The 121,896-nt window shown below is 43.6% G+C and overlaps 1 protein-coding gene and 1 long non-coding RNA gene across 5 annotated transcripts; both read right to left on the bottom strand.

Moving 5' to 3' along the window:
* Window positions 1-3,514: 3,514 nt before the first annotated feature.
* Window positions 3,515-57,713, bottom strand: CEP72 (centrosomal protein 72). Of its 4 annotated transcripts, XM_050938197.1 has the most exons (15): window positions 57,591-57,689; window positions 50,896-51,023; window positions 48,944-49,136; window positions 44,390-44,504; window positions 43,278-43,456; window positions 42,407-42,510; window positions 39,315-39,366; window positions 38,443-38,655; window positions 35,737-36,041; window positions 32,974-33,112; window positions 29,870-30,069; window positions 20,107-20,233; window positions 7,791-7,902; window positions 4,425-4,576; window positions 4,195-4,211 (listed from the first exon to the last, which is right to left on the bottom strand). In XM_050938197.1, coding segments are annotated over exons 1-15 (2,082 nt in total). In that variant the 5' UTR covers window positions 57,652-57,689; the 3' UTR covers window positions 4,195-4,209. The 4 variants fall into 4 exon arrangements, with proteins under 4 accessions (XP_050794155.1, XP_050794153.1, XP_050794154.1 ...); XM_050938198.1 differs by lacking the exon at window positions 4,425-4,576 and having other exon boundaries at window positions 3,515-4,211; window positions 57,591-57,690; XM_050938196.1 differs by having other exon boundaries at window positions 3,518-4,576.
* A 22,933-nt stretch (window positions 57,714-80,646) lies between these two features.
* Window positions 80,647-114,317, bottom strand: LOC127043992 (uncharacterized). The gene is made up of 3 exons (XR_007772377.1): window positions 114,149-114,317; window positions 100,055-100,112; window positions 80,647-80,711 (listed from the first exon to the last, which is right to left on the bottom strand). It is a non-coding gene; the product is annotated as an uncharacterized LOC127043992 (long non-coding RNA).
* Between the last annotated feature and the right edge of the window lie 7,579 nt (window positions 114,318-121,896).

The raw sequence follows: 121,896 nt of genomic DNA, 5'->3' as shown, positions 1-121,896 counted from the left end.
GTAAAGGTTTGTTACTGTAGCTGGAACACTTTGGGCAAGTGTACCTTGCTCACCAGCTCCGCTGCAGCTTCTTGTTTGTCCATTTGCATAGCCCTGGTCTAGTTCCCCAACTCAATCCATGGATTTAAGGAAGTTCATAGATGAGATGGACAGGACCAATTCCATTTCCTAAGCCATAAGATGATGGCAGAAAATAGTGCTTGGACTGGCTTAGATGCTGATTCTTATTTTTCTATTTGTTTTCATACCATTAACATGTCTTTACTACACAGGTACCTTAAGTGATCGGCCCATGGGTCTGAGGCCCTGAGTTTATGTAGCTCAGGTGCGAGCAGCCACAATGCAAAGCCATACCCCAGTTACTCTGTCATCAATGGTGCTGCACTTCTCCATTTGTCACTATAGCTTCTAGGGTCATATCTCACAGTTCTTTGTGCTGCTCTAAGTTCTATGATTCTTTTCCAGTGAATTATGGGCAAACTTGTTTGTCCTTCCGGGCAGATGTGGGGGAATTGTGGGAAGGAGGTGGAGGACTATCACTGCTAAAGTGAGTCAGTTTGCATGCTCACAGCAAAGGTACCTGGTTACCACCTGGAATGAAAGCAGCTGGGCCTGAATGCAAGCACCACTAAACTTAGGTGAGGTAGAAGGGTGGGTGTGAGTGGGAGCTGGCTAAAAACCTGAGCTACCTGTAGTGTGAGGACATACCCTCAGCCAACGGGGAATTTCTAGGCATTGAGACTTCTTTTCTTCCCTAGTTTCTCTTTTGCTCCTCTTCACTTTGTTTTTGTGCTTTTCCTTTCCTCCCGCCCCCCCTTACTTATAGTAATTGAAATGACTTCTATTTAGCTCAATTTCTTATATTCACCATCTTTTCACCCGGCTAGAAACCCAAGTCCCTTTTCCCTTCTAACAGCAACTATCACTGGGAGCTTAGAAATAGGGGTTTTGACTAATTTCTTGCAAATGTGTTTCCATCAGCTCTTACTGAGCTCTGTCCATTGTAAAAGTGTGCTCCTTGGCCTTACCTCTGACATTTAAGATGTAAATATGATGCTAATATTAAGGTGGAAATTTGCACCAGGAAAAAGTGATCTGCTGGTTTTACACTATGTGCACAATATCTTAGTATTTACAATGTATTTCTACAGCACTATGCATTATGGAGTATCACTAAAGACTATCATTTATATTTATGCTGTGTTGGTGTAGCTATGTCACTCTCAATAATATTAGAGAGACAAGGTGAGTGAGGCAGCATCTTTTATTGGTCTAACTTCTGTTGGTAAGAGACAAATCATTTACAGGAGTCACTTCAGCCACCACTGAAATGGATCTTTGGGGGTGAAAGACAGCACGTAGCAACCCTACACATCAATTTAAAAGAGGAAGTGAAGAATGCAACGGAGATGCAGGGGAAATTGTCCTGCTAGACAGAATGGACAATGATTCAAATTGGGATTTAGCTAGGATAATGGGACTAACATTTCAACCCTTGCATACAGGCCCATGATATCTATAGTGAGAGTAAGCTGGCAGGATATTGGAAAGAAAGCTTCATTACCGTTCGAGGAGCTCTTACTGCTATGCTAACACAAAGGTTCAATACTAGCCAGGGGGAAAGAGCAACTTTCTGACTGACCAATAGCCTTTCTTGAAGCATGGGCATGTAGGTGACTTTTTTTTTTTTTTTTTAAATTGAGGAGTAGGGGAGAACCTAGTTTTAAAAAAAAAAAAACAACAGCTGTTTAATATCCCTAATGAATAGGGCTGTACTAAGTTTGTCCAATTTTAGTAAAATGAGATGAATGAGCTTGTGTTCAAAGCTCAACGTTTCATTCCTTTATTAACCCAATCCCACATTGTCTATATCCAGGCAGCATCATGGGAATTTGTTCCACAGCTTCTATCTAAATAGGAACCAGACCCAACCCTGCTTATCACATTCAGACTAGCCAGGATTCCTGCCAGTCATGACCCAGTGACAGCCCACATGATGAGTACGATTAATGAGGGCTTAAGTTACCATGAACATGCAGGCGCCTGCTAGGAGTAGACAGGTAGAATATTTTTGAGGTTTGTTTATGTATTAAGTTCATTGGAAAGATTCGAAAAAAGAAAATCACAGTTCTGTATTCTGGGAACTGGCACATTCAAATGTTAAATATTAATAAAAAAGTACTGGGCCTGGTTATTACATAATTTACAATCTCTTACATAATACTTATGGGAAGTCTCAAGTGTAAGAGAACCCTTTTGATTAGTCCAACTACAAAAAAACCTTTGTTTTTTAAAGTTACATATACACTTTTAGTATTGCTTAACTCAGGAACAGCTGTTAGTAAAAGTGACTTGTATTTACTGTATATCAGAACTGAGTAATTGGTATGAAATCAAATAATCTGAATCTTTTATCAGAAAAAAGATAACGAGAAAAATATTCATAAAAAGTTATGAATCAGACAATATAGTAAAAATAGATTATACCTGATCCATTTATATTGAAGAAGAGAGTAAGCTGCATCACATATTAGCTGCTAATTATTTTTTTAAAATCAGACAAGATTATTCATAGAATCTTAGGGTTGGAAGAGACCTCAGGAGGTCATCTAGTCCAACCCTCTGCTCAAAGCAGGACCAACACCAACTAAATCATCCCAGCCAGGACTTCGTCAAGCCTGACCTTAAAAACCTCTAAGAAGGAGATTCCACCACCTCCCTAGGTAACCCATTCCAGAGCTTCACCACCTTTCTACTGAAACAGTGTTTCCTAATATCCAACATAGACCTCTCCCACTGCAACTTGAGACCATTGCTCCTTGTTCTGTCATCTGCCACCACTGAGAACAGCCAAACTCCATCCTCTTTGGATTCCCCCTCCGCCAAAATCAGGTAGTTGAAGGCTGCTATCAAATGCCCCTCTCACCCTGTTCTTCTGCAGAGTACACAATCCCAGTTCCCTCAGCCTCTCTTCATAAGTCATGTGCCCCACCCCCTAATCATTTTCATTGCCCTCTACTGGACTCACTCCAATTTGCCCACATCCTTCTTGTACTGTGGGGCCCAAAACTGGACACAATACTCCAGATGTAGCCTTACCAGTGCCGAATAGAGGGGAATAATCACTTCCTTCGATCTGCTGGCAATGCTCCTACTAATACAGCCCAATATGCCGTTGGCCATCTTGGCAACAAGGGCATACTGCTGACTCATATCCAGCTTCTCATCCACTGTAATCCCCAGGTCCTTTTCTGCAGAATTCAATGCACATTTGACGGGAATTTTCTGCTGCTAGAATCCACCCTCTTTGTGCTGCCTGAGAGACCAAAGAGGGCGGATCTCAGTAGAGAATGTGACTCTTAGTGTACCAGTAGATGAAAAAGTACCAGAGTACAGCTCACACTAAGGCCTTGGCTACACTGGCTCTTTACAGCGCTGCAACTTTCTCACTCAGGGGTGTGAAAAAACACCCCCGAGCGCTGCAAGATACAACGCTGTAAAGCCTCAGTGTAAACAGTGCCGCAGCGCTGGGAGTGCGGCTCCCAGCGCTGCAAGCTACACCCATAGAGGATGCGGAGTATGTGCAGCGCTGGGAGAGCTCTCTCCCAGCGCTGGTGCCGCGACCACACTCACACTTCAAAGTGCTGCTGCGGGAGCGCTGTGCACTTGCAAGTGTAGCCATACCCTCAGTAAAGTTATGGAGAGTAAAATAAAAGCCTTAGACAATGACGGCTGTGTAGGGAAGATGTTTGATAGTGTTATTTGTAATGGGATAACTAAAGTTCCTATCAATCACACATAGGCCAAAGGACTATCACAGATCCATTCTCTGTAAAGTTTCACCTCTTGTTACAGGGTCTCACCCACAGTGGAACTGAAAGAGCAAGCAGTGAATATTTTCTATTTCCCTAAAAAGTTTCCCTTCTAAATCATGTTTAATGTTACATTTGATAATATGGACAGCAGTACCCAGTGCATAAGTACAGATCAGGGCTATAAGTCAACTTACGTTATACTACATTTATATATAAAAATATGAACTATGTCCTTGTGAACTAACTCAGCCATTGGCACTTATGGTCCTGATTTCAAAATAATAGTTCTAAAATTTGAACTCACATTTAGCTTTAGGTAGCCCTGAGTTCTGGACTGAAAGTGCTCAACCAAAATTTCTGACTGGGTTTAAATTGCCATCATGCACATCCATGTTTCTGTAAAAAAGAAAGTGAAGATTTGTTCTGGGGAAATCTCTGCTGAACAATTTATATGTACAAAGACAGAAAAACAATTCTGAATAAATAAAAGGTATCAAAGACATCAACTCATGGTGCAGTTGAAAATGTTTGCTCACACAGTCAGATAAACTCAAGGGTGTCCCCTCTTATAAATCATTTACAACAAAACTTCCTTGGATTGTCACTAACACCTGCTGTTGTCCATGTTGCTAGGAGGATGTTTATCCATTGTTTTTTTTAACTGATTGTAACTCCAGTGTAGCTGCTCAACTTCAGTCCTGTGCCGTGTACGTGTCTCTGCTAATTCTTGCAGGAGATGCTCATTGGTAGAAACCAAAGTTCTGCAATAAACAATCCAAACATCTAAGTGTGCTTATTATTTCAACCATTTTATAAAGTCTTTTTACTTCCTTTCACATTTCTATTGGGTACTACTATTTCTTTGTAATTCTACTATGGAATAAACTATTGTGAGCTATTTTTTTCACTTTGAATGTATAAAAGGAGAGAGAGATTTTTAGGAATAATTTATGACCAAGTAAACATTCCTTAGTGGAAAGATTTGTCTCAATAATACATTTCAAATAGAAGTGCTCTCCATATGAACAAATTTGCCTTCATTGGACCAAATCCTCAGCTGACGTAAAATAGTATTTTACATTACTGAAGTTCTGGCCAACTCTTTTTTAGTCACTGAAACAACTATAAAATAAGCTGTTGTGTTAATTTTGAAATCCTCATAACTGCCAAGATATAGACATAATGTACTACGTTACCTTATTATGATAACCTTCCCTACTCAGAGGACAGCCCAGACTCTCACCCCACGTGTTTAGGACACAGATGGGCAAGACCAAGGATGCTTTTGTTTTTCCAAATCCAAAATTAGGATTTATCAGATCCACATTCCATTTTATCTGAAGCTGAAGATTTCCCCCCTAGTTTTGTCCCATCTCCAGATCATGTTGAAAGGACGTTATACAAAGCAATCTTTCAGATGTATACTGACACTGATTCTAAGAACAAGTGTCAAAAATTCTAAGTCATATGAAAACAAAGTTTATAAGGGGAACTTTTTCCAGCATGTATGCCCCATGGCCATCTCAAAATAAGGCCCAAATCTCATCTCCCCAGAACAGAGAGAGCGCAACTTACTAAAGCACAAAAACACAACAAAAAGGGGTCCCTTCTATCCTCTCACTAGATGAGTAATTCTATAACTGGCCAGAAACATTAATTTCTTATTAGATCATATCTCATATATTACAAGTTTATAATATCAAACCGTTTGCTACGTTACAGATCCTAAAAAGGTGACCATTTAGCGGCCAAGAGAACTTGTTTCAGGTGATTTATACTAGGAACAAAGATCAGTCCCAGAAAATGCCAGTATTGGCTCCTAGCCAGAGTTTCACCATCAGCCCCTGGAATCCATAGTCCATCCACCACAAACAGAGTGGACAGGTATATTTTCTTTAGTATTGATGTGAGTTAATTACAATTCTGGGAGTGGACGTTTTTTAGCCTAGCACACCAGGACATTCTGACTCCAGCAAGTTGTCATTAACAGGGAGGCTCTATGGGCTGCTGAAGAAGATTCAAATCCTTTGTGAGGGATGCTACAGCTGCATCAACCTCGTAGAGAGAATCTGTAGCTTCTGCAGAATAGCAAGGCCTGCTTAAAATGAGCTGTTTCTATGAGACCCTGTGGGATTTTTGCCACAGTATCTGCCACTGGTTTAAATCAGCCCACGTTGATCAATGGCTGAAAGTGATTACCACTGAACAGAAGGCCTTCATTAGACCGAAATAAATTGGTTGTTTCAAGTTCATCTCCTCAAATAGCATGTAACTACATCACAAAAAACCACATCGTACTCAACCCCTCCTTGCAGACTGTCTTGGCAGAGAGGGCAATGTTTAAATGGGCATGGAGACTAAGAGATTTTCTGCTCCTAAGAGATGATCCCACCAGAATATGGCTGAAACTTATTTATTCAATTCATAAAATCAGCCATCTAATCCCCAGGGCACTGTACAAACATAAAACGCTAGTAGGCCAGCGTGTGTTGCACTCCGCACTGCCACTATCTCTTCTGGGGATAAACAGTGTCCTTCAGATTCTAGTTCTCCCAATTTGACAGAGCATCACTAGTCACTTATTTAAAATAAAATAATTCATTACACTTTACAGTCCTTACATTCAAACACTAATAAAATAGACAGCAATATTTATACCTTCATAAAACATGTCTATAGTCTCTCGTGTACACAACCTCTCCAGTGAGTCAGCTAAAGTCAAGGGTCTCCTTTCGGCAGTGAAACTGGAGGCTGCTCAAGCTGTTGCTTAGCAACCCATCTGCTCTGTCCTGTCTTCCTCTGGCTGCCCAGCTATTTTCCTCCAGTGGGAGGGCCAGCCTCAATTTCTCCCTCTCAGCTAGTGTCTTTAAACAAAAATTTGGCATTTTCCCCGAGAGGTATGTATGCAGAGCACTAACGTTCCATCTCAATTTATACAGAACGTAGAAGGAAATCCATCGTTCTTTTTTTTTCCTTCCGTGCAAAATGCATGAGATCTAGCACATTCACACCTCACCGGCAAAATGGATGTAGTGCTGTGTCAGAGAGGCACACAAGGCCTCCAACCAACTAATTCCAGGGGGTATCACAGCACACCATATCAGTTTCAATGTCACCAGATGGCTAAAGGAACAAGTAGAGAATGCACTTGCATTCTCAGAAGAAATCTGAAAAGCAGCAATGTAGTCATCCCTGTGTACTTTTATAAAACATTACAAGATAGACTTCAATCCCCCCCAGAGAGCCCTCCCCTGGTAGAAGCATACTTCAGGCAGTGGTCCTTATATAGGCCCAGGTCCTGCTTTCCATAAGGGGCAGGAATTCTACATTTTTGGGGCTAACTCCATTAACTGACTTTCTCCAGTTTTACACTAGTGTAACAGTGTTAATTCAGACCCCCTTTCCCCCCCGCCATCTCAATTTGTTGCTGCTTGTTACTTCTCAAAATTATGCACTAATGGAGATGCCATGAAGTGGAATGGAAAATTTGTATCTGATCATTTTCCTTCTGTAATTAACATTTTAATTCATCCAACCCACCTTCCTCCAGGATATTCAACTTTCAACCGAGTATAAATCTACACAGTTTAAAATTTGAAAAAACAAATGAAATACTTAAAATGCTGCTGCTGGTTTAGTTTTACAGTTTGTCAATTTAAGAGGTAGAGAGCTGGCTGAGCAGACTGATTGCTAAGCAGCATCTGCTGCTGCCTCCAGGAGAACCTAGAGACAACTCAGTACTCTGGACTAAAAAATCATCAAGTAAACTTTCCATTGTTGTTCATTAAATACGGAGATAAAAAGGGCTACTATGTTTACATTTTAAATGTATTGAGCATCTTCCACTCATAGTAAACATTTAACTGAGAAGCTCTGGTACTTTAATACAGAATGACTTTAAAATTTCAAAGTATTCAATATGCCAAGGGTTTCTTATGTAGTTTCTTTTACTTCTGACCAGGATCTTCAATATACCTGTGACTTTCCTGCAACATCTCTGTGAGCTCCTGAATCTGATCATAGTGCTGAAGACGCTGTTTCAAGTTGATGTTTTCACTTCTTAACTGTTGAGTCTCATTTTGCAGCTCTAAAATTCAAAGGGACAAAATATCTTAAAGAGGCTATATCTCTTGCTGAAAATTCAGCCTAACCTCAGAGGGGTAAATATTGTACAGTAGCATAAAATAAGACTGAATATCCATCCCTTGGACGAGACCTACAGTTGAGAGCCTGACCTTTTGTGCCAGCTAAAGATCCCAAAATATTCTTCATGAGCCTGAAGTGAAGTCAATGACAGGTTTTCCATCAATTTCAGTGCACTGGGGTTGATCTCCAAAATTAAGGGCATTAAATCCAGTGCCCTGGCCAAATTTCAACTTACATTTTAGCTATAAACCTCCCTTTGCAGTTCCCATCTGGCTGGCCCCTGTGAATGAAGCAGGTACAGCTCCCTTGTGCCAGAGCAAGTGTCCCTATTTTGCCAATTAGGAGGGTGAGACAGCACCTGTGGGCTATAAAGGATCAGAGAGAGAGAGAGCTGGTGAATCAGAATCTGTCAAGATGAGGGCAGGTGAGGGTTCCCTGACAGTGAAGAAGGCAGGTAAGCTGCTACAGACTGTACATTGGGGGGTGGGAGAAGGCTGAAGGCCAGAACAGCAAGAGGGATTTGCTGGGTGGTGGTGAGAGGATGAGGAGAAGGAGAAGAATAAGCAGAATCAGCCTGCTGGCTCCAAGCCAGAGAGCTGGAGCCAAGGGCTAGAGAAGGTTGAAGGCAGGGAATATTATCTGCTGACATCTCCAGACCTGCAGAGATGGACCCTGAAGAAAATGAGTAATTTAACCAGAGGTTAGGGATCTACTACAGGAGTGGGTGGGTGAGGTTCTGTGGCCTGCAATGTACAGAAGGTCAGACTAGATCATTGGGATTGTGTGAGGGATGCTTCCTGGCAAGGAAGCTCCCAGCAAAGAGGCTGTGGTCGTTCCCCCAGCTCTCCCTAGCAGGCACTGCAGTTGAAAGTGTTAGGGGGCTGTCCTGGTGTAAGGTCAGGAGAGGATGGCACTGGAGAGCTGGGACATAGTGAGGGATGCTGGACCAGTATGTTGCATGTACTGTTTTGACTATGGTGGGGAAATATGGACTATGGCTGTGGGACATTTGTTACAATTTATGTTTGTGGGACTTTGGGAATCAGTGACCCCACAAGGGCTAATTATTACACTTGGGATGATGTACTGAACTATTTCTGGGGAATCTGAAGAAAGGAAACGTAGGCAGTTGCACCTGTCATATTGTGTCCTGCAGCAGGACAGCACTCAGGTGGGACTGCCCTATGACACCATTGTAAGTTGTATTTTCACCTGCTGTTTAAAACTGTTTATAGTAGTATAGTAGCTTGTTAAGTTTGTAAAGTGCTTTGGGATCTTCCAGGCTGAAAGGTGCTAAATGAATATAAAAGAGTATTCTGAACTTCAGACACATTTTTATTTCCCTAAGCCTAAAGTAATGCCTTCTGGTTAGTACCTCAAAATCTTCAGGCTCCAAAATGCCAATACAATGCATTATATTGGAGGGAGGACGGGAAGAGAATGAGGAAACCTTATTGTTATAGTTTTAGAGCTAGCGATGATAAGCCTAATTTACTACAGATCCCCCTTCTTTACAGATAAGGTGAATGCTGGCAGTGGCCACTCCATAGTTAACTTGGAAGCTAGCCTAACTTACTCCTGCCTCCCAAAATAAACTAATCTTTCTGTGATTCTGAAGAGTTATATGGCACAGGGGAACCGTTTGGATCTCCCAAATGTTGACTTTCAGACTTCTGTGGATGTGTGTGTGAGTGAAAGTACAATTTTGCTAAAGAAGGTATAATTTTGGTGAGTGCTTTTTAGCTGGACTCCACTGTTTAGCTCTCAAGGTCCCTTCCAGCCCCACACATCTACGATTCTCTGAAACATGCTTTCAGATTTCAGGGTTTTTTTTCCCCAAACTGAGTGGGGCTGTTTTTTGGAGGTGCGTAGGTGGGTGTTCAAGTAAATTATGTTTCCTACTCTTCAGTATTGAAGTAATTAACAAGTAAAAGTATCTAGATGAGAAAAGCATGAGAAATGTATTGAAGACTGAGGCTCAATAAGGCACCAAATCATTTTAAAAAGGGACTCTGTCAATCCTTTTTAGACCCAAAATGCAGATACCATAAAAATTTAAAGGGACAATTTATAACATTTGTTATTTAATAAATTACCATTGGAGTGTGCAATACAATCACCTGTAATAAATGCCCTCAGTATTAAATCGAGCAAAGGAAAATTTCCTAACACTGAGTTCTAAATGGTGGAAACTGCATCATGTACAAAGTACGGTGAAAAGCACTGGTGAATGTATTGTAGTGAACAATGCCGCATTGACCAGGAAGGATGGACTGGATGATCTAACAGGCCTTTTTCACCAGTTATTTCTATGAGTTTATATATGCCTCTTCCTGATGGTATGTAGCAATCATTGTCCTATATATGAGAATGTTTGTTTGCCTGAAGAGATGCTGATATTTGCTAATTGGCTGGTTCCTGAAAAAGTAAACAAAGGAATTCATTCAAATAAAAACTGTAAGCTCACTTACCTGGCATCTGCATCCTCTTCCATCATTTTTTATGAACATTTGTCCAAAGAAATTATGATTTTAATGTTCACAGAAAGGAAAAAGGTCACAAATTCTTCTGCAAATGTGAATTTGCGCTGAAAGCGCAAGAAGGAAGTATGAAATTGAGTGACAGGTATTATACTGGCTCTAGTGCTTTCAAGAAGGACAGAATTCATCAATGTGACAGTGGAGCAGACTTAGGCCAGGTCTACACAATAAACTTACATCGGTATAACAGTCACTCAGGAGTGTGAAAAATCTGTGCCCGAGTGACGCAGTTATAGAATCATAGAATATCAGGGTTGGAAGGGACCTCAGGAGGTCATCTAGTCCAACCCCCTGCTCAAAGCAGGACCAATCCCCAACTAAATCATCCCAGCCAGGGCTTTGTCAAGCCTGACCTTAAAAACCTCTAAGGAAGGAGATTCCACCACCTCCCTAGGTAACCCATTCCAGTGCTTCACCACTCTCTGAGTGAAAACATGTTTCCTAATATCCAACCTAGACCTCTCCCACTGCAACTTGAGACCATTACTCCTTGTTCTGTCATCTGGTATCACTGAGAACAGCCTAGATCCATCCTCTTTGGAACCCCCTTTCAGGTAGTTGAAAACAGCTATCAAATCAATCCCCCTCATTCTTCTCTTCTGCAGACTAAATAATCTCAATTCCCTCAGCCTCTCCTCATAAATCATGTGCTCCAACCCCCTAATCATTTTTGTTGCCCTCCGCTGGACTCTTTCCAATTTTTCCACATCCTTCTTGTAGTGTGGGGCCCAAAACTGGACACAGTACTCCAGATGAGGCCTCACCAATGTCGAATAGAGGGGAATGATCATGTCCCTCAATCTGCTGGCAATGCCCCCACTTATACAGCATGAAATGCCATTAGCCTTCTTGGCAACAAGGGCACACTGTTGACTCACATCCAGATTATCATCCCCTGTAACCCCTAGGTCCTTTTCTGCAGAACTGCTGCCTAGCCACCCAGACTCTAGTCTGTAGCAGTGCATGGGATTCTTCTGTCCTCAGTGCAGGATTCTGCACTTGTCCTTGTTGAACCTAATCAGATTTCTTTTGGCTCAATCCTCTAATTTGTCTAGGTCCCTCTGTATCCTATCTCTACCCTCCAGCATATCTACCACTCCTCCCAGTTAAGTGTCATCTGCAAACTTGCTGAGGGTGCAGTCCACACCATCCTCCAGATCATTAACCTCTGACCTAACACCAGCGTAGAGAGCACTATGTTGATGGGAGGGCCTCTCTCATGGATATAGCTACCACCTCTCGTGGAGGTGGATTAATTCCACCAACAGGAGAAACTCCCCCATCGGCGTATTAGCATCTTCACTGAAGGACTGCTGCAGTATTTTAAGTGTAGACCTCCAGTTATTAGTGCATTCATACCTGATTGGATGGGTTCCTTGGCTTTCCAGGGACTAGTGGGGAGAAATGGTCATAGTAAGCATAAATGGTAATCTCTTGTATAACGGTGTTCTTTATCCCTTATCCCAAATTCTGGGCTGTAATAACCTTAGTCCCAGATTTGGACCTTAGCGTCCAAAATATGGGGGTTAGCATGAAAACCTCCAAGCTTAGTTACCAGCTTGGACCTGGTACCTGCTGCCACCACCCAAAAAATTAGAGTGTTTTGGGGCACTCTGGTCCCCCTGAAAAACCTTCCCTGGGGACCCCAAGACCCAAATCCCTTGAGTCTCACAACAAAGGGAAATAATCCTTTTTCCCTTCCCCCCTCCAGGTGCTCCTGGAGAGATACACAGACACAAGCTCTGTGAACCCAAACAGAGTGAATCTCCCTCTCTGTTCCCAATCCTGGAAACAAAAAGTACTTTCCTATTCCCCCAGAGGGAATGCAAGGTCAGGCTAGCAATCCAACACACAAATCTCCCCTTGATTTCTTCCTCCCACCAATTCCCTGGTGAGTACAGACTCAATTTCCCTGAAGTAAAGAAAAACTCCAACAGGTCTTAAAAGAAAGCTTTATATAAAAAGAAAGAAAAATAAGTACAAATGTTCTCTCTGTATTGAGATAATACAACACAGGGTCAATTGCTTAAAAGAATATTGAATAAACAGCCTTATTTCAAAAGAATACAAATCAAAGCACTCCAGCACTTATATTCATGCAAATACCAAAGAAAAGAAACCATATAACTTACTATCTGATCTTTTTGTCCTTACACTTGGAAACAGAAGACTAGAAAGTAGAACTACTTCTCCAAAGCTCAGAGAAAGCAGGCAGGCAGAAAACAAAAGACCTTAGACACTCAAATCCCTCCACCCAAAGTTGAAAATATCCGGTTTCCTGATTGGTCCTCTGGTCAGGTGCTTCAGGTGAAAGAGACATTAACCCTTAGCTATCTGTTTATGACACGCCCCCCAAATTGCAGACAGTGGGGAAGCTCACTGGCGGCGATTTCCTTCTAGAACTTGAAAATAAACAGATTAATACAACACATACACCTTTACATATACTCCTAAGTATATAACTAACAGACTTCTACATTTTAAGAACACTTTTTAACTACTGAATTCTGGGAAACTCTCACGGGAGAGTGCATCAGCTACTTTGTTAGAAGCTCCTGTGATGTGTTGAATTTCAAAATCAAAATCTTGGAGAGCTAAACTCCAACGAAGAAGTTTCTTGTTGTTCCCCTTGGCAGTATGAAGCCACTTTAGTGCAGCATGGTCAGTTTGTAGTTGGAACCGCCGTCCCCAAACATATGGGCGTAGCTTTTCCAGGGCGTACACAATGGCATAGCATTCCTTTTCACTGACTGACCAGTGACTTTCCCTCTCAGACAGTTTCTTGCTGAGAAACACGACAGGATGGAAGTTGTGATCTGTTGCTTCCTGCATGAGCACCACTCCTATACCACGCTCAGATGCATCTGTGGTTACTAGGAATGGCTTGTCAAAGTCCGGGGCCCTGAGCACAGGGTCAGACATGAGCGTTGCCTTAAGTTGGGTAAAGGCCTTTTGACACTCATCAGTCCACTTAACTGCATTTGGCTGGGTCTTTTTGGTCAGGTCGGTCAGTGGGGCAGCGATTTGGCTGTAGTGTGGTACAAATCGCCTGTAGTATCCGGCCAAGCCTAAGAAGGATTGGACCTGTTTCTTTGACCTTGGGACAGGCCACTTTTGGATAGCATCCACCTTGGCCTGTAGGGGGTTTATGGTTCCTCGACCCACCTGGTGCCCCAGGTAAGTCACTCTGTTTTGGCCTATTTGACACTTTTTGGCCTTAACAGTTAGTCCTGCCTGCCTGATGCGCTCAAAGACCTTTTCCAGGTGTAGTAGGTGTTCGGGCCAGGAGTCTGAAAAAATGGCCACATCATCGAGGTAGGCAACTGCAAATTCTCCCAGTCCAGCTAGTAGACCATCTACCAGCCTCTGGAAGGTGCCGGGTGCATTTCGAAGGCCGAAAGGAAGGACATTGAATTCATACACCCCCGCATGGGTGACGAATGCTGACCTCTCCTTGGCAGGTTCATCTAGCGGTACTTGCCAGTACCCCTTGGTTAAGTCTATTGTAGAGATGAACTGGGCACGTCCCAACTTTTCCAATAGCTCATCGGTACGTGGCATTGGATAGTTGTCCGGACGAGTTACAGCATTTAGCTTACGGTAGTCCACGCAAAAGCGTATTTCCCCATCTGGTTTGGGTACCAGAACCACTGGAGATGCCCATGCACTGGTAGATGGGAGGATTATACCCATCTGTAGCATGTTCTGGATCTCCCGTTCTATAGCAGCTTGGGCATGAGGAGACACTCGGTAAGGTGGGGTTCTGATTGGGTGAGCATTACCTGTATCAATGGAGTGGTATGCCCGTTCAGTCCGTCCTGGGGTGGCTGAGAACAATGGGGCGAAGCTAGTGCACAGCTCCTTGATTTGTTGCCGCTGCAGACGTTCCAGGGTGGTTGAGAGGTTCACCTCTTCCACGCCACCGTCTTTTTTCCCCGTCGTAGTAGACACCGTCAGGCCACTCAGCATCCTCTCCCTGGACTGTAAACTGACAAACCTGTAAGTCTCTGGAATAGAAAGGCTTGAGAGAATTAACATGGTACACTTTAGGCTTTAGTGAGGAATTGGGAAATGCTATGAGGTAGTTTACAGCTCCCAGGCGCTCTTGGACCGTGAATGGCCCTTCCCATGATGCTTCCATCTTATGGGCCTGTTGCGCCTTCAAGACCATAACCTGGTCTCCTACCTTGAAGGACCGATCTCTGGCATGTCTGTCATACCAGGCCTTTTGCTCTTCTTGAGCATCCTTTAGGTTCTCTCTAGCAAGGGCTAAAGAGTGTCGGAGGGTGCTTTGTAGGTTGCTTACAAAGTCCAGCATGTTAGTTCCTGGAGAAGGCGTAAACCCCTCCCATTGCTGCTTCACCAACTGTAATGGCCCCTTAACCTCGTGACCATACACAAGTTCAAATGGTGAAAACCCTAAACTGGGATGTGGTACAGCCCTGTAGGCAAACAGCAACTGCTGCAACACTAGGTCCCAATTATTGGAGAATTCGTTGATGAATTTTCGTATCATGGCCCCCAAAGTTCCATTGAACCTTTCCACCAGGCCATTGGTTTGATGGTGGTATGGGGTGGCAACCAAGTGATTCACCCCATGAGTTTCCCACAGTTTTTCCATGGTCCCTGCCAGGAAAGTAGACCCTGAATCTGTAAGGATGTCGGAGGGCCAACCTACCCTGGCAAAGATGTCTGTTAGGGCCAGGCACACAGTGTTAGCCCTGGTGTTGCCTAGAGCTACTGCTTCCGGCCATCGGGTAGCAAAGTCCACTAAAGTCAGTACGTACTGCTTTCCTCTGGGCATCTTTTTTGGGAAAGGGCCCAGAATATCCACAGCTACTCGCTGAAATGGGACCTCAATTATGGGGAGTGGCTGGAGAGGGGCCTTGACCTGGTCTTGAGGCTTTCCCACTCTTTGGCATACCTCACAAGACCGGACATACTTGGCAACGTCCTTGCCCATCCCCTCCCAGTGGAAGGACTTCCCCAACCGGTCCTTGGTTCTGTTCACCCCAGCATGGCCACTGGGATGATCATGGGCTAAGCTTAAGAGCTTCCCCCGGTACTTAGTTGGAACCACCAACTGTTTTTGCGGCTGCCATTCTTCCCGGTGTCCACCAGAAAGAATTTCCTTGTATAAAAGTCCTTGGTCTATAACAAACCGGGATCGATTAGAAGAGCTGAGAGGCGGTGGGGTGCTCCGTGCCGCCGCCCAAGCTTTCTGAAGGCTGTCATCTGCTTCCTGCTCAGTCTGGAACTGTTCCCTTGAGGCTGGGGTCACCAGTTCTTCCTCAGACTGTGGACTTGGGCTTGGTCCCTCCGGAAGCGATGTAGGTGATGGGGTTGTTTCCGTTGCTGGTGAACCGCTTTCCGCTGGTGCACCTGAGGGTATTTTAGGCTCTGGCTGAGCCTTTTGGGTATGGTTGTCTTTTGCTTCTGCCAGTTCTGGCTCGCTGGCGCCCTCTGGCGTTGAGTTTGAAGATGGGGTTGCACTTGCTGGTGCTGGTTGCTGTTCCAGTTCCGGGCCTGGGACTGGAGATGCTGTGGCTGTTTCAGTGGTAGGCATGGAATCTGGGTCCACTACCTCTGTCTGGGTCTCTGGTAACACAGACGGGGCCTCTGTGGACGGTTCAGGAACAGGAATGGGTCTGGAAGCTTGCCTGGTTTGGCTACGTGTAACCATTCCCACTCTCTTGGCCCGCCTCACCTGGTTGGCCAAGTCTTCCCCCAGTAGCATGGGGATAGGATAATTGTCATAGACTGCAAAAGTCCACATTCCTGACCAGCCTTTGTACTGGACAGGCAGTTGAGCTGTAGGCAAGTCTACAGCTTGTGACATGAAGGGGTAAATTGTAACTTTGGCCTTTGGGTTGATGAATTTGGGGTCAACGAAGGATTGGTGGATAGCTGACACTTGTGCCCCCGTGTCTCTCCACGCAGTAACCTTCTTTCCGCCCACTCTCAAATTTTCCCTTCGCTCCAAGGGTATTTGAGAGGCATCCGGGCCTGGGGATCTTTGGTGTGATGGTGGTGGAATGAATTGCACTCGCATGGTGTTCTTGGGACACTTGGCCTTGATATGTCCCAGATCATTACACTTAAAGCATCTTCCATCTGATGGGTCACTGGGCCGAGGTGAGTTACTGGAGACTGGTGAGGTTGAAGGGTAGGGTATCTGTGGCTTTACTTGGGTGGTATGTGGGGTCTTTGGCTGTCCTCGGTTGTAGGGTTTATGGTCTGTGTGCCCCCTGGGGTAATCGTTCCCCTTGACAGTAGCTTTCTTGCTTTCTGCCAGTTCCATCCATTTGGCTCCAATTTCCCCCGCCTCAGCGATATTCTTGGGGTTTCCATCTTGTATGTACCGTGTGATGTCTTCAGGAACACCATCCAAGAACTGCTCCATTTGTATGAGGAGGTTCAGTTCTTCCAAGGTTTGAATGTTGTTTCCTGTTAGCCAGGCCTCATAGTTTTTTGCAATGTAGTAGGCGTGTTTGGGAAATGACACCTCTGGTTTCCACTTTTGGGTTCTGAAGCGCCGACGGGCATGATCTGGGGTTATCCCCATCCTGTATCTGGCCTTGGTTAGGAAAAGTTTATAGTCATTCATTTGGTGCTTAGGCATTTCAGCTGCCACCTCTGCTAAAGGTCCACTGAGCTGTGACCTCAATTCTACCATGTACTGGTCTTCGGGAATGCTGTACCCAAGACAGGCTCTTTCAAAATTTTCCAAGAAGGCCTCGGTGTCATCACCTGCCTTGTAGGTGGGAAATTTCCTGTGCTGTGGAGCAATAATTGGCGCCGGGTTGTTAGGGTTGGCTGGCACATGCAGCCCAGCTTTTGCCATCTCCAGTTCATGTTTTCTCTGTTTTTCCTTTTCTTCATTCTCTTTTTGTTGTTTTTCCATTTCTTTTTGTTGTTTTTCCATTTCTTTTTGGTGTTTTTCCATTTCTCGGTGGTGGGCCAACTCTTCTTCTGCTTGTTTCCTTCGGTAGGCTCTCTCTTCTTCTTCTAGTTTTCTTTTGTGTGCTGCCTCTTGGGCTGCCTGTTCTCTTTGGAAGGCTGCCAGTTTCATGCTTTCTTCCTTTTCTTTCATCTCCATCTGTCGCCTGTGTTCAGCTTCTTTGATTTGTTCTTCGGCGCCAATTTTTGCCTTAGAAGTCATGGTTCCTGTTTTCTTGTGTTGGGGTGCCCTCCGGTGTTTATCTTCTGAACTGCAGGTTCTGTTGCCTCCTGAAGTCTGCCTAGCAACAGTGCTTTTTTCCTTTTCTCTCTCTAGCTAATGTTCAATGAAGGGAAACCAGAAAAACCACTTTATTTGCATGCCTATAAGTGCTGGTACTTGGCTCCTAATGGGAGGGCTATTGCATGACAAAAGACCCTCAACAGTTTCTTAATGGCTTCTCGCTTAACATGCAAGCCACAAACTGCCAGAGAGCAGAAAAAAAAAATTCTCTCTGGTTCCCTTTTAAAACCAACTGCTTCTCTCTGCTAAAAAGCCCTTAGCAGAGAAAAGAAAAATATAATATTTCTACTGGCTTCTGGGTTCTGTCTATCTCCCACCAGCTGCCACTCATGTAATAACCTTAGTCCCAGATTTGGACCTTAGCGTCCAAAATATGGGGGTTAGCATGAAAACCTCCAAGCTTAGTTACCAGCTTGGACCTGGTACCTGCTGCCACCACCCAAAAAATTAGAGTGTTTTGGGGCACTCTGGTCCCCCTGAAAAACCTTCCCTGGGGACCCCAAGACCCAAATCCCTTGAGTCTCACAACAAAGGGAAATAATCCTTTTTCCCTTCCCCCCTCCAGGTGCTCCTGGAGAGATACACAGACACAAGCTCTGTGAACCCAAACAGAGTGAATCTCCCTCTCTGTTCCCAATCCTGGAAACAAAAAGTACTTTCCTATTCCCCCAGAGGGAATGCAAGGTCAGGCTAGCAATCCAACACACAAATCTCCCCTTGATTTCTTCCTCCCACCAATTCCCTGGTGAGTACAGACTCAATTTCCCTGAAGTAAAGAAAAACTCCAACAGGTCTTAAAAGAAAGCTTTATATAAAAAGAAAGAAAAATAAGTACAAATGTTCTCTCTGTATTGAGATAATACAACACAGGGTCAATTGCTTAAAAGAATATTGAATAAACAGCCTTATTTCAAAAGAATACAAATCAAAGCACTCCAGCACTTATATTCATGCAAATACCAAAGAAAAGAAACCATATAACTTACTATCTGATCTTTTTGTCCTTACACTTGGAAACAGAAGACTAGAAAGTAGAACTACTTCTCCAAAGCTCAGAGAAAGCAGGCAGGCAGAAAACAAAAGACCTTAGACACTCAAATCCCTCCACCCAAAGTTGAAAATATCCGGTTTCCTGATTGGTCCTCTGGTCAGGTGCTTCAGGTGAAAGAGACATTAACCCTTAGCTATCTGTTTATGACATGGGCACTTCAATGTGTTGACATTAGACTGATGTCACTAGCATGTCAGGACTAGTTACATGGCACGCCTCATTGTTGCCCTGAAACTTACTCATGAGGAAGGGCGGGAGTGGAGTTTGAGTGGATCAAGTGCATCTTTTGTTTGGGCATATTGGAACTTTATTGATAGGGCCACCAGACGGAATCATGTCACCAGGTTAATAGTATGATTCACATCTTAATGCTAATAGACTTATTAATAAGGTTGCAGTCAGTAGACTTTAATCCATACTTATGTGCCATGTGTCCTTATTCTATTCTGGCTCGTACTAAGCAAATTTAGAATCTATGCTGGATGTGCAAACACACACTAAACAAGTAAGCATTAAGAGAAAATGTGTCCACTTTAAATGTGGTTTGGCTGAGAAATTGTTGATTATATCTTCAAAACAGTGAGCTACATCCTCCGCTTTGCTGTGGCCCCTCTCTTTGAATCTCTCCACTGGCTTCCCCTTCTCTGTCCCATCAAACATAAGCTGCTTGTGTTCACTTTCAAGGCCTTTCACAAATCAACTACCACATTACCTATTGTTCGTCGTCAATCTGTTCATGCTTGCCTCCTGTCAGCCCATGATGCCAGTCTCCACTGCCCACTTGTTAAATTTTCAAACAAGCACCTTTGTGCCTTTTACCACGCTGCCCCACATGCTTGGGGACACTCACTGTAAACATGCACAAAGCTACCTCATTAGCTACCTTCAAATCCTGCCTTTGCTGTGATGCCTACAAAAAACTTGATAACAGGTAGGCTGCTGGTGTGCACAGACTAATGCCTATTATGCTGATCTGTGTTGTCTCATTGTTTCCTTGTACTCCTGCCTATATTCATCTATTGTCTTTGACTTAGTTTGTAAGACCTTTGGGGCAGGGACTGTCTTTTTGTTTGCTGTTTGTACCACCCCTATCATAATGGGGTCTTGGCCTATATGTAGGGCCCCTAGGCATTAAGGTAATACAAATAATAATTGCCATGGAAGTATTTGTGGAATGAGGTACTACTTGGTGTGAGTAAAGGCATCATGATCTGGTCATAATATACAAATTAAACTTAAAGACAGAACACAGATATGGGTTTGCCTCTGACACAACAGTTATTAAAACATGTGTTTTTAAAAAAAACTCACCAGTAAGTTGCAAATGTAATGAACTAGAACTGTCTGCATTTTTGACATTCTGTTCCACATTTAACAGATGAGCTTTTAAGTTAGTGTTCTCTTCCAACAACTGGTCTAAACGTTGCTTCAAGATATCCTAGTGACATTAAAAAAATTAAGAAAAACAGAACAAACCTTAAAAAGGAAATTGATAACAAATGAACATTTTCCCAGTAAATTATTCTTTGAAAGTCTAAACATGGTTTTGTAACACAGTAAATCATAAAGCAATCATCACTGAAAATGAAAAAGCCAAGACCTGGTATTCCTGATTTATTTTGTTTTCTGTGACTTGGTTCCACGGAAAACAAACATTATAGCAGTCATTGAATCACACTAGTCCAGAACTTGGGAAAGCCTGATATTCCCCTGGATGGATTCCCAGGGGAATGATATCGACAGGAACCCAGATTCATAGCCTTTATGGTAACTGTGAGCTGCTGACTGTCCATAGCAAGAGGGATTTTCCAGAGGGTGTGAGTGCATATAGTCACAATGGTAACTACTTTCTTCATGGGTCCATGGCTCACAGTGCTGTGATGTGAACTTATTTCACAGAGTAATTGTAACTGGCCATTACTGCCTCAAAATGGCAGTCTCGCAGCCAAGCAGAAGAGATAACTTTTTGCCAAACTTATCCATCTTCCTAGATTCCTTGTCAGATGGAGTTGTTTTGGATTGCTCGGCAACAGCTGAAGCTGCTGAAGATCAAGGACTGGATTAAGTCCAAAAAAACCCCATAGTGCTATTCACTCACATGGTATAATTAATCTGGCTTCTTGGCCATAACAAACTCCACAGCAGAGAATTGCTTGTGTTCTTTCATTTTGCTCTCAGGCACTGAGGCCGAAGGTACAGATTGGCACAGGGTTCCCATATCCCAGGAAAGGAACGACTCACAAGTAGGAAGGAAGGCAGTATCTTGGACTAAGCTACAGTGCCACGTAAAGTCATGAGAGAATTATGCTGGTTGGATACAGATCACATAGGAGGCCGTGCCTGGACACACTGGCAAGTAGATTAACGAGGGCCTGTGGACCCATTTAGCCCCATCCAGCTACACCTGCAGTAGATGTCAGGTGTGGAGTGGAGTTAAAACAAATTCTAGCTCTGTTCCTGCTTCAACAGGAAGGGGAACAGAGCTCTGCTTCTCTCTCTAAGAAGTAAGCCGCGTTACAACCAAGAGTCTGAGAGACAGAACCATAAAAATCTAGGGCTGGAAGGGACCTTGACAGGTCATCTAGTCCAGCCCCCCGCAACCTCATGCTGAGGCAGGACCAAGTATACCTATACCATCCCTGATATGTTTGAATAATCTGGTCTTAAAAATCTCCAGTGACAGGAATTCCAAAACTTTCCTTGGAAGCCTATTCCTAAACTATAAGGACAGTTAAGTACTGGAAGGTTTTTTTCCCCCCATGATATTTAAACTAAATCTCTCTTGCTGCAGATTAAGCCCATTAATACTTGCCCTACCTTCAGTGGGCACTGAAAGCAATTGATTACTGTCCTCTCTTGTAACACCTCAACTTGTCTCAAGACTTACGAGGTTTCCCCTCAGTTTTCTTTTCTCAAGACTAAAGATAACATTTAACCTTTCCTCAGAGGTCAGCTCTTCTAAACATTTCGTTTTAGTTGCTCTCCTCTGGACTTGCTCCAATTTGTCCACATCTTTCTTCAAGTGTGGTGCTCAAAACTGGACACAGCTGGGTCTCACCAGGGCCAAGTAGAACGGGACTATTATCTCCAGTGTCTTACTTATAACACTACTGTTGATACACCTCTGAATGATATTAGCATTTTCTGCAACTGCATCACTGCAACTGCTCATATTTGAGATCCACTATGACCCCCAGGTCCTCTTCTGCAGTACCACTGCCTAACCAGTAATCTGATTTTGTAGTTGTGTATTTGATCTGTCACCCCCAACCCCAGCCTTCTTAAGGGTAGTACTTTGTACTTGTCTCTATTGAATTTCATCTTTGTTTTCAGACAAATTCTCCAAGGTCACTTTGAATTCTAATCCTGTTCTCCAAAGCACATGCAACCCCTTCCACCATAAAGGCAAATTTTATAAGCACACTCTCCACTCCATTTTCCAAGCTGGGAGGGGATGCAAGCACCTTGGAGGACAGGACCTCATGATGGCTGGACAAGTCTCCCACCAGACGGGATGACTGGGCCCAGGGAAACTGATCAAAAGGAGTGATTCGTTGAAGAAAATCCCAGAATAGAAGGGCGGAGTCCTGCTGAAGACTCTCAGATGACCCTGTTTTGAGTTCTTAACTCTTAGGACTTGAGTGCCTTAGCCAGAGGGCTAAAGCACCACTGCATCAGATCCTGTGAGAGGTGGCAACTGACTGTCAGAGACCCCCATGACAGGATGAGTAGTGTCACAAGGGGGTACCTGAGGTGGGAACTGTCTGAGGGTACGTCTACACTGCAATTAAAAACCTGCAGCTGGCCCCTGGCAGCTGACATGGACTCATGGGACTTGGGCTAAAGGGCTGTTTTAATTGCAGCAGACTTCTGGGTTCAGACTGGAGCCTGGGCTCTAGGACGCTGTGATGTGGGAGGGTCCTAGAGCTAGCCTGGAAACCTACACTGCAGTTAAACAGCCTCACAACCCAAGCCCTGCAAGTCCAAGTCAGCTGAGGGTGTCCAACTGTAGTGTAGATATGCCCACAGAGGCCTAGGACAGAATGGCTTAGGTGTACACATCACCTGATAAGACTAGATATCTACACTGGATCTTGTTCAGAACATGCAAAGTGTATTCCATTAAATTGAGACCTCACTTGATACCAAAAGCCTTAACCAGTCAGAAAAATCTCTAGGGTCAAAGGAAAATATTCAGTCACTATGCATGGAGCACATGATGGACTAGCCGTGGAAGGAACCAGAAGATTTGTTACTACATGAATTTCTCATTCCTCTTGAATGTGGAAAGAGTAAGTTATGACTGTGATATCTAATGCAATATTGGCCACAGAGGAGTTGCAAAGCCACTTTGCTGAACGGGTGAGTGTTCCTTCTGTCAAAGCGAGGACCAACATTCAGGCTGCATGCTGGAAAGCAGGATTTGGATCTTAGATCTCAATCTTCCTCCACCTATAACCCTTTAACACCCCTTTTTCCTTCTGAGACCCCAAAATCAAACTAAAGCAAATCGGTGTGCGATAATAAATAAGAACTTAATTTTAAATTCCTTGTGCCATACTGAGCCAAAGAAGATTTTTACCTTCAGAAAACAAAAGTGACAAATAGCACACTTTAAAATATATCAAGGTATAAATTACACACCTTGAGAACTTTGAAAATTGCCTAGTCCCAAAAACTGTACACTCAAATCTTATTACTGCAACCATTTACATTCAGCTAGCTAATTTTACAACCAAGCAATAAACATTTTCACATCAAGTTTAGATTATATAGAAAACAACTCTTGCCATGTGGGATGGGGGAAGGGTTGGCAACCTACTTTTGGACCATGAGCCCAAAATTCAGAACCATTGTTTTACGAGGATAATGGAACACCAGGAATAATCCACATGGATTCACAAAAAGAACAAATTCAGACAAGCTTGAATGCTTTTTTGATGAAATTACAAAATTAAAGGATGAAAAAGACAGATATTTGCATTTTAGTAAAGTATTGGATACTATTATTTATTCAGTTTATTTTAAGTATGGGCACTGTTAAATTGGCTGAAAGAAAATAAGTCTCTTCTAGATTCTATGAAAAAGCTGCCCAGTGCGTATATACACAGTGGTCAAGCTTAAAAATGTGTCAAATGCCATAAATGGCCTTCTTTAATATTTGCAGTACTCCCTATACTGAGCATATGGACATACAAGAAATGCCACAAACATCAGAGTAACATTATCTAGGCAAAACTGGAAAGATTAGGCATGATCACTGTTAAATCCTCAATTTCAGAGGATGAAAGCCTATCGTAGTATTAAAAATTGGAGGGAGAAAAGTGGTTCAATCCCTCTAAAACACACACAATGTATTTCATAAAAATAAAGGTAATTAGACATTTTTAAATTTAGTAACTATTTAGTCTTGGCATCAATGTATTTCACTTGAAGAGGAAAAAAGTTGATACAAGCTGCTTACGCAGTGCATGTTAATGAGCAAAGAGAAGATCATCTGAATCTTTCCTCTGAACTGTCTGATCATTTGATATGATAGGATGCTACTGGAAGTTTGATCAGAAAGCAAGTGTAATTAAACCTAGATTTCCAAAAGAGTTCAGATTACACACCCAAGCAGGGGCTTTGGTATGGAGTCCACCAATACTTAAAATATTTGTAGACTCACTTGCCTCTCCATTGCACCCATATCCTATGGAGTACAATTATACAAGCCTTATTTTTCTGTTTAACCTGCTTCCCTCTTTATCTTGCTGTTTTATTCTTTGTTTATTCTAATAGCAAAAGCTGTCTGTAGCGCCTATGTTTTCATAAAGCACAGCCTAAGGCAATCTCTGCATGCAAATCAGGTTTTTATATGCACAATAGATGTATATAAATATCCAGCCAATAGCATGTGCAAACACCTGATTGCCTGCTCAAATGTGCACAAAACCTTGTAAAATTTTACATGGAGGCAACAAAAACATCTGTGTCAACTGAACAGATGGGTGGTGGAGGAATTGGACAATAAATCAAGATTAATATGGTGCTGGGTACCCACTTTGTAGCTTCAACCCAGGATATCACAGCTATCAGTGAGATGCCCCAGAGGGAGAGGGCCATGGACAGAGCCTTGTGGCTCTCTGTAATGGAAATAGAAGACATTCTGAAGAAAGCTTCACATCTACCAAGAGCAACAGAAGAAACTCCATTCAAACTGGAGGATGAAACTGGACAAACCCACTTTTCCCCAGAGGCAAAGTAATTCTAACAGAATAGCAAAATATCAAGAATGACGTGCTCAGTAGGTCAAGTTTGATGAGACGATAGGGGGATGAGATGAGGCAAGGAGAGTAAATTACCAAAAGGGCAGTCTCACTGTTGTGAGATTTGCAAATGAGTTAACTAGGTGCTGGAATGCAGAAAGAAGAGACAGCCTTTTCTCAGAGCCTTGCTGAGAAAGGAGGTTAGAAACAAGATGGTCATTAGCAAGTGGGGAGGAGCTAGTCAGGATTTTTGAGTGAGACAGGAAGAGGTATCTTGTTGGAAGTGTGACAAGCAAGGTTAGAAAGGCATGGGGGGCTGGAAGGAGAGGCGATCAGTGATTCCAGTGAACTGGATGCCAAGCTGAAATCTCTAATTTAGAGAGAGGATGGAGGTACCTGGGCTTGAACCAGAAACTGCCCTTTTTTTTCATAAAGAAAATGTAGCAAATTTTTTCGAGTGCTCACTAGAGAAAGGGATAAGGAAATATGTTTGTAGGAGGGTATTGATTAAGGAGTTGCTAGTCCAGAGTAAGCTGTGAGCTCCTAGCAGCCTTAGGCCCTGTCTACACTGGCAAGTTTCTGCGTAGTAAAGCAGCTTTCTGCATTGTAACTCCTGAGGTGTACACACTGCCAAGCCACTCAGTGTGCAGAAACTGCGCAGTTGCAGCCAGTGCAGTAAAAAAACCCAAACAAAAAAACACACACACCACCCCAACAAGAGGCATCAGCTTTCTGCGCCAGGGGTTTAGTGCCACGGTGACAGTGCAGACACTGTGGTCGATCACAGTACTGCAATTGGTCTCTGGGAGGTGTCCCACAATGCCAGGTCTCACCTCTCTGGTCATTGGTTTGAATTCTACTGCTCTGACCTCAGGTGACCAACCGTCATTCCCACCCCGTAAATTCTTTTGGAATTTTGAAAGTCCCCTTCCTGTTTGCTTGGTGACGCATGCAGTGGTCTCAGCACATCTTTCCAGGTGACCATGCCTGCTCCACGCACCAGGCAATCCCCCGCTTGGAGCAATGCTGAGCTGCTGGACCTCATCAGCATTTGGGGAGAGGAGGCTGTCTAGTCCCAGCTGCACTCCAGCTGTAGGAATTAGGATACCTATGGACAGATTTCACAATGCATGACAGAAAGAGGCTATGATAAGGACATACTCCAGTTCAGGGTCAAAGTGAAGGAGCCGCGGAACACCTACCACAAGCTGCGGGAGGAAAATCGCTGGTCCGGTGCTGCGTCCACTAGCTGCCGGTTCTACAAAGAGCTGGACGTGATACTCTGTGGCGACCCCACCTCCACTGCGAAGGTCACAGTGGATACTTGTTGGTTCACGTGCCAGTCAAGAGTGGAACGGGCCAGGAGGAGGAAATCTTGGATGAGGATGTGAAGGACGACCCAGAGGCAGAGGAGGATTTGGAGGTCAGAGATGCATGCAGCCAGGAGCTCTTTTCTACCCTGAAGGAGGCTAGCCAGTCACAGCTGTCAGAGCTTGTCGAAGCGCCAACAAGAGAGGAGGCCCCAGTAAGTGGATTTGATTTTGGGAATCGCTGAGGCAAGCTGTTGGGGGCAGAAGGGTTGCAGAAAGCAGACTTGTGTCTGCATGATGCATGTGCCACCACATGCTGGTGGAACAGGGTGTTGACTGACTCTCTCACTTCATGGGAATCTGCCTCAGATCTCCAGGAAACACTCAGAGATGCTGGGCAATCCACTGCTGCAGGTTCTTTGGCAGAGCTGCTTTGTTTCTTGCTCCGTTAACGGTAGCTTTCCCGTGCTACTGTGCCATCACAGGGGGGTGAAGGGGACCCATTGCTGCACACAGGCGAGCCACATAAGGGCCAGGGTGGAAGCTGCAGTCTTGGAGAAGACCCTCCCTTGATTCCCTGCTCACCCTCAGCAGTGAGATATCTTCCATAATGATCACATTCTGTGGAAAATGTGAGGACAGGAATGATTATCAGGCTCCCCCTACAGTTCTGGCTCTCCCCAAGAGCCATGTGCCCAGTGTAAAACAGGGTCTGGGAAGAGTGATTTCCCCTGCCCCTGCGGCTACTCACCATTTTGGGGGTCTTGTGGTTCATGTGTGCTTGCCTGGGGTCAGCCAGTTAGTGACAGGTATGTGAGTACTGGTTGTGTTTCAAATCATTGAATCAGTGGTCTGTGTGCTGCAAACAATACTGCTTCTGTAAAATGTTGCATTTAAACTTCACAGAGATGACCTTGGGAGCCCAGCCTCTCCCTTGTTATCACCAGTTGAACGGCCGTGCAGAATTAGAAAGTGGCCACAAAGAACTAAGGATTTTCTGCGTGAAGTTATGATGCACTCCACAGCCGAAAAACAGGAATTGAAGGAGTGGCGGGACAGCGAGAAGAGAGATCGAAAGAATGCAGGCGCCAGAATGAAGCCGCGGAGCGGCTCTTAAACTTTATGGAGCTCCAAATGGACACACTGTAGGCAATACTAGCACTGCAAACCGAGCAGCTCCGTGCCCGCCTCCCCTGCAGTTGCTGTTGCAAAACTCTTTCCCATGCACCCCACACACACACGGCCAATACACTCTTATCAAGCTCCTGGCTCCAGTCTGTACATGCAGCATTCCACTCCTCCCCAATCACAGTCCAACACTGTTGACTCCCAGTACCCACTGCACTCAACACCCGTCCCTCTGCAATTTAGCTCTGAATTACAGTGCAGTGAGTACTGTACTTCAGCAAAGGAGAAGGTTGGATATGATCCCTGAACATACACAAATCTTTAGCCATCCTGGGACCTCACGTCCTCTTGGGAACATCCCTTCCCCTACCCCCTAAGTGCTGATGGGTTTTTTTTGTTTGTTTGATTCTCCCCTCCAGGTGTTATTTTTAAAAAAAAGAATTGTGTTGGTTTGAAAGCACTCTTTATTCTATTAACTGAAAGCAAACAGCCCTGCAAAGCAACAGACAACTATGTTAAACCTTCATATTGCATCGTCTGCCCAATCACAATCACCTCCTAGCATCACAAGAACTGCACTCCTGAGCATAGCAAGAAATATTATTGGTTTTCAGCTTCAAATTACTGCCTCAAGGCATCCCTGATCCTTTTGGCCCCACAGTGCACCCCTCTAACAGCCCTGATCTCTGGCTGTTCAAACTCACCCTCCAGGTGCTGAGCCTCAGTGGTCCAGCCCTGAGTGAAGCTTTCATCCTTCCCTTCACAAATATTATGGAGCATACAGCACAATTGTCATGGGCCAGTGCCAGTAGGTCTTTAAACGGCTAAAAGCACACTCCACAGTCATTCTGCACTTGCTCAGCCTGTTGTTCAACCGTTCCTTGCTATTGTCAAGGTGCCACATGTATGGCTTCATAAGCCACAGAATTAACGGGTAGGCAGGATCTCCCAGGATCACAATGGGCATTTCGACTTCTCCTATGGTGATAGTCTGGTCTGGGAAGAAAGTCCCTGCTTGCAGCTTCCTGAACAGGCCAGTGTTTCAAAGAGCATGCGTCATGCACCTTTCCAGACCAGGCTGCATTAATGTCAGTGAAACACCCACAGTGATCTACAAGTGGCTAGAAAACAATTGAGAAATACCTCTTCTGATAAATGTACTCAGTGACTAGGTGATCTGGTGCCAGAATCGGAATATGCATGCCATCTATCGCCCCTCCGCAGTTAGGGAAGCCTATTTGTGCAAAGCCATGCACAATGTTATGCATGTTGCCCAGGTTACAGTCTTTTGAAGCAGGATGTGATCAATGACCCTGCACATTTCTGTCAACATGAATCCAATGGTCAACTTTCCCACTCCAAACTGGTTAGCAACCGACTGGTAGCAGTCTGGAGTAGCCAGCTTCCACTGTGCCATCGCCACGTGCTTCTCCAGTGGCAAGGCAGCTCTCATTCTCATTTCCTTGTGCCGGAGGGCTGGGGCAAGCTCATCACAGTCCCATGAATGTGGCTTTTCTCATCTGAAAGTTCTGCAGCCACTGCTTGTCATCCAAGACGTGCGTGACGATGCGATCCCACCACTCAGTGCTTGTTTCCCCAAGCCCAAAAGCGGCGTTCCACTGTGATCAGCATCTCCGTGAATGCCACAAGCAATCTTGTGTTGTAGCTACTGTGTGTGGCGAGCTCAATATCGCACTCCTCTTGCCTTTGTAGTTTAAGGAAAACTCTACTGCCACTCATGATGTGTTGGTCAGAGCAAGCAGCATATACTGGTCAACACTTCGGGATCCGTTCCTGCAGACCAAAGAGGCAGAGCCCGCAGCACACAAACTGTTGAAAGATGGCACCAAATGAGGATGCAAGCACAGAGATTGCTGGGATGCAAAGCAATACATCACGGGGCCAAGGGATAGGACCCAGGATGCCATGCAACCACCTCCGTCTTCTCACAAGTCTTAGCAGTAGAAGAGAAAGAGATGCTCTGTAGGATTGCTGCCCAGAGTGCACCGCTCCAAATACCGCTGCAAGTGTGAACATGCTGTTGCACAGACAGCTGATAGTGTGAACACACAACAGCGGTTTCCCTTCAGTGCTCTCTGAGGGGTGTAACTCCCAGCGCTATAACTCTGCCAGTGTACACATACTGACAAACTAGGTCTCTGTAGTCCAGAAAGATTCAGGCTTTTCACATATTCCAATAATCAAAATCAATCTGAACTCTGATCATCACAAATTGAAAGCTAGTGTATTAACTATACCCACTAACAAGAGCTTTTCCGTTTGAATTAGAAACTCAGATATGATTAAACACTATACTGTTACCACACGTGCATTCAATTTCATCCACACCACAGAATCATTAGAAGAAAATAGAAGTGCCATAATCACCATGTCTTTTTGAGAGTTGCTCAGTTCTGACATCAGACCGTTAATCTTTGTGTTGTATTGTTGATCTTGTTCAGACAAACGACTTTGTAAAATCTTTTTCTCTACCAGATTATTCACCTCCTGACACATTGTTGCAGAATCTTTTTGTTGATCTGCAGGTGCAGATTTCTGCATTGTGACCAAAACAGGTCCTGCCTGAGCTGTGAATTAAAAACAGAATAGAGCAGATTAGGCAAGGGTCTCAAACAATGTCTGTAGTTGGTGATAATGGTGTAAAATCTAATCAATGATTTCTATTGACTTCAATGGAACTGATCTGAAATTATGCTACAGTAATTTATTGCCGAATTTGGCTCAGTAAGTGTAACTGGACTGAAGAAAATTGCTTTCCTGTAAACTTGATAACACATCCTACTGCTACATTTCTGCAATGAAAAGATAATATCAAAACTGTATTATGTAATAAATCATGCAAGTACTCAAAATCCAGCCAATGCAAATTACACGTTTAATGGCGCATTTGTAGGATTTTTAGTTACTCCCATTGCCAACCAGCAGCAGTGGCTCATTCAAGTGTGTGCAAGAGCTGCACTTAGGAGAAAGAGATAGCCACACCAGGACAGGCTTGAAGACAGACATACGGCTTGAGGGCAGGGCACTGCCACAGGAACGTATTGAGGGTTCCACGAAAATTGTACCCACACAGGCAGCAGCTCCATTCCTCATGATATATAATAAAGATAGTTCACAAACAAAATAGCCTGCAGCACCTACTCCCTTCGGTTTACTACACTGTGACATATCAGGCTACAATCCAGACAATGGACAGCTGTGTCATCCCTGACTTCTAACCTAGGGTGCCCTTTGCAATGCTTTGCTGCTGTAGCCTGCAGCATGCACGTCACTCCCAGCTATGTCTGTCTGTGTGCTGCAGCCAACCTACCAGCCTTGGTTATACTGCAGACGACCCCAACGCTCACCCAGTCTTAGATTTTCCCCCAGAAATATATGTCCTGTACTACCCAGCCCTCTCCTGACACTACAAGTTTATATAAAGTCTGTTATTGCTTTAATAGAAATAATATGCACATAACGTGCCACCCCAAATGAAGTTTCCCAGACCCTTCCATTTAAACACACTGGATTAGATCAAACAATAAAACAAGTTTAACGACAAAGAGACTTTAAGTGAGTACAAGTAATGGGGCACAAAAGTCAGAAAAGGTTACAAGAAAATAAAGTTAACACACTGCTGGTGCCTAACTTAATCTATAACAGGTTCAAGCAAAGTTTCTCACCATATGCTTTCAGCAGTCTTACAGACTTAAATTCTTAGGTCAGGATCGCTTCTCCAGTCCAACAAATGCTTCCTTTGTCACTTCTGGTGCCATGAATACAATAGTGGGAGGATGGGGGGTTGAAAGAGATCCTCTTAGGGTGTTTGTCCCTCCTTTTTATAGTCTCCCTCTTGAAAAACATTTCCAGCTGAGATTCAGGAGACAGACTACAGAGAAGGATGTTCCCTGCTGCTTTTCCTAGCCTGTTTAAGCACCCTTCGTTACCCTTCCTGCTTGATGACTCAATTTGCATTTAAGCAGTAAACAAAGTACAGCATACATTCCTTTGTTTGAGAGAGAGCTGTTTGTCAATCTCAGTTTGGAACATGTGTTAATAACATACAGTGAAATCTTGTAACTTCACATGCAATATTGCCGCACACATTTTATCGGGACAATAACGTCCAGGAAATTATGAGTTTTCAAATGATACCCCACAAGGCATACATTGTACATAAAAGATTATTACAATAATGTGTAGGGTGTGGACATGGATACATTCTGTCACATACACAAAATGAATTTTTTTAGAAAAAGCACCATGCTCAGTAGCCCTACCTGTGGCTTAATTATGCATTCTCATAACATTCATCTGCACCCATCAGCATCTAAGTGACTTCTAACCTACATGGAAATTCTGATATTTGACAGAACACAGAAGTTTTGAACTGTAAATATCCGAGTTGCATCACTCTTTTCCTATTTAATATTGTTCATTCTACTTATAGACGAATGGCCATATTGGGTCAGACTAATGGTCCATCTAGCCCAGTATACAGCCTTCCGACAATGGCCAATGCCAAATGACTCAGACCTTCACAACATCCCCTCAACAAGTTCCACAGGTAGACTGTGTTGTGTGACGCAGTACTTCCATTTGTTTATAAACATGCCTCCTATTAATTTTATTGGGTGACATGCCCCCTCCCTCAATTATTGTGTTTATGTGAAGGGGTAAATAACACTTCCTTAGGCACATTCTCCACACTAGTCATGATCTTATAGACCTCTATCTGCAAAGGTGAAGTTATATAACTTAGGCATCTTAGCAGTACAGATACTAGTAGATCCATTACAGCAGTACTGTACCTAAGGTGGGGGTAAAATTAAAAAGATAAGGAGGTAAGGGAAGCCAAGCATTCACTCTGCTCTTCCCCCTCCCATCCATTTGGACAAAGCAGGGCCACAGTGGTTCTGAAGAGCATGCTTCCCTTGCTGTGCTGTTCCCCATTATGTGAGTATCTGATCCAGAAAAACAAAGAGGCACCTTGTGCCCTCTTGCACTAGTGTGCTGCTGGTTTGTAATGTAGCCCTAAATTAAGATCAAAGCTAGTTGGTCTAACTGTGGTGCAACATCTTACTTCTGTTTGGCCTGAGACCACCGTTCTAACGCTGTATTTTTATTCACTTCTGGTTTTCACATCCAATGAATAAGTAAAATAAAAGCCACATTATGCACTGATGTGGAATTGTTTATGTTGGTCTTCTGTCCATAATGTGTTTAATGGATTATTATTATCGGATTAGGTGCTGGAAATCTGATTGATTATCATGCCAAAGACAGAGGCTAATATCTATCATTTAAATTACATTAGTCAGGATGGAATTATATCGCAAACTCACAAAACCTGAAAACACACTAATCTATTAATACACAAAGCTCTTGTTTCCAAGCAAGCCCCAATAAATAATTATTTTTCTATACATCACTTATATAAATCTTAGGTTGTTCACTAATCTCTGTTAAAATATCTTTTTCTTACTTACAAAGAAATTTCTCATTGCAGTGGAGTGATTTATAACCATTCCAATATTTGTCCACTAAGTCCAGGAGATGTTCCATAGGTGTTGCTTCATACAGATGTTTATTAGCTGACTGAGTTGCTACTTGATGTGTTTCAAATACCTGAATTTGAAAAAAAAAAAAAAAATCTCTTTCATGCTCTAGAACTGCAAATGTTTTCAATTTGGTCCATATAACCTTTTAAGTGCAGAAATGTGACATGCAACAAAGAGAGGAATTTAAAGGGACAGAGTTAGGTAGTTTTGGTCCAAATTTTGTGTTGGTTATGAATGAATAAATAAATAAATAAACAAAAACAAACACACACCTAGAAAATAACACTAATATTATAGTGGTGGCCTTATAGTACCCGCTAATTTTAAAGATGCAGTTTCCTTCATAGCTTCCAGTTTTCTCACACTTCTGAAAACTTCTGGTCTGAAAATACCTATGCTTGGTTTCTGCCTGAAGGTGAACTGTCTAGGAAAAATTCTGATCACAATTTTGTCAACATTTTTGATTTATGGGAGGGTAAAATATCACTACATGCAGGGATGGTAGTACTGCCTATTAAGGTTGCCTGACACTTCCCATTATAAGACACTGTTTTTAGTTGCTTATAACTTTGCCAAACTTTAACCATTTCCATTGAAATTTTATATGTTCGATGTTTTTGCCTGGTTTTTTTTTTTGGGGGGGGGGGTGGGGAGGAGGAGGATGAATTGTAGCCAAAATAGTTAGGCAATTTCCAAAAACCCAGCTTGAAAAAAAAAACCAAAACATTTTGTCCATGTCAATAACTTCTGATGTTCTGTTCTCTGAACAGGTCTAGCATCCTCATGCTTTGCAATGGTGACTTGAAATTTGACAGGGACGTGGCCTTTGAGTCAGGAATGCATTGTTTGCCCCCTTGTGTAAATTTGCCCAAATCTAACCAATTTATAAGCCTTTCTGGGGGTGAGGGTGGGAGATAAGTCTGCACATGCTCAGTAGAGGCTTCCTAGACTTTTGTTACCATAATCTCCAAAAATTTCATCTTCACTGAACATGCTTGAGCCTCTCACAGTTCCTAGTGCTGACCAGACTGCCATGCACCATTCCCGTCACTTGCTTAACACTGCACAGGAACTCTGAGGCATAGGCAGGGACAGAATCCAATACTAAGGGCAAAATTCAACTGCCTTAACCACGAGACCATCCTTTGCCTTCCTGCAATCCCCTGCCTCATTCACTACACACCCTCCAACTTCTGCAACAAATGAGGAAGGAGTGCTACAGACAACAGCCTCCTTCACTACACGATCCTGATTCATCCCCAGAGCAAGCTCCCTTGCGGTGAATGAGGCAAGGGATCTGCGGGGGAAAAAACAGCATTTAATCACATAATTAAAGACTGTATTATTTATAACCTATACATGGAAGGGGCCAGGCAACATTTTCTAAGTTTTTGTGTATTTGAATTTGCAAGCTTGATGTTTTTAATGTAGTTTTCTCTTGTGCAATATATACACACAGAGGGAGAAAATGTGTTTTCTCCTGGAGAACTACTGTAATTAAACATTTTTTAATAGGGTTACAGCAAAAACAAATGGAATTTTAAACATCATACACATACAGTACTGCTTTGTTTGGGAATTGCGAAAGCAAAAACTTGTAAGTGTTTTTTTTGAGCTTTCAGATCAGCATCTATTACATTTCAGCAGAGCTTAGTGAAGCTCCATCTCCATCTGACACTAAGTCCCTCTCAGCTTAGACAAGGGTCCAGTGCCCAGTTACCTCAGTCTGCTCTAGGACAATTTTCATGAGGAAGATAGTAGCTTTTACTAAACATACACAGAAAAATCTTCACTCCGACAACCATATCATCAGGGAGTGCTGATACATATAAAAATGAATTCTGCAAGAACAGGGTCTTTTTGCAATGTTTACTGACTATTGCAATATTCAGTACATTGTAATTTTTCATTTTTAAAAAGTATGTCTCTGTTTGTGAAGTTGCAGCCACTACAGAATAAAACTTTCTCCAGCCAAAGAGTAGCAAGAGCAAAGATAGGAATTCATCTCCCTGAGATGTGAACTACAAAGCCAAATTGTGAATAAGCATGGGGTATTTGCTTTCATTTTTATTTTTTTTAAAAAGACTCTTGCCAATTCCCACAACTTTATCACAATTTCTATTTACTGCAATTTCTATTTACTGTAAGGAACAAAACAATCCTGCATTTTTAGGGAGCTGGAGAGGATGATCTAACAATTTTTCTATCTATTAACTAACTTGAAGCTGCTGCAAAAATTCCAGGGCAACACAGAATTCTACACTGCTATGCCACACAAGTCAGGAGGCCTTGTTGCAAAGGTTAGGTCCAGTATACAACAAAGCACACAGGGCCTTGCCATACACCGTCAGTATATCATCTTGAAAATCCTCAGTCTTTTTACTGCATCAATAGACTAACAGTCACTCCTAAACCATGTTCCTCGGTATTACCATTCTACAGTGTCAGATCAGATAATGAGCAAGCTAAACTACTATTTTATAATAATGGCTGTGGATGTTATTTATGGGCACTCATTCATGGCAAGATAAAGACAGTGCAGTAACGAAAACAAATTCGTATTGGTTGAGGAAAAACAAAACGCTATTGTTTTGTCTTTAGTAATTGTCCATTTTAATAGTTCAATCTAATAATAAATCATGAAACTAAACACTTTAAAGAAATCACCAACTCTTCTGTTCTAGCGTTTACCTCTCTGACATCTGAAGTTTTGCTATTTGGCCTTTGCTCTTCAGGTCCAGGTCCCTGAATGGAAGGAGGATGGTTTCTGCCACTCTCTTGCATTGTTTCTTGTTTAGACACATTCAAACTAACATTAGGTTGGCCATTATTTTTCTGTAAAGCTGCAGAGTAAGTCTGGTTCTGAATTGGTTGGCCTCCTCCATTATGAGTTCTATTGCAAAGTAATCTAGATGCTGATAATGTATTAAAAATCTTCTGAGCCTGTGTATGCATCTTTGGAGAGGAGAGGACTGGAGAAGAAATTTCTTGAGAGTCTCCAAAAGAAAAAAAATAGAGAGTCACTTAACCTGGATGACCTTGTTCTTTTAAATTAGCATCAAAAGTCAAAATTAAAATATTAATATTCCATTTTTAAACAAGGGTTAAACTATTTTTTTCCTGAACACCAGTAAAGAGATTATAAAGCTACTTGGTCCAGAGAACAGGTTTATTACTAGGACAGGTCAGGAAATTTTAACTTTTTTCAGCTTTGAAATAAGCATGTTTTCATTGAGTGACATCTCAGTATATACGATATAAATTATTTCAAAATGAATAACAGATTTACCTCCAGTCTACTAGTTATTCGATATTATGTACAGTGCCACTCTGTCTTAGAATTATATGTTACTGAAAACAAAAGGCAAGCATTATGTAGAGATTTTATTGTAACTATTACAATGAAATGTTTGTTTAAAAAACTAGAGGCAGGTTAAGACTGAAGCCCAAATTTAAATTTACTGAATTAAAAAAACAAAAAAAAAAACCCCACCTCTGTCCTAAGCATAAGCATGATAAGCTACATGGAAGACTGAATATCAAAATTAAATTAATAAGGGAAACTGACCAAAAAAATTTTTAACTACAGAGTCACTACTTGGGCTTAGTAGAAATGTCATTTCATGACAGTATCATTTAGAACTTTTAAAGTACTGATGTTCATGCTAACCTAATATGCTATGGAATCAATGAAGACTGAGTAAGTTAAACCAACTAATATTTGGCACCAGTGCTCTTTAAGTGAGAGCTGATTATGATGTGGCCAACAACAGCTCTTTGTGCTTAAAATGAAAGACATAAGTTGAACAAAAGTATTTCATTACTATAGTCTAGAACCTAGGTACATACTTCAGGAAACGAGTGGAGAGTTCATTAATTAAACAATCCTTGTCAAATGGCAAACATTATATAGCAATATTAGAAATGTCCACTAGGTGGGGCCATTGACATGGACCAGATATTAAACCTGAGACCTTCCAAGAAGATTTCAACCAAAATTCCTTCTGGAGACTGTGGTTGCTGCAGTCCTCTTAGAGCCGATTTAAGACTATGTCTTCACTGCACAAGGGAAAAAAAAAAAGTGTGTGTGTGTGTGGGGGGGGGGGGTTATTTACTTTTTCTCTTGAGGTGGCTGTCCATATAGTGGAGACAACACACTGGTACTTTTCTACTAGAGCAGGGTGAAATTTTTCAGTCCAATACCTTATTTGCCAAAAAATGCATTTTTAGGGCAATTCAATCTATTTACAAATTTGGATTGATTTCAGCAAATAGCTTCAGCCAAATAAATGAGAAAAATTCAAAAGAAAATTGTTCATGAAATGTTTCATTTAAGAAACATTGCTAACTTTTCAAAACAAAGTTTCATTTTGATATTTAGCTAGACTAGTTTAAATAAATTTTAAAAGTAACAAAATATTTCACTTTGTTTGACCTCAAACAAACATTGTTTTCATTTCAGTCACTAAACTGAAAAATCAGTTATTCATTCTGCTCTACTTTTTACTTCGCAGCCCCCACAGGCTTGACCTCTACTAGCTATGCTGAGGTAAAAGTTACCGATGCTTTGTCTCTACTATGATTTTTCACTGAGCACTGTTTTCTCTAGAAAAGAGGGGAAGAGGAAGAGTTAGTCAGAGGCTCCCTCAAATAACTGAAATAAGCTATTGGGCTAGATTCTGTGGTGTATGTCTCAGGAAGCTCAGCACAGATGGCACCTCTCCAGGCATCTCTGGGTCTACCAAATTGTACCTCATCTAAGGGCCATTACAGCCCCCAGTGTAAGCCAGAGTGTTTCCAAGGGGTTTGCTAATTTATGGCAACATCTCCAGCTATTTTGGGTTGAAGAGCAACCCCTAGTCATGTTGCTCCAAATGCTACGGCCAATCTCCCTTCTGCCATGCCCCTATGCCGGGCGCTGTAAGGTTGGGAGGGGAAGCATGGAGCCATGTACGTTGGTCCCATGTTGGTCCTACACCAGGGAAAATTCTCTCTGGGGCCCTTGCAGTTCCATTATGACTCCTATATGCCACCGGATGTGAGGTGCAGGAGACATACTCATCTTTCACCAACCTGTGAGTAAATAAAAATGTAGGCAAGTCACATCTTGACTAGAATTTCAAAAAGTTTATAATCTGACTTTACTGACTAACGAATACGGAATACACGGAAATTAATTGGATTTGTAGACAGTTTGGGGTTTGTTTGTCTTTTCATTTGGAGTTAACAGAAGTCTGACTAGAAAGATTAGAAATACACTCAGAAAACCACACTTGAGATAACAGAACTGCTGTAACCAGACACTTCCATATAAACATACAGGGGACAATGAAAGTTTGCATTATAGAGGTTATCTGAACAACTCAAGAAAAAGCACAAAACTTCTGCATTGGTTACCTGGATGGGGTGTGAAATTGGCATGGGTTGTAATTTTTTTATAAGATTCAGCCTCATCTTGAAATTTCAGATTAGGATCTCTCTTAGGAAGATCTTGACTCTTGTTGTCTGAAAATGTAACTTTGGTGCTATTTTTCCTTTTCTCATTCCCTTGCTTAATGGTATTATGTACAACAGGCAGAGTTGGTGAACGATCAGGCAAACTTCTGAACTCTAGAAACAAATTATATTATGTTTTAAAAACTTATTTAATCTCCTTAAATTAGATGGTAGGAAGTAACATAATAAACACACATCTTGGAATTTGTAACAGAATACTCACTGGTGATCCTCTATTAGAATAAACTTTTTTTAAAGATGGTAAAGTAATGGGTTTTTATTTTTGCACTGAAATTAATCCAAGTTTTGAATCTTTATTCAGGAAACTGGGTGTGTATAGCTTTATAAATTTCTAATTTAATATTGCAATGAGTCTCCTGTAGGTCCCCACACAATAGCAATACACAGGATGCAGAGTTATTTGCATAAGGTATGAACCAGAAATATTTTCAAATGCTATTGCAGGGCTAACAATGAGTAATTTTATCTTTGTTAAAAGTAACTGACACAAACATGAAGTCAATGATTAAAAACAAAAATAGCATTGAGAGAATAATTTAATCATGTTGAAGCCATCGGCTTTTCCTTTATTAGTCAGTAAAACTCCCATAGCAGTAAAATTAATGGTAAATAGCCCCATTAAATTGGAATATCCTATAATTGACAAATGAGATTAAAAACTACATAATCTTAACTCATTTGTTGTACTAAAGATTGTTCTTTGTACATAGACACAATATACAGCACAAGATTAACACACAAACAACTGTTACCTTCGTCAGTTTCCTGAACTTTCAACGCATTTCTGTTTTCTGAACTAACATCCTAGATTTAAAAATATCAATACATAATCAGTATGACAACATAGCACTCAGGAAACTATACTGCAAATCTGATAAAGTGCTTATGATCAAGACTTATGCCTTGAAAGCTTTATTCCGCTTCTTAAAAATCAAACAAACAGCTGTTACAGAAAAAGCCACAGAATCGAGGATTCTGTACAGGAAAATAAAGGAGGCATGTATTTTAAAATACACCTCTACTCTGATATAACGCGACCCGATATAACATGAATTCGGATATAATGCGGTAAAGCAGAGCTCGGGGGGGGGGGGGGGGGCTGCACGCTCTGGCGGATCAAAGCAAGTTCAATATAACGCGGTAACATTTTTGGCTCCCGAGGACAGCATTATATTGGGGTAGAGGTGTAATATTCTTTTTAAAGTGCAAAGATAGTTGCACTTTCGAGCACACATTATACCTGGTTTGGAACATTGAGCAGTTTATTAAAAAACATTTCTAAACTTTATTTCATCTTTACGTAAAGTATACTGCCACTTAGACCCCAATCCCGTAAAGTCTTGTATGCAGGTGCTTAACTTTAAGCATCTGTGCAATTCAATTTATTTCAAATGGATTACACACATGCTCAAAATTAAGCACCTGCATCAATCTTTGCAGTATTGAGGCCCTAGAGTTTACAATTCAGCAGAAATTTTGGCAGGTAATGTCTTCTCTGAATTAACTGTATTTCCTATAAGGACATGTAAGTGAATGATAGATTAACAAGAAAACATTTCCAAAGAGCTTGTCTAGTGTTTTCCTTTTCTCACTAGTTTTTCCCCCTTTCAAAAGGGAGATAGAAAACAAATGTTGAAGCTAATAGTAGATTTTATAGATACAGAACAATACTCAGCTTATTATTACTGGACCAGAACAGTGAAATATTTAGCAAGATGTTCATGGCATCTTGGAGTGCAAATTTGCCACACACTAAACCATCCATGTAGAGCCTATTGATGGGTGTTAACAATTTGTTAGTGCACTTTGATCTAGTCCAGAGAACTACATCAAAGCACACTAACAAACTGTTAATACGTATCATCAAGGTCCACATGGACATTTGGTCCATGGCAGGCTAGGGCAGAGAAGATTCACACCCCCATTTACGGCAAACTAAATGTTCATCTAGACAAGCTCTTACTCTGAATTAGTGCAAAATTTTAGGGAATAATTTAAAAGTAATTTCTGAAACTCTATTCTCACTTTAACTCATATCTTACCCTTTGGGGGGAAAAAATTATTCTGGGCCAGACTCAGTCTTTATGTGCAAATACTATTTTTCTCCAGGACTCAGAAAGCACCCCTCCCTCCCATTTAAAGCAGCAAATCCCTCACAAACAAACCTGAGTAAACAGATGGGCTTTGCAATGTGACCCAAAGATTAAGAATCTTAAGCTCTCTCTTTCCCAAAGGGAGCAAGATCTATAACTGAGTCTCCTCTGAAAAACACCCTGCTATGAGACCCCTCATGTAAACTTGGGGCCAGTCAATTTAAGGAAACTTGATGGTCTCAGTCAGACAAAAGCATAAGTAGTTGGGGCCCAAACCAATAATTAATTTCTGAGAAAAAAAAAATCAGTATCTTGAACTGAATCCAGATTAAATTGGCAACCAATGAAGTCTCGGGAGCATAAATTTAAATGGTCCTTTTCTAAAATACCACTGAGTCTGCCCACATTCTGCATTAGCCTCCTTTGCATGCAATAATACTAAGCAGTGGAAGTGCCAAAACCAGAATAGCCTTGGTTTAAAAGGGAAGGGGCTGCTGACAGGGCCTGCTCCATGAAGGAAACCTAGGCTTTGGAGCTCACTCTCCTCCTGACCCAAATCAGTCCAAAGCTGTTTACCTTCAAGACACTGACAACACCTCTATTTGCTCAAGATTCTGGAGAAGGAGCTCTTTAGTTTTCCTTTTTAATTTTGGCTAAATGGGTAATGTTAGATTATTTATCTTGATTAATATTTTTCCATTACCTGTCAAAGGCACCTACACACAAGAGACACTTTTGTGAACGTAAACTGAAATCTATTCAGGCAAAAGTGGTCATTATATATGGCTCTGAGCATTAAAATTTAAATTCCTTGGATTCTGGCACGTACCAGGTCAGTGCCAAATGGGGACTGAAACCAACCTGCACATTAGTAATTGCATGTATTGATGGATACTATGTTGATTCTATGACTGATTTTAATCAGCCTCCACCCATTTCTGGCAAAGAGATTTTGCCTGTCAGGCACCTCACATTCTTTTGGAACTATATTAATAAAAACAAATCAACCACACAATAAAAACAGAGCTCCATTTTGAACTTGTTTTCTGCTAACCAACTCACAGAACACTAAGGGTATGTTTACACTGCAATAAAAGCTGAAGGGCTGACCTGGGTCAGCTGATTTTTTTTTTTTTTTTTTTTGGCTAGCAGGGCTCTAAAACTCCACAAAGGGGGAGGGTCCCAGAATCTGAACTCCCGCTGGAGCCCTAATGTCTGCATTGCAATTTTATAGCCCTGCAGTTCAGAATGGAGTCAGCTGACTGGGCCAGTTGCAGGTGTACTGGGGGTCTTATCACAGTGCAGATGTATGCAAAGGGAGTCCTAAAATTTCCTACTGTTGCTATCACTGTTGCAGTCTACTGATGGTAGCACAGGTATGAGGGTTAGTATAGTCTAACTGCTAGCATTTTAATCATTGTATTACCTAACCCTACTCAGAGCAGGACTCATTGAGATTAAAATAGTGGTAGCCACAAGAGTTTTGATCCAATAGTGGTAGCCATCCCATTTTTAAACCAATACCATCAACTGAACTAAGCTGAATATACCACACAAAGACTAGATTCAAACAGTTAAGATCACTTCATTTACAGCCAGAGAAAGGGCATTCTTATAAGTCTGCACTTGTGTATCTAACGTTTCTCCTAAAATCTCTATAGTAGCTTACAGGTTTAAATAGTTAAAGACAACACAATACAAGTTTGTTTGTCTGGGGTTGTTTTTTTTTTTTTTTGTTTTTTTTTTTTTACCATAGGCATATTTGCTTGTTGCTTCCGCATTTGTAGGCTGATGGGTCTGGTTTCGGATTTCCTATTCATAGTAATGCCAACATTATCTTCAATATTGCGAATACCTTGGGAAATAAGGGACTTAATTAAAGTTTAGTAGTTTTATAAAACAGGCTAAGTTTAATAGGGTTGCAACAGAATAGATGTGTGTGAAGGGAGTGTAATTATATAGTCACAGGGCCTCCCTGGATCCTGGAGGATTGATCCACTAGTCTGAGGAGTCAATCTTCCTGTTACTTTTACAGGGGTCCAATCCAGCCCCACCTCATTCCCAAATGGGAAAGGAAGTCCCTCAACACACTTTTCTTTCCAATATGTGGAAATAGCTCAAGGGGGAGGTGACATGGCCCAGAATTCTTAGGGCTCCAATATAAGTTTCTGGATATAGTACTTGCATGGAGGGAAAGTATGACTATTCCACCTATACCGAGCTCTTTTGGACTTACGTTATGATTTTTATTTTATAGGAGTATTTTATTTCATGGTATTTTTCAAAGTTTCTACTAAGGGATGTGTCACAAGATAATGGAGGTTTTACTCAATTTCTCTTCCATATAGCATGTTTCATATAAAATATGATACATAATGAAGATTTTAAATGGAAAAGTAAGCAAAGAATATCAATGAACAATACAGTTCAATACATAAAAATCTTTAATTTTAGTCTTTTGTTTATTTTATGCAAGCAAAGTAAGTAGACTGCTTTAAAAATGCTAAAGTGATACATTTGAAAAATATTCAAAGACAGAGAAGATATGGCCTCTAAACTCTGAAGATCTCCTTTTTAAACTATTCACTAATCACCTAATTTTTAATAGGTATATCAACATACTTTGTAAGCTGTGAAATTCTACTTCAGGATCCTTTTTAGCAGATCCTGTTATTCCAAGAGGCTTGCTCAAGTCCCATTCACACTTTGTAATTAAGTTTAGCACTGCTTCATCTTCTTCATCCATCACTGAACACTTCCTTGACATGGAGTTAATATATGCTATCCGTGGCTGGCCAGATCTGTGAAGGAAAATATGCTGTCAAACTGTCACCTTATTTTAATGTTGTGGTTCCCTGTATTTAAAGATCCTTTTTGTGTTGATAAAAAACAACTTTAAACATTGATACTCAGTAAAATAACTAGTGAACCAGCCCAGTTTTTTATTCGAGGTAAAACATTAATTGTTGTCTTACAAGATATTGGATAAAGCACTAGATTGACTCAGGAGATCTGGTTTTAATTCCTAGCTCTGCCACAAATTTCCTGTGTGATTTTTTTTAGGCCATTCACTTAATCTCTGAGTCCCAGTTTCCCATCTATGAAATGGGAATAATACAGTCTCTCTTCTACCTTTTGTCTGTGTTTGTCTGCAACTGACTCCAATCTATAGTGTAATTATTGCGGGAAGGGGGAGAATGAATGATAATATGTTTAAAGGAATCTTCCAACACATTTTTAGAAGTAAAATTAAAATGCTATGATTTGTATGCAACTGCCCAGCTAATTTAAGGTTGATGATAAACTTTTAAAACAAAATTTTAAAATTTGCTGTAAGTTTAGAAATATTTAGAAAGAATTCAATTCTTAAGATTTAAAAAAGCAACAACAGCACATGAAATTTACAGCATGACAAGATTAACACCTGCTAGTACAGATAAAGTTTGTAACAGTGGTACCATAAACCAATTTCTTCAACTGAATAATATTTTTGGAGATATGTGCTCAATCACACCAGCTCCTGAAAAGTAAAGTAGTTACAGCTGAACTCATAGGATTTACACTGACGGGACAAGAGAGCCTTGAAGATTTTCCATATGTCTCCACAGCTGCACTTTTTGATTCTTGCACTAAGAATGTTTATAAGCTTGCTTAAGTGCAATCTTGTTTTTTAATTAAGCCCTAATTTCCTTTCCAACACTTCAAAACTACCGCTTCTGTTACTTTGTTCATACCTTTCAATTTCATTCACTTTTGCTGTCGGTGAAGAATCTTTTAATTCAAATGCATGATCTGTGGTGAAATGCAAAAGGGATGCTTTTCGTTCACTATCTCTCACTGGTCGATCATCTAGAAAAAAAATCCACACGAAAAAGGAATCACTGTCATTAATATTTTTCACTATAGCTTTTAACTCAGGAAATCAGAGCGATATCATAGCACCTTCAACCTGACTACATTTACAGAAGATAAACCTCTGATAATCAGTGAGGGCACAGATTTTATCATGTCAGTTTTAAGGAAAACACACAGCATGCTCCTAATGGCAAAGAAAACGCTGAAAGTTAAAAAAAAATCCATTTCTGAAAGTTCCATTCATCGTGAAAACAACTCGTGCATATGCCTAGACTAGTGTTATAGAACATAATTGCTATTCCAGTGCCAAGTTTTGTAAACCCAACCCACTCGCCAGGGGCTTAAAGTTTTATGTTTGGGTTTTGTAAGTTTTTTACCTTTTACACCAATCTTCAAGTTATCTCATAATTCATTTATAGGAAAACAACCCCTTCACATTTAAATAGACTGTACTAGAGAGGAATGATTCTCCTCACCCTGATGGCAGGTGTTGGAAGCCCTGTTGGGAACTGAAGGTCAGACACTGCTGACTTAGTGGGCAAGGTATAGCTTATTAGATTCCACCCAGGACATAAGGGAGAATGGCAGATAGGAAAGGAAGCCTGGAAACAGCATGAGGCAGCAGGTATAATAGGGCAGGGAAGGCTGAGCCTGCCCAGGCACAGCGGCGACCTCTGGACACCAGTTGTGGGTTTGGAGGGGGAAGTTTTTCTTATTATTATGCTCCATACAGGTTCTGGGGAAGCCAAGGAGGTGGTATCTGCTATTCAGCTTCCTGGTTCATCAGTAATCTCCCTGGACTCCAGAGAGATTACTGATGACACTGAGTAACATATACAGCCTCCTCAGCCACTCCCGTACCTTCATGGAGCATATCAAAAGCTAAGGTTCTTCTCACGGAAGAGAAGAAACAAGAGCTTTTCACAGGGCAGCTTGGGGTCTGGGAAGGCACAAAACTATGTGGGGGGCTCCGGCTGGCCTGGGGCTTCTCTGACCATGCGGGGGATCAGGGCTCCAGTTGGCCCAGGGCTGCTCTGGCTGCAGGGGCCTTGGGCAGAAGGGACGGAGCTAGGGGCTAGCCTCCCCAACGGGGGGCTCCACCCACCACCCATGGGTTCATGTAATGTGAATCAGTAGAACACCTTGGAAATAGAGGTTGTTCATAACTCTGAACAAAACATTATAGTTTATTCAAAAGCTTACAACTGAACATTGACATAATACAGCTTTGAAACTTTACTATGTAGAAGATAAACGCTGCTTGCTTTTTTTTTTTTAAATACTTTGCATTTAACACAGTACTATACTGTACTGTATTTGTGAGGTTGTTGTTTTGTTTTTGTCTCTGCTGCTGCCTGATTGCGTACTTCCGGTTCCAAATGAAATGTGTGGTTGACTGCTCAGTTCATAATTCTGAAGTTCTACTGTACCTTTTCGTTAATGAAACCAGAGGCCATGAGCCATGACCTTTTAGTTGAAATCCTGACTCCACTGAAGTCAACAGCAAAATTTCTATTGATTTCGAGCGGTCCAAGATTTCTCCCTTTGACTCCACAATGAAAACAGGGCTTTATATTTGGGGCTGACTGGCAACTCCGCTCACATAGACATAAGTGAATTGTGTTCCAAGGCTAGCAGGAGGAGGAGATGGCCTCAATGACCATTATACGAAGAAAATTAGGACAGTTAACTACTCAAAGTGACAAAAGTTAAAGGGAGGTTTGTATTTGATGTGTATTTTTTTTTTAAGTTAACATCTTGTTCTGGTAATATAGCTGCATGTACCCAACATTCCCTTTTAAAGGATCCTGATACTTAAATCTTTTAACTTACAAAGCCACAAACTACACTATTGACAGCAAAAGATACACAAAGCTACAGACACTACTGAAAATGGGTCACTGTTCTGAACAAGTCGATGGGAAGAGGAAAAGACAAGTTCTCAGAGTGATATTTTAAATAGTTAGGTCTTCTGTTTTGGTATAACTGTTGGATTGGTTCACAGAAGCTAACAGAATCCTACAGGAAGCAGGATATGGTTTTCTTCCCTACGTATCCACTAGTAATAGGTTAGTTGTGGGCATAAGTCTTGATAAGCATTATCAAAAAGTTTGAAATACAAATAAATGCAAGGAGGAAACAGTAAGCTCTCTTATCAAAACATTTACGTATACAGTCAATTTGTGCAGTAGCTGTGTGCATATTTGTGTGTCTAATTAATCAAATCATATGTTCATAGAAAATACTGATACAAAAGCATAACAGAATAGAGCACCCATCCATATTACAAAATGTTTGCTCTGAACCTTTAATCAAAATATCTTTATGCAGAAAAAAGTATTTTGCATTTTCAAAACACAGTCAACCTTGGTAATGTTTTTTTCATATTAAAAATAGGGTGGGATTTTCAAAAGCTCTCAGTGTTGGTCTTATTCTTCTACCACAGAAGACAACAGAAGCAAAGTTAGACCAGTGGTGAGCACATTAGAATAATCACACCTGTAAAGTCTCTATAAAAAACTCTGCACTAAAAGAACATCTGCAATGGGATACTGGAATGATCTAAAAATTGTTTAACAAAGTACTGAATACCCCAAATAACCATGTTATGAAGGTTTTTGCACATCAGCTTTGAACGTCATTATTTATTTAAGTTCTTGCAACAGCCAGCCCTGCTGCTGATAAATGACACTGGCTCTGTCTCAGACCCTAGCATGCACTAGCCATTACACAAAGTAAAACTATTTCCCCATGCTTATTTTTCCCCCCCTACAGTTCCTCACATCTCCTTGCCAATTGCTGAAAATGGGCCATTTTCATTACCACTACAAACAGTTTTTTTTCTCTCCTGCTGATAATAGCTCACCTTAACGATCACTCTCCTTATAACGATCACTCTCCTTATAATGTGTATAGTGAAACCCATTATTTCATGTTCTCTGTGTGTATATCTCTATCTCTATCTTTATCTCTCTCTTCCTACTGTATTTTCCACTACATGCATCTGATGAAGTGGGCTGTAGCCCATGAAAGCTTATGCTCAGATAAATGTGTTAGTCTCTAAGGTGCCACAAGTACTCCTGTTCTTTCTGCAGATACAGACTAACACGGCTGCTAATCTGTAAACTGGTAATGTCACCTGAACCACAGAATGCTGTTGGAGCTATGTGCTAAATCTGTCACTTCATGCTATTGGTACAGCACATGGCTCCTACTGACTCCTGAACCAACACACAATTTAAAATAAATAAATAAATAAAAATCCTGCTCTAAAGAGCTTACAGTTTAATTTAAGACAAGTTGCATTCACAAAGAAGCACAAGCATGCTGGTAATTGAAAACATGCTTTAATGTAGGTTAGCTATGTGCACAGATAGATGGTCTCCAGTCAATCAATCAATCTAGATATCTTAGGTACACATATGGCCCCCATTATCACAGTATTTGAGCATCTTAGTGTCTTTAATGTGTTAATCCTCACAACATCCAGTGAGGCAGAGAAGTACTATTCTCTCTCTATTGCCCAGCTACAGAACTGAGGCATAGAGACTAAGGCTTAGATTCACAAATGTATTTAGATTCCTTACATCCACTGATTTCACAGGTTAGGAGCCTTTGTGGATCTGGACCTAAGTGACTTGCCCAAGGTCAACCAGGAACCCTGTGGCAGAGCAGGAAACTGACCCTGGGTCTCCTGAGTCCCAGGCTAGCTCTTTAGTCACTGGCCTAGCCTTCCTCTCTATCATATTCTTTCATATTTTTTAAAAAGTTATAAATAAAAAAAAGGGTATCAGAAGTCCTATTGACCATTTAGCTAGCCATTATTATGTTAACAAAGGTATCCCTCCACCTGGAAAGCCATTTTGTTCCATACATTTAAGAAATACGACCAAAACCACATTTTTAAAAGTACATATATAGCCTATATAGAATAAATGTGGACATGGTATAAAGCAGGGGTCGGCAACCTCTGGCACGCGGGCCAGGCCAGTTCGTTTACCTGCCGCGTCGGCAGGTTCAGCTGATCGCGGCTCCCACTGGCCACGGTTTGCCGTCCCAGGCCAATGGGGGCGGCGGAAAGCCGCGACCAGCACATCCCTTGGCCCGCAGCGCTTCCCACCACCCCCATTGGCGTGGGACGGCGAACCGCGGAGAGCGGGAGCCGCGATCGGCTGAACTTGCCGACGCGGCAGGTAAACAAACTGGCCCAGCCCGACTGGGTGCTTACCCTGGTGAGCCACATGCCAGGGGTTGCCGACCTCTGGTATAAAGGTTTCATTGGCACTCATATGGAATAAACTGCATAAATCACACACCACAGACACATTCTCAATACATACACATATATATTTCTCTTTCATATAAAATACCTAATACCATATCTAAAATTTCAAGAACTCAAGCTAAGTTTTGAAGTTCTGAATTGTACTTACCTAATCGTCTAAGGTTAGGAAGCATGTGCACAACAAAAAGACGATAATCAGACTCATTTTTAACTACAGGGTTCAGTCGGAGGTCCACATCCTTGAGTGCAGTTAAACTATGAAGTCGAAATATTTCTGATAATGATGAAATGTGATTGTAATAGAGATTGAGCTTTTCTAAAAATATGAGATGCTGAATACCCTGTTAATGTATAGAAAATAGAAACCATATTAGTTTGTACTCACATATGACTTGAATAAACTTTACATTTTCATAGAGTGAAATACACTAAGTCATTGATATAAATCAAAGCCAGGCAACCAGTGATTTAATAGTCTTTACCATTTGCCTGTAGCTGTTTGGTGGCCTATGTGAAACGAGTTGCTGGTCTCAGTCTAGGTTCTAGTGCACACATGAACGTTTTTAAAAATCTCACAGACAAAATAATCACAAGTGACATCATGTGTTGTTTTTTTTTTGGCTGTATCAAAACTATCCTCGAAGAAGATATTCCTTCCAGACAAGAGTTGTAGCTGAGTGCTAGAGCACTTGGGGACAACTTTAATAACTGTTGCCCATGCCATATCTGTTATGTGCATATAAAGCCCTTCTGTCTTCCAGTGGCATCTTTAAATATTTAAAAATTTCTAGTGATTTCTTTAATTTCTTACAACATTTTTGAAGTTAAGATTATTTTGCTGAGTAAGATGAATAATTAGTTAAGAGTGGTGAAATTTAAATGTGAACTGAGCACCTCTGAAGTACACCTCTACCTTGATATAACGCTGTCCTTGGAAGCCAAAAAATCTTACCGCGTCACAGGTGAGACCATGTTATACTGAACTTGCTTTGATCCGCCGGACTGCGCAGCCCCGCCCACCCGGAGCACCGCTTTACTGCGTTATATCCAAATTCGTGTTCTATCAGGTGGTGTTATATCAAGGTAGTGGTGTACTGACATTCAGCAATTTGAGCTCTTCAAGCTATCAAGGAATGTTACAGATATTATGTAAAATGAAGTAATACAGCATATTGATGCTGTTCTTCACAAAAAGAGTTGAGATAAGCAATTACATACTTATACTTTGCAGGAACAAAGGTTTAAGCACATGCTTATTTCTACCCACAAGAAGAGTCCCGATGACAATGGTTGAACTCTTGTGTTTAAATTATGCATGAGTGTAAGTCTTTTTAACCTGAAAAAAGGTGATGGATTGATAGCACTTGAAACTAAAATCCTCATTCAACTACAAAGGTGCTGTAGCACAGGCTTGGCAATGCATGTTTCCCCATACCAAACCACTGAAATCCCACAGTCTTCAAGAAAGACAACCTGTAAGTTTAATATGTGTACGTTTAGACTCCATGCCAGCTTTTGCTGAGACTACGACCAAGGGTGCCAATTATAATCTGGACTCCGGCTCACTTGGAATTAGACTAAAACTACACAATCATTTCACACAGTGCTCTGAACAGCCACCAGAAAATATTTTTTGACCACTAATCCAAACTAGATTCAAAAATGTAATTTGGAGACAACACACTCTGTATTGTTACCAATCCTCCAAAGCCATCCAACTCCATTTACTTGTCAGTAGTTTTTTTTTTTTTTAAACAAGTGTTTGCAGGATCAGGGACTAAATCAGGATCTGCATGTTGTGCTGGTGATGGAATAGGCAGTGAGCCCACTCACAAAATACTTATTTGCTTTACAGATACTGAATTTCAAGGTTATCAGAAGGTACACTGGCTCCCCCTCCACCGGTACCCTCCATTATTGTTCCATAGGGTACCAGGTTTGCAAAGCACAAAAAAACCCCGATATTGTTCCAACCTCCATAAAACCCTCAATACGACTGCCCCAATCCTCTTGTCCCTTCTCCATGACTTCAAGACCTAATCCAGTTCCTGTTATATATATCTTAAATAATCATTTAAAAAAATTAAACAAAACACGTACCTCCAAGCTAGCCAATGCATTGCGAGAGAGGTCTAAGGATTTTAGGCGAGTGAAATTTTTCAGAGAATTTCCTAAATGAATAATCTTTTCATGATAAGTTCCAGGAAGAGACAATGATCGGACATCAGCTACAAGAAGAAAACGTGAAACCTGAATATATTTATCATAAGAAAAAATAAGTTATTGAAATTATTCTAAATACACCTGATATTGAAGTGACAGACAATGCAAGATACATGTTTAATTTTTTTTTGTGATTTTAGGATTGTGTGTGTGTCAACAACTTGGAGAATATTTATCATTGGCAAGTGGAGCTAACAATGACAGGGATTGGCATCCTTGTGCCTATGAGAGCAGATTTTAAAAACTGCCTGCGGATATGCTGCTTGGTAGAACTGCAAAGAGGACCTAGTCAGAGATAACACACTGTCCATCTGTATTGCTTCCCTCCAAGCTGTCTGCATGGAAATTGAGCCACAAAGGCAGAGGACAACCCCACAGAAAGCAACACTTCCGCTTCCATTTTCAAAATTCTAATGACATTCACGTGGCCAAAGAGGAGTGCACCTGTAAATTACGGTATGTTTCTTGCAGTCAGATTACCTCTATATCAACTTTTGACCAGAGTATACCTATTTCAACTAAATAGATCTGTGGCAGTTTCTTATGAAGCCACTAAATTACTACACTAAAATCCAGTTTCTAACCAAACAGTTATGCCATTCTAATGGATTTATTGGCATGTACTCAAGCAGCCTTTTTGTACTTGTCTTCTGGGTCTATGTGATGAAACAAAACCTCTTCCCTAGTTCTTTTAGCAGAAACAGCTTATATTTCATCAGATAAAAAACCAAATGGCCAAAAAAACCAACTGCAGGTCATGTGGGGCTTGACTGTGATGGACTGTAAGCACCTGCTGAGCATACACTGTTCCTATAGAAATCAATGAGACATGAGGGTGCTCTGCACCTTGCTGCAGACATTTAGCACCTTTGGATCACACCCTCACAGTTAAGAGCAACATTGTGCTTCACCTGACATTCCTAGATCAAATAACATAAAAGTATTATTAGTGATGTGCTCAGGGCTGTTCTGTAGTGAGGTCGGATCACGGCAGAAGGGTGGATCAGCACTTTTGCTGCATGGAGGATGCTATTTTGTTCTCAAAATGGCATGCTCCCCATAGCATGATGCATCGCAAGATCATGCCACATGAAAGATGGCATTTGGTAGAGCAAAATGGCATCCTCCGCACAGCAGGAACTCATGTAAATTGTACATGCAAGGTCACACCACATGGAGGATGCCATTTTAGGGCAAAATGGATCCTCTGCACAGCATGATCCTACAAGCACCATGTGTGTGAACTGATGCTGGTGGGGGCATTCTGGTAGACGCCCTTTCAGGACTACACCACTGCCTCAGGGATGTCAGAATTGAATAAGAAGAAATTAAATGGCCATCTATTCTCCTCTGTGTGCAGTTGCAGTTAAAAAGAAAAGGTGGCACAGTCACTATTGTAAAAAGTCTGCTTAGTCATACAAAAGCAACAGTGAGTAGGAAGATTTCTATGATAGACAGGGAGCACAATGCCATTGTGATGAGGGCATTCATCTCACACAGATGGTGAAACAGTTAAGGTGGGCTGGCGAGGCCAATTAACACACCTGATTTCACCTACAGGGTGGGTCAGGTCTATTTAAAAATGAAGCTCGGCTAGAGAGGAGCTAGGTGGTTTCTATAAAAGGAGGAAGACCAAAGCGGAAGGGGGCTACATGGAATGACCTCTGCAGTCCCTCTCTGAGTACCAGAGACCGTATGCAGGAGGTACAGAGATGTCACTGGGATGGATCATGCTCTGCTGGTGAGCACTGGAAAAAAAAAGGTGGGGGGGCAGGACCTGGACCTGAACCTGGACCTCCAGATAAGAAATCCAGCAAGGCACTCAACTGAAGAGCTTCAGGAGGGAGTTTATATGCCTGAGACAGGCTGTGATGGAAGAGTGAAAGGAACTCCTAGAGTGGGACTTGATAAAAGCCAACAGATAGGCAGACAATGTTAGGGATTCACAGAAGAGGAGGATCCAAAGAAGAGGCAAGGCTCCAGGGAAGTAAATTGTGAGAGTGAGCATTCTCCAGAAGAACAGAAGGCTGGGGGAGACTCCAGGATGGATTAAAAATTTAAACCTGAGGGAAGGAGCAGAAGTTGCTTTAGTTTTGGTTTGTATTTCGCTCTTGAGTTTGGTTGAAATACTCCAGTGAAAAGTCCTAGGGCCAGTATTCTGACAGAAAAAGGGAATGGAAGAGGAGTCCTGGAAGGGCAGGAGATGTCATATTGATGACCAGTGCTGGGTGGGACAAGGTCCCTTTGAGACATTGATACTGTGGAAGAGGAGATACTTTAATGTGGCCTGGCTAGAGATCTGAGTCACAGGAGAGACACTGCAGTGCCAGAGTGGCTGTCAGCAGGGAGCACTAGATGAGCAAAGAGTTAATACCCACACCCAGCCATAAGGGGGTAAATCAGTAATGAGTCAACTCTTCTATAGCCATTAAATACTGCAGAATCCAGGCTTGATTTGAAGAAAGAAAAAAACAAGTGCAACTGGTACTGTGAGTACAACCCACACTAAGTGCTAGTCTACACTATGGCTACGTCTTCACTACCCGCCGTATCGGCGGGTAGCAATCGATTTCTCGGGGATCGATATCTCGTGTCTTATCTAGATGTGATATATCGATCCCCGAAGGAGCTCCTATCGATCCCAGAACTCCACCAACCCGAACAGCGGTAGCGGAGTTGACATGGGAGCCGCGGACATCGATCCCGCGCTGTGAGGACGGTAGGTAATTCGATCTAAGATACTTCGACTTCAGCTACATTATTCACATAGCTGAAGTTGCATATCTTAGATCGCTTTCCCCCCATAGTGTAGACCAGCCCTATCATGCTACATTGGCACAGCTGTAGCACATCTGGTGAAGATGCTCTCCTATTGGCATAATTACTACACCTCAACGAGAGGTCAGTGAGAGAGCATCTCCCAGCAACACAGTCCAGTGCAGACACGGATTTAAGTCGATGTATCCTGCATCACAAAAGGATGATTTTTTCACACTCCTGAGCGACTTAAGTTACATCCACTTAAGTAGTAGTGTAGATAAGCCCTTAGTGGAAATGTGGTATCATCAGGATCGGCACTAGGGTTTTGAGTGCCCTAGGCGGACGGCAATTTCGCTGCCCCGCACGCTGGTCCAGCGGCTCTGGTGGAGCTGCCGCAGTCGTGCCTGTGGGCGGTCCGCTGCTCCGCGGCTCAGATGGAGCTGCCACAGTCATGCCTGCGGGCGGTCCACCCAAACCGAGCGAGCAGCCGACCGTCCGCAGGCACCACTGCGGCAGCTCCATCCGAGCAGTGGACCAGCGGACTGCCCGCAGGCACGACTGCGGCAGCTCCACGGGAGCTGCCTGCCGCCCCCTCCGGCGGCGTCCTGACCCAGGGGACCCCCTGGGCTGCCGGCTGCCGCAGCAGTGCCCTGACCCAGGGGACACCTTGGGCTGCCGGCTTCCGCCGGCAGCTCAGACTCCCTCTCTGTCCTAGCAGCAGCGGCTGCTCAACCATTTAAAAAAAAATTGGGGGGCGCTTTTTGGCGCCCCCAAATCTCGGCGCCCTAGGCAACCGCCTAGTCTGCCTAAATGGTTGCACCGGCCCTGGGTATCATACCACACTAAAGGAAACATTGGGAGCTTCTGAGCATAGCAATGCTGAATCAACCACTCTTACACAACTGGGAGTTCCTAAGCATATAGATCAGAGGTGGGCAAACTTTGGCCAGAGGGCCGCATCGGGTTTCGGAAATTGTACGAAGGACTGGTTAGGGGAGGCTGTGCTCCTCCCCAGGATCCCTGCCCCATCCACACACCCCCGCTCCCTGTCCACCCCCGGAACCTCTACTTCTGACCACCCCCCGCCACCCCATCCACCCTCTTTCCTTCCTGACTGCCCCCCCACCCCCCGGACTCCTGCACCCATTCCCCACCCTCTGACTGTCCCACCCCATCCACACCCCTGCCCCCTGACCACTACCCCAAACTCCCCTGCCCTCTATCCAATCTCCTCTGCTCCCTTCCCCCTTACTGCACTGCCTGGAGCATGCCCACTATTACATTTCTTTGTAGGGTGCAGCTTACTTCTGCCTCCATCTCGCATATGGCTTGCCAGTGTACAGCACTGACAAATCCATCTAACATCCACAATGCATCCTTGGGATGTTACATGCCCTTCAACTACAGCAAATGCAATTCTCCCTGATCCTTATGTGGACCATGCAAGAGCTGGCAAGGGAAGGCTCTCTATGCCATTTCCCGTATTGCACATTTGTTAAGCGGCAAGCAGACTCTGTCCCAAAGTTTCTAGCTGTTATCGTTGCAAGAGACCCACACAGTACTGTCTTTGTACATCTGAAGTCAGGTTACTGTTGCCCAGAGCTTTTCCCAATTTACAACTAATTAAAACAGTCTATTCTTCCAAGCTACTCCTTTTCACATCTAGCATGCCAACTTACTTCTCATTCTCAACACTCAGGCACTCCTTATGACATGCTTTTTCTAGGGGTCTTTCAATGTTAACCCACTTTAGGGAGAAGTGCGTTGGAAAACACAAAAGAAGATATCTGTATCCCTTTGAGTTTGGATCTTCACTTAGTAAGTCAATGTGCTATGTTTTATCCGTGCTAGTCTAATTAGGATTGTGAGGTACTCAAACGAGCAATTGATCTTTCTCTAATTTCATATAGTACCACATGCACAGATTGTATACCAATTAAAGAAAAAAGATCAGTCTGATTACACTATCCTGACTGGAAGTGAAGTGAGGAAGGAAAGGTAATTCTACTGGCTAACGGGCCTCCATCTTATGTACTCATCTACCAATTCCAATTTTGCAGAGTTTTACACTCGCTTTGCACTGGAACAAATGACTATGAGTTGCAAAGTGGACGATTATGCTCATCGTGATATGAGCCACTACAGCTGTTGGGCTATATACTGCTATGAGATACACTGGTGTAAGACTAGAATAATACATTTAATTTGATCAAAGTTACTTTGGATTAAAACTAGTCTAAGTGACAGCAGTATTGGACTTTGAGGGTACATCTACTCAGCAATTAAGCTGGCCCGAGTCAGCTGAATTGGGCTTCCAGAGCTCAGACTGTAAAATTGCTGTGTAGATGTTTCGGTTCAGGCAGAGCCCAACCTCTGGGACCCCATGTGGTGGGAGGGTTCCAAAACCTGGGCTGCAGCCCAAGCCCGAATGTCTACACAGCAATTTTTAGCCCTATAGTCCAATTTAGCTGAGCTGGACCAGCTGTGGCTATGCTGGGGTCTTTTATTCCAACGCAGATGTACCCTAACACTCCACTTTTTTTCTGCTTGAAAGTGGGGCTTCCCAGCAGCTTTTATAGATGGCATAAAACAATGGTTTCTGGCTCTAATAATTTGGAGGCCACTACAGATTTATGGGACAAGAAACGTGAGAGGGGGTCAGATCCTCCTACACAGTCTACTGTAAAATCACCATATATCAGTTAACTGGGGATTCCCCTAGTTAAACACCTAACTAGTGATATACTGCCTCCACAGTCCCTGTTGTAAGGAGCATGTGAGCATGGTCCAGGGAAGAGGGGCAAGGTCAGAGGACAGTTGGACAATGACAATTGTATCTGATGCTCCAAGGACCAGCCCCCTGTGTAGAACCAGGGAGCTCTAAAAGTGGTATAAAGTCATCTCTACCTCCTTCTTTATGATGTGGGATTCAGGCTGCTCCAACCACAACAGCTGCCATTTTAAAATCCAGGACAGTTTGAACACGTGGGTGGGCTCACGGCAAATATATGTATAACCAAGCACATCCACACATGCACATGGCCACCACCAGGATCACAGCTGACCATCACTGCCATGGTCCCAAGCCTCAACCACTTGGGATGGCTGTGATGCCCTCCCCTACTGTGCCATAGCAACAGGCTGGGCAGCCGCTAGCAGTAGATATGGGTACTGCTCTGTGACAGGCAAAGCCGACTGCTGCGGAAGGGCTGGGCGTCGTGGCGAAGCTGCAGACTCCCGCCTCTGCCAAATCCCTGTTTGGGGGCTCCTGGTCTCCAAAGTGGCCCTGCTCAGGGGCCTTGCCCCATGCCGCATCCCTGCTAACCTGCTGCTGAGGGGCATCTGACCAACCACAGGGCCCAGCAGTGTTGGAGAGCAGCGCGACGGGAGACCCCAGTCAGGCCATCCCCGCCCACCCCAGGCGTGGCCACGCCCTCATTCACACACCGCCATAGGACGGGACGGGCAGATCCTGACCGGCGCGTGCAGCGAGTCTTAGCCCCGCCCCCCACAGGCCCCAGAGCCACGCCGGGTGGGAGAGAATGAGAAAGGGGAGTCCCAGCGACTGTCAGTCGTCTCCTCCCATTGGTCAGCGGTGCTGTGGGGGCGGGACCACTAGACAAGCCCCGCCTCTTGTTTTCCAACCCGCCTAATGCTGCCGGATTAACGGTTTTAAACCGCCGGCGACAGGCAGGAGAGTCGCGGAGGGGCGGGGGGAAGCTACTGCCTTCATCTCCAGGCTCCTGTCCCCAGCGACCATCCCTGCCACCCCCTCCTCGAGGAGCGGCGCCGCCAGGATGGGAGCTGGTTACCGAGGTTCTGATGCCGCAGAGTGACTCGCTCCCGAATTGCCTCCTCCGTGAGCGCCGCCATCGCTTTCAAACACTGCGCATGCGCCCTGACGTCCTGCTGCTAATCGCCTCCTGACGGGCCAATCAGACACGATTTAGGGGCGGGGCTCTGCGGGGATGCGCGAGCGGCGGGGGCGTGGCTTGCTGCAGGCGGCAGCCCCCTGAAGTTCTGGGGCGGGGCTTAGGGCTGCAGCTCTTATCCCGGCTTGTCTGTGCCCAACGCTATGCTGGGGGCAGCCTGTAGCGCACGGTCCGTGCTCTGGGCTTCCCTGGTTGAGAGCCCGTTCCAAGGCCCATTGAAATCAATGTGCAGCAGGCCCCTAGACCAGAGCCTGAGCTCCCCTACCCAGCTGTGCTTCTCTTGCTGGTTCTCTGCGCATTGATTGGCTTATTTATTTTATAGGGGGAGCAACACTGACTTCCCGAAAAGAGTACTCTGGAGAATGAAAAAAATCCAAAAACAACAATCCCAAATTCAATGGGGAAGTCCAGTGATTAGGTTGAAAACATAACTGCCCTGCTTCTGGGCATCTAAGTACCCTGCTGTGTGAAGATAATCTGATTAATTTTTTCTCAGACTAAGTCATTCCTGCCCATTAAACAATTTTGTCCTCTGACAATTTTTATATTAAAAATCAATTTCTATTCTTTATAATAATAGATACTGATGAGTTACCAACACATAATTTTTACAAAATAGTAGTTTCTAGGGATGGAAAAAATACACATAGCCAAACCTGTGTTTCCTAAGTCTCTGAGGTAATTTGAAATAATATCCAATATTTTCAAAATTGAGCTTTAGTCTTCCTCTTGAGATGTGATGGAAACCATCGATTCTAAGAGCAAAGACATTCCTGTTTCTTTTTTTTCCCCTCACATTGGTTTCACATGGTCTTCTTAGATTATGCAATGTCACAGTTAGGATAGTACACATTTCACAAAATAATCTGTGACTAAATATGTAGAATTTTATTAAATATGAGATAGCTCAAACATCCCAAATATATCTATAAAAAAACCCTAGTCATTCCAAAGATTAAATTAGCTCTTTTATTATAAAACGTATTACTGAGGTTTATCGAATTCAATATTCAGCCTCGTATAGAACACTGAAAAGTTTAAATTAACAGTACAAATACTACAAATTTGTGAATGCAAAGACAAATATACAGAGTAACAGCTTTAATTTTTACTGGCACTTTTGTTCCATTTCTTATACAAAATATATCATTTGTGCCTTGTCCCTGTTATATGGCTTTTTTCTTATGAATTATATAATAGCAATTAGGCTATATGTGGAAAAACAAATGTCTCCATTTAAAGATTTTCTTAAATTTGGTATTAAAAGATACCTTTGGGGCAATATACACAAACCACATTTTTGTATGCACTAAATGAGATATAAGGTAAAATGGAAACATATTTCATTGACTGAAGAAGATCAAGAAGAAAGATAGCAGAACATCCAGTTGATTATCTTTAAAATTTTCCACAAGAAAATCTTAAATAGATATTACTGGATACCAGACTGTCAAAATACCTCAGGTTTTGCTAATCAAAGTAAACTGTGCAAATGCTACAAACCATCAGCTGAAAACTGTCCCACATAATATTTTTGTCACAAATTACAGAAGTACCGGAGCAGTATATGCAAAGATAACAATGCTGAATAGATATAACTTCCTCTGCCTCCTGGTCTATATACTTAGACTTAGTAGATTAATTAAATCTTTCAACATATCCCAAGAAATGGGTACTAGTATGCCTGTCAGTAGCAAAATGAGAAATTCTCATAAAATAGGAATCTAACACATCTCTAGCATATTTGGAATGGCTAAAAGAATTGTCAAAATACAACTTGGATGGAGAAAAAAACTTTACATCACCAACAAAATGAGAAAAAAATATACTAAAATTCAGTGTCATATGACGGTATTAATGTAATTCTGCATAATATAACTCACACAAAATTTAAGATTTTGCAATGGGCCTTTCCTTTATTAAAAATCAAATAATAAAGGAAAAGAAAATAGAAGCTGAAAGCAGAAACCAATAATGCTGTCTGTTTTCATTCCTCTGACCCCCGATATCCTGAGATACAATGAATTTCATTCTCCATTAGCTTACATTCCCTGCATCTCCATTCATTTTAATGGGAGAGTACCAGGTGTGAATTGGTGAAGAATTTTGACCTCTGTCTTTCTGCCTTTTGATATGCTCTTACATTTTTTAACAATCTTGTTCACTAACCTTTGTAAATGATTTTCCTAAAACATTTTCTCTGTTGACACTAGAGAAAGATAAGCTATCTAAGAAGTAATTAGCCATGGAATATTGCTATGAGAGACATATTTTAACTTTGGTCTGCATTGATTTTGGACTGGAACAATATGAATGTGACTCAACATATTTTTTATGATCTAGGAATTCAGTACAGATGAATGCTTATAAATCTTACTTTGTTTAATACCTCAGGTGAAGTTCAGACTTACTAAATTCTGATTTGGTACAACAGATTTAGTCTCAAGTTTAGGTAAACGAAATTTTGAAATTTTTTTAATTGTTACTTGATCAAATTTTTAGTTTCATTGCAAAAGAAAAGCTGTGTGTGACCATCTTAAAGTAGCTAGCCTTTTCATCAGCACTCTCTTCCATCCCTCTCTAAGCAATGGTGCTAAGTGAAGTTAGACTTACTGAACATGGACTGCCAGAACACCTCTTTTATTCTTTTTAAGACTGGTACCACATTTGTCTCAGCCCCCCCCCCCCTTTCTATATGTCGTTTAAAAATTAGTTGCCCAATACTCTGTAAAGACTTGATCCAACTCCCACTGGTGTCAATGGAAGATTTTCTGCTGACTGGGTCTTGGAGCCATTTCTAAATTATGGTTGATAAAATAATGGTAGAGAAGCTAGTGCTGAGCACTCAGCTTTTTCTCAGCACAGTCAGAAAAATAAGCTTCCAAACAGGGCTGGATCCTGCTCCCATTAAATTCAACAGGAGCAAGATTGGGCCCGTGGTGTGGAAACGCGCACTGAGCTAAGTAACATAGTAAAAATGTATGTTTCCACAGAAATAAGCACTGCTGAGTAAGAGTGAAATAAGCCTTGGTACAGCGTGTGGACAGAGGCCATGGTCAGGACACAGTATCTTAAAAGTATAATTATGTTAAGGCCCAAATATCTGTATAACAGCCCTTTTCCTTATTTCAAGGTACTCTTGAGGCATACACTTTAGAATGCTTTTAGTGTAGACTAGCTAACCTCGGGAGAAAGTGAGAGACGAGGCTATCACAGTGACAGGTACTGACAAAAATTGCTTTCAACCAGTCCCATGCACAAGTATTTCGTCATAGCCAACTGCTCTGGCTCCAGGCAGTTCTCACAACTCTCCCTACACACTTGCAGAATTGAGTCCTTATTCAGATAATATGCTTATCACCCTGGGACACCTATTATTTTAACCCAAATGTTGATGTGTATATATATTTAGTTTCTCCAGGACTTCCTTTACCTGCTATTTACCAACAGCTGTCTTAAAGATCTTAATTACATAGTGGGTGTCCTTTCCTCTTTATTGTTCTTATAAAAGACCTTTTTTTTAAAAAAAGTCCTTTTTATTTATTATCTACTACTTGCTTTGCATATCTATAAACTCTTAAACATTCTGGGCCTGATTCCCCTCTCATTTATGTTGGTTTTACACCACTATAGGCAGTTGTGTTTTCCCCAGGAATTGAAATTAGAGGGGTGTTTGAATTTACTGGGGGGAGGGCGGGGTTCGAAAATGACTAAATTGACAAAACTGGATGTAACTAAGTGACCACCGGGGGTTGGGAGGGCAATGGGGGACAGGGAAATCCCGTTAACTTCAGTGGAGTTACTTCTGCTTTAAGCAGCGTAACTTGAGGAGAATCGGGTCTTTTGGCTACCACAATGGTGCTTTAAATGTGACAAAGGAACCAGAAGTTGATTGACAGGTGTGTGTCCTGGAGTAGGTTCGTTTGTCTCATGAAATTTTGTCTAAATTTATGATGCTACGCCTTCCTTGCATACCAGGGGGAAGTTGGTTGCTGACTTTCTAAGGCTTATGCTGGAGAGTGAGTTTTTCTCTTATTTCAGGTAGTGTTTCCCACCACACACAGTTCTGTCTTGCATACCTAGAAAGCAACTGACCAGTCATCAGCATTACTTAACTGTCCTAGGTATAATAGGAGAAATGACAAAAAAAACCCAGAACATTACACAGAAAAAAAGCCAGCAGTAACAGCTTGGTTAGTTGTCTACTGGAACTGGAAGACACAATGCAAGCCGTTAATTAGCCACAGTGCTGTAATGCTATTAACAACACACATATGGCATTGTTTGCTCATCCGGCCATTTTGCTGCTCTTATATTTTCCCTGCAATCCTTAACAAGCTCTTTATATTTTTCTGTTGTTTCATCTCCTCCCTCACCCATCCATCCACCACGGTCTGTTATTCTGTCTGTTGTGTCGTCCTCCTAAAAGGCAGGGACCATGTCTACTTATTACTTTGAGTCAGGTTCTTTATTCTTTTCTGGTTCCCTTGTGCCACAATGGCCATTCAGAGAGGCCCTAAAGCCAGTTTAACCAGCCACTCCCTCTGTATAGGCCCTAACTAGATGCTGTTCAACTCCCACATGGGGCTGATCCCATAATTTGAGAAAACTTCTTTCCAATCAGTCTATCAAGGAAAAATACAGGAATCCCTGCCATAGAGAGCTGTTTACTCTTTCAGAAACATGTACATTCCATTCCTTTCCGGAGATGTCAGCTGTGTTAATTAGAATATAATGTTCTCCTGCTTGATAGAACTATACTAATACATTTTTAGTTGACATCGCTGGATTTCTTAATGCCCTTTGAGTGGGTAGAAGTTCTTTTTAGACAATCAGCAGGAATGCCTGCTGCACTTAAATGCTGCATACCTTAGAAAGTGTGTATGAACCCCTGGCAGACCTTAAAACAGGCTTAGAACACCAATTTGAAACCTAAAATAATCAAAAGTGTCTCTTTCCTTAGTTTGCAAAAAATATTTAGAAATAAATCTTTCTTTAACAATTGTAATAGTTAGAATGTAGGCAGGACTGGTAGATCTTTGGTACAGACGGACCTCTCGATGGAGGAATTATGGTCTCAAGTTGGATGATCAAACAACATATAGACATTTGAATAGATAAACACTGAACTCTAGGCTCCTGGGGATTTGTTTCAAAGAGATACTTATATCTTCTGAGCAAATGAAAAATAGGTATCAATTAACAAACACTGATTTTTTAAAAAATTATTTACAGTTATGAACAACTTTATACAGCTTTCCAATCAGAGGATGCAGAAGTAGAATCTTAGAGGCTTTGGGCCAGCTCCTCAACTTGCGTACATCAGTGTAGCTTCAACAGAGCTATACCAGTGAATGCCAACTGAGGAACTGGCCCTTTAACTCTTAATTGTTCCATATAAATGCAAGATTCTGGCTCAAATCTTCTGTACAGCCAATAGAGTGAAAAGTTGGAGATGAATGGAGAATGAAGGACCTAGAGTTAAATGAAAAACAATGGAATTCTTATGGGAGAACAATATGAAAGCAGTGCTTAATTTGTAATGAAAGAGATGCCAGGGTGCAAGCAATTTTTTTACATTTACAACAATGCAGCAAGCCCAGAGGTGGTGGGGCTATGAACTGCTAAGCCTAAAGGTGCCCTGACACAAATTAAGCATTGTATGAAAGCCCTAAAAATAATGAGAATTAAACTGTTTAATTTCAGACTTCGGCCCAGAGCATATAATATTCCCCAGATAACAGGGAAAATTACAGACGGGATGTCCAATTTTTACTAGTAATGCCCACAAGCAGTTTGTAAGTGATGCCATATGATGTCATGTCTGTCCTCATGTTGTTCCTCTATGGAATTTTGCATTTCAAGAGTTCTTGCAGGAACAAACTGCAGCTACTCTTAGGATGGCTCTTTTTGGATGGATAGCTGATGTCAAAACTTTCCTCAGCATGCAGAACAAAACATTACTGAACCTACCGTTAACCCTGTCAGGTATGTTGCAATAAGGTATTAGAAATCAAATGTTTATGGAGGAAGAATGTTTAAAATTGTTAGCAAATGCAATGAATTACAAAACATTGTGAAATACCATGCAAATCATACTCCAAAATTTCTCTCTCTTTCATTGATGATAATTAAAAAATCTTTTAATCAGCTTAGGCTCTATTAATATTTGGTATGGCCATGCACCAAACTGGATCCAAATAAGCACAATCAGAAAAATGTATCAGATTCTGGAAATGGAAATACTTTACTCCAGTATGTTCTTGTCATCAATCAGTTAAAAATACAGCAGAGTATTCTGAAATTAACTCTATCCCAGATGCTTCTATTGTCATTTTATAAGATGCAGTGAAATTGGTTCTGAAGGTCAAACTGGAAAGTAGCAAAAACCACATGAATAAGGGGGAACTTCTAAAAGATTTTTCAAAACTAGGGCCGGATTCTGCCTCTTATTCCATGAGGAATCCCATAGACTTCAATGCAATATATCTCATAGTGGTTAACAGTAGGTTCAGTAATGTTGTATTGTATGCTGATGAAATCACTGATTTTAGTGGGACTACTCACTGAAGCCCTGTCTCCACTACAGATTTTTGTCGACAAAAGTTATGTTGACACTCAAAAAGTGCTATAATAAAAATCGCTTTGCATGTTCACACTCACTCCCTCTGTCACCAGAGCACATGCACACTTGGGGCACTAGCCGACAGTGTGAGCAGTGCACTGTGGATACCTATCCCACAGTCCAGCTTGACACTTTCTGTCGCTAAGTCTTGTGGGAAGGCGGAGTGGATCACGGCCCATCTTGGGATTGGGCTCAATGTCTCATGATGCATTGCTTTCTGTCCCAGCATTTCATGGGCTTCCAGCTTTCTTTCATGGCATTTTTCAATGGCCCTTGTTTGCGGTGTGCCCCGGCATCTTTGTGAGATGGGATGGATCTTGCACTGCTGTCCTATGCTCTGATAACTGTCATGGAGATGTCGCAGATGGCAGTGCAGTTAATCACAAAGTTCCTAACTGAAGAAGACTCCCAGTTGCCTGACATGCTGCATGATATGGGTAGAAGCAACTTTAGATTGCTTTTGGCCAGGGGCGGCTCCAGGCACCAGCATGCCAAGCGTGTGCTTGGGGCGGCAAGCCACGGGGGGGGCTCTGCCAGTCGCCACGAGGGCGGCAGGCTGGTTGCCTTTGGCGGCATGCCTGCGGAGGGTCCGCTGGTCCCACGGCTTCGGCGGACTTCCTGCAGGCATGCCACCAAATCCGCGGGACCGGGGACCTCCTGCAGGCAAACCGCCAAAGGCAGCCTGCCTGCTGTGCTTGGGGCGGCCAAATGCCTAGAGCCGCCCCTGCTTTTGGCATTCATGGAATAGCTGCAGACAGTGGACCATCGCTTCTAGGCTTGGAAAACAAGCACTGAATGTTGGGATCATATCATCATGCAGGTGTGGGATGATGAGCAGTGGCTACAGATACTTCATATGCGGAAAGTCACCTTCCTGGAACTGTTTATGGAGCTCGTCCCAGTTCAGCAGCGCAAGGACACCAGAATGAGAGCTGCCCTCTTGGTAGAGAAGCCTGTGGCAATCGCTGTGTGGAAGCTGGCGACTACAGACTGCTACAGGTCTGTCATGAATCAATTTGGAGTTGGGAAGTTCACCGTTGGGGCTGCGTTAATGCAAGTGTTCAGGGCAATTAATCGCATCCTGCTACAAAGGGCTGTGACTCTGGAAAATATGCGTGAAATAGTGGACAGTTTTGCAGAAATGGGTTTCACTAACTGGAGGGGCGATAAGTGGCTCCCATATTCCAATTTTGGAACCAGACCACCTTGTGACAGAGTACATCAATAGGAAGGGGTACTTCACCATGGTGTTACAGGCGCCTATGGATCACAGGGGGCGTTTCACTGACATCAACCTGGGGTGGTCTGTGAAAGTGCATGACGCACGCATCTTCAGGAACACTGACCTGTGTAGAAAGCTACAAGCAGGGACTTTCTTTCCAGACCAGAAGATTACAGTGGCTCATGAAACTTTACATGGGAAATCTGGACAGCAGTAAGGAGTGGTTCAACAACAGATGCCAGATGACAGTGGAACTTTATGGCGCTGCCAATGCCTTTATGGCAGGTTAGACCTCAATGAGGATAATATTCCCCTGGTCATAGCTGCTTGTTGTATGTTGCATAATTTGTGAAGCTAAATGTGAAAGATTTGCTCAGGGGTGGAGTGTTGAGGCAGACTGCTTAGTGAGCAAATGATTAAACTGCCCATGTATGTGTTGGTAGAGTCTGCTATCTCAATTTGTAGGAAACGAAAAAAGATGAGTTACCATTCAAAAACTTTGCTTTTATTGCACAAGAAATAACACACACCCGCAAAAAGATGCTTGGTAGGAAAGGGGGCACCAGGAAAGGGCAGTTTTTCAGAGTTGTGCGTAGGTCCAGCTATCATTTTGAAAGTTTTCTGAGGGGGTGGAGTGAATGGGAAACTGAGAAGTCCCAGAAAGCAGAAAGGACTGTGTGGGTGGAATTTGAGGGGGCATGGAAAAGAGTTCTGGATATGCTGCAGGAGAGGGCAGCATTATTAAGGACTTCAGCATCTGCATTTGCTCCTCCATTACTATAATCATCTGCTCACTAGTGTCCTTAACAAACTCCTGATTTTCTTTTCTGTCCTGCCTTCCTGCTTCCTTCCACTCCTTGCGTTCCCTTTTCTCTGCGTTGGATAAGTGCAGTACCTCCCAGAACATGTCTTCTTTGTGCCATTTTGGGCACTTTCTTATCTGCCGGAGACACTTTGCAGGTGTGTGGGGGGTGTTCCTGAAGGCCACATCTGCCAAAGCAGAAGGAACAGTGCACAGAAGCATGATTGTTAAGTTCACACACAATATTGAAACATTTCAATATAATACACCTCTGGTAACATAACAATTACTTTCTCACTGACCCTTGGTAAGCACACAACTCTGCAAATACCCAAAGCATGATGAGTAGTGGCTGGGAGCGTGCTACACGGGGAAAAGAGCACTCTGCAAAGGTTGTGGTGCAGCCAACTAGGGGAAAAAATTCTAAAATTCTCCCACACTTTTCCACAGGCGGGTCATTGTAGCAGATATCTCACTGCTGATGGTAAGCAGGGAAGTAAAGGTGCATCTACTACATGCTTGTGGCTTCTGCCCTGGTCCCTATGCTGCTCGCCTATATGCCACTTCAGTCCCTGCACAAGTGATTGCCAAATGGCTTGGGAAAATTTCCTAAAATGGGAGAAGGAACAAAGCAGCTCTGCCAAGGAACCTTAGGCAGAGGATTGCTGAGAACTTCCAGGAAACTTTCCTGGAGATCTCGCTGGAGGATTCCCATGAGATCTCGGCATTCATCAACACCCTGTTCTGCTGTACTGATTAGCTACAAAGGGAAATGTCCTGCACACAGAAACACAGCCAGCCTTCTACATTTCTATATCCTGAACCCATCTCCGCACTACGTAAACCACAGCCACTTGCCAGGCGTCTCCTCTCCTGTTTCTTGCTCACCAGAGAGCAACTGCTGAGACTGGCTGGACACTTCTGGGGTGGTGAACAGTTCCTGGCTGCCTGCCCCACTGGGTGACCCTGCACGGAGCTCCACATCATCGTCTATCTCCACCTCTTCATCAATAATTTCATCCTCTAGATTAAGTCTTCTTTCTGCCACCTTTAGGCCCACTGCTCTTGGCATTGGGGTGGGGTCGCTACCAAGGATAGCATCCAGCTCCTTATAGAACCGGCAGCTCTGAGGTGAAGCACCGGAGCAATGGTTTGCCTCCCTCGCCTTATGGTACACCTGCCACAGCTCCTTTATCTTCACTCTGCACTGCAGTGTCCCCCGATCATAGCCCTTTTCACACAAGCCTTGAGAAATCTGCCCATAGGAGCCCAGTTCCTACAGCTCAAGCACAGCTGGGACTGCACAGCCTCCTCTCCCCATACACAGTACTGAGCAGATCGAGCAGCTCCGCAGTGGTCCAAGTGGGAGAGCATTTGCTGCGCTAGCCTGCCATGCTCACCTGGGAAGATGTGATGAGACCTCTCCACACTGAGCAAACAGGACATGGAATTCCAAAAATTCCTGGGGCTTCTAAGTAGGAGAGGTGGATGGTTGTTTACCTGGCTGCAGGGCAGTGGAGTTCAAACTGCTGACCAGAGCGCTCAGGATGGGCATTTTGGGACACCTCCTGGAGGCCAATTAAAGTGATAAAATCAAGCGTGGTGTCTACGCTGGCACTTCATTGAGAAAAGTTTTGCACTAAAAGCCTTATATCTCTTCTCGCGGTGGTTTTATTTTGTCGCCAAAACAGCATTTTTGCTGCCAAAAGTCACATCGCAGAGTTTGTTGACAAAACTTTGTAGTGTAAACAAGGCCTGAGTAAGGTGCTACTCAGTGTGAGTAAGGATGGCAGAATCTGGTCCTTGGGGAAAAATCAGTAAAGTGGTTACATTCTTTTTAAAGGCATGAAAAAAAATGAGGGAAAGTCAAAATTCCTCTGATGACTACTGTTCAGAAACACTTCTGAGTCCTAGACAATATTTTTTTGAACATGGAGATTGAGTCCACAAATTATAAGTAGAAATGCTGTATAGGCAACAAAAGAATCAGTTGCATCCACTAAGAACATAGGCCATTTAATTCATGATCCTGACTAAATACGTAAAATATTTGCCAACTACAAAGGGCTTTATACCACACTTTTCAATTAATTGACGATAACTCACAGGGTGAAAACTAAGTTTAAGAAATAATTAAACCAAATGTGGAAGAAACTGATTAGGAACTATTCAAAACACCTATTGCATAAGACAAAATAGAGAATAATGAACATAGTATCGAATAGGGCTTGATCCTGTGCCCACTGAAGTCAATGGCAAAGCTGTCTTTGACTTCAATGATACAATGTTTAGACTTATAATGACTAGGCTCTGATGGCTTTGCTGTTTTCAAATCATATAAATATTTATTTCCCCCAAATCATCTCTTTTATTTCAAAAACTTATCAGAACATTAAATTGCCTACTTTAGCAAAACATCCATGCCTGGTATTTTAAACCCTGATAAAAATCCAGTTCTTTCCCCTTCATTCAGCCTGATTTTTTTTAGCAAATATTGGTAGGAATATTTCATCTACCACAGAATTTTAGCCATTTGAATGGATAAGTTAGTATCAAAATTAATTTATGCAGATTAATCAGGCCTTAATAAGAGATAAGAAACCTTAAAAAAACCTAAGAAATATAGAAACTATCCATGCACTTGGACTGACCAAGACAAATTACATCAGTTAAAATGCAAGAAGAATCAGGTTCTATTTAGCTGGCACAAGGATAACAAAAATAAAGTATGTAAACACTCACACAAGTCAGGGGAGGAGAGAAAGAAACCAAAGTGTTATTGTGGGAAAGGAGGGTGTGGAGAAGACCTGAAATTGACTATATATGAAACAGAAAACCGCCAAGGTTGGTTACATATGAATATCAAAGCTGCCTAGCCTAAACATTTTGTCCTTTTATAGAAAGGAGGGCCAGTGAGGCCAAGATCTAGGCATGACTCCAGGAACAACAGAAGGCTTTCTCAAGTGGGACAAGGTCCAGTCATTAATTGGTCTAATGCCATCATGTGGGTGTTAATTTAGATTTCTAAAGACTGATTATAATCCATTTTGCCATCAAGAAAGATAACTGTACACACCTTTCCATATGGCACCATAAGCAGGGTTTCTTAGCTGGTAAAGTGTGTGATATATTTGATGTATTAGCACCTTTTCTTTTAATCATTGTAATTGATTTTATAATGAAATGTTGTGTACAGACATTCTGGTTTTGTCTACACTCCAAAACTTCTAGCTGATATCAGAGAAAGTCATTGAGTCACCTTGGCTTTGCAGATGGCGGAGTAGTTTTGGAATCAAGTTTCTGTATGAAGTTTTTCTTTACAGGGAGAGTTACAGCAAGTTATTTGCCAGAGATTAAATTCTGTCAACTAGGCCCTTGCAAGTTTCACTTAAAAATCCATTTACTTCCCATTCCTGGTTAGGTTCATGTTGGGATACTACTAACACGCTACTACTGACATGGGTCTTAATAAGAAGTCAAGAAACAGGGCACGTGGGGATTAGTAATACAGATCCTTTGGGGTTCACACTATAACCCTAAACTCTTTGATTTAAGGCTTTTTTCAGCACATGGTCCAAGTTTGCCAAAGGCTTTTTCAAACATTTTAATATTCATTCTAATCCGAGATTTGAAGTTAAACACTGGGAGTGCTAACTCAGATCAGCTGAAACAAAATCAGCTTCACTGGGATCAACAATAACCAATCCACTCCAGTTCAGACGCATTTTGTGCCAAAGTATTGAAAGCACTGCAATCTGCTATAGACAGGAAAAAAGCAAAGGACCTCAAAGAGTGATAGTGGAGAGTGAATATTCACTCAAGTAAGTATGGGATAAAATTTGATTTGAGAAAATAATTATGTGAAATTGCCAAAGAGCTGATTAAAAATTACTTTGCAGAAAGGACAATTTTACCAAGAGCTATCGTGATGTTGACAGGGAAACAAGCGGACCCAGTGAATAGAATTCAAAGTTTATGTATGGTGTTTTTTTTTCCCCCTTCCAACCTATTTTACCTGTGGATGGTGAACTGGGAAGTCCTCACAATGTAACCTTTTAAAAACTGCATTTATTTAAAGGCACTTACAAAAGCAAAATGTCTCCATCACTGCAGAATTTTGAAATATAAATAAGATATAATAGAAAAACTTTCTCTCACAGTCAAAAGATTTAAAGATGATCACAAACTTATAACCTTAAACTGCAATCAACAAATCTGCATGAGAAAATGTAGATATTGCCCTGAATTTGATTTAAAATAGTTAGTGTCTCTTTAATGCGCAGTCCCATTTTGTAGGTCTGATGAAGATGTATCAACTCCCAGAGGCATTGAGCCTAACATAGCCACAGTGCCTCCCAGAGCTCCAGCTGCTTTGGAAGCATCCAGCACACACTACTGTTAAAGCAAAGCTCACTCTGCTGTCTGGGGGGATGTAATCTGGTCCCTTCCCATTCTAGTTTTGGGAGGCTAATCCTAGTGCCAGCCTTGTGTCAGGCAAGCACAAGGAACAGATTGTGCCCTATCCTTGCACGAGGGCTGCCCTCTGTGTTAGAGGAAAAGATAGAAAGACAAAGAAATATATGTGGGCCTATGCTTCCTGTTTCCTTAGTTTCGACCCTCCCTGTCCAGCATCTGTCAACTGGTAGGTTTGATTTCCCATAAAGAGTCCCTCCCACCTCAAATTATGAGGAGCATAGGCACTGACTCTGTAGGTGCTCTGGGGCTGGAGCACGAACTGGGAAAAATTGGTGGGTGCTCTGCACCCACTGGCAGCTTCCAGCCCCGACCCAGCTTGCCTCTGCTCCACATCCACCTCCTCCCCTGAGCACGCCATGGTTCCGCTTTTCCCCCAGCTCCTGGCACTTGCTGCCACGAAACAGCTGTTTCATGGTGGCAAGCGCTGGGAGGGAGGGGGAACATGGCACTCTCAGGGAAAAGGCGAGGCCGGGGTGGGGATTTGGGGAAGGAGTTCAATAGGGGCAGGGAGAGGGCAGAGTTGGGGCGGGGACTTCAGGGAAGGGGTTGGAATGGAGGGGGGGCGGGCTGGAGTCAGGGAGGGGCCAGGAAAAATTGGCACCTATGCCGAGGAGTCAGTATTATAGGAGGAGCTTCAGTTAGGATGGAGCATTCATGGTCTTCCCCTACATTTTCTTCCAGAACCACTAGACATAGAGTATTAGACAATTTACTGGGGGAGTTAGTTTCTTCTACAGCAATTTCTGTGTTAATGAGAGATAAGGTCCAATTTGCCAGGTGAGGTCCAATTTGCCATCCCGCATTGGCTTTACCTGACAATACATATCTCACCAGAGTGTGAGTTGTCTTCAACAAGACAGGGGCCATCCCTATAATATAATATTTCCCAGTGGAAAATGGCCAATACAAGGGCTAATACCTCTCTCTCACATGGTGAGCACTGCATTTCAATGGGTTTTAAAATCTGGGAACCATATGCAATGGGTTTTAGGGAAGTTCCCTGCTTTTGTAGAAGGACTGCACTGATAGCAGCTGCCGTATTGGCTATCTGTAAATAATATGGTTTATGGGGATCTGGGAAGGCTAACACGGGAGCTTCTATGAGAGCCTTCTTTAATGATATCACTTCCTCTTGTTCTGACTGTCCCCATTGCCACTCTTGGTCCTTGTTTAAAAGATGGTACAGGGGTTTTGCTTTCTCGCTAAAGTTCTCTATAAAAATCACACAAAAAGCCTACCAAACCTAAAAAATAGCATAGAGTGCTCACATCAGTTGGGGCAGGTAAATTAGATATTTTCTTTAGCTTGTCTTGGATGAGGCATCTCCCTGTAGGACCCAGTCACACTCCAAGATATACTACTTCCCCTTCAAGTAGTTGTGCTTTCTCAGGATTTATTACGAAACCTGTGGCTTTAATGATTTCTAGGTTCTTATCTAGAGTTTCTGCTCTAGTTATAGATGCAATAAGCACATAATCTGCGTAGTTTATTACCCCACTTAAGTTTCTCATTTTCTTCTACATGGCTGCTTCCTGTTGGTGACAAATACTAGGTGTGTTATGCAACCCTTGTGGTACCCTTTTCTGTTGTCCATCATCATAAATAAGTTGTCTATCATCATAAATGGATGCCAGCTTGTCCTGACATTTTGGATCTAATGGAATACAGAAAAATGCATTTGCCAGATCAATCACTGAGTATCATTAGGCACATTGGCATTATCTTGGGGAACTTGGCCAACACAGGGGCCATCCGTGGTGTAACCTTATTAAGTCCCTGTAGCGAGGCGGTGCGGCTCCCCTCCTCCCCAGGGAGGGTCGAACCCAGTCAGACGCCAAAAGGGGCGGGGCCACTGAGCGGTAGTCCTGCCCCTCAGAGGGTCAGGAGGCGCCCTGGAGTATAAAAGCGGGCCCTCAGCCCTCAGTTGGAGCCCTGCCGCCGTCGGGAGCGGACCTGCTAGAGGGTGCTCCTGACTGGGAAGCTGCGGAGGCCCAGGGCCGTTGCCCTGACTGGCCAGAACTTCCCCGCTACGACGAGGAGCTGCCGGAGCTGCCCCACGCCCACTATGACGAGGAGCTGCCAGAGCTGCCTCGTCCCTGCTACTACTCCGAGGAACCCCCGGACCAGGCCTGGCCGGACTTTCCTGAGGTACTACCAGATCTACCGCCCAGCCCTGGCCGGGAGGAGCCCATGCTACTAAGCTTCCCAGGGACAGATGGCCATGATCAGGTAGGACCAGAGGGGGAGATAGGAAGTAGCCTGGGGGCAGCTGACCCCAGTCAGACTGCAAGTATGCCGGAACCCATGTCTGTGTGTTTCGGTCAGGATTCCCCACTGACCGTTAACGGCGTTAACCGCTGCTAGGGCCCCGGGCTGGAACGCAGTGGAGTGGGTGGGCCTGCGTTCCCCTGCCACCCGTACCCGGGTGGCAGAATCCCCCTCTCCCCGGCCTAAGGAGGCCATCAATGCCTGAACTGATAACTGCTTGGCCCTGAGTCACAATGGTCTGAGCTACTGTACCTGTGGGTTTGGTGCCCCGCCCAAACCAAGGGCTGGGCCCCCTTTGACTGTGCCACTGCTCGGTCCTGTCTACAGGGCCTGAGCTGCCTGAATGGCTAACTGCTGGCCCTGAGTCACAAGGGTCTGAGCTACTGTACCTGTGGGTTTGGTGCCCCACCCGAACCAAGGGCTGGGCCCCCTTTTGACTGTGCCCGTGTTCGGTCCTGTCTACAGGGTCTGAGCTGCCCGAACTGTGGACCCCTCAAACTCAAGGGCAGAGGCCCTCAGATGACGTGTAGCGAGGCGGTGTGGCTCCCCTCCTCCCCAGGGAGGGTCGAGCCCCGGCTGCGCATCATCACAGTCCCCTATAGTCAACGGTCAGTTGCCACATCCCGTTGGCCTTTCCCATGGGCCAAACAGGTGAGTTGCAGTGACTCTCACATGTGATCAGTACATTCTGCTGAGGGCTTTAATGATGGGTCTGAGTCCCTTGTGAGCCTCAGCAGAATATCGGTATTTCTTTATTGACTTTGGGTCAGGGGCCATGAATATTAACTAGAGCTTTTATTTTTCCACAACTAAGTTTGGGAGTTGCAAACACTGCCAGGTGTCTATTTGCCACTTCTGCCACCTCGTCCTCTCAGGCTGGTAAGGTAAATTTCTTTGGTGTTTTTGTGGCAAATATCCTATGAGCTGCTGAAATTATTCAACCCTCTTCCCCTTCTTCTGCCTTACATGAAGCCCTATGTGGTAGATCCACTATTACTTTAAAACTTTTTAATAGATCTACTCCCATAATTCCCTGATTTTCAAGACTCTGTAAGCCGAATGACTCTTTTACAGTTAAAGGCCCAGAGTACAAAACAGGTCTTTAGTAAATGGGATCAGACTCTCTTTTCCATTAAAAGAGACCAACTGCCTAACTTGCTTAATGGGAATGGTATTATGATTCAGTTCATCTGTGCATAGGAGACTGGTAGAAGGCCCATGTATCTACCAATGCTCTCTGTATAAGGCTCCCAAAATAGCCTTCTACTTTGATGGTAACTGCGGGACACCCACCATTGGTGGTTTTTCATGGTGCCACCACATTAGAGCGTTGGGGACCTTGGCCCCGTCAATGGGCTGCATCTATTGGAGTACCCATAGAGGCGGCAGACCCTGCAGGTTGCTGCTTTGCTTCGTACAGGGCTAGTCTTCTAAATACCTCATCAAGGCCTAAGGTTGCCACCTGTTCTTCTGGCTCATATTTTTCTAACCTTTTGGCCAGAACCTTTTTAGTGGTTTGAACCTCATACTTGTTGCCCTTCAGTATAAATTCCCTGTATTTTTGTAGGTTTTCTGACCTTTTCCCAGCAGTTTTGTTCTTGAGAGGCTTCATACCGTTTTTATTACCATTATTAGCTTTGTTGAAAGCTGCTATGTGGGTTTTTACTATTGGCTGAGAACCAGGTATTAACTGCAACTCATATACTTCCTTTGCTCTGCTCTCCAACTCCTGTAACCTAGTACGCTGAACATCGATGGGACCCATTCCTAGTCTGATTCTGGGTTGTGAAGCCTGTAAGTACAGCTCTCTCAGCTCTGGTAAATCATAGCTGATAACACCTCCACCAATATTTCATCCCATCCCAGCCAACAAATAGAGCAATTTTTTCCTTAGAAAGTATCTCTTGGGTCTTTCATTCATTCTCTGTTTGTCACCATAAGCCATGCCTGTTATATTAGTGTTCAGATAAAATATCTTAAGAATGTGTCTATATGCATCAGCTTGATTATTAGTTGTGTTAGCAATAGCATCATATGGTACGTTTACAAAGTCTTTTGGTGCCATACACTCACGTAAGAGCGTTACAAACTCGTCATGCGTTAAGTTTGGGGACACCGAACCTCGCATTAACCATTCCATTACAGTATTTTTATCACATGGCCCAAATTGCTTACTCAATGCATGGGCTTGCTCTGGTGTTAATGGTTTACTTTGATGTTGTATTAGGGGAGGAGGTCGATTTACTTCCTCATGTTGTGTAACCAAAGTTATTACGGGATCCATAGGTGGTGTATTATGTTCATCTGGCAGCTTAGGGTATAGCTGGTTTATCTCTTGCACCAACTCTTCAGGAGCTGTGGGTAAAGCTGCTTTTGTAAGGTGGGGAGGAAGATTCCTCATTCTGTGTGTCATCTTCACTGTCACTCTCCCCTCCTAGATGGTATGCCGCAAGGGGATCCTGACACTTTGCACCTGCCACCATGCCCTTCTATGATTGTAACTCCCGCTGCAATTTAGCGATTTTATGTTGGCAGGTTACATGGCTTGTATGAGAGTTTTGATTAACCTACACTTCCCTCATAAGCTGCCTTATGGCTGCTTGTGCCTCTTGGAGCTCAGTTGCTCCTATTTCTGCTGCTTTTTCAGCAGAAGAGACTTGCCTACTTGCTTCCGCTATTTGTTGGTCCAACTGGGAGACCTGATGCGTAAGGGAGGTAATTTTACCTTTTTCAGCGTTGAGGTCTACTGAATGCTGCTTCTCTAGCAGTTCACTCTTCTCCTTTTCAATTTTCAGGAAGGTGATCTCCTGATTAAGTAGGAGAATCTGTTTAAGTTCCTTGCTAACAGTGGCAAAGCCATGTAGGAGGGCATTAGGTCACTCACTTTTCTTGGGAACAGGTTTACTTAATTTGTAATGTTCCCATAGTGTGTTGAATACTTCCAGAGCCTTCACCTCGATAATAGAGCCTGGTTTCCATGGGTTGTACCCTTTTCCAAAGGAATTGATATCATGGTCCACAGATAGTTTATTATGTTCAGCTTCCCATCCCTTGAGGCTGAAGACTGCCCATCGTTGCACACCTAAAGACCTTACCAATCCTCTAGAAAACTAAGGTCTCTTTTGTGTCCTGCCAATGGGATCACTACTATGCCATTCCAGGAGCCCACTAACAAAAAATGAAATGGCCCCTCCATGACTATTGCAGGGTGTATTGGCGTTTCAGAGAAGGCACTTATGGTTACTATAGACTGGCCGCAGCAGGCTGCCACCGGGAACCGGCAAGCTGCATCCAGCCTCCTCAGTCCACTCCCAGTTGTAATAACCTCCTGACTCATACTTCCAATGAGCTTATAACCTAGTCCACAAACCATGATTAAACATGGACATTGTCCCTCTCCTCCAAAATGAGCTTGACACCTCTGATCTAGCGCATGTCATATAACCATACACATATCCGATTACAGCTGGTGGGGAATTTTTTGACAAAATTTTTTTTTGGATTTTTTGGTCAGAAAACACCAATTTGTTGAAACTGAAAGTTTTGGCAGGAGAGGGTTGGTTTGGATGAAACTTTTGTTAGGAAGGTTTTTTGGGTCTAAACTGAAATTTCCAGTCAAAAATGAAAGTGAAAGAAACTTCTCCATAACACCACCCCACCTGTCCCCTAGAACAGTGGTTCTCAACCAGGGGTACAACCCTGAGGTTACGCAGAAGTCTTCCAAGCTGTACATCAACTCATCTAGATATTTACCTAACTTTACAACAGGCTACATAAAAAGCACTAGTGAAATCAGTACAAACAAAAAACTCATACGACTTACTTATACTGCTCTATATACTACACACTAAAATGTAAGTACAATATTTATATTCCAGTTGATTTATTTTATAATTATATGGTAAAAATTAGAACATAAGCAATTTTTCTGTAATAGTGTGCTGTGGCACTCTTGTATTTTAATGTCTGATTTTGTAAGCAGGTAGTTTTTAAGTGAGGTGAAACTTGGGGGTACGCAAGACAAATCAGACTCCTAAAAGGGGTGCAGTAGTTTGAAAAGGTTGAGAGTTACTGTTCTAGAATAGCCTATAGCTTAGTGGTTAAGGCCTTCACCTATGCTCTGGGAGAGCTGCTTTCAGGTTTCTGCTCTTCCTGTTTTGGAGCAACAACTTGAACTCAGGTCTCCCATATCCCGTGTGAGTGGCTATTGGCCATTCTAGGGTGGGTCTCTCGGTTTTTTGTGAAAAATATGAAAATGTCTCAGTTGCATCCTGATATGGAATAGAAACGAGTTTGAAATCTCAAACTTTCCCACGATGGGAAAACTCTTTGCTGCCCAGCTCTACTTCACACATGGCTGGACCCAGTTATGATGCTGTTAGTGTAAAATCAACATACTTGTGTGTCACAACTAGAAAAGGTACCTTATCCCAAGCCCCTTGGCATCAGAGTACAGACTGACTGAATATTAGCTAGGTGAAAGAGAAATGCCATTGTCCTAAATCCTTTCTACAGCCAGAACAACACCCATAGTACAAGCGCACACGCATGCTCACACAAAACACAATAAACAAAGGCATGGGAAGGTTTTAGATGGGATGTTGAGACTTGTTGGTGAACAGAGATTCACAGGAACATGTCAGGTAGGTTTTGCCCAAAATATGGTTTGTCCAGGATTGACTGCACCAAGTGGAATATATAGCCAACCTGATCTGTACACGTATGCATGCAAATTCCAAGCTGCTATTCCATGGATTAAATGGTTAAAGAGTCTTTTATCCAAAGTCTTTTTGTATGATTTTTGGCAAAGTAACACAGTAATCATAGTTAATGCAGGTTTTGAAAGAAAGGGAGTGAATCAAAACTTTGTTATTATGTGAAGCAAGCACTGGGCAAAGTATTTGAATGTTCTGCCAGTTTTCTAAAGATTCTCCTTAAATTTAGTTTTATGATAATAATACCATTCAGAGCAGGGGCTGTTTACATTACTTTTATTAGGATTTTACAACAAATGTTTACAAGTCAAAAAGGCTGCTCACTGAATTAAAACTGGCATTGTAATTTCAGTGCATCCGGACTTTGTTTTTTAACAGTCATATCACTTCACAGCAACATGCAGCTCAAATCAAGACACACAAACACTTTTCAAAGCACTATACAAACACTATTTCTCATAACACTTTGTAGCATAGGCCAACTGTAGTACTATTCCTTTATGCAGCTAGGGAAACTAAGACAAAAAGAGAGAAAAAGGCCAGAGTCAAAATTGCCTGAGTGACCTAGAAGACCAACATCGGACTTAGAACTAGAAATTCCTAAATGGCCTAGTGGATAGATCAGTGGATGAGAGAACCTGGATTCTATTCCTGTCTCTGCCACTGCCTGCTGGGTGACCTTGGGCGAGTCACTTCTCCTGTCTTAGTTTCCCATCTGTAAAAGAGGGATAATAATGTGTACTTCTTCATAAAGCTCTTTGAGATTTACTGCGGAATGTGTTATGTAAGTCGTAGGTATTATTATTTTCTTATCTTGAATTCATTACATCCTTGGGTTAGACAGTAAGGTCTGATTCACTATTCCTCCACACCTACTGTAGTGACTTATACCAGGGCAAAATAGGTGTAAAATGTTACCATTCTGGCCTAGTAGTGTTACATGTCCACTTTACACATTGCTGTGAATGACTATACAAGGTGCTTAGTCATAGTGAATCAGGTCCTATGTAATTTGCTAAATGACACAGTGAATTAGTGGTAAAGCCCAGATTACAAAGTTGCAGTCCTTGTTCCATGGCCTGTGCTTGATGCTGTAAACCACATTGCTTCTCAGTGCAGGGGCGGCTCCGGGCCCCAGCACGCCAAGCGTGTGCTTGGGGCGGCAAGCCACGGGGGGGCGCTCTGCCGGTTGCCGGCATGCCTGCGGCAGGTCCCCCAGTCCAGCGGCTCCAGTGGACCTCCCACAGGTGTGCCACGGGACCAGCGTACCCTCCGCAGGCACGCCTGCAGGAGGTCCACCGGAGCCATGGGATCGGCGACCGGCAGAGCGCCCCCCGCGGCATGACGCTGTGCTTGGGGTGGCAAAATGTCTAGAGCTGCCCCTGTCTCAGTGGAGCCCAGTTGTTGGGAAACTGACTTTCTTGCATAGAAGACCTTCAGTTCATCTCAAATATGAATTTGGACATCTAGAAATTGGCAATGAAGTGCTCTCTCGCTCTCTCTCTCTCTCTCTCTCTCTGGGTACTAGCTATCCAGCATCAGCTTCCCTGAGAAGTGAGCAGCTAATTCTATGGCATTGTTGTGCTCTCTGGGTCTGGTCTGAAGTCAGCAGAACAAACAAATGGTTATTTAGAGAATGCTGTCAATTTCTTGTAATCTGAGGGCTTGTAATCAGAAAAGCTGTTGGGAAGACCCATCCATCCCAGAAACAGTACAACATGCTCAGAGGGGATTGCCTAGGTCATATATATGTTTTCTGATCAGGATGAAGAGAGAGGTTTGTAGCCTATATGCAGTCCAGTCCTGCATAGAAAAACTCATTAGGCCTAATTCTCCTCTGTTTTATGCCAATCTATCTCCATTGAGTTAGTGGAATTTTTCCTGATCATGAGATCTTGAGCAGTAAAACTTCCATATAGCATCTACAGCAGCTTGTAGCCAGCAATATTTCAACGAGACATTTTGCAATCTCAGCATAAAATATCTTCCTAATGATTACCACTATACAACTATGGTGTTGGTGTACTTGATACTGTTCCCTAGAGTAGGAGCATACATCTTCAGCAGATATCGCCTAACCACACCATTTTTAACAGCAGATTGCATCCCTGGATTGTTGTGGTTCATATCTTAGATATAAGGAGGCAGTGTAGTCTAGTGGCTAGATCACAGAATTAGGACTCTGGGTTCTATTCCTGCTACTGGCCTGCTAGGTGATAGTGGGCAAATCATTTCACCACTCTATGCCTCAGTTTCCCCATCTGCAAAATGGGGACAATACTGACATTCTTAGTAAAGCGCTTTGAGGTCTATGGAGGAGAAGATCTAGATATTATTATTAACTACCACCAAGATGCCACCTCCTTCCTTAGTTGTGCCTCCCTCCACCCTTTCCCCTCCTTCACACCTGCACAATCAAGAGCAGGTTTAAGGCCATAGTGGGAGACTTTCAAAGGCACACATGGTAGTTAGGCTTCTACCTCCCACTCACTTTCCATGGGAGCTAGGTATCTAACTGCCATTTATGCCTTTGAAAATGTTTCCCATACTGTTTATAAGGGGGCTGAGGAAAAAAAGATTTGGGTTTTGAGACACACTAAACTGCAGAGGGCACACTGTGTCTAAGAGAAATTATAACATGTGGCTTTGAGAGCAATGCTCAAGGAAGATTATAAAAAACAATAAGGAAGACATTAAATTAGAGCTTATTGGCTGGAAGAAATGTAATGACAGAGGAATTGGAAAACATTAAACAAGATAAAACAAAGCCCATAAAAATAGTCCCAAAAGATAAATAAGTAAAAACAGCTAAAAATATCTTACCTTAATTTCAGGGGCACTAAAATAATATTTGGAATCCTGTCAGCTCATGTTCCAGGAAACAGTTATCAGTCTGGACTAAAAAAAGGAGAAGACAGGAGAAGGATTAAGGAGACCTAAAAATAGCTGACAACATAGAACACACTGAATGATAAATAGGAGATAGGCATAGGAATAGTAGTAATATAGGATTGGGTAAGGGAATGGAATTTATTTCTGCCTGTAAAATTGGGGTTTCAGAGTTTCTCTGTACTAGACCCACCTTATTGCTCAATAATGTCTAGGATTATTCTTCCTAGAGCATTCTTTTTCTCTAATGCTGGGTTTATGGTTTTCTAGGGTTTTTCTACACAGTGTGTGGCTACTTGAAAAATTCTGAATTGAGTGGGTATTTCACTGATTAATTAGATCTCTAACCTCAGGCTCCTCTGCCTTGCACCTTGTATAGTTGCCCTGTGCATGGCAAGTGCCAAGTGGCTATAAAATGCTACCAAGCCAGAATAGTAGCATTTTACAGGCACTTTGCACAGGTGTTAATGATTACACAGGTTCCAGGCACTGGAGAACCAGGCCCATAGACTAATCTGAAAAAGTCCCCATCGCTAGTGCAAACATGGGCCCAAATAAACCGTCTAGTATCAGGAACAAAACAGACGGTGTATGAAGAAACTACATTAGTCATGCGAAATGTGACCATCTCAGATGTGAACTAGAGAAAAGAGAGACATATTTTAAATGACTATATATTGTAGGCAGGAATGCAGTTTATGTCATGAATTTTAATATTGTGTACGTTATTGGTTCTGATGCATCTTTTGACTTGTGGCAAAGGAACACTGGCTTTTTCATAACAAATCAGACCACACATGTTGATTCAGTGGCAAATAAAAAAATCCCAAAATGCATCTAGCTAACTTGGCAATTCTGTACATTGTGGCGGGGAATGGGGGGAATTCCTTTCTGAGCCCTGCAAGTGAGCAGTTTGCCCTGCAGCATGAGATTTGATGACTCTTATTTTAGCTTGCTGCCAAGTGTGACTGTTGTTAAAGGTCATACAATTAATTCATCAATCCTTTTCTAAAATTCAGTTTTAAAGTATTTGACTCAGTGGCATCCAGTGTAGTCTATAGACTGACTACACATCATATGGAGAATTACAGTCCACTTCAGTTCAGCACTTACAACAGGGGTGGGCAAACTTTTTGGCCTTAGGGCCACATTGGAGTTGCAAACCTGTATGGAGGGCTGGGTAGGGAAGGCTTTTCCTCCCCAAACAGCCTGGCTCCTGCCCCCATCTGCTCCCTACCACTTCCCACCCCCTGACTGCCCCCTTCAGAACCTCCGACCCATCCAATCCCCCCTGTTCCTTGTCCCCTGGCTGCCCCATCCTGGGACCCCCACCTCTAACCCCCCCCGGACCCCATCCCCTATCCAACCCCCCTGCTCCCAGTCCCCTGACTGCCTCGACCCCTATCCACACCCCTGCACCTTGACAGGCTTCTGGGACCACATGCCTATCCAACCCCCCCATTCCCTGTCTCCTGACCCCTATCTACACTCCCGCCCCCTGACAGGCCCCCCAGGACTCTCACGCTTATCCAACTCTCCCTGTTCCCTGTCCTCTGACCACCACCTCCTTGTTCTGTCATCTGCCACTACTGAGAACAGCCTAGCTCCTTCCTCTTTGGAACCCCCTTTCAGGTAGCTGAAGGCTGCTATCAAATCCCCCCTCACTTTTCATTGCTACAGACTAAATAACCCCAGTTCCCTCAGCCTCTCCTCATAAGTCATGTGCCCCAGCCCCCTAAATCATTTTCATTGCCCTCCGTTGGATTCTCTCCAATTTGTCCACATCTTTTCTATAGTGGAGGGCCCAAAACTGGACACAGTACTCCAGATGTGGCCTCACAGGGCCAAAGGAAGGGGAATAATCACTTCCCTCGATCTGTTGGCAATGCCCTTACCAATATGCTGTTAGCCTTCTTGGTAACAAGGGCACACTGTTGACTCATATCCAGCTACTCGTCCAGGTCCTTTCCTGCAGAACTGCCACTTAGCCAGTCAGTCCCCAGCCTGTAGCAATGCTGGGATTCTTTCGTCCTCAGTGCAGGACTCTGTACTTGTCCTTGTTGAACCTCATCAGGTTTCTTTTGGCCCAATCCTCAAATTTGTCTTGGTCACTCTGGACCGTATCCCTACCCTAATTAATGACCATCAAAGCAGAACATTATCTCATACAGGCTAGTTAAAATATCCAAAGAAGTCAGGAGTGACAACTGAATGATGGGAACAATTAGGGAGAGGATAAGGGCATTCTATTTATTCAGTTTTTTTAGAATCAAGAACACAGTCAACACTGGGAAAAATAGAAAGTTGATATCGTTAGCAAGAGTGAAGAATAGAGAACTAGGAGGCCATGAGATAACTGGAGTATTTTAATGCAAATGTCCTAAATAGTTTTACTAGATAAAAATCCCCAGGAGGGTGCTCTCTAAATCAACAACATACCTGGGCATCTTAGCTCCCTCCTACACATTAGTTGGACAGAAGCTCTAGTTCATTTAAGGATACTCCTAACAACAAATCTCTGCAGGCTACAACAAATTTCATATTGCAGTGGGTTGGGTTTTTTTGTTTTTTGTTTTTTTTAAAAAAAAGAGGCTGAGAAAGAAAAATGTAGGTAACTGATATTATAAAAATCTTCTTATGTACAAATATGGTCCTGGAACAAATTATCATAATACAAAATGGGTTTAGATGGCCCAGAAATTCATGGATCATTCATTTATGCAACTGGCTAGGAAGGAAGGCTCCTTCTGATTAAAGAACAATTAACATTGAGGCCTTTATTTCTAATCAGAATGCGTATCTGTGTGGAAGAAATAACAGCTTTGCTTTTCTTCTTGTTTTTTAATGTGTTATGAATTTGATATTCCTGAAGAAGATGACTTAATAATATTCTCACCTCTGTGCCAGCCCCTTTATTGCCCAGATCTGGCTGCGGGGGAGTTCCCCCAGCACAGGCACAGTGGCAGATAGCTGTAAGTCTGCTTCCAAGGACTCCTTTGCTAGTCCTAGTGTAGGGGGAGGTACCTGGGGTGGGGTGGGGCCACAGCACATCATACTGGGCAGTGCTGTCACCCATAGGAGGACATTTCAGGGGGGCTTCTGGAATTCAGACAGGCCCCTAGGACTATCTAAATTATTCTGGAGGCCAGCAGAGTCTCCAGAGCAGCCCAGGATTTCTGTGCTATGCCTCTTAAAGGCACAGCTCAGAATCTCACCCTTGGCAGGCTAGTTTCCCCTCTTCCTCAGCGCTGCCAGTTAACTTGAGTCCCAACACTCTACCATGCTAGGTCTGGGTTCACACAGTTCTGTTGCTGCAGCTCAGCCCCAGCATTCAACACATCTGATATTCCCATCCAGGGTCTTTGGGTACAGGCTTCCAGTTATACTAAATTCTGCCCAAAGCTATGCTCCCTGCACTGCTTTAGTGCTAGAGATACCAGGCCACATCATGCCCTATATAAAGGCCAGGGGCATAGGTGCCGACTCCATGGGTTCTCCAAGGCTGGGGGAAAATTGGTGAGTGCTCTGCACCCACCGGCAGCGCCCCCGCCCCACATCAGCTCTGCCTCTGCCTCCGTCTCCTCCCCTGAGCGCACCACCGTGTCCTGCTTCTCCCCCCTCCCTCTCAACACTTGCGCCACAAAACAGCTGTTTCACATGGCAAACCTGAGAGGGAAGGGGAGGAGGGGGAATGCGGCGTGCTTGGGGTATGAAGGGGGGCTGGGGCAGGGTTTAGGGAGGGGTCCAATGGGGCATGGAGGGGTGGAGTTAGCATGGGGACTTTGGGGCAGGGGTGGAGTCGGGGTGGGGCCGGGGGCATGAGCACCCACCGGTGCAGAAAAAAGTTGGCGCCTGCAGCTAGGGGGCAGGATGGGAAAAGTATAAATAGGTTCAAAACAGAATTAGATAAGTTCATGGAGGATAGGTCCATCAATGACTATTAGCCAAGATAGTCAAGGACACAACTCCATGCTGTGGGTGTCCCTAAACCTCTGACTGCCAGAAAATGGGACTGGATGACAGGGGATGCAACACCCAATAATTACCCTGTTTTGTTCATTCCCTCTGAAGCATCTGGTGCTGACCACTGTCAGAAGACCGGATACTGGGCTAGATGAACCATTGGTCTGACCCAGTATGGCTATTCTGATGTTCTTAAGGTGTTCCGAGAAATCATTTTAATGTAAGAAAAATTAGCTACTGACTAATTATGTCACTGAGCAAGTGACTCAGCTCAGCAGCTGCTGAAACAAGGTGAAGTTTTTGGTAGTTTGTAAAGCAGCATCTATTGGGATTTGTGTGAATTATTTTGTTAGAACAAGTGTTAACTAACATGATGTTAAATACAGCTTTGCAATCAGTGTCTAACACGTCAGCTGTGTGTGATTAATTCTGGAGTGGACCCTAGAATTAACCATGACCAGAAGACATGATGCATAATGTTATACCTGACTGTCTTTGTCTACAGCAACTGTTTAACTAGGTTATGTCTACACTTGAGCTGAAGGAATAATTTCCAGTCTGGTAGACATATGTGCACTAGCTTTAAACGAGGTAGCATGCTAAAAATAGAAGTGTAGCTGTGGTAATTCAGATGGCTACTGATTCGGGCAGCTGGCCACCACCCATACTACCCTGGCTACATTTTAGCATGCTAAATTGAGGAGAACTAGCATATATATGTCAGCATGAGCAGGGAATCACGCTACCCAGCTCAAATGTAGTTATATCTTTAGTGCTAGTTAGCACATGTTCTTAAACAGTTTCCTTTCCCAATGTAGATAAGGTCCTGGTGCATGCTAAAAGATAAGTTAATTACTGAATGCTAATGTAGCACAGCTGGTTGTGCAGAAGTAATAATGGGCACACTGCAATGTAGTATAGGCCAACATACAGGTATATTGAATACATGCAAGAGCATTGGCTGGTAAATACAAAACTGTGATTATTTTGGTCATTCTGCTCAGTGTGTGTTAAAAAACCTCTCTGCATGTTTCCTTTAGGAAAATAATCATGACTAATGGCATCAATTCCTCTATGCCAGGAGTGGGCAAACTACAGCCTGGGGGCTGCATCCTGCCCTCCAAATGTTTTAATCCAGCCCCCAAGCTCCTGCTGGGAACCAGGGTCCAGGGCTTGACCCGCTCCAACCAGGGAGTGGAGTTGCGATCTTGCCCCGCTCCTTGCGGCTCCCAGAAGCAGCAACAGCAGCATGTCCTCCCTCCAGCTCCTACAAATAAGGGCAGCCAGGGAGCTCTGCCTCTTTTCCCCACCCCAAGCACTGCCCCTGCAGGTCCCATTGGCCAATAACCAAGGCCAATGGGAGCTGTGGGGGCAGCGCCTGTGGACAGAGAAGCATGTGGAGCTCCCTGGCTATGCCCCTGCATAGGAGCTGGAAGGGGGACATGCCACTGCTTCTGGGAGCTGCTTGAGATAAGTGCCACCCACAGCCTGCACCTCTGACCCCCTTCCATGTCCCAACCCCCTGGCCCAGCCCTGATCCCCCTCCCACCCTCCAAACCCCTCGGTCCCAGCCCAGAGCAACCTCCTGCACCTCCAGCTCCTCATCCCTAGCCCCACCCCAGAGCCTGCACCTCTAGCCAAAGCCCTCCCCCTCATGCACCCTGAACTGCTCATTTCTGGCCCCACCCCAGAGCCTGCATCCACAGCAGAGCCCCCCTGCATCCCAACCTCCAATTTCATGAGCATTCATGGCCTGCTATACAATTTCCAAGCCCAGATGTGGCCCTCGGGCCAAAATGTTTGCCCACCCCTGCTCTATGCAGTGATTTTGAACATTACATGCAATACTTAAATCCGGAGTCATTGTTAAGTGAACAAACATTTCCTGGCCCTTTCCAAGCAGGAGCAACGATTTTGAAATATCAGCATGAACAGGAGCCTGATTTTTGGCAGCTGCAACGGCCAGTGATTAAAATAATACCTATGCACACCTGTGCCCCCTCAGCCAAATGTCCTTGCAAGGCACATAAGACTAAAGTTTTCACAGACGTGTATTCTTCACAGTGACTGATGCTGCAGCTTCCTGCAAATCCTGCCTCTCAGTCAGCTGCTACGGATTGTTCATAGCACCAAGCTGCGGTGTTTAAAAAATAACCACTAAAACCAGATAAAAGTTCTGAGAAACAAAGGGGTCTTTTTTTTGGAAAAAGTCAAACATATAAATCTATCCAGACAAATCTACATTAAATGATGTTGAAATCTTGGGATGATTGACTATTTACAGTTATTTTCCTAGGGAGTAGGATAGGATGTGCATACTCCATGGTGTCTTAGCAAAGGTTAAGGAGCTGCTGAGGGCTCATTAATCCCACCCTGGTACACCTGAACTTGTGGTCAGATTTGGAAGGGCAGTTAAAAGGAGAAGGCTCCCTGAGAGAAGGTAGGCCTGCTGTGGGACTGTTGTGTTTGTTTTTCTACCCAGGAGTGTTGTGCATGTTTTTACGTGGGCCGGGTATCTGGTCTGAACGAGACTGCTGATGGTAATGCCCACTCAGCCAGGATAAAACTCTTTTTGCACTCTCCCAGAGTGCATGCTGCGATTCTTCCTGAGCCTAGATGTGCCTCAGCCATAGAAAGCTCGTAGCCATTTTTAAAAGGGCTTTCAGCAGACCCTGCCTTTTCAGAACTGATCGTATGCCACATCCCTCACCTAATCTGGTGCTAATATTCATGTAACGAGACTGAGGCTTCAGAGAAGCAGGATCGTGTGTCCTGTGTGCTCTGATCCAGTAGTTCTCAAACTGTGAATCGGGACACCATTTTAATGGGGTTGTCAGGGGTGATGTTTGACTTGCTGGGGCCTGGGGCTGAAGCCAAAGCCCAAGGGCTTCAGACCTAGGTGAGAGGCTCAGGCTTTGGCCTTGCCTGCCTGGGGCAACGTGGCTCAGGTCGGGTCCTTCTTAGTGATGAAGGCCTGAATGCACAAAAGCTGTTAAGCATTGTGACAATCGGCATCACAACATCTAACTTTTAGGTGCCTATAAAATCACTGCCATTCACAAAGCCTAAGTTAGGCACCTACGCTCCCTGTACAATGAATGGGGAGATATAGGTGCTTAGAATGTGATTCACAAACGGCTGCATGCTAGCAGGGATCCACTTCAACCAGCCAATGGAAATGCCAGCAACAGGTGCATGCTAAGCCTAGCCCTGCCTTGGAGATAGGTGCCTCCCTGCAGCCCAGACTTAGCCACGTATCTCTGCTAGCAATTCTTAGTTGCAAACCCTCTCTTAGCATTAGGTACCTCTGCTGTTTTAGCAAGAAGGTGGGGGGAAGGGAGGCCCTCCATCATAACTTTTAGCTGAGTGATTAGAGTATTCACCTGGGATGGGGGAGACCCTGCCAGTTCAAATCCATCTCCTCCTGAGGGGGAGAACGGATTTGAATAGGGATCTGCTGCCTCTCAGGAGGGTGCTCCCACCACTGGGCTATTCTGATGTGGGGCTCCCTCTCTCCTGTTGAAGCTCTTACACTCTGGGTAAATAATGAAAGCATCATTAGAGCAGAGGGACTGGATCCTGGGTCTCCCACTTCTCAGATGAGAACTCTGATCACGATGCTATAGAGTCACTCATGCCTCGCTCTCTGTCATTTGAGCCAGAGAGAGCAAGAGTGCCCTCTGAGCACACCTACCAGATCAGGCCCCCCATGTGACTTAGGTGGCTGAATGCCTGTCTTCCTCTGGTTTGTGAATTATTCAGGGGCTTAGGCAGGAGGTTGGTGTCCAGATGTCTACAGGGAGGCAGAAGTGTGTGTGCTCAGAAGCAGAAACATAGGTCTCTGGAGAGCTTGTACTGCAAAACTTAGGTGGTGACAGAGTTTAGGCCCATTCAAGGTTCATCAGGGAGTCCTGTCTGTCGCAGTGGTCCCAAAACTGGGACTTGAGTATCTAACTCTTTTCGTGCATTGTGGCCAAAGTGCTTTGTGTTTGGTGCCCGTTTGGTGCTTTCTGTTTCTTCACCAATGTCTGTCACTTTACTCGCTGCCGAGTTCACTGCTTGTGCCTCATCACAAGCTTGAGATTTGCAAATGCTGCTCTTGGTGGATGGTGGCTCTGGTTCATCTTCCATTTTTCACATTCTGTTGTTTATTGTCCTATATGTACAGTGTGGTCAGTTAATGTTTTATTTGGATTGGACATTAATTCTACAATGTATCTGTGTGCAAGCCAGTGTCTCCAGAAGGTAATTCTTATTCTCTTCATGGGAGATGTTTCAGTTGTATTTCTTCTCAACACTTAAAAGGTTCCATGTTTGGGTGTACCCACTGGGAAGCACTTCAGCCTCTATGATTGCATTTGATTATCATTGTACCATGTTTCCTCATCCTCCTTGTACCATGTCCTCCTTATCCTCACTGGGTAACAAGTCCTGGAAGTGGCTTACTCTGTTGCATTGATGCAGTTAGGACAGGTGCAACATTAATCACATCATTCGTTTCCTTTGGGCCGGATGAACATAAGAGTGATCATATTGGGTCAGACCAAAGGTCCATCTAGCCCAGTATCCTGTTTTCTGACAGTGGCCAATGCCAGGTGCCCCAGAGGGAATGAACAGAACAGGTCATCATCAAGTGATCCATCCCCCTGTCGCCCATTCCCAGTTCCAAATAGCCACATGCCAGCCACTGCAGAGTGCTATCATATCACTGGTTGTGCCGCTGGTTAGCAAACTTTGAATACCCGGAGGAGTACTTCTGTAGCAACTGCCACTTAGTGCTTACTGCCTCTCACTTGGTTTTTATTTAATAGTGACACACAGACTGACACTTATTTCAAGGCTGCCTTGCAGATATCCACTACATCTTGTCTGACAGAACATAGGTGCTTGAACTAGGGGTGTTGGGGGTGCTTTGGGGGGGGGGGGTTCCATCATATACATGATTTACAGTTTGGTTCAATGGCTCTTAGTATCACCACTATAAAAATTGTTCCAGCATCCCTGTGTCAGACTTGACCTTTGTTTGGGGGGTTGAGGTGACTTGCACTCACCTGATGTTGGTACTTGTCCCCAGGCAATGGAGCATTTAACAAAAGCACTTTGACTGTCACTTTGACCTAAGGTGACAGTCAATAATTATCCCAGTGATATTTATATTAGCCTGCCTCATACATTGGCTCAAGCAAAATGTGAGATAAAGATGATTTTGAGAGGTTTTCAACAGAGTTGTATGGTAGTTAAACAAAAGGCCCTTTCAACAAACATTTTGATTCCAGTAATTCAGGCTTGGGAAAATTAACATTAGTCATCCAGTACACTAGTAAGTATTCTTTGGGTACGTCTACATTACGGGATTATTCTGATTTTACATAAACCGGTTTTGTAAAACAGATTGTATAAAGTCAAGTGCACGTGGCCACACTAAGCACATTAATTCGGCGGTGTGCGTCCATGGTCCGAGGCTAGCATCAATTTCTGGAGCATTGCACTGTGGGTAGCTATTCTGTAGCTATCTCATAGTTCCCGCAGTCTCCCCGCCCCTTGGAATTCTGGGTTGAGATCCCAGTACCTGATGGGGCAAAAATCATTGTCGCCGGTGGTTCTGGGTAAGTGTCGTCAGTCATTCCTTCCTCCGGGAAAGCAACGGCAGACAATCATTTCTCGCCCTTTTTCCCTGGATTGCCCTGGCAGACGCCATAGCTCGGCAACCATGGAGCCCGTTCAGCTTTTTTTTTACTGTCACTGTATGTGTACTGGATGCCGCTGACAGAGGCGATACTGCAGTGCTACACAGCAGCATTCATTTGCCTTTGCATGACAGCAGAGACGGTTATCAGTCGTTCTGTACCATCTGCTGCGCCATCGTAAATTGGCAATGAGATGACAGTTATCTGTCATTCTGTACCGTCTGCTGCTGTCATGGGTGCCCCTGGCTGAGGTTGGCCGGGGGCGCAAAGACAAAAATGGGAATGACTCCCTGAGTCAATCCCTCCTTTATGGTATCTAAAAATAGAGTCAGTCCTGCCTAGAATATGGGGCAAGTGTACTAGAGAACCAGTGTATCAGAGAGCACAGCCGCTCTGTGTCAGATCCCGCAGAAATGATGAGCTACATGCCATTCTAGGGGGTGTCCCTGCAACAACCCCACCCGTTGCTTCCCTCCTCCCCAAACCTTCCTGGACTACAGTGGCAGTGTTCCCACCATTTGTGTGATGAAGTAATAAAGAATGCAGGAATAAGAAACACTGACTTGTTAGTGAGATAAAATGGGGGGGAGGTAGCCTCCAGCTGCTATGATAGTCCAGGCAGGACATTAAGTGGTGTGGGGGAGAGGAGCCCAGCATCCCGCTGCTATGATAGTCCAGGCAGTACAAAATCTTTTCTTTACACATGAAAGGGAGGGGGCTGATGGAGCTCAGCCCCCAGTTGCTATGATGAGGATGGTTACCAGTCGTTCTGTACCATCTATTGGGAATGACCGGGAATCATTCCTATTTTTATCCAGGCGCCCCCAGCCGGCCTCACCTGAGGCCAGCCAGGAGCACTCATGGGCTCATGACCAGGATGGCTATCAGTCCTACTGCACTGTACCGTCTGCCACCGGGGAGAGGAGGAGAGAGGATGCTACTGTTTACTGTGTCTACCAGCAGCATGCAGTATACATAGGGTGACATATAAAAAAGTCAAGAAACAATTTTTCCCCCTTTTCTATCACAGAGGGGGAGGGGTGGTAAATTGACGAGATAGACCCTGAACCACCTCGGACAATGTGTTTGACCCTACAGGCATTGGGAGCTCAGCCAAGAATGCAAATGATTTTCGGAGACTGCGGGGACTGTGGGATAGCTGGAGTCCTCAGTACCCCCTTCCTCCTTCCATGAGCGTTCATTTGATTCTTTGGCTTTCCATTACGCTTGTCATGCAGCACTGTGCTGTGGACTCTGTATCATAGCCTGGAGATTTTTTTCAAATGCTTTGGCATTTCGTCTTCTGTAACGGAGCTCTGATAGAACAGATTTGTCTCCCCATACAGCAGTCAGATCCAGTATCTCCCGTACAGTCTATGTTGGAGCTCTTTTTGGATTTGGGACTGCATCGCCACCCGTGCTGATCAGAGCTCCAAGCTGGGCAAACAGGAAATGCAATTCAAAAGTTCGCGGGGCTTTTCCTGTCTACCTGGCCACTGCAGCCAAGTTCAGATTGCTGTCCAGAGTGGTCACAGTGGAGCACTGTGGGATACCGCCCGGAGGCCAATACCGTCGATTTACAGCCACACTAACCCTAATCTGATATGGTAATACCGATTTTAGCGCTACTCCTCTCGTTGGGGAGGAGTACAGAAACCGATTTAAAGAGCCCTTTATATCAATGTAAAGGGCCTTGTTGTGTGGACGGGTACAGCATTAAATTGGTTTAACGCTGCTAAAATCGGTTTAAACGCGTAGTGTAGACCAGGCCTTTCATTTAAATTCTTACAGAGTTATTGCATACAACATAGGGCAGAAAAAATGCAGAGCAAGGTTAAATCCAACACACACGTTGATTTGAGGCTTACCTATGCGTCCTAACTGTCTTATATTACTTTGACAACAGGACTAGCTGAAATGCAGCTATATGCAAGGATGTGCATGTCTGTAAAAAGTAGATACATAACAAATGGTGTGAGTTTTTCATTGTTATAGAGCTATAGGAAATGCCATTCATTTAGAAATATGGTTGTTTTAGGGAAAAAAAAAGTTAGTCCAGAATATTTCCATTCTTATCATTTTGACTAAAGTTCTTCCTGCAGTACATGGCTCTCTGTTAGAAAATGGACAGTCAAAGGCAAATTTTCCATGTTGATATCTTCTTTTACTGCATGATGTTGAACAAATGAATGGGAAACTTTGAGTGGTCTGACTGGTGAATGCTGTTGCCATCCAAACAGTGAACTGTTAGGTTGACTTTTCCTATATAATAAGAGAAATGCTGATTTTAAAACATATGCTCTTGAAGATCCTTATAAAACAGCCAACTGTAAAACACATATCACCATATAAATGCATATTGGTCAGGAATATGAAAACCAGCTGAGTATTAGGAGAGTATACAATCAATTAATTACAGCCTTGTACAGCTATTTAGCTGCTCACACTTGCAATTATAAATTCACAGTAAACTAATGTAATTGCATAAATGTATGAGCTTTCATGAAGCATGGAAAATTACTAGATCGGTTGCACTAATACAGAGGTTCTCAAACTGGTCTCACAGGTCTGGCTCCACTAATTAGGTGCCTGGACCTTGGAGAAGATGCACATGTAACGTGAGGTGGTGGCCTTAGGGGGAAATATGGGGGTAGGTGGGAGGGGGCAGCGGGGTTAGAAGAGGGGGGTGGAGCGAATTTGAGATGTGCAGGACTGCAGTGGCCAGAGGAAGAGGCAACTTTCCCCAACTCCAGGGTTGTGGCTGCCAAGGAGAGATGGTCTTCCTTCCCAGCCTCACCTCTGTGGCTGCTGTGGTGGGGGAGAGACCCCACTCCTTCCCAGCCCCAGTTTGGGGGCTGCCATGGCAGGGGAGAGAGGGAACATCCATCACATTAGAAAGGTAAGACTACTGATCTTAAAATATGAGTTGTGTGCTTTTATTTGTAGAACAAAAAAAGTTCATTATTAAGGTTTTTTTATATAGCGCTTTTATCCAAAGTGCTTTACAATAGTTAGCTAACGGTACAAACAACATTTGGAAAGATCATTAAGTGGTCCACCAAGACCCTCAGCAATTTTCAAGTGGTCCGTGGAAAAAAATGGGTTGAGAACCACTCTACTAACATATTCATCCCTAATCTGTTTTTTTTATAACTGTGGACATGTTTGCATTACAGAGGCTCATGTATCTTTTCTCCCACTGCATATACTAGGAGTTGTGATGCTGGTTCCACAACCAGTTGTATTACATGCAGTTCAGTGACTTACCAATTTGTTCCAAATAAGGAGGTTTTGTTTCTGTCCCATCTCTACAGTGAAAGCCCATTGAGTTTATGCTGACTTCCATTTTTTTTCCAACCTATTTTTCATTCATGATTAGAGAATTGACTAGCCTCTTTGGTCAGGAGCTCACCACTAAACTACAGTCACTCTCAATGGCTCTGAAATCTGATTTCCTATTTTTCTTTTTGATGGCTGAAGCTGCTGCTCCACAATTGCTAGACTATGAGTTGAGGCAAAAACACTGATTTTTCTCATGGCAGTTGTGCTCAAAACACCCTATCCTCTTATGCTAGTGTGAAGACACTCTTATCTGCATGTAGATGCAATCCCAGAGAACTCTTTTTGCTCTTTATAAGGGGGATTTAGCAGGGCTATTTAATTGCAATCAACCAATCGTATTGTTTGAATACAGCTCCTTTCAAAATAAGATTAGTACATTATCATGTTAATTAGCTAATGAAATACCTTGATTTATTGAGTATTACTATACAGTAACTCCTCACTTAACATTGTAGTTATGTTCCTGAAAAATGCAACTTTAAGCAAAATGATGTTAAGCAAATTCAATTTCCCCATAGTAATTAATGTAAATGGGGGGAGGGGTCCAGGGAATTTTTTTTCACCAGACAAATGACTATATTATACACACACACACACACACACACACACACAGAGTATATGTTTTAAACAAACAATTTAATACTGTATATAGCAATGAGGATTGTGAAGCTTGGTTGAGGTGGTGAAGTCAGAGGGTGGGATATTTCCCAGGGAATGCCTTACTGCTAAATGATGAACTAGAACAGCTGAGCCCTCAAGGGCTAACACATTGTTGTTAATGTAACCTCACACTCTACAAGACAGCACAAATGGAGGGAGAGGAGACAGCATGGCAGACAGAGACATACACCCTGTGTGTGAGAGAGCAAGCCAGCTGCGTGTTGCCCCTTTAAGTATGCTGACTACACTCTAAGTACGTTGCCTTTTTAAGTAGATCAGCAAGTGCAGCATGCTGCCAGCATGCTCCCTCTGTCCTGAACCCTGTCATGTCATGTCATGTCTCCCCCTGCTCTGTGGAGATGGGGTAAGCGGGGGGCAGGAGCAGGGAGGAGGGGAACACCCTGACATTAGGTCCCCTGCTTCCCCCACCTCCTCGCACAGCATGCAGGAGGCTCCTGGGAGAAGCTCCAAGGCAGAGGGCAGGAGCAGCACGTGGCAGTGGGGGGGACAGCTGAACTGCCAGCAATTGATAGCCTGCTGGGCAGCTGATGCACAGGAACTTAGGGGAGCGGGGAGCTGATGGGGAGGGGGTACTGCCGGTCCACCCTGGTTCCAGGCCCCCACCAGCTAGCTTCAATGGGCTGCTTTTCCTACAACAGTGGACAAAGCAGGTGGCTGCCAAACAACATTATAAGGGAACATTGCACAACCTTAAATGAGCATATTCCCTAATTAATCAGCAATGTAACAACGTTAACCGGGACAGCTTTAAGTGAGGAGTTACTGTAGTAACTTTGCAATAGCTGCTTTGAGTGTCCTGTATACATGTAATTGCCTATTAAGCATGCTTCCTGTAGGCATTGTAAAAAGTGCTTGAAAAATGAATAGTATGATAGTCTAGTAATATATATTGTTGAGAAACTGCTGCAGTGACCAACTTTTAATCTTGATTTTAGCTTTCCCTGAGGAATGTTGTATTTGGTACAGTGTGCCTTGTCACTGGTTTCATTGCATCATTTTAACTCTGAGATTTAAGGCTTGAAGGGACCACTGTGATCATCTAGTCTAACCTCCTACACCTCACAGACCACAGAACCTCACCATTTATTCTAGTTCAAACTATCAAGTGACCCGTGCCCCATGCTGCAGAGGAAGGTGGAAAAAAATTCAGGGTCTCTGCCAATCTGAGCTGGGGGAAATTCCTTTCCGACTCCAAATATGGTGATCAGTTAGACCCTGAGCACATGGGCGAGACCTGCTAGCCCAGGAGTGGGAAAACTTTGTGGCCTGAGGGCCACATTGGGGTTGCAAACTGTATGGAGGGCCGGGTAGGGAAGGCTATGCCTCCCGAAACAGCCTGGGCCCAGCCCTCTATCTGCCCCATCCCACTTTCCACCCCCTGACTGCCCCAGGGCTGGCGCCACCATTAGGCGACCCTAGGTGGATGCCTGAGGCACCAGAATTTGGGGGGCAGCATTTTGTGCGCTCCCCATGGGGCGCACGGGAGCTTCCAGTTCCACTTCCATCACGCCGCCGAAGAAGAACCTTCTGCCGACGTGCTGCGGAAAACAGCGGCAGGCAGTTGAGCAGCTCAATGACTGCCACTGTCGTCTGTGGCATTTCGGAGGAGGGTCCTTCTTCGGCGGCGCGATGGGAGTGGAACCAGAATCTCCTGAGCGCCCCATACGGAGCGCACAAAATGCCATCCCCCGAATTCTGCCTAGGCCGCCAGAAACTCTGGCGCCGCTCCTGGACTGTCCCCCTCAGAACGTCCGACCCATCCAACCCCCCCTGCTCCTTGTCCCCTGACTGCCCCATCCCAGGACCCCCTGCCCCTAACCACCCCCTGCCCCAACTTCCCCCTGGGACCCCACCCCCATCCAACTTCCCTGCTCCCAGTCCCCTGACTGCCCCAATCCCTATCCACACCCCTGCCCCCAACAGGCCCCCCTGGGACCACATGCCCATCCAACCCCACCGTTCCCTGTCTCCTGACCCATATCCACACCCCTGCCCCTAACAGGCCCCCCAGGACTCCCAACCCCCCTGTTCCCCATCCCCTGACTGTCCACCCCCCCGTCCCTTCAGAACCTCCGCCCCATCCAATCACTCTCTGTTCCCTGACTGCCCCCTGGGACTCCACACCTCTTATCCAACCCCCTGGCCCTGGCCCCTTAGAATGCCGCTCAGAGCAGTATGCTTGGCAGCTGCGCCGCCCAGCCGGAGCTAGACATGCTGCTGCTGTGCTTGGCAGGAGCACGCCACTCCGCCGCCCAGAGTGATGCCCGTGTGGCGGCATGACTGCGGGGGAGGGGGAACAGCCAGGGAGGGGCTGGAGGCTAGTTTCCCTAGCTGGGACCTCAAGGGCTGGGCAGGAGAGTCCCGTGGGCTGGATGTGACCCACAGGCCATAGTTTGCCCATGTCTGCACTAGCCTGACACCTGGAATTCATTGTAACTCAGAGCCCTCCCCATCTCGTGTCCCATCTCCTGCCATTGGAGATATTTGCTACTGGCAGTTGCTGATGGGCCACATGCCACTGTAGGTGACTTCATCAGACCATCCCCTCCATAAACTTGTCAAGCTCAGTCTTAAGGTCAGTTGGATTTTTTGCCCCCACTGCTCCCCTTGGAAGGCTGTTCCAGAACGTCAGTCCTTTGATGGTTAGAAACTTTTGTCTCATTTCAAGCTTAAATTTGTTTATGGCCAGTTTTATCTGCATTTGTTCTTCTGCCAAGACTGGCCCTTAATCAAAATAATTCCTCTCCCTCTCTGGTGTTTATCCCTCTGGTCTATTTATAGAGAGCAATTATATCTCCCCTTGAGGTGTTCGTGCCAGCTTGGTTTCTAGTCACTAGTACTATGCTAGTGACTCTTTGCTGTTTAAGTTTTGTGTTTTGCTTCTTTAAAAATGTGTGTAGAGGAAGCTAACCTTGACCACACCAACAACTTCCTGTCTGTGGCCATTCTGCTCATACCTATGGGAAAGCAATGCAGGAGCCTTGGAGCAGCTGCATCCAGGGTTTGCTGCCTGAGAATAAGGGTTCCAAATGTTAAATCTTTCGTCAGAGAGGCATGGTATCCCAATATTACTTGTTCCAAGGAAGGTAAGGGGGGTTCTCATTGGAGTGGGGAATAGCAGGGAGGCAGCAGATGTTGGATAGCTACCTAATGGCAAATGAGGGATGCTGGAGGTTCAGGGCCTTGCAGCTTCCATAGTCTCACCTGTGCAAAGTGGGTATAAAATGTGTCTAGTGTGTTACATCTACCCTGCCTGGATATAACTGACTAGGCAAGATAGTGGAGAACTGAACCAGGAGGCAGCAGCATTCACTGGCTTTATTTGGGACTGAACAAATGCCACAATTTATGGATTTATTCAGGTTGATACAGAACCCAAATATTCCACCCATTAATGGACTTCAGTGGGCTTTGGATCAGGGCTTCAGTGACTCTTCACTGGTTAGATCTTTTGACCTTGCATTACCTTTTCTACACCTTTAAATAGCTTTAGAATTATTTCTTAAATATTTAATTTGTGTCACCACCATTTATTACTTCCATCAAAGCTATTTTAAAACAATCCATCATATTACTAAAGCCTTGGAGATTATAATTCCAAAGTACAGTACTCACTATCAGAATGATCTCCCCATTAGTCCTTGAACTGTACATGTAAAATATTTCAAAAGGTTAGTTAAATGCCAACTGCAGTCTAAGAGGCTCTCTGGTTTTTAGCAACCTGACATGCCTGTTCCTGCTGAGGAGTACACTGGTTATGGTGTTATCAGCACATTGGCAGTATTATGTCTTGTGATCTAAATTCTATTTGCAGTTTGTAAGTTTCTTTAAGGAAATGAAATGGGACTGTTCAACGGATTGGTAGTTAAATGAAAGCCTGGATTACACTTAGAAATGCAAAGCTGAGGGTGCTGTTAACCCGGATAGGCCCTCACCAAAGGTTAGCCAAGGAGGAGGTCTTTGTTATCTGAGCCTAATTAATCTTTGCACTTGTGCAAAGCTTGTCACTGACAAGGAAGGGAGGTAGATTGTTTACCTGATAATGAGATGCCTGAGGGACAGTTAACAACCTCCTGCTCTAACTTGCATCCAGATACCAAACGCTTCTATGATGCATCTTGTAGCAAGTGGAGAAATAGCCAGAGCACAGGACTGCCCTGACCAAACTCCTCCCATCCCCAAAATGCTATCTGTGAGAAAAGGGGGGAACTACAGAGCCAGTGGACCTTACTCTATACCTGACAGAGAAGGCCTTCTGTGCCAGTGGCTTTCCCCATGGGGCCAATCCTGAATCAGGCTCTCTTCAAATAGAAAAGACCACAGCTGCATGCCCTGGTTGGCAGGTGAAAAGGGTTGGCCTGGTTTTGGCGCAATAAGGCCTTGTCTACACTGGCAAGTTTCTGCACAATAAAGCAGCTTTCTGTGTTGTAACTCCTAAGGTGTGGTGTACACACTGCCGAGCCACTTAATGCACAGACACTGTGCAGTTGCAGCACTGTAAAAAAACCACCCCGACAAGAGGCATACAACTTTCTGTGCTGGGGGTACAGTGCCAGCCACAGTGCCCGTGTAGACACGCTGGTTGATTAGAGTGCTGTGATTGGCCTCTGTGAGGTATCCCACAATGCCTGTTCTCACCTCTCTGATCATTCGTTTGAACTCTACTGTCCAGCCCTCAGGTGACCAACCGTCATCCCCACCTCATAAATTCCTTCAGAATTTTGAAAGTCCCCTTCCTGTTTGCTTGGTGAGGTGTGCAGTAGTCTCAGAGCATATTTCCAGGTGGCCATGCCTACTCCACGCACCAGGCGATCCCCCACTTGGAGCAATGCTGAGCTGCTGGACCTCATCAGCATTTGGGGAGAGGCGGCTGTCCAGTCCCAGCTGCGCTCCAGCCATACGAATTATGATACCTACGGGCAGATTTCATGATCCATGACACAAAGGAGCCATAACTAGAACACATTGCAGTGCAGGATCAAAATGAAAGAAGCTGTGGAACACCTACCACAAGGCACGGGAGGCAAACCGCAGCTCCAGTGCTGTGCCCACGAGCTGCTGGTTCTACAAAGAGCTGGACGTGATATTCAGTGGCAACCATACCTCCACTGTGGATACTTCAGTGGCTTGCATGCCAGTCGAGAGTGGACCAAACCAGGAGGAGGAAATCTTGGCAAGGATGTGGAGGGGGTGGGAGACCCAGAGGCAGAGGATGACTCGGAGGTTAAAGATGCATGCAGCCAAGAGCTCTTCTCTACCCTGGAGGAGTCTAGCCAGTGGCAGCTGTCAGAACTTGGCAAGGCACAAACAGGAGAGGAGGCCCCTGGTAAGTGGCTTTGATTTTGGGAATCGCTGAAGCGAGTTGTTGGGGGCAGGAGGGTTGCAGAAAGCAGGCTTGTGTCTGTGTCATGCACGTACCACCACATGCCTAGTCTGAGCAGTGGAACAGGCTGTTGATTGACTCCCTCACTTCACAAGAATCTATCTCAGAGATCTCCAGGAAACTCTCATGGAAACCCACTGCTGCAGGTTCTTTGGCAGAGCTGCTTTATTTCTTGCCTCATTAAGGGTAACTTTCCATGCCACTCTGCCATCACGGGGGAGGAGGGGAACCATTGATGCACACAGGCAAGCTGCATAAGGCCAGGCCAGAAGCCACAGTCTTGGAGAAGACCCTAACTTGATTCTCTGCTCACCCACAGCACCAAGATATCTTCCATAATGAACGCAGCCTGTTGAAAATGTGACAGTAATGGTTATAAGGTGCTCCCACTACAGCGAGAAGAGGGACAGAAAGGAGAAAGCAGTGTGCTAGAACAAAACCATGGAGTGGCTCTTAAACATTATGGAGGGCCAAGTGGACACGCTCCAGGTGCTACTAGCACTGCAAACCAAGCAGCTCCATGCCTGCCCTTCCCTGCAGCCGCTGTTGCAAAACTCTTTCCCATGTGCCTCCCCAGCCACCACCAACACACTCTTATCAGCCTCCTGGCTCCAATCCCACAGCATTCCACTCCTCCCCTTAACAGTCCAGCACTGCGGACTCCCAGTACCCACAGCACTCAGCTCCTGTCCCTCTGTAATTTAGCCCTGCTAAAGTACAGCACCCGCTGCACTGTACTCCAAAGGATAAGGTTGGATATGATCCCTGGACATAAACAAATCTTTAAACATCCCAGGACCCCATCTCTGCCTGGGACCCTCCCTTACCCCATGCCTAAGTGCTGATGGTTTTTGTTTTGTTTTTTGGTTTGATTCTCTCCTCCGGTGTTTGTTTTTTAATAAAAGAATTTTGTTGGTTTGAAAGCACTCTTTATTAATTGAAAGCAAACAGAGCCCTGCAAAGCAACAGGCAAATGTCTTAAACCTTCATAGTGCATTGTCTACAGCAATCACAATCACCTCCTATCATTACAAGCACTGCACTCCTGAGCATAGCAACAAATATTAGTGGCTTTCAGCTTCAAATTGCTGCCTCAAGGCATCCCTGATGGCCCTGCCCTGCACCTCTCTAATAGCCCTGGTCTCTGGCTGTTCAAATTCAGCTTCCAGGCACTGAGCCTCAGCAGTCCAGGCCTGAGTTAAGCTTTCACCTTTCCCTTCACAAATACTATGGAGCATACAGCACACGGCTATAAGCATTGGAATATTGTCGTCGGCTAGGTCCAGCCTCCCATATAGGCAGCGCCAACAGGCCTTTAAATGGCCAAAAGTACACTCAACAGTCATTCTGCACTTGCTCAACCTGTTGTTGAACCGCTCATTGCTGCGGTCAAGGTGTCCCATGAATGGCTTCATAAGTCACAGCATTAAAGGGTAGGCAGGTTCTCCCAGGATCACAATGGGCATTTCGACTTCCCCTAAGGTGATCTTCTGGTCTGGAAAGAAAGTCCTTGCTTGCAGCTTCATGAACAGGTCAGTGTTCTGAAAGATGTGTGAATTATGCACCATTCCAGACCAGCCTGCATTAATGTCTGTGAAATGCCCACGGTGACCCACTAGCGCCTGGAGAACCATTGAGAAATACCTCTTCTGGTTAATGTACTTGGTGGCGAGGTGGTCTGGTGCAAGAATTGGAATATGCGTGTGTCATAAACAGATAAGTAAGAGTTAATAGAACAGAAGTGCTTCATATCTCTTTTGCCTGTAAAGGGTTAACAAGATCAGTGAGCCTGGCTGTCACCTGACCAGAGGACCAATCAGGGGACAGGATACTTTCAAATCTTGAGGGAGGGAAGTTTTTGTGTGTGCTATTAGATTTTGGTTGTTGTTCTCTCTGGGTTCTGAGAGTGACCAGACGTGCAACCAGGTTTCTCCCCAATCTCTTCGATACAGTCTCTTATATGTCCAGAATAATGAGTACTAGGTAGATAAGGCAAGTTAGGCTTATGTTTGTTTTCTTTATTTGCAAATGTGTATTTGGCTGGAAGGAGTTCAAATGTGTATTTTGCTGAAAGGATTTTAATTTGTACTTGAATACTTAGGCTGGGAGGGTATTCCCAGTGTCTATAGCTGAAAGACCCTGTAACATATTCCATCTTAAATTTACAAAGATAATTTTTACTGTTTTTTCTTTCTTTAATTAAAAGCTTTTCTTGTTTAAGAACCTGATGGTTTTTTATTCTGGTGAGAGTTCAGGGGACTGGTTCTGGATCCACCAGGGAATTGGTGGGGAGAAAAGGTTAATTTCTCTCTGTGTTAGGATTACTTTCTCTCTTAGGGAGAGTCTGGGAGGGGGAGAGAAGGTGAATTTTCCTCTCTGTTTTAAGATTCAAGGAGTTTGAATCACAGTAATCTTCCAGGGTAACCCAGGGAGGGGAAGCCTGGGAGAGGCAACGGTGAGGGAAAGGGTTTACTTTCCTTGTGTTAAGATCCAGAGAGACTGGGTCTTGGGGGTCCCTGGGCAAGGTTTTGGGGGGACCAGAGTGTACCAGGCACTGGAATTCCTGGTTGGTGGCAGCGCTACAAGTACTAAGCTGGTAATTGAGCTTAGAGAAATTCATGCTGGTACCCCATCTTTTGGACGCTAAGGTTCAGAGTGGGGAATTATACCATGACAGCGTGCCATCTATCACCCCTTCACAGTAAGGGAGGCCCATTTGTGAGAAGCCATCCAGAATGTCACTTACGTTGCCCAGAGTCACGGTCTTTCAGAGTAGGATGCGATTAATGACCTTGCACACTTCTGTCAACATGAATCCAATGGTTGACTTTCCCACTCTGAACTGGCTAGTGAGTGATCGGTAGGAGTCTGGAGTAGCCAGCTTCCACAGTGCAATCATCATGTGCTTCTCTACTGGCAGGGCAGCTCTCATTCTTGTGTCCTTGGGCTGGGGTAAGCTCATCATACAGTCCCATGAATGTGGTTTTCCTTTATGTGAAAGTTTTGCAGCCACTGCTCGTCATCCCAGATGTGCATGATAATGTGATCCCAACACCCAGTGCTTGTTTCCAGAGCTCAATAGCGGTGTTCCATTGTGGTCAGGACCTCCATGAATGCCACAAACAATCTCATGTCATAGCTACTAGGTGTGATGAAATCAACATCAAACTTCTCTTGCCTTTTTAGTTTAAGGAATAACTCCACTGTTACATTAGTGAAAGCAAGTAGCATAGAATCATAGAATATCAGGGTTGGAAGGGACCACAGGAGGTCATCTAGTCCAACCGCTTGCTCAAAGCAGCACCAATCGCCAGACAGATTTTTACCACAGTTCCCTAAATGGCCACCTCAAGGATTGAACTCACAACCCTGGGTTTAGCAAGCTAATGCTCAAACCACTGAGCTATCCCTCCCCATTTAGTGGTTAACAGTGTAGGATCCATTCCTGCAGACCGAAGAGGCAGAGCAGAGCACACAGTACACAAACCATTGAAAGATGGCGCCAAATGTGGACAGAAGCACAGGGATTGCTGGGGTGTGAAGCAGTACATCATGGGGCATTAGGATGGGACCCAGGATGCCCGGCGCCCCCCTCTGCCTTCCCACAACTCTTAGATGCAGAAGAGGAAGAGATGCTCTGTGGGATAGCTGCCCAGAGTGCACCGCTCTGAATACTGCTGCAAGTGCCACAAGTGTGAACATGCCACTGCGCAGGCAGCAGACAGCGTGAGCCCACAACAGCAATTTCCCTTCAGCGCTCTCTCAGCGGCACTGTAACTCTGCCAGTGTAGACATACCATACCCTAAGTAACTTCCCAAGCACACTACAAAAGGGCTGTACTTGGGTGAATTTGGCTGCAGTAGATGAAATTGTTAGTTAGACTAAAAGTCCTCTTTTTGATTGACAGGAAGTTTAGCTGCACAAAACCACTATTTTTTGGGGGGATGGGCTAAACTCGGAAAACAAGCTGAAGGAACTCTTAGTTCAGAAATTAGTTCAGAGTTTTTTGTTTGCTTAGACAGAGCTCTGAAAAGTCAGGTATATACACAAGGTGGAATTCTAGACCTATGGTCATTGGTCCTTTAATTCCAATGGCCTGGGAGCCTCTTCGACTCTGCAGCTGTGGAAGTATACCTCTGCTAGTGATTGGTTCTCCCCCTTAAATGAACCCAAGCAATGCCTAACTGGACTTAACACAGTGGCGTATGCCAGTCCCCTTAACAAGGGGGGAATCATAGACTATTACAGACCATCACCCTAGTTGCTGTATGCTTCATACTCACTCTCTCTCTCTGGCTGACAGCTATGGTGTGATCAGGCAGGGAGAGGCAATGGGACATTTGGATATGTTTACCAAAGATTTCCTCATCTCTCCCTGGACTGACATTAAGCAGCAGAGGAAGCCCTATCTCACAGCAGTGATGTAATGAGGAGTTCACCAGTCAGAGCTATTAGCCCCTCCTCAATACCTGACAAGAGTAATCACAGGTGGGAAGGGCCCCAGCTGAAACTAACTTCTTTCTTTAAAAAATAAAAATGAAGAAAACCAACCCTGTATCAGTCCAGTTCTTCTTCTTGCCACTCTAGAGCTATCTGAGGGGAATACTTCAGCTCTATGACTGCAGTCTTTCCAGCTTTGTGCATGGTCATGTCAGAGAGCAAGGGACTGACTTCTGATTTCTGAGACCTAGGATGATTGGTGCATGAGTGGGGAGGTGCTCATTTACACAGCTTCCCACTCCCAGAATAATTCAGCCCTTCCCACATGGAGGGATGTTTCACCCTTCCCCCCGCTAAATGTGTGCCTCCAAAGGCTAAATATTTTTGCTAAATAGTCCCTAAAATTGATAGTGAACAACACGTCTTTCTGACTAGTGACTATTTGACCTATGTAAAATGAGCCAGGGGGTCCAGATGCAGCTCCTGATGGGCAGGGAATCAGAAATCAATATCAGGTCCCACTGATTGTAATCCTTGTTTGCAGTCTCATTTCAGAAGCCAAGAATTAAATGAGCTACAGAGACTGAATTACTTCCTCTCCCCTGCCACATGCCATGAGCGTGGTCCCTCTAGAACAGCTTGAGGCACTTTGCTCGGACAGCATGGGGAAGCTGGCCCTGCCACAATTCCAGCTGGACATATTGTGGGGATAAGTACAGGACTTCAGTCAGGAGGGCTGAAGGAATCCTCAGGCCTGTTGAGTTGTATTTAAATACTGGTGCCAGTTGCACTAATATATTTCAAAATTCATGCAGAGAGAAAAAAGAGCATTCATTTTCTAAATTCAAATCATGCTGCACTGTCTTACGGCTTGGTTGTGTCCTGATCCTACTGGGCTGCACAGGGAAGTAAGGTCCCACCCTCAAGGCAGTGCCCAGCCATGTAGGACCCTTCAGTCTGTGGCCTGAGTGTGGTGGAGGAGAGTGGCGGCTGGACACCTGATACTCCCCTTTGCCAGCAGGTGGGTGGGGGAGTGGAAAGAGTCTTGGTTGGTCCCCCGTTCACATGCTGGCAGCAGGAGCACACTCTCTTGAGCCACTATTCATTCCTAGGCTTCCTTCTGGGGTGGTGCAGTGATACAGGGCTGAGACTAAAGGCAAAATCTAGCCCTTGATATCATAGTCTTGCTTAGTAAGCTTGGGCTTACCAGTGAAAAACAGCGAAAGATGAAAAGGTGGAGAAGGAATTCTATCCATTGATGGCATATGCTGAATCGAACACAGCAATCTTTTGTGCTTGCTTTCTATCTTGAGCAAGACGCACAAAGCAATCTCGCATTAAGCTGCACTCCTTTCTAACAGGGGCAAAGTCTGTGTTATACGGCTCACAGTAGCCAACTGTCAACATTTATTGCTTCATAACCATTATGAACAGAAGTAGTAAATAATAATCTTAGCTCCTACCCATAGATCTATAAATAAGGGGAAAAGCAGACGTCATGAATGGTTTTGAGATCATCACTAGATACTGTAGTAGTACATGGCTTTGACAGACTCCTCCTCCCGTTCAAACACTTTCACTTATAAAAGGTGTCCTGTGTTCTTCCAAAGAAGTTAGGAACCAGCAGTGAAGAGGGGACTGGGAACCTCCTGGGAGAGGTTTCTCACCTCCAGCACTGCATCAGGAGCTAAGGGCTCAGGGCTGCAGAATTAAGGAATCAAACAACACACTCCATAAGAGTCAGTGCAACACTACAAAAGGGAGTGCCTAGGGGAAGATAGCAAAAAGGGTTAAAAATTGGACCTCAAGGAAACTAGAAGCAAAGCTGTGAAGCCTGTGTAGAAGAAGAGCTTAAAATTAAGCTGAAGCGGGGTACTAGAAAAGAAGACAGTCAGTTTAAAATCAAGCAAAGGACATTCCTGCCATTTCTGATAATGAGAGCAGTGATGCTTAACCTGTATTCCTCTGTGCTGCTGGCATGGTTGGCATGCCATCCAGGGAGCTTGGCTGGAAGTGTCCTATCTGAACCCACCGTTCCAAATATGGCTTTTGAAACCTCGCAAGAGACATTAGAAAATTCTGTAGATATAAGCAACAACAGCAGTGGAAGCAGCAGCCAGGGATACCAGATAGTCACCTTTGATTGGCTAGCGATCCATGTGCCTTATCTCATTACATTCTGGATCCTAGTGGCGGCCTCATCTCTAATTGGTAAGTAATCTTGACTAATTAAAGTCTATTTTAATACTATGCGTAGAGATGATCAAAAATGTAGGAAAAAGCTTTTTTTTTTTCCTGAGCACTTTCATCAAAATTTGGAAATGATCAACTACTTTATTAGCTGGCTGAAAAACTGCAAAAGTGTCAGAAAAAAATTGCAAAAAATCATAGGACATAGAGATATAGGTTTGAAAGAGACCTTGAGAGGCCACCTAGTCCAGTCCCTTGCGCTGAGGCAGGACCAAGTAAACCTAGACCGTCCTTGATTGATGTTTATCCAACCTGTTCTTAAAAATCTCCTTGCAAGCCTATTCCAGAGTTTAACTATCCTGATAATTAGCTTTTCCTAGTATCTAGCTTGAATTGCCCTTGCTGCAGATTGTCCAAGAAATAATGATCACCATTTCCAAAATTTGTGATTCGCTCTAGTGCCATGCACATAAAGGAACCATGAAGCAATGAACTAGTGATATGAGAGTTATAAAGGTTTCCCTACTCTGAGGAGCAAGCAAATTTTATCCCCCTTCAGGAGCAAAGGGAATTCCCTCCAGCTCAGCAGCCTTGAGGGGGCAGAGGGTGGAAATCCCTCCATACCTTTCTGTTGGCCTGTGGGGAGAAGAGAAGATAATCCTTTCTTCCCAGGAGCTTGGTCAGGGTGAGGGAAGGGAATCACCTTATCATTTCAGCTGTCAGAATGGAGGAGGAGGGGATAAATGTTGCATCATTGTGGCATGACACTGTCACCATACATGATCTAGGTGTACTTGGTCCTGCCTCAGCACAGGGGAGCAATCCCTTCCAGCCCTACAGAGCTATGATTCTGTATAATGATGCATTGAGTCAGCATAAAGTGGTGTCCTGTATCGAGCTGGTAGAAAGGAGAGGGGAATTCTGTGAAACCATTTTTCCCCACTCTTTTTAAAATTTGTGAACTGCTTCAACAAGCCGCAGAACTGATTAAAAAAATGGCTGAAATATTTTTGTTTTCATGAAATGTTTAATTAAATTTCAGCTTGCTCTAATGACCTATTAGGAGCAGTAAATATTTTTACTCTGGTAGCACACAGAGGCCCCAATCAGGAATGGGTCTCCTTGTTGCTGTGCATTGGTCAGACAGAAAAGTAGTGATGCCAATCTAGAGAACAATGTAATGTGAGTATAGTGCCGGTATGCCACAACCCGATGATATGAGTATGAGCTATTGTGGTACACTCATGGGCCATGGCTTTGGTAGGGGTCAGAACAATCGCACTGTGGTAGCATCTGCCAAATCTACACCAGTGAAAATGTCCCAAATGGTGGCACACTGGGGATTCCAGCACTTGGGAACAGAGTTCAGTATTTCCAGCGGTGAGGAAGTTTCAGCCTATGTCTTAGATAAAATTGACTGGGTTACATCAGTGGTGGCTGGTTTCATGGGCACAGTGCCAGAAATGGACATGTTCTAGGCACTGTCTGCCCTGGTTGAGTTCTGCTCATCCTTCCTTATTGACATGTTGCATGTGCTGGGAGAGTAGCATCGAGTGACTGTGATCGGATCCCATGCCACTTGTGGCTGGTGAAAAACTGTTCAGAAGTTTGGGTCTCTTATTGATATTTATTATTGAAATTACTGCGGGGACTAGGTCCTGAGTCATAGACCAGGGCCCCATTGTGCTAAGCACTGTACAACCACAGATGCTGCTTTCTTGAGTAAACAAGATGCCAGCTGCTCTTCAGCAAGCAGGGATTTGTCCCTTGCTCAAAAACTCCTCCCTGGACTTTAAGAACCCTGCCAATTATCATCCAGCATCAAACATGCTCATTGGAAGGGAAGTTATCAAGAAGTTGATAGTGGAGCACTTACACTTATGACTAAATTCCACAGATTTCCTAGATTCTGATTATTCTGGTTTTAGCCATTGGTGTGACAGAAACTGTAACGATATCAATTTCTAATGATCCACTTCTAGGCCAAGCTTTTCAGAGCTACCTAAGAGATATGATGGTGAGCTTCCATGCAATAGTAGCCTTGAAAATCCTACTGCTAGTGCTGTTCAATTGTGACAGTTGATTCTCAAGTCATTTCCCCAAGTTGTATTATGTGTGTATTGTGGTATCCCCCATTTGCTGGTCCACACAGAAGATAAAGCACCTAGCATTACTACTAGTGAACAGAAATCTTGTTTAACCTAAGTGGTTGAAGCCTATGCTTTTGGAGTTAAAGAACTAGCAATCTAGTCACAGCTGAATTTGATGTGTATATATATACGTATAAATAGTTAATTGTGTCTGTTGAGTGAAATGCACAGTCTTGTTGCACTGGTAATGTAAGTGTAATATTGAATAGTCCATCTTAAAGTGCTGTTCTTAATAACTCCAGATCTGCTCTCTGTATGTATTTAGAATCTGATCTGTTTGTTCTAGTGACAAAACCCATTTGAAATACCCTTTTGGCTCCTGTTCGCTATGTTGGTTTTGTAGTGCTATAAGAGAAGGAACTAGATTCTACTCATTTCACTTCATAGCACTGAAGACTAATTCTAATTCCAGACCCAAATCCTACCCTCAGTTACATAAAGGTGTAATTGAAAGCAGATTTGAAGATGTTGCGATTGCACAAATTTTCACTGAGGCATCAACTTTCTATTGAGATTGCTACCTTCAGTGACATTATCTGAAGCTATTAAGGGAATGTCCAATCTTCTATCACATGGAAGGCTTCATAAAGACTGATCAGTTGTCTTTAAATAATTCAAACCAGTGTCTGGTTTTTTCCTGAAAAACAAACTAACTAGCAAATTCAAGGGGAGAGATAACTGTCTTAGTTAAGAGACCAATCAGCTGTCTGAAGGAATGATTCAGTAATAACAGTAGAGATTTCTGTGTTTGGTGCACCATGAAGCAGCTAAAATGTATTATTACTGTACCCTCAGGGCTTATAAAAGCCAGAGAAATTAGCACTGCCATCAATACACTATTCATTATATTACAAACATAGGGGGTGGTGGATACTAATATTGGTCATCTCTAGAGCACGGTGAAATATTTTGCATTTGCAAAAATAGGGGTTTTTTTTGAAGTATTGGAACTATTCACATTTGAGTCAAATTTAGTGATTAGTTTTGGTTGGGGGAAAAAATCTAAATATTTTGTTCTGACATTTTCAAAATGAATAGTTTTAAAACTTGATTGAGAAAATGTTAGTTCAGATTGACTTTTGAAACTTTTTCATTGGACCTGAACAATTGTTTTTTAAGAGAGAAGCTGAGAACGTTCAGTTTTGGTTCAGAACCTACCAAATTGTGTTCTTTGGTCTGGCTGTTGAACTTAAATATTAGTTATTTGCTTAGCTCTAGTCATCACTAATATATGGTTTAAGATTTCAGGGAGGTATATGGTAGAAGGAAAATAAGAGAAGAGTTATCCTACCCTTGTGAGGATGGCTACAGAGCCTCTCAGATGAAGACTCTACTGGAAATCCCAAACCAGAGCTTGTTTGCATGCTCATTCTCTGTTCTTTAAAGAATTTAAAGCAGATAAACTTAGGCTATGTCAATACTTAGCACTTAAAGTGCAAAAAGTCCTTTTGTTGCGCTAAAACCGCAGGATCGTCCACACTGGTTAATGACTTTTTGTAGTGAAACTCAAAAGTTTCAACGCAAAAAGAAAACCACCTTCACAAGAGGCATCTAGCTCTTACCACTGTTCTTTTTGCACTGTTGTGCAAGTGAAGACACATTCTACCAGCGTAAACACCTTTTGGCCTCCAAAGCATATCCCACAGTTCCAAAAGTGACCACTCTGGCCAGCATCACCGCTGCTCTGACACCAAGTAAACGGACCTCCGCCCCTCCCCTTGTAAGTCCCGGGAAGTTTGAAACTCCCTTTCCTTGTAGATATGGCAGGGAAAGCAGCCAGACAGCAGGGGCTTTTTAAAAATATGCCACAAAAGAAACAAGGAAGTAATAGGGCTGCAGGGACATGAAGCAGGGCAGCATGAGGCACTGAGCAGGTACCCAGAATGCCTTCTGCTCACCCCGCCCCTTCCCACAAGACCTATCAAGAGAGCTGCACTGTGAGATAGCTGCCCTATAGCGCTGCTCTTATCAGCGATGGAAGTGCAGGTACTGTAAGCACTCTGATGCCTGAGGAATTGAGTGAGTACACAAACCAGCACTTTACTTTCACCAGTTCCCTATCACCAGTGAAACTTACAGTGCAAAAACTCTGTAAATGTAGACATACCCTTAGATTCTGAGCAGTCTCATCTCCCCTTAGACTCTCAAGAGGCATTCAGCACCTTACAGGATCCTGCCCCAAGAGAGCTAAGAATTATAAAATGCAGACATTAAAAGTGGGTAACCATGCTCTGCGATAGTCTCCCCACCCTACTCTGAAATAAACATATATTCAGCAGATGGTTGTGCACATGACTTTGAATTCCTATGGCCCCTCATTAAAAACATGTTACATCTATTAGCTGGAGCACTGACCACAAGGAAAAATGCTAAAGTATGTCATGACACCAATCATTTACGCAATTCTACTGCTTAAGTACACCAAAAACTCTTGTATAAGTTGTTTCAAATATCTAAAAGCAACTCTTTGTAAATATTTGGATATTATCTGTAGGTATGCAAGATCTCCTTGATTGTAAAACTTCCGTATATGACAAGGATTATAGTTTTCATGGTCATATAGCATGAGTCATAATGAATAATCACTGGTTTTGTTATTAATGAATCTAGTAATAAAAAGGAATTAAAAAGTAGCCTCCTTTTTTTTCCCTTTACCTGCACTCTGAATTCTTTACCAGTAAAACATACTAATTACTTTTACAGAGGCACTCACAAGTATTACCTGTTTTAAAAGATCAACAGCTTTGCAGGTGCTTTTCTGATTTAAATTCATGGTACTGATTCTCTGATACAATTTCTCCTTTATTGTAATGTTTCCTAATATGAAGAAGTTTATAGTTTTATAGTCATACAGTTTGTTATAATCCCTCTTTGTCCTCCCAAAACATTTTAATTATCTTTATATAAACAATTTATTACTACTTCTCGCTCTAACATCAGCTAGATACTGTTATGTCCTTGGAGCCAGCTGGTTTAGGAAGAAATCACTTGAGGCCAGACAGCAGACAGCTAACAAAACTACCATTTATTTACACACACAGAGGTCACCTAACCGGCCGAAGCAGGCTAGGCTATCTAGGCTATCCCCTAATAATCTAACTCAGTTGCCATGAGAACAAAAACCATGACAACCAAATACATAACATATTCGTCCCCCCCTAATAACAACATCCCCTAAATAAAACACACACTAGACTAGAGAAGGAGGGTAGACTGCCTCCATTCCTGGCTAAACCCTGGGGATTATTTTGCCCCATAACCGTGGGTTCGCCCTAGCTAAAGATCCAGCCGATGAGGAGGCCTTTTGTCTCTAGGTGGATTACAGTGAACTCCTGGTGTTGTTGCACCCGAAAGTACCATGGGCTCAGGGTCCGCAGCACGAACAGGTGAGGAGGTGGTATCAGCTCGTGCTGGGCAAAGCGGTATCTCAGCCGCCGGCAATAATGGAGAAGAACAGTCAGAAACAGATGATTCGTGATTCAGTGTCTCACCAGAAGAGGTGAAGTCAGACCACTCAACTGCAGATGTGTCCTGAGGACTGGCATGACCTGGCAACAGCTGATCTATATGTCGCCGCCAGGTAAGATTCTCTGCAGTCCGGACTGTGTAGGAAACAGGTCCTGTTTGAGTGATGATCGTGGCAGGGACCCATTTAGCTCTGGACGTATAATTCCGAGCCAAAACCGGCTGTCCCGGGCTAAAGGTTCGGTCTTTTGCTCTGGGTGCCCGTCTGATGACTTGATATTGCTGCTGATGTTGCACGATTTGTCAAGGTTCAGAAGGTTTCAGCAGATCAAAGCAAGTGTGCAGCTGTCGTCCCATCATTAGAAAGGCCGGGGATGCCTGGGTCGTAGCATGAGGTGTGTTTCTGTAGGAAAGTAAGAAGGTATCCAGACGCTTCTGAATGGAGTGTTGTCCCCTTGCTGATTTCAAAGCGTGTTTCATTGTCTGCACAAATCTTTCAGCTAATCCATTGGTGGATGGATGATATGGTGCTGACGTGATGTGGTATATCTCATTTGCCTTCATAAAATTTTGAAACTCCTGAGAGACGAACTGCGGTCCGTTGTTGCTCACAAGTTGTTCTGGCAGACCAAAACGACTAAAGAGTCCCCGTAGTTTTTGGATAGTACTCTCTGCAGTAGTGGACTGCATTATAGAGACTTCTGGCCATTTAGAATGGGCATCTACTGCCACCAAGAACATGCTTCCTTCAAGGGGGGCCAGAGAAGTCAATGTGAATACGTTGCCACAGGTTTTCAGATATTTTGGTGGACTGTCAGGTTTAATGTTCAATGTCACAGTGATTCCCTTCATACTTCCGAAATCATCTCCAAAAACAGTAGCATGTTTCCTTAGTATAGGGGTTAGACTGGTTTCTTCTTTAGTCATCCGGTGCACTTCTGCCCAGTTCAGCTGAATCTTCCCAAGCCAAGACCTACCCATTAAGGCTGGGTAGTTACCTCTCACCACAAACAGTGGCAATTTAGCAGCCTGTCCATTGAGCTCCACCTTAACATCAGTAGTGCCCAACATGGGCACAGTTTCTCCCGTATACGTCTTCAGAACAGTTTTTGTTGCCTTAAGCGGAAGATGCTGTAGCTTTTCTTTATACATAGTCTCAGAGACCAGCGAGACAGCTGCACCGGTGTCCAGTTCCATGCGTATAGGTTTGTCATCCAACAACGGGGTTACCCAGTATTCATGTGAGCCCACTGCCAAAGACAAAACATGCAGTGACACTTCCGCTTGCGATGAGGTGTCACCTTGATCATCCTGGGTCTGCTCTAGGGTATGCAGGGTTCCTCTTTTTGTCGGCCAGACCACAGGCCTCTTTTTCTTTTGTTTACAGGCACACTCAATGTGTCCCTTTTTGCCACAGTGTCAACACACCAGGTCCTTACACCAGCATTCTGATGCCTGGTGACCTGGCTTACCACAGCGGTAACATTCTTGACTCTGCACAGTTTTGTGGATAGGTTCTTGTGACACTTTTTGCACCCTAGGGGATGCACCGATGTATTGCGCCTCCCTTGTAGCCAGTTCCATGGAGACAGCAATATCAACAGCCTTCTGTAATGTAAGCTGAGCCTCTGTCAGTAGGCGCTTCAGTATAGCTTCACTGTACAGGCCACACATTAACCTGTCACACAAGGCATCATTTAACATCTCCTTAAAGTCACAGTGTTCTGCTAGCTTTTTTTAAATTGCTACAAATTGTACAACTGTTTCATCTTCTTTTTGGTCTCTTTTGTGGAACCTATATCTTTCAGCAATTACCAGCGGTTTTGGGGAAAAATGGGACCCCAGGATTTCCACAACGTCACTGTAAGATTTAGTCTCAGGCTTAACAGGGTGTAGTAAGCTGCGTAGCAGGGAGTAGGTTTTAGCCCCTACAATACTTAAGAATATTGGCACCTTCTTTGCTTCTGTAATGTCATTTGCAATAACAAAAAGCTCATAACGCTCAGTATACACATGCCACTGCTCTATATTCTCATCAAAAGGTTCCATTGGCCTGGTCAGAGTAGCCATGATTTTTAGTTTCACTTTCACAGTGAGTGCAAACAAGCAGGTTTGTTTGTTTGTTTGTTTGTTTTTTACCTTGACTTCTACTTCCTTCTGTTACGGGAGCAGCGCCGGAATCCCATCCATCGTCACCACTTGTTATATCCTTGGAGGCAGCTGGTTTAGGAAGAAATCACTTGAGGCCAGACAGCAGACAGCTAACAAAACTACCATTTATTTACACACACAGAGGTCACCTAACCGGCTGAAGCAGGCTAGGCTATCTAGGCTATCCCCTAATAATCTAACTCAGTTGCCATGGGAACAAAAACCATGACAACCAAATACACAACAGATACACCTAGCTTAATTTAGGCTATATCTGCGCTACAGACTTTCCAGCAGCGCAGCTGCACCAATACAGCTGCACTGCTGTAACACTGCTAGTACAGATGCTCAAAGTCGATGGGAGAGAGCTCCCCTGTCGACTTAATTAATCCACTCCCAATGAGTGGCAATAGCTATGTTGGTGGGAGAAGCTCTCCTGCCGACATAGTGCTGTCTACACCAGTGCTTAGGTCAGTATAATCTACATTGCTTGGGGGTGGCTTATTCACACCCCTGAGTGACATAAATTATACTGACATAAGCTGTAGTGTAGACAAGGTCTCATTTTAGTGTAACAGGATTTCAGAGCATGTTAGAAAAATGTGTATTACAATGAGCTTCATCACACCATGTAAAGGCAGGTAAATAATATCCCCCTTTTATAGCGGAGAAACAGAGGGGAGAGGTGGGGTCCCATGAAAGTCTGTGACAATGCAGTGGAAGTCTCTGGTCTTGTTCTCTAATCACTAGTGTGACCCAGCAAGGCCAGATGGCTATAGAAAAGTAGTGGGAGATAGATATATTAGCCCCAGGTTAAACAAATCCCTGGTACCACGCTAAGTAAATGGTAGCTGCTCCAGGTCAATTAAGACACCTGGGGCCAATTAAGAGCTTTCTTGAAGGCAGGGGGATGCTAGGTTGATTGGGACACCTGAAGCCAATCAGGGGCTGGCTGAAACTAGTTAAAAGCCTCCCAGTTAGTCAGGGGGTGTGCATGTCAGGAGTGGTGAGAAGTTGTGCTGTTAGAGAGACTCACATACCATATGAGGCACAAGGAAGGAGGCCCTGAGGTAAGGGTGAAGTGGAGCTTGAGGAAGTAGCCCAGGGAATTGTACATGTCCTGTCCTAAAAGGTCAGTTACCATAGCTGATACTATTAGAGTCTGAGGGCTGGCCTGGGCTCCCCCTCTTTGCCCCCTTGATTAATTACTGAGACTGGGAGACAACAGAGACTGTGCGAGGGAGGATAGCTTCTCCTCATCTCCCTTGCTAGCTTATGAAAATGGCTTAGTAGACTGTGACCCTAGTCTCTAGAGAGAGAAGGGTTAAGTGGGGGGGGGGGGGTCACAGTGAGCCTCTGAGGCTAACAAAATCTGTCAGGAAAGGCAGGACCCACAGAAACAAAGACAGAGCTTTGTCATACTACACATACTATTTCTTTTGTCTAACCTTTCATAATGAAAACAAACAGATTCAAATATCCTGTAGAAGATGTTGAATTGTAGTCATATTCCTTTCAAAGGCTAAGTTTTTTTATATATATATGCACATTTTCAAGTAATTGGGGAAACTTCTGTGTACAGAATTAAGAGCAAAGGATGAAATCAGGCCTGCTTAATTTGGAGATCATGTATTTGCTTGCTTATAGGCAGCAGCTATAACCTAACTTGATACTGAAAACTGACTTTTACCAATAGGGACTTCATCACAATTGGCATCCAGTGTTTCTACAAAATCTAACTGCCTATACATTCAGTTAAACAGAACTTTAAAAACTGGTATTTTTCACAACTCCTATTCATTTCAGGGGAGATTTTCAAAGGTACAAATAGGCAATTAGGTGCCCAAATGCTGCTGAAAAGCCAATGTGTTGTGAAAAATGCTAGACTGACAGCACCAAAAAGTGAACTGTTCTTATATATTCCCAGGGAAAGTACAGAATAAGGAACAACTCCTCAAGTCTCTGTACACTAATGTGCTGCAGCACAGGCCTGGGGAATGAGAAAGTAGTTCATGCTCCATTAGCAGGCCCTGCTCTAGGTTTTTGCAGCCCCATACAAAAAAGAAATTTGGCTGCCTCCTGCCTGAGCCCTGGGCTCCTCACTGCACCCCCCTGCTGCCCCAGCCCTGGGTTCTCCCCCACCACCCACACCCCCTGCTGCCCCAGCCCTGGGCTCTTCTCTTCCCCCCTCCCCACCTGCATCCTCCTTCTGCTGCAGCCCTGGGTCACTGTTAACTTGCTCCCAGGGTGGGTCATTCAGCAGGAATTTTAGATGTGCACAGAACACAGACAAGACTGGTTCCCATATGATTACAGATTTGCAGTAAAGTGGAACAATTTTCAGCTTGTGTGATTTGGAGGATATCTGGATGCATATTATAAGACTGTCCTGCATAAATAAGGAAAAGTTGAGGTTCTCTTTTTATTTTGTTACACTCTTTCTTTCTATGGGGAATTTGCCAATGCAATCTCACTGTCTTCCTTTTAAACAAACAAAAAGGCAATGGCTGTTGAAAATAGCAATTTCAGTCCTAATAACCACTGGGAAGCATTTCTTGAATAATTTTATCCTACCTTTTTCTACAGCAAGTTACAGTGGATCAGTATATTTGATTTGGGAGAAATGAAGTAACAGCTGCCCAAACTGAGCTTGAGCACTCCTGAATTTTGAAGTGTTCAAATCTGGAAGGCAGGTGCTGGGGTGGGGGCTGTGGCTCTGTGGTGGAGCACAGTAGCATGTATGCAGCAGTGTGTCTGGTGCTACATGGAGCCAGACACACTGGTCTGAGTGGCATGGTAAGGGAGTTGGGGTAGGGGGTTCTGGGGGGGCAGTCAAGGGACAAGGAGCAGTGAGGATTTGATGGGGTGGAGGTTTGGGGGGACAGGCAGCAGTTGGATAGGCATGGGAGTCCCAGGGGTTTGTCAGGGACAGGTAGGGGGTGGGGTCCTCAGGAGGGGGCAGTTGGGGACAAGGAGAAGAGAGGCTTAGATAGGGGGTGGGGTCCCTAGGGGCAGGGGTCCAGGGAGGGGGTGATACGGAAGCAGGTGGGGTCAGATGGGTTGGGGTTTCTGGGGGGGGGGCAGTTGGAGGGAGTGGATGGTGGCAGGGTGGGGCTTCCCTCCCTCCCCGTGGAGTCTCCTATTTTTTTTGAATGTTAAAATATGGTATCCCTACCCTTCACAGTGCAGCTTGCTGTGAATCTAGGTCTCGGCTACCTCACTCGCTCCCCCTTCCTTTCCTGTTGGTAGTGGCCAAGGGAATGCTGGGAAATGTAGTTCTTTCCCTGCTCCAGGGCTGGCTCTATAGGCAGAGAACTAACCAAGGAACTACAGCTCCCAGAGCCCCCTGTTGGTTCTCAGCTCCCATGCTGGATCCCTGCCACCCCTGCAAATGGGCTACCCCAAACATGTGCTTGCTTTGTTGGTGTCTAGAGCTGTCCCATCCATCAGAGAGGCTGCAGATGGTAAAACCTTTTGCTAACTACCAGGATAGGTGGGAATGGAACTGGTGACACACCCAATTCCCTGCAACCTTTACTCCGGCTAGACTCCCATTTCACACCAAAAAACATCAGGGGGAGTTTTGCTCTCAACCTAAATTACCAGTCCTCTGAGCCACTGACTCCTTTTACTGTAAACCTATGACCTTATCAATGCTGTGGTTATTAGCACACCTGATCTTAGCAGCTCCACCACTGTAAGTCAGGCAACACTTACTAGAGGAAAAACTTGTTCTGTTCTATGCTTTAGAGGTGCAGAAGTTCTCCAAATGTGGTTTGACCACCGTGGTTCTGCTGCAGAAGGGAAGCAATTCCCTTCACATGGGCATAAACCTCCAGGTGAAGGCTGCTCCACAGACATGTGCTCCAAGGCAAAGCAGAGCGAGTTCATGACACATCAGACTGATGGGTCAAAGCCCTTGCATGAAAGGAGATGTTGGCTGCAGCCAAATTCTTATGTAGAAGTAGGTCCAGTATAGCAGCCATTAATAGATTCAAAGATTCCCAAGCTGTGACTCATGCTGAACCTATGTAGAGCTATTCTGCCAATTCTACACCAGTGGTTGATCCTCCTATACGTGAGTGATCATCTCATCGCTCTGCCAGCTTTAGGCCTGCTTTGCACTGATGATGCAGGGCAAAGTGGCATAATGCATGGGAAAAGCTGGGACTCTGAATGTGTTTCCTTTAAGAAAATAATCATTTTACTACTTGTTTTCAAACTTGCAAGGAACAGTTTGTGTTCTTTCTGCATTTGGTGATGTGCCAAGCTGCAAAGAACAAGGATAATGGGGATTCCGCTTTCAAAAGCACATTGTTTACTGTCCACTGAAAGGGTTTCATTTCCCAATTATCTATTTTCTCCTGAAGGTTTTGGGAACTGCTTATTCTAAAAGATATTTTTTTAAAAAAAGAAGTCTGCAGGGATCCACACCAGCAATGCCTCTTTAATAAGGTTAGGTCAGTGAAATATTGAGATTGCTTCATGGCAAAGGATGTTGTGACACATTGTTCTGATTTGAGTAATGTTCTTCAGCAAGCGATTTCTTGTGCAAGCTGAGAAGTTGCTATCTGTATTCTGGCATAGTCTCTGTAAGGAAGAAATTCTGTTCCATGTCCTGCATAGTTTGGGAAGCACTTAATGAAGAAAATGACTGTGATTTAGTGTGCAGAACTAGAGCAATTATCTAAAATTAGAGTTGGCAAACATCTTGAAGAAAAAAGTGCTCTTGAGCTTGTTTGATCTGTAACAATGGCTTTTCCACACTCATCAAACTTCTTCACATGTGGTTGGATGCTCCCTTAAGTGCCATTTCCCCACTTCGGTGAATTCAGTATCGCTTGAACATGTGTCTAGCTATAGTGTGAGAGAGCTCGGTACCAAATAGAGAACATTGGAGAGAGAAATCAGAAATGCCAATACTGAATGTCACAAGTCAAATGGGGAAACGTACTCTGATCCTTTGGTTGAATCGGGAGCCTACATGGTGTGTAGCACCTAAGTGGTCTGGAGTTCAGTCTTGCTGATACACAGAACCCATGTGTAAGAATGAGAATTCCTTATTCTTCAAACTAGAGTCACAGAAGGACTCCAAGTGCTTAACTGCCACTCTAGGTGCCTAAGTCCAAAATTCAGATTCTCAAAATCCTGCTCAGTAGCCATCCTACCCCGTAGGCACTTAAAAATCCCTCTTTGCCTACATTTCTGTTGGTTGGGATATACAGAGCTGCTTCTTCCTCTATCCTTTTGTAGGAAAGGACTTAGGCACTTAACTCCAATAGAAGAGTCACCGCTTTTGACTCCTGTGCAAAGGTAGGAGCCTTCTTGCGACCCAGACTAATTCTCTTCCAGGGCTTGGGCCTAAGTCCTCTCCCTCCTACTGGCCAGCTTAGGTAGCTCCCAGCCCAACATGCTGGCTTTTGTGGATCCCATTCTTAAGGGCCAGCTCTCCCCATGCATTGTAAAAGAAGTCTGGGTACCTAACTTGGGGCTGTGCATTCCATTAGGCGGAAGGGCACCAAAAAGTGAAACGTTGCAATACTGAGGACCTAACCCTTTAATTTCAACTCGTATAGCCCAAATGGTCAAGTTATGACAGGGTCAGAGTTTAACTCATTTTGGAAGAACTAGATTGACAGCAAAATAGATAAACAAGTGATAAAATGACTATTCCTTTCATAGTCACTGAAATGCTTCTCTAAAATATATTGATTGGCAAAATCTATCTACTAATATTTGCCACAACATTTTGTGAAAGATTTATATAAAACGCCATCATGTAATGTTGCGAAACTGTACAGGTAAGACTTTGCAAAAGGTCTGAGCCTTTAACGCAATAATTTGTATGAAACAAATAAAAATAGGCAACTTCAATGAGAATATTTATCATATGATAACTCCACTCTCAGGTGACTGATTGCACAAGGATTTGATTTATTGACAACTTTGTTGTTAACATGATAAGAAGTGAACGCATTTCCTCCTGGCACTCCACCCTTTTCTTAATTACTGAGTATAAAGGGGATAACACAGTAAATGATCTGCAGGGTCACAGGAGTTGATACTTCCTAACTAATTGATGGCTCAGTGCCACAGCATTTAACATATGTTCTGGTGTTTACTTCACTTGCTAAGGGGAAAACTGTCTTCAGTATAGATACACCGTAAGATACTGAACACTCTTTCCAGCAGAGTGTAGAGTACATACACTGTGCATACCCCTAACACAGCTCTAAATAGCAATGTAGGTGGTGGGGCACCACTTAGGTGAGTAAAAAATGCCTGAACCCAAATGTTCTCACTTCCACTCTAGTTTTTCCTCCTTTCCACTATTTGCACCATTTAGATACATGTCCTGTGTTTTCTTAGTCATACTTTTGCCAAACTAGACACACTAAATTCCTTTAGTCTTTTCTCATAAATCAGTTCCTCTAGCCCTTCAATCACTTTTGGAAATTTTCATTCAGATCCACAGCTGTTGGCTTGTAGCCCTATATTTACCGGATTTTCTACTGACACCACCCATTGAGGGGCAGTGCTTAATATAAAAACTAATATTAATAATTTCATTGTACATCTAGGGCAAAATTTTCCCAAGTGCCTATATGACTTGGGAGCATAAGTCTTGCTTTCAAAAGTGACTCAGGCACTTAGAAGTTTACGTCTTAGTGAAAGTCTTTGGAACTTAAATATGTAAACAGTTTAATTACAACCAACACAGGAGAAACTTTGATATAGAAAAGAAGATAAAATATTTCAATGAGTGCTAAATAGCAACTGCCCTTACTGATTGTTTAAAAAAAAATTATAATAAAAAAGGATTGAAATAATCCATCATGATGACTTGTCAGTTGTAGTAATAGTGCATGTCATGCACTACCAATAGGGCTGTGGTATTAAATGTAAATATATAGAAGAAATGATTCCATAAAGTAAGAATCAAAATTACATTTTGAAATTCCAAAATGAAAATTTTTCTAAAACCAAAATGTTTCTGAATTTCTGATTTGTGGAAAATGTATAAAGTATCTGCTTTTCATTCTTATTTGAACTGAAAACTTTTATTTTAAATCATAGAACTGTAGGCCTGGAAGTGACCTTCAGAAATCAAGTAGTCCGTCCCCTGCACTTGCTGGGGTGGAACCAAGTATACTTAGATCATCCCTGACAGATATTTTTCTAACATGTTCCTAAAAAATCACCAGTGATGGGGATTTTACAACCTCTCGTTAACCTATTCCAATACTTAACTATAAGGATAGTTGTTAGAAAGTTTTTCCTAATATCTAAATCTCCTTTGCTGAAGATTAAGCTGATTACCTCTTGCCCTATCTTTAGTGGACATGGAGAACAATTGATCACTGTCCTATTTGTAACAGCCTTTAACATATTTGAAGATATCATCAGGTTCCCCCTCAATCTTCTTGTCTCAAGACTAAACGTGCCCAGGTTTTCTAAATCTTTAGTCATTTTTGTTAATCTCCTCTGGACTCTCTCCAGTTTGTCCACATTCTTCCTAAAATGTGGTGCCCAAAACTGGATACAGTAGTTCAGCTGAGGCCTCACCAGTGCTGAGCACAGCAGGATTATTACTTCCTGTGGCTTAAATATGACACTCCTGTTAATATACCCGGAATGATATTTACATTTTGTTGCAACTGCATCACATTGTTGGTTCATATTCTATTTGTGATCCATTATAACCCCCAGATTCTTTTCAGCGGTACTACTGCCAA

Source organism: Gopherus flavomarginatus, chromosome 2, assembly GCF_025201925.1.
Source record: "Gopherus flavomarginatus isolate rGopFla2 chromosome 2, rGopFla2.mat.asm, whole genome shotgun sequence".
NCBI classification, from domain to species: Eukaryota; Metazoa; Chordata; order Testudines; family Testudinidae; genus Gopherus; species Gopherus flavomarginatus.
Note: the sequence above shows the minus strand (reverse complement) of the source record. Positions and strands in the feature narration are given on the sequence as shown.

Bases quoted from the DNA above. Each gene is read 5' to 3' on its own strand.
- CEP72 (XM_050938196.1), bottom strand. From the start codon at position 57,651: ATGGCGGCGCTCACGGAGGAGGCAATTCGGGAGCGAGTCACTCTGCGG. The intron at 39,367-42,406 runs GTAAAAAAAAAA...TTTTAAATCTAG, and splicing joins AACAAGCAAATATGCCTATG to GATGTTAGTTCAGAAAACAG. The intron at 20,234-29,869 runs GTGATTATGGCA...TAATGTCACTAG, and splicing joins GCAACTCTCAAAAAGACATG to GATATCTTGAAGCAACGTTT.